The sequence below is a fragment of the Protomyctophum parallelum genome, assembly GCF_964188405.1.
Source record: "Protomyctophum parallelum genome assembly, chromosome: 1".
NCBI lineage: Eukaryota > Metazoa > Chordata > Actinopteri > Myctophiformes > Myctophidae > Protomyctophum > Protomyctophum parallelum.
In genome coordinates, this window is record NC_139697.1 from 68,555,278 (window position 1) to 68,667,777 (window position 112,500).

The 112,500-nt window shown below is 43.0% G+C and overlaps 4 protein-coding genes across 4 annotated transcripts in view; 2 read left to right on the forward strand and 2 right to left on the reverse strand.

Annotated features, from left to right (window-relative positions):
• Nucleotides 1–2,265: 2,265 nt before the first annotated feature.
• Nucleotides 2,266–84,149, forward strand: arhgap32b (Rho GTPase activating protein 32b). The gene is made up of 22 exons (XM_083778832.1): nucleotides 2,266–2,688; nucleotides 10,033–10,119; nucleotides 17,785–17,922; nucleotides 21,687–21,779; nucleotides 24,447–24,569; nucleotides 26,348–26,425; nucleotides 31,208–31,289; nucleotides 34,291–34,344; nucleotides 35,462–35,536; nucleotides 57,791–57,940; nucleotides 64,008–64,110; nucleotides 66,424–66,568; nucleotides 68,817–68,899; nucleotides 69,945–70,052; nucleotides 70,697–70,842; nucleotides 72,190–72,391; nucleotides 74,302–74,447; nucleotides 75,813–75,887; nucleotides 76,485–77,399; nucleotides 78,260–78,526; nucleotides 78,623–78,939; nucleotides 79,660–84,149. Exons 4-22 carry the CDS (start codon nucleotides 21,699–21,701, stop codon nucleotides 82,000–82,002), a joined length of 5,493 nt encoding a protein of 1,830 aa, XP_083634958.1. The 5' UTR covers nucleotides 2,266–2,688; nucleotides 10,033–10,119; nucleotides 17,785–17,922; nucleotides 21,687–21,698; the 3' UTR covers nucleotides 82,003–84,149.
• Nucleotides 84,150–88,722: 4,573 nt separating this feature from the next.
• Nucleotides 88,723–94,936, forward strand: h3f3c (H3 histone, family 3C). The gene is made up of 4 exons (XM_083770621.1): nucleotides 88,723–88,871; nucleotides 91,650–91,795; nucleotides 92,259–92,412; nucleotides 93,414–94,936. The coding sequence occupies exons 2-4, from the start codon at nucleotides 91,668–91,670 to the stop codon at nucleotides 93,540–93,542; spliced, it is 411 nt and encodes a 136-aa protein (XP_083626747.1). The 5' UTR covers nucleotides 88,723–88,871; nucleotides 91,650–91,667; the 3' UTR covers nucleotides 93,543–94,936.
• A 3,620-nt stretch (nucleotides 94,937–98,556) lies between these two features.
• Nucleotides 98,557–99,791, reverse strand: LOC310854665 (E3 ubiquitin-protein ligase TRIM17-like; the record flags this gene model as incomplete). The annotated part of the gene is made up of 4 exons (XM_083759340.1): nucleotides 99,352–99,791; nucleotides 99,167–99,262; nucleotides 98,716–98,960; nucleotides 98,557–98,569 (listed from the first exon to the last, which is right to left on the reverse strand). The coding sequence occupies exons 1-4, from the start codon at nucleotides 99,748–99,750 to the stop codon at nucleotides 98,557–98,559; spliced, it is 753 nt and encodes a 250-aa protein (XP_083615466.1). The 5' UTR covers nucleotides 99,751–99,791.
• A 10,950-nt stretch (nucleotides 99,792–110,741) lies between these two features.
• LOC310861298 (homeobox protein otx5-like) overlaps nucleotides 110,742–112,500 on the reverse strand; it is a gene marked incomplete at its 3' end in the record, with an annotated part of 4,598 nt that continues 2,839 nt past the window's right edge. The window contains exon 3 of the mRNA XM_083768699.1: nucleotides 110,742–111,371. Coding sequence (XP_083624825.1) covers nucleotides 110,742–111,371 — 630 coding nt within the window. The remainder of the gene's footprint in view (nucleotides 111,372–112,500) is intronic.

Here is a 112,500-nt window from a genome sequence, read left to right on the forward strand (position 1 = left end):
TGTCGTTGGTTTAATTTCTATGGTTTGCAAACCTGGGAGTGGGTTTTGCAGAATGGTGGGGTCATTTTTGTGATTTTCTACCAATGAAGAAGATGGATATCGCAAGAGAACGGAGAAATAAAGAGATCAGACTTCATGCACTGACGATAGTCCCTGTGACTTTAACCTCTACCTTTACTTGGATCTTCACTGAGGTGTGAAATCAAGGCTCATAGTTTCATCTCTTTATTTCCGTTTCCGAGTCCCTTCCCTGTTCTTTTTTTGCCCTTTTTTTTCTTTGACTGCCACTGAGAGAAAGACAAACTGAGGACATAGTTTCCAAGGCACAGCTCGCCCTTCGCTGACCACGAAGACGGATAGCAACCAGACTATACTGTATATATATACTGTGTATTATTGTAACTGTTGAAGAGGACGGTTTGGTAAGAGGGTTTCACCGGTGCCTGCATGGAGTTCTGGGCCTCTTCTCTTATACTGTCAGGTTGAAGTACAGTAACATGCACAACAAACAGCTCCGGGTGGTGTACACAATGGACTCAAACCCTCAAAACACTGTGGACAGCACTCTGCTTAAACCCTAGAGAGAAAGGTGGGTTGGTTGCGTCTGAGCACGAAAACAGCATGGTTGTTTTTCACGCAACCTAACACACACTCAAACACACGCACATATTAGCTGTATATATGGGGATTTCGGGTGTGCCAGTACAGTACAGTGACAGACAGTACAGTACAGTACTGTAAATTAGAGGGAGGACCCCCACATGTTAACTCTGTCATTTCTCTGGAAATTATACCCATTTGCAATGGCTGAATGCAGATGTAGATTTGTTCCCTGAATGCTTCTGAGAAGATTGTTCATTATTCCCCCCGAGATGATTTTGTCCTCTGGTTTGACGGTATAGTTCTCTAAATGAAGGAAGCTATATGGTGTATAGTCTACTCTAGAGTAGCCTGGAACTCGCCTATGCTTTCTATGGTATAGGCAGCTCCCGGCAGGATCCGCCGGGAGAAATTGTGCGCAGCTGCGCGACATGAGACTAATTAGAGCGACAGAGAGAGAGGAGTGTGTGTGTGTGTGTGTGTGTGCATGTGTGCGTCAATTTAACAAAGGTGCAGACGATCAGATATCAGCAGAGAGTGATCGACGTTTGCACTACTCTATGCCGAATTGAAGTGGACTCTGTCCCAGACTTTTTTTCTCTCCCTGGAAATAAAAACGTCTGGGTTTCCGAGGCTAAGTCTAGAGATGCTCTCCCTGCAGTGTCAATAAAATAAGAGGACAATGGAAGAGAGGGAAGACGCGTCTGTCCGGCACGTGCGTGGAAGAGGAGGAGGGGAGAAAAAAATATACTCTCCTGCAAAGTGCATCCTTCTTTCTCATTCACCTCCTGCCCTGCCCTCTCCACCCCTCCCCTCTGTTTCTTTTGGCTCCCTCTCCATCTCTGCTCTTTGTCCCGGGGAACGTACCAACCAGAGAGCGGTAGAGGAGAAGAGGAGAGAGAGAGAGAGAGAGGGGGGAGGGGTGAGCTAGTATGTCTGTGAGTGGAAAAGGGGAAGGGAAAAAAAAGAGAGAATAGCATGTGGCGAAGAGACTGAGAAAAGCATACGGTTGGGGAGGTTCAGGAAACAGAGGATCAGGAACATAGATCTTTTTTTCCCTCCCCCTCTCTCTATCTACCATTCCCCGCGTTGCTTTGATTCTGCAAACTATTGGGCATTAGGAAAGTTGTATTCAGGCACAGCCAGGCCACCCGGAAAAGGCAGACAGACATTTAAAAAAAGGGACAAATATGAGACCACACAACTGTGGCATAGGAGAGAGGACAAAATGGAGGGGGTGACCATCGCCGTCCCGTCTAGGAATCCTTCAAACCACCACCTTTTATCTTCCACTTCCACCAGCAGCTCAGAGGCTGACGTCGCCACAGCGTCCCTCCTCTCTCCGAGGAGTCCCACAGAGGGAGGACTTTGCGCTGTGCATGAGGAGGAGCAGAGAGCTGCCGTTGTCTGTGTTGTTCTCGTCCTGCCGAGTGGAATCGCACCGCCGCTGTGGACCAGCGGAGGAGCAGGAGGAGGAGTGTGCGGCGGCCGGTCGGGGCGTGCAGCGTGCCCACACACACTCTCCTCAAACACACCCACATGCTGAGAGAGAGACAGCGGCTCAGCCAGGGGGGGCAGGTGGCACAGGGTCGTGGCTCTTCGGCGTTCAGCTCCATGGCATGAAAGAAAGGGAGTCAGCTGTAGGAACTGTCCCGGGGGAGCAGTAGGAACTGTACCGGGAGCTATAGGAACTGTACCGGGAGCTATAGGAACTGTACTGGGAGCTGTAGGAACTGTACCGGGAGCTATAGGAACTGTACCGGGAGCTGTAGGAACTGTACCGGGAGCTATAGGAACTGTACCGGGAGCTATAGGAACTGTACTGGGAGCTGTAGGAACTGTACCGGGAGCTATAGGAACTGTACCGGGAGCTGTAGGAACTGTACCGGGAGCTATAGGAACTGTACCGGGAGCTGTAGGAACTGTACTGGGAGCTGTAGGAACTGTACCGGGAGCTGTAGGAACTGTACCGGGAGCTGTAGGAACTGTACCGGGAGCTGTAGGAACTGTACTGGGAGCTGTAGGAACTGTACCGGGAGCTGTAGGAACTGTACCGGGAGTAAGAAGCAGAGACAGGAATTGGCTACTGTGAGTACAACGTGTACACAACAAAAACAAAAGAAAAACAGAGTTAATTTAACACAGAGAGTGAACAAATGGATCCAAATGGACACTCTACAAGGGTAGACTTGGATACATTTGTACACCCTCAGAGTTACAAATTAACTGGATATTGACACTACTTTACTGTCTTTCTATCTCTCATCTTGTCATTCTGTCTCCTTTTGGTATCCCCATGTCTCCTAGTTGCCACGCTGCCCGTCTGCATAGGGGTCAGAGGATGCTTTCAGCCTTGTGCCCGTGCGTCTCTCCAGAGCCCGTTAAAATGCTTGCAGTGAAATATGGCTGTCACAGCTCATTTGCATATATAGAGGGATAGCACAAATTGGCTGCTGACTGTGTAGTTTGGGCATCCTATAGACTATAGACAAACGTCATAAACCAAATTGTAATAATTGTGCCAACATGTCATTAAATGTATGTTAATAAAGCCCAAGCTGAAGTATAATGAAATTCTGAACCTGATGGATGAACAAAAAACAAGACGTGTGAAAGTTATTGTCCATTGAAACCCGTTTTGAAGGGCTACCTTTGTTTACTTAACCAATTCTGGACGGGAACCCCTTTTGGTGTTTAAAGCATTGTGTTATGCTTTAGCTATTGAAAAATAGCAGATCTACAAGCTCATAGCATAGTTCAAAAATCTTGAACATGTGCCGCAAATCTTTGAATATATATTCTTTCAGGTTCACGTTTTTAACTCAAATCTTTGATTCTGGGGGGGGGGGGGGTTCCCTGGAACACCATGTTTTCAGATGGAGGGTCGGCGGCCAATTGTATCTATTTTTGGGGGTCCTTGACATGAAATAGTTTGAGAACGACTGACATAGAAACATAGGACTATAAGGCGCACCTGAATATAAGACGCATAAATCCCAAATATGTATACAAGCCGCACCGGACTATAAGCCGCAGGTGGCCCCCTAGTGGCCGTTTCGTTAGCTCAGAGCCTTAGATGGCTCTGCGTTAGCTGTAAAAATCCATAGATAAGCCGCACCGTTGTATAGGCCGCAGGGTTCAAATCATGGGTAAAAAGTCGCGGCTTATAGTCCGGAAATTACGGTATTTGCATTTGCACAGCTTTGTAAAAAAAATGGAAAGCACGTGTGTGTGTGTGTGTGTGTGTGTGTGTGTGTGTGTGTGTGTGTGTGGTGTGCCAACAGGTTCAGACTGATGACACACATTCAGCGAGCCTCATCCATCCAGGAATGCATGCAAAGGTCACCTCCATAGGCTGCGAACACCACGTAAAAGTGTCTTCAGAGACACATGCATCACTTCCTTAATGGTTCATGTGTTCCCACGTGTGATGCAGTATGGGACAAATTCACAGAAAGTGCTCTCTTTTTTTTTTTGCACAAACAAAATAAATTCACTCTTGGTGGTATAAATCACATCCCAGTTCACCTCTGGTGGCACTGGACGTCAGCTTGCCAGTGGGCAGTTGAATGCCCATATATGTATATATATATATATATATATATATATATATATATATATATATATATATATATATATATATATATATATATATGCCGAACTTGATGTAATGGCTAATAGCCCGGGTATGCTTTTATTTTATTTCAGTATAGTGGGAGAATCATACATTTCCAGAGATATACTGTTCTTGGGTTGACTGCATGTTCACTCAACAAACAAACTGCACTTTCTGACAGAGTGCCTCCAAAGTATAGCATCACTGATATTGTGACCTTATACGTATACATAAAAGTCTGGGATACTTTAACCCATTTTGGGGCGGGAACCCCTTTTGGTGTTTTAAACATTATGTTATACTTTATCTATTGAAAAATAGCAGATCTACAAGCTTATAGCGCGGCACCGAGTGCCGCGCTATGAACTTGTAGGTCTGCTATTTTTGAAAAATCGGGGAAAATGTGCCTCAGATCTTTGAATATGTATTCTTTCAGAGTTTCAGTTTTTTAACTCAAATCTTTGCTTCTGGAGGGTCCCTGGAACAACATATTTTCAGATGGGGGTCCGCGGCATATTACATATAATTTTTGGGGTCCTTGACATGAAATATTGAGAACCACTGAATAACATATTCATATAATAAACATTCATATAATAAACATTTTAAAAAGAATTTTTTTTAATTTCGACGTCGGGCCTAAACGGGTTAAGGATCAATTTCAACTGTTGGCTGAAAGTAATCAGATGGGCTTTTTGCTAACATCCATCGTAATCTCCTTATGTGTTTCTGAACCATTCCATCCTTTACAAAAAAAACCCCTTCATGGCTAGATCTGGTGTTGTGTATAGGCCTAAGTAATGTGTACTGTAGACATAATGCTGCAGCGTTGGAACACATACAGTGTGCATTACTGTATTGCTCCTAAATCACAGGTTGTCATTGATTGGCGCGGCTTTCCAATTCCATGCCTTCAGAAGAGAGCAGAACCCTCCGAAAACCCTTGCATTGAAATAGGAGAAAGCATTACTCTGCTTGACTATCTGCCTGTTTGGCATTGGATTTCAGGTGCTATGCTTTTTCATTGTCCTGGTTGGTTTTGCTGAGAGAGAATATTGTTCTTGGGGTTTTTTGGTGTGTGTGTGTGTGTGTTTGTTTCTCTAGCCTAGCGGAATGTTGGAAGTGCTGAACCTAGTTGCTTATACTGCAGATACAGTAATTACCAGATTGGAGGGAAGTATTGTTTTCTCTTCCATTTACAGTAGTTTGTGTCTTGGGGAGAGACACACAGTCACACACACACACACACACGGTACACACCACCACAGACAGCGATTTCCACAGTGGCCCCTCTTCACCCCCACCCCCACCCCTCTATTAACGGCTCTCTTTAAATCAAGGCAACTTTAATGGGAACAAAAACACTTCCATGTGTGCTTCTCCTCTCCTCTCCCTGCCTGGCCCCATGTCAATGTTTAGACAATGTCTGTTTGGTGGGCCCTCCTATAGCACTTTAATACCATCAGTCTCGCTTTTTATGGGGTTTTTTTGTCTCGGGAGAGCGGGAGAGTTTCTTTTCTCTGATTTGCATGTCACGATGACACAAGTGAAAACACACCGAAGGATTTAGAATATTACAACGTTACCCCTTGTTCTCTCTGGATCAAGAGCCTGTTATCCGTCCATTTGTATTTGTCTTTATATAGAGACTTGATCACTCCTTACAGGCTCGATAACTCTGGCCTGTCTTGAGGAATACATATTAACTATATATAATACATATATAGTCTCATGGGGCTGGTAAAGTGGCTCAATGAAATGGAACGTGATGGCACCAATCGCTCTCTTATACTCTCTTCCTTTCATTAATTGCATGATAATAACCTTTCAAATGAGAGAAGCATATATATATATATTCATGACATCTGAAAATAACGTCATGTCAAATGTAGGTCACAGAGAAGATTGTGTGCACATCTCTCTCAATGCCTATATATTCAGGGCCAGGTGCCAGGCAAACATCAAGGAAGACCAAGAACAGTTTGTAGAGAGCTCCGAGACTTACTTTATTTTAAGCTGTATGAAATACTTGCCATTCATTAATATAGTGGTTGCAACTGTATTAATTGATTGCCCGAGTCCCGTGGTGGGAGTTCTGCTCTGGTTTTGGTGAAATATTAAGTAGTTCCGGTCATTTTGTGGTGGGCACAGGGGGGCCACGAATTAAAAGTAAATTAATCCACAAAACTAACGTTATTTGTATTGTTGACCTATTTCAAAAATATTAGTGCAGCTTTCGTTCATTTTTTACCCCTCTATCACACGGAACTATGCTTTTTGTGTCCATATCACTACGCCAAAGAAATAGTTCCATGTGATAGAGGGGTCAAAGTTGAACAAAAGTTGCGCTAATATTTTAGAAATAGGTCAACAATTACTTTTACTGCGTGGCCCCAGTGCCCCCCACAAAATGACCGGAACTACTTAATATTGACCAAAACCAGAGCAGAACTCCCACCACGGGACTCGGACAATCAATTAATACAGTTGCAACCACCACTATATTAATGGCAAGTATTTCATACAGCTTAGTTTAAAAAATCTGAACTATCCCTTTAACCCATTTTGGGCGGGAACCCCTTTTGGTGTTAGCATTATGTAATGCTTTAGCTATTGAAAAATAGCAGATCTACAAGCTACGAGCTTAACACGCCGCCTAACACACACGCACATATTAACTGTATATATGATGATTTTGGGTGTGACGGTATACAGTACAGTGACAGTACAGTAGAGGGACCCCCTGTGGACCCCCACACGGTAAATCTTGGAACCGGCCCGGCCCCCATGGCATGTTCCTGGGGGGGGTCTGGTTGTTCCGGGGACCGCCACACAGAGTTGCACCACTCCGTTCACACGGGTGGGATTTCACTCATAGTTTGGGTTCTCTTGTGTTCCTACTAATGAAAGAATGTGGATTTGACGAGCCATTTTTTGTGGCCTGGCTATTTAGGAAATGATGTAATCCAACAAGCTGCTTTGATTAGCCTTCATATCATTCATACTGTAGTGGTACGTCAACTCATTTTAATCAGCCCCTTCTTAATGTCTCCGCACCGGTGTTGTTTTTGGCAGCACATTTTGATTTTAGTTTTAGTCATAGTCTCTTGAATAGTTTTCATTTAGTTTTAGTCACATTTTAGTCACCTGGAATGTCTTAGTGTTAGTCTAGTTTTAGTTGACTAAATATCACAGGATTTTAGTCGACTAAATCTGCAGTTGATTTAGTCGACTAAAATGTATTTTGGCGGGCCTTGATGCCGTCGTAATGACTGTTTTTACACTTGCTGAAAATAGCCGATCTACAAGCTCGCAGCGCGACGCGTTGTAGATCGGCTATTTTCACTTTCAGTAGCTGTTCTTGCCCAGTGTACAATCAACCCATTATTTTCCAAGTTATTTTGTACTAGTCCTTATCCATTCTGAATATATGCAAATGATGTCCGCCAGTGTAGGCTACAGACATTTTTCGGTGCTTTTAATAGATAGATTGAAGAGGAACTTTTAGCCTACGGGTGGCACTAGCGGAAAGTCATCACAACCAAAGTGTCAGACTGACAGAACATTTCCCTCCTGCCACTAGTCTCACGTAGCCAGATAACTTTTCCACAATCTCCGAAATGCTATATAACAGTAACTCCTTGAGGGAGTTCCAGGGGGTATCCAGCTAAATGATAGTTTGGAACCAAATCGACCCTTATGGGTCTGTAACTCTGAGAGTGTACAAATGGTTCCATTTGTACACTCTCAGAGTTAAATTAATAACATTGATTTTACAATATAAATTGGGGGTCCCAGAGATAGAAATGCCATTAAATGGGGGTCCGTAGCCTAAAGCATGTAAAACTGGGGGTCCTTGAAATTAAACTGGTTGAGAATCACCGCTAGAGCCGTAAAAACTTCTCTTATGGGGGTCCCTGGCATATCTTTTCAAATGGGGGTCCGCGGGCTGATTAGTGTCAATTTGGGGGTCGTTGACATGAAAAAGTTTGGGAACCACTGCTATATAGAGTCTGGAAGTACACCTCCCGAAATCTGAGTAAGGAAGCTGCCATTTCCGTTCCCAAAATATATATTTTGAAATATGTTTAGAGCTTCTTCTTTTTTTCCCTTTCCTGCTAAGCAGCAGGCTATATATGCTTAGAGGATTTATTGCGAATGCTGTGAGCACTAACTATGATACCCTGCAGATCATGTCTGTCTGTCTGTGTGTCCGTTTGTCTGTCCCGCTGTGACACCACCCGCCCGCCACCAGAGGGCGCAGCTGTAGCACACACACACACACACACACACACACACACACACACACACACACACACACACACACACACACAGTACTAAAAAGAAAAAAAAAGTACGTAATTTATTCTAATTGTTGTTATTGCAATTTACGAGCTGCGTTCGCTTCACGCGTTTGCGCATCTTACTTGTATTTATATTAGGAGAAATGTGCGCGACTGAAAAGATGAAACGGAGGTGGGGGAGGAGGCTCTACTTCCGCTTTATAGTTTACTCATGATAGAGTAACTTCCGTTGCTCCAGACTGTATGACGGAAGCATTTGGAAATTGCGAGAGGCAACACAGTGGCAACGCGAGACTATCCTGCCACTGGCAGGGCTATATATATATACAGTATATAAAACGGCTAGGAACATGCCTTTATAGAATGTATCCTAATAGCCTTCTCTTCGACCCCATTTCAGTGCTTATAGTCTACGTCTGAGTAGCCTCGGCCCCAGGCTCGCTTATCTGCGAAAAGAAAAGCCTGGTCACAACGTAAGGCAAGAGAAGCTATCGGCGGATGTATCCTCCGGAACATCCGTCAGATGTATTTCCCCCAGGATACGATATTTCCCCGACCAATCACAACACTTGTGTCATTCGCGGAGAATGTAAACTGATTTGTAAAAGCATCAGCGTCATTTCCTTGGGCGATACTTCCGCTAAAATCCCGCAACTTCCGCATAAACAAATGATAGTCTTTACAGCGTATAGGTCTTGCCCAGGGTGACGTCTGAGCATAGACATGGTAACGCCCCGCCTGCCTCTGATTGGCCTACCGACACTGCCCCGTCTTGCCCCCAGGGTCTCACCAGACTCCGTGGTGGGAAATAATACAAGTACAAGAGAATGGCAGCTTGGTGGTTAGTGTTGATTATCGTGTATTAATCTAATTATGGTAAACTAATACTATTATACTAAAAAAAGATAAAGATCAAGGGAAGAAAGACCTTTTTACAGTACAATAATGTTTCAAGTTTACACTGTATACAGTTAACAGTTAAACAAAAATATATTAGTTTTCCTCTTCTACAAAACATAAAAGTTACTGCCGCGCGTGCCAAGCTGTCATTCTCTTGTATTATATATCGTACTTGTATTATTTATTTATTTCCCACCACGGAGTATAACCTCGCGCGGCAGACTATCCAGCATGCATCTTCCACCTCGGGAGGAAAGGCTGGTAAGGGCCGGCAGTGTCGGTATAGGCCAATCAGAGGCAGGCGGCGGGGCGTTACCATGTCTATGCTCGGACGTAGAATAGATGTATACGCTTTCTTGGACATCCATGTCCAAGAACTCCTTGCTGGTCTACTGGGGACCAGGGAAAGATGGCCGCCTGCTGTGCCATATAGTTCCCGGCCTCCTTCACCCTCTTCTCATTCATTATTCCATTGAAATGTGGTCAGTTAGTAAGCTTCCACTGGGAACAGTACATCTGCCTCCTATTTGTTGTTATGTACCTACATGGTGATTATATATTCTCTCTCTCTCTCTCTCTCTCTCTCTCTCTCTCTCTCTCTCTCTCCTACAGTTGTCCCTCGGGGATGAGCAGAATGAAGTGACCCGAAATGGCTATGAGTCCAAGGAGCTGGTGTACTTGGTCCAGATCTACTGCCAGGTAAGACCCATGAATCACCTGTGTCCCAAAGTCATTCTTAAATCAGTCATGCAGAGATGCATGCCTACAAAAACACACACACACACGTGTGACCTCTTCCATTAATAGCACCTTATAGCCTTCCATTCACCTGGATGAACATGACCTTCCATCCACCTGGATGAACGTGGCCGGCCGGTCTACGGAAATCGGTGGATGTCCCTTTTCGGGGTGGACATGGGTTTTGAAACGTGTAATGTAGAGTGACTGGGTGATCGGTACATTGTCTGTCTGATGACGTTGCCCTGTAGGTATCGGTATTGTGTGTCATCATTGTTACCCTCAGTGTTGGTGTCGAAGTGTCCTTGAGCATGAAGACTCTGAACCCCTAATTGCTCCTGATGTGCAGGTTGGTGCCTTGCATGGTTTCCTCTGTAAAGTGCCTTGGATAAAGGCGCTATATAAATGCACCACCATTCCTTTGGCACGGTTACGACCCAGCAGTTTGAATTCCTTCATTTTTTTTACTTCTTTTTTTTAATTGTCAAAATGCATTTCCTTTTGTTGACAGGATTTCTTAGTGAACAGAAGGTATTTTTGCAACAAAAGAGTAGGAACATACTCATACTGTAGGCCTACCCATGCACTCACTCACACAAATATGTCAAGAATCAAGCTCCTCATGGTCTTCAAACTCATTCCAATCCGGTCTCACGCATTTTCCCCCTATGCTGTAGATCATATTCCATTTCCATGACCTTGTCCATGCCAGAAAGAAGCATGTGGCTCAACTCTTGGAAATTCCAACTCTGTGCAGCCATTGGAAAAGGAGGAGAGCTAAATCCGCAGCCATATTCCATAAAAAGCTGGCAAAGAGCTGGCCTTGATACTTAAACTTAAGCGTAAAACAGAAAGTATAACACAGCAACTGCAGCCACAGCTAGTGATTCACTTCTACAGACCCAGATTGATGAAAAAGGTACGGTGGAAGCACCATCTAAAAGTGGGACAGAATGCCCCCCCCCCCGCCCTCCACACACACACAAACACACACACACACACACACACACCCAGAGGTGGGTCTCCCAGTCAATGCTGCTTACAACTGCACTAGAGAATGGGTTGAGTGGTGCACTGCAGTCTCAGTCGCTCATGAACGGAGCACAAACGGATCTTTCTAGGCCAAATCAAAGCACGTTGGAGTGTCTTTTTTTTTATTATGCTGTGTGTTTTTATGTTGTTTTTTTTGCTTGTTTTCCTTTTTTTTTTTTTACTGCTGAATCTGGGCTTTTGAGGTTTTGGAAAGCCTGTGTTGCCTGTGATGAAAACTAAGAAAGCAAGGAAGGGGACGCATTTTCTGCAAAGCCGAGTTTGCGTTTAATGTGGCGGACATGGTTTGCAACTTTCTTCTACAATGATTGTACAAGCACATTGTAGTGCTTTGATATGAGGAAGAAATGTCTTCATGTTCACGTCCATGGGAGCCTTGAACATTTTGGTGGGTGAACAGCGGCATTTGAAGGATGACTGTTATTGTGCAGATTTATTGGGGCAAAAAAAACCCGAGGAGACGACTCTGACTCTGCAAGGTGAGACTTTTAAATAGAAAACACAAAACAGGAGACGGAGACAGGAGACAGGAGACCCACAACAGGGGAAGACACATGTAGGGTTCAGTGGAGCCATATTTATATATACAGACAGAGGCTTGGAGATGCTTTCCGTTGGTTATGTGCGAAGTTCACAAACAAACATCCTCTGGGACTCTGGTTCTTGACCCTTTGCCAGATTGTGCTACAACTCCAGCAAGAGCACCACACCGCGGTTTGGTTTTGCTCAAGAACTATATGTGCTATTATGGATACAATTTAACAAATTTTGACCCTGAGATCAGAATCTAAAAATGTCTTCTTACATCCTGACACTTTTCTGAAAAAGCTACGTTTCTATGTCGGTCGTTCTTCGGTTTTTCAAAAAATAGCAGACCTACAAGCTCGTCGCTATGAGCTTGTAGATCTGCTATTTTTCAATAGCTAAAGCATAAAACATAATGCTAACACCGAAAGGGGTTCCCGCCCCAAAATGGGTTAAAGAGATAATTTTAGATGCCAAAAATAGAAATATGGCGGAGGAGGAAGCATGCCTCTGGTATATTATAGTGTATCACCATTAACAAAACTGAAAGTGGGAAACAAAGTTATGTTTTATTAGGTTATGCAGTCAGTTTTAGAAACTTAAGATGTTTTTGATGCCTGCCCCCAAAAGCTTGATGAACAAAGGATAATAACTCTGTGGTTGAGGTGGAAACTTCACTAAGTACTGTATATGTTCTATTGTTACAAAACATGATTGGTGGTCTGTGGATGTACTGTACAGTACAGTACACAACGGACCATTTAGAGGCCTTAGAAGAGGGTCTGTGTCAAAATATGTTTGTTTGTTTGTTTGTACGGGGATGATCTCTGGAGTCTGGACCGCTTGACTGTTAAGCCATTCTGGAGGGGGAACCCCTTTTGGTGTTAGCATTATGTTATGCTTTAGCTATCGAAAAATAGCAGATCTACAAGCTTATAGCGCGCCACCGAGTGGCGCGCTACGAGCTTGTAGGTCTGCTATTTTTGAAAAATCGAAGAACGACCGACATAGAAACATAGCTTTTTCAGAAAACTGTCAGGATGTAGAAGACATTTTCTTAGAATCTGTACATTTCTGATACATTTCTTGTGCACGCGTCCAGTAGGTCAAGGAAGTGTAGATTTAGTTTTAGTTTACGGTAGCTTTAATTTTTTTAGAACGGCAGTCATTGGCATTCGGGATTGGGCTGAAACCTTCCCCAAAACATGGAGACATGTCATACGGTAGATATAGGTCATTGATGACTGACGTCATGGTCAAATGGCTTGTTGACCCTGGCTTATACTGTACACCCACAAGAGGGTGGAAGAAATGTCTCACTTTTGCGACTTTTCAAAAGAACCATCTTTCTTTGTTTTGACTTGTTGAAAAGCTGATGGTTACATAGCGTTTTCGTTGTGCCATGCCAACTTTCTTACTTTGAATAAATGTATTGGATTAGTTAGTTAGTTAGTTAGTTAGTTAGTAGATGAAGTTATTAAGTTAATTTAAAAGCTGCTCTGCTATGAACCATAGTAAGATGCTCTCTCTCTCTCTCTCTCTCTCTCTCTCTCTCTCTCTCTCTCTCTCTCTCTCTCTCTCTCTCTCTCTCTCTCTCTCTATATATATATATATATATATATATATATATATATATATATATATCTGTCTCTCTCTCTCTCTATATATATCGCTCTCTCTTCTCCTTTTGATGTTTTCCCCTCGCTGACTCAATCGCGCGCACACACACACACACACACACACACACACACACACACAGATAATTAGGTTTCCTGCTTCCAGTGTAGAGGCCTACAGACAGATACCACTGCATGAAATGTCATTATTAATAATAATTCCATTAATGCATTCCATTATCCTCCAAACACTAGACCACATTCAGAAAATTAATCATTCTAAACGTGGGCCGATCGTGAGCAAGTCCACCCGTGTGTCAGCTGTAGGTAATTGGATTAGATTGGTGGAGAATTATTCATCTTTCAGTTTCAGAGATTAATAAACCATGAAGAATGTCAATTTTAATTATGGGAGCACGACATCTGCCCTGGACATTTCTCTCCTTTTTTTGTCTCCTGGCTTTCCTTCTATTTTATATAATTGTCACCACTTGTAGCATACATGGCTTTCAACGAGTCACGGTGTCGCTCACTGAACATAATTGTTTAATAAAATAATAATAATTAATAATAATTAAACAAGTGACACCATCATGCAACAGAAAATAAATTGCGCTTAAGAAAACCTTACCACACTGATTTTGGCGTTCTTAGGTCAGCCAGTCATTAACAATCACGAATAGGCCAATATATCTCAGTGGCGGAAAGATAACTGGATATGGAAAATGGATTTTGAGGAATTACAGTAAGTCTAAAAGCAAGAGTGACAATTTGACTCACACGTAAAATTAAACATAACGTATGCTCCTTTAACCATTTCATCCCCAGCATCCTTATTGTAGGGAATACTAACCAAGTGTGAAGCGTTGTGAGCTTGTCGATCTGCTAAAATCAACCGATAATCACCTGCAATGGAGCCAGCAGGCTGGCCCGAGCATACTGGCGATGTTGGTCGCGTTGTCCGACTATTACTAACACTAACCTAGCATCGGTCCCAGCCTTAACTCACCTGCGAAGCGAAAAGCCTGGTCAGAGAGAAAAAGCCTAATGCAGAGAGAAAAGCCTGGTCACAACCTAAGGCAGAGAGAAAAGCCTGGTCACAACCTAAGACAGAGAGAAAAGCCTGGTCACAACCTAAGACAGAGAGAAAAGCCTGGTCACAACCTAAGGCAGAGAGAAAAGCCTGGTCACAACCTAAGACAGAGAGAAAAGCCTGGTCACAACCTAAGGCAGAGAGAAAAGCCTGGTCACAGCCTAAGACAGAGAGAAAAGCCTGGTCACAGCCTAAGGCAGAGAGAAAAGCCTGGTCACAGCCTAAGGCAGAGAGAAAAGCCTGGTCACAGCCTAAGGCAGAGAGAAAAGCCTGGTCACAGCCTAAGGCAGAGAGAAAAGCCTGGTCACAACCTAAGGCAGAGAGAAAAGCCTGGTCACAACCTAAGACAGAGAGAAAAGCCTGGTCACAACCTAAGGCAGAGAGAAAAGCCTGGTCACAGCCTAAGACAGAGAGAAAAGCCTGGTCACAGCCTAAGGCAGAGAGAAAAGCCTGGTCACAACCTAAGGCAGAGAGAGAAGCCTGGTCACTGAGACAGAGAGAAAAGCCTGGTCACAGCCTAGGGCAGAGAGAAAAGCCTGGTCACAACCTAAGACAGAGAGAAAAGCCTGGTACCTAAGAAAAGCCTGGTCACAACCTAAGGCAGAGAGAAAAGCCTGGTCACAGCCTAAGACAGAGAGAAAAGCCTGGTCACAGCCTAAGGCAGAGAGAAAAGCCTGGTCACAACCTAAGGCAGAGAGAGAAGCCTGGTCACTGAGACAGAGAGAAAAGCCTGGTACCTAAGGCAGAGAGAAAAGCCTGGTACCTAAGGCAGAGAGAAAAGCCTGGTCACAACCTAAGACAGAGAGAAAAGCCTGGTACCTAAGGCAGAGAGAAAAGCCTGGTACCTAAGGCAGAGAGAAAAGCCTGGTCACAACCTAAGACAGAGAGAAAAGCCTGGTCACAACCTAATGCAGAGAGTGCATAGGCAGAAATGTCGAGCCGGAACATCCGTCAGACGTATTTCCCCCGGATACGGTATTTTTCGACCAATCACAACACTTGTTTCATGAATACATGGAGAATGTAAACAGATTTGTAGGGGTCGATTTAGGACTTCTATTTTACTTACTTCTATATTACTAATCTAATTACAGTATTATGATCTGGGGGCGTGTAGTATGTCATATTGCAATTTTGGGCATGTTAAGAAGCGCTTTTGACACCCCGCGGAGTGCGCAAAACGGCCTTGAATTAGTCATGGGTGTGTTTAAGGCGTGTTTGAGACGTACCCAATCAACATGTCCGTACTATTCTCTTTACCAGTCAGCTGATGTCACATACGGAATGCGCACTTTGGGGATCGTGGTATGACATTTCTTCAGGCTGGCACCATAGAAGACATGACATGCCTTTGTCTCATTTGGGTTAATTATTCCTATTGCACTGCATGCTGTCACCTTTATGCCTCAAAAGAACAGACCCACCTTTCAGATCGGAATGGAATTGCGAGTAGATAGCAGCATATTGGCAAATTGGCAAATTGGAATTAATTAATTCGATAACGATAGAACCATGTACCATACAGCGAATGAAAGCAAGATTCCTAAGGAATATGGAGATTTTTACATTTAATAAAACGGTTGAGAAATGAGAGAACCATGAGTGTTTATAGGCTAATATCAACGTTTTTTTATGAAAGACCAAACGGGCTGTGAACTTGAAGAGCTCAATCACCATCCCGACACGGAAGAAATATAGCCTAGTGCATGCATGTATATGCACTGTTGCACTTGCACACAGTAGCCTACACACGCTCTTTATTTGTTTCTATTGAAAAACACCAGTAAAATAACGTTTATTATATTTTATTTCATTCAAGTCATGACGAAGGAATGAGTTGAATGCGTGCTGCGTAATGCTGTGGCCCCGATGGTATGGTCTTCGCTGAGTTCGCTCGTAGCATTTTATTGAAGAAGACTTGAATCGGGTGTGATACAGCATATGAAAGCACATTTCCCACGGATTATGGAGATGTTTTTATTTATTTTTAAGGTTGAGAAATGAAAGAATTATGGCCGTTTCTAATCTCAACATTTTTTTAAAAAAGACGCAAAACTGCCATGTCTCATAGAAACAAGTAAATAGGTCTATAAAAATAAGCGCATATAACAGGGGTCTGTAACCTATTTTAAATGAAGTGCCATGTTTTTATTTTCTAAATAGTGAGTCTGCCATATCCAGATTAATTTGAATGACACCACATTCAAATAAAAAAACATTTTGATTGTCCACAAATATAAAGTTCTTCCTTCTTTTTAAATATGTTCTTGCACATTGTTATAATGATCATTATATATCCCCCTGCAGTCAGAGTTCATAGTTTTAATGAATGAATGTGATGCATTGTGAGCTGGTATAGATCTGCTATTTTCAAAAGTAATCTTTTTATTTAATTTTTGGATTAGCTGTCCTTAGTTGGGCAAATGCATTCATCTGGGGATCCTTGACATGGGAATGTGCTGTGTGAGGATCACTGGTTTAAACAACATTAGGAGAAAAGCCCAAATAACCACTTTAGAAACAAGAAAAACAACCACACAGAAAGCAACTTTACAGAAAAATAAGCCGCTTATAATAAACAGACATGGCAACACTCTACCAGCTTCCCAGAGCCGCTCAAGTGTCAAATCAAACAGTGCTTTTTGCGTTTATGAGGTGGTCAGACCCACGTCTAATCGTTATGCGCTGAGTGTCTTTAGGTCAAGGGGCTTAATAGCAAATTGCGCAAAGCGAAAATAATTAACATATGGACACTCCCACAATGCTAAAATATTCAGGACCGCGGTAAGCCATAATGTGTGTGCGTTCAACACGGGTCAGTGCGTTCAACACGGGCCGATATGCCTTTCATAATACGAATGTGCGCAGAGCGAGGCCAATTTATGTATTTCCATTGGTAAAACGCACCTTCAAAATCTACCCAGTAGTGTCAAGTGTCAACGCTCCAGGGCGAGCCTGCTGGCTTGATTGCAATGGAGTGCTAACAATAAGTAACCTACTGGTGATTATTGCTTGATAGAATTCAAAGCATGTGCAAAAACACACTGAGGCACTCCCGTCAACCATATGGGGTGTTAGCTATTGAAAAATAGCAGATCTACAAGCCCTCGTGGCGCGCTACGAGCTTGTAGGTCTGCTATTTTTTGAAAAATCGAAGAACCACTGACATAGAAAAATAGCTTTTTCAGAAAACTGTCAGGATGTAGAAGACACTTTTAGAATCTGATCTCAGGTCAAAATGGGTTTAAGTGGGTAAGTGTTCTCCGTGGCTCTGCCTCTGCTTGCACTACTAGGGGGTGCATTAATTTACTACTTTCTTCTCGTCCTTCTTTTGTCGTTTAGGGTCGGAGCTGGATTGTGAAGCGCAGCTATGAGGATTTCCGTGTCCTGGACAAGCACCTGCACCTCTGCATCTACGACCGCCGCTTCTCCCAGCTGCCCGAGCTGCCTCGCTTCGACAGTCTGACGGACCAATCAGAGGTGAGAGACGTGCGCGACGCATGACGTGTTGTGCCGCATAAACTTTCCTTGAGGATTATATCTGGTTTCAGTATTCATTTATGATATTATTAACCCATTTCTGGACGGGAACCCAGCATTATGATATACTTTAGCTATTGAAAAATAGCAGATCTACAAGCTCATAGCGCGCCACCGAGTGGCGCGCTACGAGCTTGTAGGTCTGCTATTTTTGAAAAATCGTGAAAATGCGCCTCAAATCTTTGAATATATATTAATTCAGGGTGAACATTTTAACTCAAATCTTTGCTTCTGGGGAGGTCCCTGGAACAACATATTTTCAGATAGGGGTCGAATGCATATTACATCATTTTTGGGGTCCTCGACATGACATATTGAGCACCACTGATACAGAAACATGAGGTTTTTCAGAAAACTGTCAGGATTTTGAAGACATTTTTTAAATGTCGGCCTAACTTAAGGTTATTTTTGCAGTCAGTTTGTATTGGTGGTGGGGAGGGGGCGGCGGGGCAGGTCGGGGGTCGTGAGACATGGCCAAAGCATTTCCGGGGGTCCCCAGCCAAAAAACTTTTGTAAACCCCTGAAGTACGGCACACAATTACCGGAAAAGAAAAAGCTTTGGAGATATGAGGTTTCTGCCCCATAGCTGTTTTGACAGTGAAATGAACTCTTCCGAATTGCTGATGAAATCATTTTCAATATCCAAAATGATCCAAAGCAAATAGCTTCTGGATGTAAGAAATAGTTCTTACGTCCAGAAGCTATTTACTTTGTTTTTCAGCTTTGATAGTTTAGTTTTTGCAGTCATTAAAATCTTGTTATGCAAGTGTTTCAGTTTGCATCCTCGACATTGTCACATGCCGAAAATAGCAGACTTGCAAGCTCACAAGGCAACGGTGTCACATCACATCCGCAACATATTTTGAGCTTGTTGGTCTATTAACGGCACAAAACACCCGGCAAAGTGAGCATTATTTTAAAATCCAAGTATGTGATCTTGCTTTAGTGTCTGAATAATTACACGTAACTCGACGTGTCATTTTGCTGTCCCTTTTCTGACGTCTTGGTAGCAAATCTCTGTGCAAATGTTAAATGCGGATTTCAAAATGACAGAGAAAGCAGTTGCTCAATAAACCCTACAGTAAGTTGAGTGTGTAGAGCTTATACACCAGGGATGGGCAATTCTTCTTCTTAAGGGGCCAAATGTAAACAGAAAATATGCCGGGCCAAAAGGGCAGAATTCAATTCTGCATAATATCAATTTTATTTCTATATAAAAAGCAGTAAATGGCATTGTTTTGACAAGCTGGTAAGAGTACCGCTATGTTATTAGTATTACCACTGACTTCAGTAAATAAATACTTAGTAGTCCATATATTTTGTTGAAACCTCAACCTTTCTTTTTTTGGCTTGAGTGGATATTTTTGAGGGGTGACAAGAAAGGTAACAGGTTGTCAAATATTGCGTATACGTGAATAAACAGGCTTCAAAATAAAAGCAATGCAGTTTTAGTCCACGCATAAGGTAAAATTTGAAAGTATGTTTTATTTTCTTATTTCCAAGTAGCCTTTGACAGGCCGGTCAGAGTCAGCCAAATTAGGGGGCACGGTGGGCGGTGGCACAGTTGGTAGTACTGTCGCCTCACAGCTAGAAGGTCCTGGGTTCGATTCCCGCTCGGGACGCTGTGGGCACTGGCGGCGTGTTTCCTCCTCCGCGTCATCAGTGCCCATACCCGAAGGCGGGGTTGGCGAAAGGGCCTTTCTGTGTGGAGTTTGCATGTTCTCCCCGTGTCCCCTAGTGTAGGTACCCTCACAAAAAAACACGCAGTAATCCTGGTCACTAAACTGCCTTCCCCTGGCCAGCCGGGGCGCCTGATGGAGGGGAAAGGAACTGGTTGGAATAACGTGTTCCTTCCACGCGCTACGTCCAACCAGTCAGGTGTAAAGGAGCAACTTGGACACTCAGGCATGAAGGAAGCATGAGTTCAAGTCCGTTGCTCTCCCCAGGTTGGCGGAGGGTAGGAATGGGTTACAAAATCGTGGGATAAAAAATATATAAATAAAAAAAGATTCAGCCAAATTAAGGGCCATATTTGTCCCCCGGGCCATGTAATGCCCAGGTCTGGTCTACACATTCAATTTACTGTGATGAGGGTATTTGATGCCACTGTTTGACTTTGTGAATACTGTATATTTATCTCACTTGAGAGAAACTGGTACTTTGACACCTTTATTCTAGGTACTATAGCATTGACTGATTGATTGATTGAAATATTTATTAACAGTTTGCAGAATTACAGTACATTTCAATTACAAACTCAATACACAGACTGTTAACTGTGAGTGGACGACCCAATAAAGCATTACACTTGTTTACAAGAGGGTCCACCTTGTTCAATTAATCAAAATTAAATTCATCATGTAGATGATAAACTTGGTATGATTTCAGCTTCTATGCTATTTTTATTCTAGCAAAAAAAGGGGGGGAAAAGGCATTAAAAAAAAAAGGTTTTCTAAATCATTAAACATTTCTGAAAGATTTGAGGCACATTTTAACGATTAAAAAAAAATAGCAGACCTACAAGTTGCGCTATGAGCTTGTAGATCTGCTATTTTTCAATAGCTAAATTATAACATAATGTTTAAAACACCAAAAGGGGTTCCCGCCCAAAATGTCTTAAGATTTGACTAACAAGAGTAAAGTTTCATCTATTTCGCTTCATCTATTTCTCTCTGACGTTATATGGGAGGCACTGGAGGACACCGAATACTAAACTACGCGAACCTTCACTGAATAGATTATTACGCCGTATCTACTTGAAAGCACAGGAGACTCTTAATTGGACTCTCATGGCCCAAACCAAACTGGTCAAACCAGCTCACCCCATGTTCATCATAGACTTAGAGGTGCGTGCGTGCGTGCGTCGCTTGGGAATTGGGTGGTTTGAAGAATAATGGGTGTAATTACATGCTTTAGCTACACAAAAGACGGTCTCAACCAGAGAGCCGTGTATGTACAGTCACCAGGGTATAGTGCGCAGCTGTATTTGATGCCCTCGTGGTTTTAACCCTTAGCCTACAATTCACGGAAAAAACGGAATTAATCGAAAAATCTAAACCTCCCGTTAACGGAAAAAACGGAATGACAATCAATATCAGTTATCGCAGGGTCAAAAGAGCAAAAATTAAAAAAAAACGCTAATATCACTAATGTTGGATGTAATTTACCAAAAAACGGCCGAAATCCGCGTGATCGTGCGCTATCGTGCACGCGCGCCGTCTCTATGTGCGTCGCTGTAAAAAATGTGATATTTTGTCTTATACCACTGCAATCGCTTTTTCATTTGAGAAGGGCGGCGGTGGCTCAGGGGTAGAGTGGTTGGATGGTAACCACAAGGTTGCCAGTTCGAACCCTGTGGGCTCCCCCAGAGTTAGTGTCGAAGTGTCCTTGAGCAAATACTCTGAACACCTAATTGCTCCTGATGTGCTGGTTGGTGCCTTGCATGGTTTCCGCCGCCATCGGTGTATGAATGTGTGTGTGAATGGGTGAATTGATGCACAATCTATGTGAAGCGCCTTGGATAAAGGCGCTATATAAATGCACCATTTACCATTTAGAAGGTACAGTCAATTGTCAGCATCAGCTAAAATAACGTGTGTGCTTGTTAACTTGATGTTAGGACATTCTGTGGACTGAGAGTATCCAGTATAGCTCAGAGGAGTCTTCTTAACTGGCTTCTTCTTGCTTCTTTTTCCCCTCGCTAGTCAGTTTCCCAGATGCTACTGGCCTACCTCTCCCGACTGTCTGCCATCGCAGACAACCAGATCAACTGTGGGCCAGCCCTCACATGGATGGAGGTATGGAGATGTTATCCTCTTATTGGAAAGTATTACTCTTTAACTCTGTAGCAATTAACAGAATTCTGATCAACTTGGCAAGACGATCGATAGCCGCTGTAGATAGAACTGATGGAATTTCAAGTCTGCTGGCTTATGCTGTCTATGGGAACGGATTATTTTTTAAGAATCCTAATATCTCGGATTCTTCTTCCCGGCTGAGTTTTTCATCAAAACAAATGATTTCTATAAAATCAGTTAAAATCAGTTAAAAATTTTATGTTATTAAATAACATTTGTGCGACATGAATACATCACCAATTTCCAATATAATCTTATATTGTATAAAGTCCATAAAGGAAAAAAAAAACAGCTATAGTTGTCTGTATCACTCTGTGTTAATGCAGAAAGTTGACCTAGTTCCACACACTGCTGACGTATTTTATTATATTAGTGGTGCAACCATGCAAGTATGAGCCGTTTGTACACTCCTGGAGTAATATGACGAGAGACACAGGCAGCTGCACCCACTGCCCTGGCCAAGGAAGTGACTGAAGCTATAGAGCGAATACTTCTGGATATTGAAATACTAAGTGTTGGTGTTGGGCCCAGGGAAAGTTCTATAGAGCGAAGACTTCTGGGATATTGAAATACAAAGTGTTTGGGCCCAGGGGAAGTTCTATAGAGCGAAGACTTCTGGATATTGAAATACAAAGTGTTTGGGCCATGGAAAGTTCTATAGAGCGAAGACTTCTGGATATTGAAATACAAAGTGTTTGGGCCATGGAAAGTTCTATAGAGCGAAGACTTCTGGATATTGAAATACAAAGTGTTTGGGCCATGGAAAGTTCTATAGAGTGAATACTTCTGGATATTGAATTACTAAGTGTTTGGGCCATGGAAAGTTCTTCTGGATATTGAAATACAAAGTGTTTGGGCCCAGGGAAAGTTCTATAGAGTGAATACTTCTGGATATTGAAATACTAAGTGTTTGGGCCAGGGAAAGTTCTTCTGGATATTGAAATACTAAGTGTTTGGGCCAGGGAAAGTTCTTCTGGATATTGAAATACTAAGTGTTTGGGCCCAGGGAAAGTTCTTCTGGATATTGAAATACTAAGTGTTTGGGCCAGGGAAAGTTCTTCTGGATATTGAAATACTAAGTGTTTGGGCCCAGGGAAAGTTCTTCTGGATATTGAAATACTAAGTGTTTGGGCCAGGGAAAGTTCTTCTGGATATTGAAATACTAAGTGTTTGGGCCCAGGAATGTATTCATGAATTGAATCATGAATACATTTTGCCATTGACTTGGATTCCACAGGACGTCATGTGGGGGGGGGGGGGGGGGACGGACAAAGCCACACGTTGGAGCGGTTAGCACCGCTGAAACAAATCAACAACGTTGGCAGGAGATTAAACTGATACCAGTCCTTAAAAATGTACAGTAGGGCAGGTACATTCAGATCTACAAACTCACAGCCCAGCACATTGTGAGCGTGTAGATCTGCTATTTACACTATTTTTGAAGGGGGGGAGAAAAATAGCTTATTCTGTTTCAATTTCTTTTACATTTTAGTCCTACTTGACCTTCCACCTACAAGGCGGTTTTAACCCATTCTGGGCGGGAACCTCTTTTGGTGTTTTGACATTATGTTATTCTTTAGCTATTGAAAAATAGCAGATCTACAAGCTCGTAGCGCGGCACTCGAGCTTGTAGATCTGCTATTTTTGAAAAATAGTGAATATGTGGCGCAAATCTTTGAAAATATATTCTGTCAGAGCGAACATTTTTTATTCAAATATGTGCTTCTGCTTGGTCCCTGGAACAACATATTTTCAGATGGGGGGTCGGCGGCCAATTACATATCATTTTTGGGGGTCCTCGACATGAAAACGTCTGAGAACCACATAGACATAGAAACATGGGTTTTTCAGAAAACTGTCGGGATTTTGAAGGCATTTGTAGAATCTTTTCTCAGGTCTAAATTGGTTAATATAGGAGGATAATGGATAATGACATGCCCAAAATAGGGACGGCTTGGAAGTATTGGTCTTTTTGGATCTAGTCAGAGGGTAGTTCTATAACTACCACATATCCAGTGTTTTTTTTTTTTTTCTTTTGTCCCACGATTTTGTAACCCATTTTTCACCCCTGTGTCAATCATCCTGTGATGTGATCCTGGGCTCTACACACCCTCTGCCAACCTAGGGAGAGCAACGGACTTAACTCATGCTTCCTTCATGCTTGAGTGTCCAAGTTGCTCCTTTACACCTGACAGGGGGGAGTTTCCCTGGTTGGACGTAGCGCGTGGAAGGAACACGTTATTCCAACCAGTTCCTTTCCAAATATCCAGTGTGAGTTAGGGCATTAAGCAACAAGTCCACTACTACTAGTCGACTAGTAAATCCACTAGTCGATCTTGTTGGTTGACTAAAAAGTTGTTGTTTTTTCCCCGATTTCGTAGGCCTCAAGATCAGGTAGATTATAGTTATAGTCACCAATGTACACAGTTTTTAAATGTACAAATATTCATTTCCCAAAAAACGTTTTTCTTCTTTTTTTTTTTACCCTTTTTTTTTTTACATAATAGGTAGTCGACTAGTAAACTAGTCAACTAGTAAACATGACTAGAAGTGAATGCCCTAGTGTTGAGTGTGACCTGCAAGTTGCCTTTCTGTGTCCATGTCCAGGTTGACAACAAGGGGAACCACCTGCTGGTCCATGAGGAGTCCTCCATAAACGTGCCGGCCATCGCCGCCGCGCACGTCATCAAGCGCTACATTGCACAGGCCGCCGACGAGCTGTCCTTTGAGGTACCGAGGAACAGAGAATTAGAATTGACGTGTTGTTAATTAACGCTCGTACTGCTAACTGTACATGTGCAAACACGTACGCGAACACCTCAGGACATACATCTGCCCACTATTTGAGTTCTGTGTCCTCCGTTTATATTATACGTAGAATTTTCCACTAGAACATCTAAAAAATGCACGGCATAAAGTTCACACATTGTTAAACGGGGGTCCCATTGACTGTGCACAGACATATTAGTAGCATCTACACTCAACAGTATAGAAGGGGGGGGGATTTATATTTATTGTATATTTTTTGCATCTCATCATAGAAAATAAAAATATATTATATATCTGACATTCTTTAGAGTAGACTGCCAGCGACGTTATGAATTCCACGTGGGAAATAAAGGGACTTAAAGGACCACTTCGCCACTTTTCAACCTATCTTCATATAATAGGTACTCACTAATTGAAAAAATGGCGTAATTTTTCTACTCTGTCTGTGTCTCATAGGAGGACTGTGGGCAGTTCAGAAACCGTCCTCCAGTGACATCATCGATGGGGAATACAAGCTAATAAAAACTGCAGGCAATACGAAAATGGAAGCCATCGTTCTCAGGATAATGAAAATCTAAACATTTTTGTAAAAGAAATCTTGTTTAAAAAATGATCTGACTAATGATGATGCCACTGGAAGACGGTTTCTAAACTGCCCACAGCCCTCCTATGAGACACAGACTGAGTAGAAAGAAATCGTGCCATTTTATCTTGATTATTAGTGAGGACATATTATGAAGATAGGTTGAATAGTGGTGAAGTGATCCTTTAAGCGTATATGCGCAGTCAGTACGCACAACGGATGCATTTTGGATACCCCAATATCCTATGGTCAATTTAATAACCTGCTTTTGAACCTCCCTACCTCAATATGTAACTGTTTTTAATTTATGTTTTGTCTCATTGTCTATATAATATGTCTATGCCTTACATTTGTTTTGTGTTTTATACCTTAGTGCATGTCTTAATTTGTATTATATAATGTCTGTAATCTCGTCAGCATTGAAAATGAGGGAGAACCTCAATTGCTCTTTCGAGAATAAATAAAGGTTTCAATCAATCAATCAATACATTCTCACAGAATGTACAGATCAATGTTCGCTCTCAGCAGGAAACATTTCACTAATAGTATACACTTCACTAGTATGTATGCTTCAGGAAACACAGTTATTCACTGACAAGGCTCTGCCTTTATAACATTCTACCTTTACAGTCTATTTCAGTTATAACTCATTACTTATTTATTTTAGACGGAAGAGATGAAGTGACATTTGTGTGTTCCCTTTATCCCATTTTGGGGCTGGAACCACTTTTGGTTGTTCAAGCATTATGTCATGCTTTAGCTGTTGAAAAATAGCAGATCTACAAGCTCATGAACCTATGAACTTGTAGGTCTGCTATTTTTGAAAAATTGTGAAAATGTGGCGCAATTCTTTGAATATATATTCTTTCAGAGTGAACGTTTTTAATTAATATCTTTGCTTCTGGGGGGTCCCTGGAACAACATATTTTCAGATGGGGGTCGGCGGCCAATTACATAATAATCTTGGGGGTCCTTGACATGAAAATGTTTGAGAACCACTGACGTAGAAACATGGGTTTTTCAGAAAACTGTCAGCATTTAGAAGACATTAGTAGAATCGTCCTCAGGTCTAAATGGGTTAATTGAACATTAAGCCTACTGACTGACTGCACCTCCTTTACTTCTTCTTGTCTTTGTTCCAATCCTCGTATGGCAGGTTGGTGACATTGTGTCAGTGATCGACATGCCTCCGAAGGAGGACACCACATGGTGGAGGGGCAAACATGGATTCCAGGTTGGTTCAGTTGTTCAACACGCCAACACCGCAGCAATATGGTGGTTCCCAAACGTATTCATGGCAAAATGACATTTATTAGCCTGCGGACCCCCAATTATTTGGTTCCAAACTATCATTTTGCTGGGGACCACCTAGGACTCCCTCAAGGACCCCTGGGGGTCCCCGGACCCCACTTTGGGAACCACTGGTTTACCCCAGGGGGGCAGTCAGCCAGATATTTCGTGAAGCCTCATTTGAAATCGGTAGTTCATATAATGGCCTGTTGTGGCGCTGGACTGGACCCAAAAAGCCCCATAGCTCCATAGAGGCCCATGTATTTTGGCCCAACTTCACCTAGACTGTATTACCTTAATAAACATGGTCATGAATACTTTCTTCTTCCAGTCACTAGTTTAAAGTCTCATTTCTAATGTCATAATATTCTTTTTGGAAAATTATGGTCCCATTAATTAAAATAATGACCATAAAGTCGCGTATGTTCTGAGGGGCGTGGCTACCGTTACCGTCTATGATCGGGATTCCCCTCCCACTCAAGAGTCTACTCCTCCCACTCGAGTCAAAATAAAAACCAACGGAGAAGAAGGGGGGAAGTCCCGCCTCGTTGTCTGGGCAGCCAATGGCCAGCTGGACCCAAACGGAGCCAGCCAATGGCCAGCTGGTACCAAACGGATCTAGAAAGATGGCGACTTACATCAGGAATTAGCATATTATTACAGGCTTCATTTTACGTTCATGTTAGACCCGGCGAACGCTTTGTCCATATTTTTTACAGTCTATGGTTTACCCTCAATGAACCCTAGTGTCCCTTTTCTGGGCCAGATCTTCTATGAATTGTGAGCTTATAGATTTTCAGTGAAGAAGTGTGTTCTAGACTCTAAAGAGGGAAAAGGATAGACCCTTGTGACACGCCAGTCAAATACATATATAGGTTTTAGCAGTGAAATCGGGAATATGCGGCGCAAATCTTTGAATATAATATCCTTTCAGAGCGAACGTTTTTTAACTCAAATCTTTGCTTCTGTGAGCAATTTCAAACTCTAGACGGGCCCGCCCCAACGTTATTAGTGCAGCCGGTGAAAACTAGAGTTCTCAACAGGCCCGAAAATTAAGGCCCGGCCCTACCCTCGGCCCTCATCAAACCCTGTACACTCAAGACATGCTCCTACCTTATATGGCCAGTACAGAATTCATGCCATGTTGATCTGACCCCCCCCCCCCCCCCCCCCCCATGCCAAAGCACCAGCGCTCGCCCAGCAGTCCAATTCATTAATTAATTATATCGGATATCGATATCGATATCGGCCAAAATCTCTCATCGTTGCATCCCTATGCACTGAATTGCACTGAACGTCTCCGTGTGTGGGAGACATTCAGTGCATCCTCCACAGACCGACAGATGGATACTGACATTCATGTTTTTGAGGGGCGCTAGTCCCTCCAATACATTACGTCCTATGACAGCCAAGTCTATGGGATTTATAATGTTATGTTTGCTTGTTTAGAGCACTTATGCCAAGTCGATGGAGTTTAATGTCTGCTTAGGGCAGTAAATGACGACGTAAGGCTTCCCATGGCCAATATAAATACATCGTGCGGCGTGCGCCCCTCACTTCACACAAAGTGTGATTTTTGGTTTGTTCTGGGCAAGCACTGGTCTACCCGAATCCCCACTCCCATCCCCAGGTCATCAGTCACACGCCATCGCCAAGGTTGAAGTCCATCGGTCGGACGGTACCCGAGTTATGGCCAGTACAGTCAGACATACTGTCCTGGCCAGACGGGGACACACACACACACACACAGACGCAACGGACGCGCACACACACAGTTTTCCCCAGACGTATCGTTATCATTTGATCGTCTGGCTACGCAAGACAATATGACAATTTGTTTTAAAAATCACAGCCTCTCCTTTAAGTAGAAAAAATTACATTTACACTCCCGGTTTTTCTGTGCTCTGCATCTTACATCTTTCATTGTTTCTGCGTCTGATGAGGAAGTGACATGCATTCTTTCTCTAAACCCAGACAGTGCATTCTCAGTCATGAGACAAGCCCGTGTTTGGGAATTCCTGATTTTAGTCCAGAGTTTTCTAATACAGGAACAAAGGCTAGTTTTGTGCCTGCAGGACTGAGTGAACTTCCTCTGTCCTCTGCGGTGACCCCAGTGGGGCTCTCTAGAGGGTCACGGGGCCGACCTACTTGCGTCCTTCCATCTCTCCATCTTGTCTTGTGTGTTTTGGCTCTCTGCCCTCGAGGACAAGCTCTCCCATTCAGGCTATAGCTGGCAGGGCTAGCCGTCTGCAGTGATGCCCGGACCGAGGAGTGACGCGTCATTATGTAAATATGAACAGTTTCGTTTCAAGGTCTGCCGTATTTTCTCAACACTTGTGGAGCCTCAACTTAGCCCATGTTTGGGCGGGAAACCCCTTTTGGTGTTTTAAGCATTATGTTATACTTTAGCTATTGAAAAATAGCAGATCTACAAGCTCATAGCGCGGCACTCGGTGCCGCGCTATGAGCTACGAGCTTATAGGTCTGCTATTTTTGAAAAGTCGTGGAAATGTGGCGTACATCTTTGAATATATTCTTTCACAGCGAACATTTTTACCTCAAAGCTTTGCTTCAGGTGGGTCCCTGGAACAACATGTTCATATAGAAGGGGGTCAGCGGCCATATACATATATTTTTGGGGGTCCTTGACATGAAGATGTTTGAGAACGACTGACATAGAAACAGTTTTTCAGAAAACTGTGGATTTAGAAGACATTTGTAGAATCTTTGTGTCCTTAAAATTCCCTTCGGTTATCTTATTAAAAATATAAGATCTTAAGGTTAGAACACATTCCTTTTGAGAATCACACCCAGGGCAGTCTTTTGTGTGAGGAGAATAACTTGACCACCACTTTGCTGTCCCTTTCTGCCTTTATTTTTTTCAATTTTTTTTTTTTATCCCACGTTTTTGTAAGCCATTTTTTTCACCCAGTGTCAATTGTCTAGTGTAAACCTGGGTGCTACAGTCCCTCTGCCAATCTGGCAGAGGAAGGGAGTTTCCACGGTTGGACGTGGAAGGAACACGTTATTCCGACCAGTTCCTTTCCCTTCCATCATGGTGCCCCGGCTGGCCAGGGGGAGGTAGTTTAGAGACCAGTATTACTGCATATTGTTTTGTAAGGGTACCTACCCTAGGGGACACGGGGAGAACATGCAAACTCCACACAGAAAGGCCCTTTTGCCAACCCTGCCAAGGGTAAGTGGCACTGATGACTGAAGAGATTTATCCCCCCCCCCCCCCCAAAAAAAAACTAATAGAAGACAACATCTGTGAGTTCGTACATTGGTTATTTTGGATATTTGTATATCTTTCTAGGGTGATTAACACAACCTGTACTGTATATTGGATTGCTGCGCCAGACAAAGCAACCGCAGTGCTTTGCTCTGTCCATAGGGGGGGGGGGGGTCAGTTTGTCAGTGCTGCCAGGAGTGACCTGCCAGTGACCACGAGGAAAGCAGACAGCAGCATTAATATGTCTGTGTAATGTAGAATGCACCAGAATTTTTTTGTGATTAGTTAGCCGATTTGCTCGTCTACACCAGGGGGGCAGTCAGACAGATATTTTGTGAAGCCACTAAAGAAATCGGGACTGCCTGAAAGTTCATATAATGGCCTGTTGTGGCGCTGTCATTGGGCCCAAAAAAACCCATGTATAGAGGTCCATGTATTTGGGCCCAACTTCACCTAGACTATATTACCTTAATAAACATGGTCATGAATACTTTCTGCTTCCAGTCACTAGTTTAAAGTCTCATTTCTCATGTCATAATATTCTTTTTGGAAAAGTATGGTCCCATTTATAAAAGAATGACCATAAAGTCGCGTATGTTCTGAGGGGCGTGGCTACCGTTACAGTCTATGATCGGGAGCCACCCCCCGTTCGAGTCAAAATAAAAACGAACGAAGAAGAAGGGGGGAAGTCCCGCCTCGTTGTCTGGGCCAGCCAATGGCCAGCTGGGCCCAAACAGATCTAGAAAGTTGGCGATTTACAATTCAAGGACTGACTGGCTTCAACTTACGTCCATATCAGACCCGGAGAACGCTTTGTCCATATTCTTTTTACAGTCTATGGTCTACACATGACGTACGTTTTCCCTTCATTGTCAGCGGCATTTAATGTTTGTGTTGCCACACATTTACGTCATATTTGAGGGACATATGACCTAATTTCTCCTTCCATTGTCAATGGCAAATAGGAGACGTGTGGGGGACAAAAGCTGCCCTCAAAAATGAGAACGTAAAGAAGATGTTCAACACTTATGTCACCTTCCTAAAATCATATTCGAACAAGTTCAAACAAATAAATGAACAGAACCAAATGTAGAATATATTATATTTATGAAACAACGTGAGGTGGAAACAATGCTATTTTCAGAAGATGACGGCATGCTAGTCTTTTTAAAAGTGTTGTATTGTGCCTTTCTGTATATTGTTTTTGTTGAATTAAGCTCGATCAAAAATGTCAGATAGAATGCTCTAGTCAGGAAAGCAAATAGCGATTATAGACGTTTAATGCACTTTAAGTGATTACACATCACAGCATTATCTTTTTTTTCATTATCACAACCGTTAAGTTAGGTAATGGAATGTGGCAAAACACTGCTTAGTGATTCCGTCTGTTTTAGTATCTAACAGTGATTGTCTTTCATATCTCTCTCTCGGTCTCTCCCTCTCTCTCTCTCTCTGTCTCTCTCTGTCTCTCTCTGTCTCTGTCTCTCTCCCCAGGTTGGCTTCTTTCCCAGTGAGTGTGTGGAGCTGATAAACGATAAGGTGCCGCAGTCCGTTACCAACTCAGTGCCAAAACCAGGTACTGTACTATTCCTTCTTTGATACTAATTAATTATTATAGGATTTTGTTTGTTTCAGGGAAATGCTTGCTGAATTGGACTTTAATGACTGATGTGGGGGTATTCCCTGGTTTTAATGACTGATGTGGGGGTATTCCCCGGTTTTAAATAAGTAGTACGTGCGTGGGTGTGTATTCTGTGGCATGCGGTTGTGTGTCATCAAGGCTGATGTGTCCCAGCTGACACCATTGCTATAGTCCAGAATTCCTGTTACATCATTTGAAGAATTACCACAGTTATGTTTACCTAAACCTAAGACCATAATCAAGTGTAAATGTATGATGCGTAGTGCCATAAACGGGTGATTAGTGAGAATTCAGCTTGACATGCTCGTTAACGGCGAAAGGAAAGCCTTTGCTGTAATTCCAACACGTTGTCGTCTTAAATGGCTGGTTAATCACACTGTACTAACTCAGTACAGTGCTAATCCACAGCAAATACGTACTGTATGCCATGCCCGTTGCCAATGTAAGCAAACAACAACCCCCAAGAACACTTCTTGGCAATAAAAGATGAGCAAATAATCATCACAATAAGCGTACAGTGCCAGCATTATATTATGCCTTGTTGTGGCAGCGATACAGAATGAACATTGACCCTCGCCACCTTATATGGATGATGCAGCCAGTGGGGCAGCCAATGAAAATAACAGCTTTATGTCATGCCTGCGATGACGGGCTCTTTTGAGCGCAGGCCATGATATCATGTATCATTATCAGTAGATTGATTTCAGCCATACGTACATGTGACTCACTTTCACTGTCAGAGCCGTTCATGTGGCTTTGGGTTTGGGCGGGGGCGAGTAGTGGTGGTGGGGTAGTATGATCCCAAACCATGGAAAAGCCCGTGGGAGGGAAGGAGCTGGAGAAGTGATGACACAGCAGCAACAGCTCAGCCCCACAGGAGTCACAATTATGGGGATGGCTATCATTAAAGGCGGCGGGGGTTTCATATCATTGCTGTCGGGAGGGAACCTCATAACTACAAAATCCGTTGCTCTCCCCATGTCCCCCATATACGGGGACTAGGTTGGTGGAGGGTGTGTAGAGCCCAGGATCACATTAGATAATTGACACACGGGTGAAAAATGGGTTACAAAATCGTGGGATATAAATTTATAGAAAATTAAAATATACATTTTTCAGGAAATAAAGAAATCTTGTATTTTTTTAAACAAAGCAATACAGCCTCATCAAAGTTGGTGCTGTGACTTTATATATTGTCAATTGCTTCCATGAGAGGGAGAGAGGTGGTGGAGTTAGTTGCTTTAGCAGACATTTTGAGGGTCCAATGGAGTTAAGAGGTTTTTGTCCAAAGCACTTTTCACTACTTTCCATTGGTTCAATATTTTCGAAACGACACACAGACGTAAAGGGTGTTCAATAGCACTGATTTATGCCAACAAAAAAAAAAACTAAAAAAGAGTTATGAGGTTTCCTTCCGACAGCATAATGCTGTTTGGACGTTTGTGTTATTTGAAACATTTGAGGCCTTTCACAGTGTATGTGTCGTGAACAGATCTACGTAGCATGTTGTGCCATTGAGTACTGTCTGCGACACTTCCATCGGTCTCTTAGACTTCATTTAATACGCTTTTTGGGGGCTATGTATGGCTTGCATTATTCATTTAGTTCATTTTTGTTTCCTTATTTTGTTAAATGTGCATTTATATGTTTGTTTTGGATGGTTATACTTACATTAGCATGGCTGAGGACAACACACGCAGAATGACTAATACTATACCCCGACCCTAAAGTCCAAACCCCATACACCGCTATAGGGATTCCTTGGGACAAAACCGTTTTTAATTTTAAACATTATATGATATACTTTAGCTATGAGCTTGAGCACCGAAGTCCTGACGTAACTCGCTCATCCCAACGATTCCCCTGGTTCGCGGAAGTAATGTCTCTATGGAGAATAACATGGGGTGATCTTAATATCGTCTACTATAAGCGTTGTGGTCCAAAAATAAACAAGCTGTCTCAGCGTTATTGTCGGGAAGGTGTCTCTGTATCGTTTGCAACAGTCAGTCACTCATATATGATACAGTCTGCTTCTAGCGAAAATCTAACTAATTCAGCAGCAGTAACATTAGCGTTTTCTCTCAGTCAGTTGAGTTGAGCGGCCGGGGTGACATGTTTATTTTTCAAACACAGTTGTTATATGAGGCGATCTCAAATCGCCTCAATGGGGATTTCAATGCAACTAAACAAATACATGAACCTGGGGACTGACGCCCTCTACTGAAAGTGACGTCAGACTTCGGTGCTCTATTGGAAAATAGCTAAATCTACAAGCTCATAGAGGCGCAAATCTTTGAATATATGATCGATGGATTGATTGATTCTTTAATTAAGTGTCATGCTTCCAAAGAAGCCGATATGTACACTTTTTACAGTTTACATAAACAATGACAATAAACCGACATGACAGTTTGGCAAACAATGAATACCAAGTGAATACCAAACTGACTAATGCATATCCTTACAATAATATAAATTATTTCAGAGCGAATGATTTTAACTCGGCGGTCAATTACACAATAGTTTTGGGGGTCCTTGACATGAAAATGTTTGAGAACCACTGACACAGAAACATAGGGTTTTTCAGAAAACTTGTCAGGATTTAGAAGACATTTTTTAGAATCGTCCCTCAGGTCTAAAAAATGGGTTTTAAAAACCTGTCTCGTGCCGGACCTGACCCATTTGGTACGGTTTGGGCTTAAGGCAGAACTGACCCCTGGATCTGTGGTTGTGTGGTTACAATATGAGAACGTGTTTTCCATTGCGTTACTCTATAGTGGCACTATACTATGCACCGTTGACGCTGTCCTCGTCCCTTTCACCTGAATCGTATTAAGATGGGATGGTTTTTGTTTCGTTTAGTTTTAGTTTCTTTTTGCTTGTTCTGCTTGTGATGACTACTCACCCCCCCCCTGATGCTGTCTGTGTGCCTCAGCAGCATCGCCCTGCTCGGGTCTGCAGCCTGCTTCCTGGAGCCTCTTCCCACCCTGTGCGTGCTGGTATATACAACATTGCATCCCCCCCCCCCTCACTCACTGACCCCCCCCTGTAGCAACAGTGTTGTTTTTGTTTTTGTTTTAGTCGTAGTCTCCTTGAATAGTTTTCAGTGAGTTTTACGGTAGTCACATTTTAGTCACCCGGAATGTTTTAGTGTTAGTCTAGTCTAATCTACAGGTGATTCAGTCGACTAAAATGTATTTTGGCGGGTCTTGATGCCATCGTAATGGCTGATTTACACTTGCAACCAAGTGTAAAATGACTTGTGTCTTTTACTAGATCCCTTGTCCACTAGTCCCTTCCTAACATTTTAGTCTAGTTTTTATTTGTTGACAAAATCGACAGTATATTTGGTCATCATAGCTTACTTTTCATTTAGTTTCCATTTAGTTTTCGTCAACGAAAAAAGGTAGTCGGCGAACATTCTTCGTCATAGTTTTAGTCGACAAAAACAACACTGTTTTAGCATACACTCAGCCATAAACACGCTAATACATCTTTGCATGTGTATGTTTTAGCATACACTCAGCCATAAACACGCTAATACATCTTTGCATGTGTATGGAATTGAGTTCTTCAGCTTTTTGGCACTTGATTTTTATCCTACTTTTGCTACTTTTACAATGATTATTTGCGGAGCATTGATGCTACCATGTCAAATATTGATAGCCCTTATAGGAGAATTCCATGCTAGAAGGCTTTCTTACCTTTATTTGTAGTCGTTACGTCCCCACCAAAGAGGTCCAGGTGTTATTTTGTGCAAAAGTGCATTATTGGCTATTTCCCCTAATATAAGTCCTCAATGGGTATTGGGTTTTTGTGCCAATTCGCTTATTTTCATCGAAATAAGTAGTAAAGTGTGCCGCTTGTGATACTATTTACATAGATTTTTGAGCGATTGAAATAAGCGAATTAGCACCCCAATGCCCCATACAATTCAATTCAAAATGCCTTGCGAGGCGCAGTACAAAAATGCACAGCTGATTATGTTGTCTAACTTGAAGGACTTCTCTCCCTCTGCCAATCCTCCGTGCATGCGTGCCATGGGTCCGTCCGCATCCATCCATCCATCCATCCATCCATCCATTGGTTCACCTGGCTGCATGCAGACTTGGAGATGGAGAGCATAAAGCCAGACAATGCATGGGTGCCAGGCCCACTAAACCACTACGGCGTAAACTCAGGTAGATCATGTTTTTTTTTAAAGACTTCCTAAGTGTTGCAGCACTGCTGCCACCGACACCAAAACTAACTCTACGACATCTTAAAGCACTCTTAATGCTGTGTGACTGACTGACAACACTTTAGATAATAAAAAAACAATTGCACACGTTAGGGCATTAAGCAACTAGTTATTATTATTCAACTAGTCGACCTTGTTGGTACTGGTTGACTAGTTTTTGCCCAGTTTTGTAGGCCTCAAGATGCAGGTATAGTCGCCAATGTACAGAGTTTTTAAATGTACTTTATTTCCAAAAGATAAGGTGGTTAATAACTAGTCGACTTGTAAACTAGGCAACTAGTCAACTAGAAGTGAATGCCCTAGCACCCGTACTAGACATATCCTCAGAACTGTTCTATGCTGTAGCTTGATATTGGAGATGTTCTATACGGGGGGGTTTCACCAATAACCTGTGTCATGCATCACTACAGTACCACTTTACAGAAGGTGTTGCTTAGCTAGACGTTAACCTTTATTTTTCTTCATTAATTCAGAATATGTTTAACTGTGTGTGCCTTTAATACCCTGGTTAATGTAATTCAATATATTAGCGTATATATTCTTCAAATGCAGGTGAAGCTGTGGAGTTTTACTTCTACTAAATTGGTCATAATAAACTCTCCTTTCTGAGTGTGCGCGTGCTGCAAAATAGTTTACAACTTTACCCTTTTGTTTCGTTTCACTACACTTCATAACAACCGTCCCTCTTGTTATCAATTTGCTGCTGTGTTTTGCATGTTCTGAATTATAGGCATGACAGCCATCCTGTTCATTCTCTCTTCTTTACCGTATATAGTCTATAATGGGCTCCATCGTGTGCCATTCTTCATCCGCAATGGAGCAGCACGACTCGGCTGTGTTGGCCACGGAGTGGATGGCAGATAGTCAGATACTGGACACAACCCTCTGTATCTAATATAAATGCATTCCAAGGCAGCATGCGTTGCTCTTCCATAAGGCAAGATCCAGGGCATAATGGATTATGGATAATAGATCTCTTAAGGGGAATGGCACCTGGCACACGGATTTGGTTTAAGTTGCGTATAACGCTCAAACCACACAGGTTGTAATGGGTAGGTGTTTTAAGGATTTAGGTGGTGGCACAAGATAGCATTTTTTCACGGGGGAACGCCTCTTACACAATACTTCAATCCCAAAATGAAGGAGATGGGGCTCCTGGCGTGAGACGGAGCCCTCTTATCTCAAAATGCATGTAAATTACTTTCGGGGAGATGGGGAGGCGACAAAGGTTACTACAGCATTTCTCAAGGCTGCGGAGTGTTGCCCATAGCACGCAGCTGTATGTGTGTGTTTCTGTTTGGTTTGAAGTTGAAAGGCCATGGCAGGCGGGGCACCGTGGTGCTGGGTCTAGACTGGCCTTGATTTATTTAACCCATTTAGGCCTGACGTTGAAATTTAAGTTTTGAAGCACATTTTAACGATCATAGCGCGCCACTCGGTGGCGCGCTATGAGCTTGTAGGTCTGCTATTTTTCAATAGCTAAATGATAACATAATGTATGTAACACCAAAAAGGGTTCCCGGCTTCCCGCCCAAAATGGGTTCCATTTAGACCTGAGGACGATTCTACAAATGTCTTCTAAATCCTGACAGTTGTCTGAAAAAACCCATGTTTCTATGTCAGTGGTGCTCAAACTATTTCACGTCAAGGACCACCACGAATATATGAAATTGCCCGCCGACGAGCTATGAGATAAAAAACGTTCACTCTGAAAGAATACATATAAAGATTTGCGCCACTGTTTCACGATGTTTAACAAAAAAACAGCAGACCTATGCGAGCTTGTAGATCTGCAATTTTTTTCAACAGCTTAAAGCACAAACATAATGCTTTAAAACACCAAAAAGGGGTTCTCGTTCAGAATGGGTTAATCCTTTTACAATGAGAGGGGCTGTAAACCCCTGCATTGAGAGTTAAGCTTTGTGCTGCAACAGTAAGAATGAGTGTCTGCCCTCTCCATGGTGACTGAAAGCATACATTCCTGCAGGGGAAGGGAACCCCCAGCAGGTTTTTAAAAAGAGAATGCTCGCACTGGCTAAATCACTATAGGGGTGTCGAACCACAGGCCCATGAACCAGACCCGGCCTGTGGGAACACTTATGGGAAAAGAATAATAATAAGGTTTAAAAACAAAAGAGAGAGAATTTGCAAAGAATATAATAATAATAACTGTTCAAATATTCACATCCGGTTATCATCTATCTGGGTGTGTGTGTGGCAGTCACTCTCTTTCCCCTTGTTAACCCATTTTGGGACGGGAACCCCTTTTGGTGTTTTAAGCATTATGTTATGCTTGTTTAGCAGATCTACAAGCTCATAGTGCTATGCCGCGCTACGAGCTTGTAGGTCTGCTATTTTTGAAAAAGCGTGAAAATGTTGTGCAAATCTTTGGATATATATTCTTTCAGAGTGAACGATTTTAACTCAAATATTTGTTTCTGGGGGGGGGGGGGGGTCCCTGGAACTACATATTTTCAGATGGGGGGTCCGCGGCCAATTACATTCTAAATGGGTTAAACTCTTGAAGCAGAGAGAATCAGACATCTTGCTGGAGGTTTTTACAGTCAATTTATAAATTTTCTTTGCAATTGATGAGAGCACAGACCTTATTATGAAGATCAATTGGGAATATTTATTAGTGCTGCTGATGCGGATACATGTTAACCTGACGCTGCCAGATCCAAGAAGCTTGCTACACAAATTTGTTTCACAGCTTATTGGGATCTGGGATCACGGAAGCAAATTTGATGACGGGGCTGTTCCTTTTTTTCAAGATACTTGGTAGATGATTGGATGGGACCGTCTGTCTATCACCGTGTGGGCGTGCAAACACAACCAATCATATTGACGTGTCTATATAGCTTCACGTCCGGTTTCGCACATATCCCGCCATTAGCTCACGCTGATTGGTCCGGTACGGAACGGATTTTTGTCAGCTCAACTGCCTGAGAGATCCCAGATGAGTGCTGTGTTGGGGAACATGGTTACCCAATACCGCCCTCATCTGGCAGCGTCAGGTTAGATACATGTCACAATCAATACAAAACACATTACATGCCTGTGTTGTTTTCATTCGTCGACTACCTTTTTTCACTGACGAAAACTAAATGACTAAAATGTGACTAAACTAAGTGAAAACTATTCAAGAGACTAGTAGGACTAAAACTAAAATCAAAATCTGCTGCCAAAAACAACACTGTTACATATACCAACACACATGGACAAAACGAAACATGCTAAACATTGCAAACCTTGAAAACATCACAGCCTTATTTACAGCATAGAATCCAATAATATAACAAAAAAAAATTAATACTATGTTCGATAGTAAAAGCCTGAAATGGACATTGTCAGTAATAAAAACTATTAAACTTGTTGGAGCTAACGAAATCTCAGCTACTGGCAATTTGACTATTTTGTATGCACCTGACGACATGTGAAATGCAAATAAAATGTATAGTATACACATTCCATTTTAGTTCAAAACCTGACATCAGTAGGCTATCGTGTTTTGTGTAATGTGACATACCGGTAACGGTAATATTCATGCTTTTCAGTATTGGGAGCATGCACCACACACACACACACACAGTCACACACAGTCACACACAACCACACGCACACGCGCGCGCACACACACACACACACACACACACACACACACACACACACACACACACACACACTTTGACCATGCAGTCTGTCCCGCGAACTAAAATGAGTTGCTGGACTGGATCCGGTCCAATGAATAGTCACAACTTGCTGTTATGGGAATTGTTCATAATTTTGCTGCAATTCAATTTAAAAAAAGACTGCAGATGCAGAACCCATGTGTGTTTTTAAATGCTTTGGTCTGTCTGTCCATTCATTCCATATGGCAAGTCCATCTGCGATATAAATGTACTAGTTGCAGGACGAGGTGCATATGAGATTACGGTTCTGCAGTGTTGTTTTTGGCAGCAAATGTTGTCTCTTGAATCGTTTTCATTTAGTTTTAGTCACATTTTAGTCACCCGGAATGTTTTTGTGTTAGTCTAGTTTTAGTCGACTAAATGTCATAACATTTTACGGCATCAAGGCCCGCCAAAATACATTTTAGTCGACTAAATCAACTGTAGATTTAGCCGTCGTAATGACTGATTTTACACTTAGCCGATCTACAAGCTCTGCGACGCGTTGTGAGCTTAATTGTAGATCTGCTATTTTCAGCATGCAACCATGTGTAAAATGACTTATACTGGTCCACTATTCCCTTCCTAACATTTTAGTCTAGTTTTTAGCTGTTGACGAAATTGTCAGTACATTTAGTCTTAGTTTTAGTCATCATAGCTTTTGCTTTCATTTATAGTACTGCGACAATGGCCCCCAGAAGTCGGCATACCCCTACCGGAGTTAGGACCAAACACAACATAGTTTTTCCTCATCTCTAAGGCCTCCCATACATGAAATGGATTCTTGTATAAAAATATTTTACTGCAAAAGTGGTGAAATTGTTATTTAAAGTTATACACCTCAAACTAAAAATAAAGCCTTTCCGTCTGGTGGTTGAGGCACTTAAAGGCATGTAGATTCACAATGGAAGCTCTGAGAGGTTCAAAACTTGGCATACTTGAAGCCAGAACATACCTCTACATTCTAGAAAAGACTGAATGTCAATATCTGAATGTCAATATGAGATATAGTCATTTGAACACATACTTACAGTAGGCGGAATTGTACATCTATGTAGATGTCTTCTCTACTTTGTAGTGACTCTGGAATGGATTGTCATAGCAACACATATGATGGCTTGTAGGAAAGGTGAGGTTCTACTGAATCCAGCAATACCAATTGTGTAAATGTAGCTTGCATAATCGTGGAGTTATGGCACAAAACATATATGGTGTCCCAAACGGGGGGAAATAAAACTAATGAAATCTACAGTATCACTAATAGTTTTATTTTTACTTCACTTATCAAGGGTGGGAAAACATAAACAAATCACTTGAGTAGAAGTCCCTAAAATGTATGAAATGTCTCAAACTTGAGAAATGAGAAATTGTGAACAAATAGATGAAGCTTCAATAGAGAAATATGCAAGCCTAGATTGGAACTACTAACTATTATTATGTTGCAGCACATGACCTGGATGTTCCCTCATCAAGCTCAAATCTCAATATTATCCTCATAAATATAAATAATCAAGTTATTCATTTCTGTTATTTGAGTTATTTGGTTACAGTCAAGTTATACTACACTACAGTATTTGGCTCCACCTGCATCTTATTGCCTACAGTATGTGGCTTTCTTCATAAAATGACAGGTAAAATCATTTCACATATTTTGGAATGTGAAAAGATGAGATGAACCTTGTCAAATCAAGTAGCTATTTAGCTGACTGGAGTGGAGAGTGACCTAGCATTTAGTTATCTTTAGTGTAACAGAGCCTACTGCCTGTCCAGTCTACACTGACAATAGCAGAACCCTGCCCTGACACTGTTTCACCAGAATGGAAAATAGACTTAATTAGTATCACTTGTAATATGGTTACTGCACATACTATAGCCTAAAAATAGTGCGCGCAATGCACAACATAGATACTGTACAAATTCTGAAGTGTATCTTTAAACTTTTACCAAAATGGAATATTGGATCCAAATCTTTGTATCATCTTTGCTAAACAGTTGGAAAAAGGCACGAAACAAGACCCATAATGTATAAAGCCCACGGCAGAAGACCTTCAACACTAACTGTTGTTCAACAGAGAGATGATGTTCATAAAACCCTGGCAAACCCAAATTCAATATACTCTCCTCTCCTCATCATATACTGTATCATGTTGAGAAAACTACTCCAGTAAGACCAGAGTGAGAGCATGCCGTCTCGTCAAGAAGACTGAACAGGGTACAACATTGTTGAATAGGATACAACACTGTTTAACATACATATATATTGTTTCATTTGTGGGAAGGCCAGCACAATTGATTGATTGATTGATGGATTTAATAGGTTATTAGACATAAATGTAAAAACAGCAACAGAGTACAGTCATACAATTAGTCCAAAAGGGATAGCACAAAAAAGTCCTCGCGGTCTTGTTGCAATCAGTTCATAGACAAAACCAGGACTACTGGTCAGAGTACCAGAGACAGGGCCTTCACATGGTCACTGGTCAGAGTACCAGAGACAGGGCCTTCACATGGTCACTGGTCAGAGTACCAGAGACAGGGCCTTCACATGGTCACTGGTCAGAGTACCAGAGACAGGGCCTTCACATGGTCACTGGTCAGAGTACCAGATACAGGGCCGTCACATGGTCACTGGTCAGAGTACCAGAGACAGGGCCTTCACATGGTCACTGGTCAGAGTACCAGAGACAGGGCCTTCACATGGTCACTGGTCAGAGTACCAGAGACAGGGCCTTCACATGGTCACTGGTCAGAGTACCAGAGACAGGGCCTTCACATGGTCACTGGTCAGAGTACCAGAGACAGGGCCTTCACATGGTCACTGGTCAGAGTACCAGAGACAGGGCCTTCACATGGTCACTGGTCAGAGTACCAGAGACAGGGCCTTCACATGGTCACTGGTCAGAGTACCAGAGACAGGGCCTTCACATGGTCACTGGTCAGAGTACCAGAGACAGGGCCTTCACATGGTCACTGGTCAGAGTACCAGAGACAGGGCCTTCACATGGTCACTGGTCAGAGTACCAGAGACAGGGCCTTCACATGGTCACTGGTCAGAGTACCAGAGACAGGGCCTTCACATGGTCACTGGTCAGAGTACCAGAGACAGGGCCTTCACATGCAGCATCAGAAAGATTGATGAAGTTGTACATCGGCTGCTCTCGTACCCAGATCTCTTTGCATATGATGACAAATATCATAAATGCTACCTAAAACACTAAATATCTAAACGAAATATAGCAGCTATAAAACAAAGAATTAGAACAGCAGACCAGTATCTATGTCAAAGCTTTTATTAATCTCACTGAAATAGTTAACATCTTTCTTTAAATAAATGAAAGTGATGACAAGTCATCACTTTCAATAAATAAGAGTTATGACATACTGAAGACACTGGTCCATGGTTTTCTTCATCGATATATCTGCAGGTCTATGTAGTAGTTCTGTATTTTCTTGGATATTTGCATCTTCTCTCATTGTGCCCATTTCCCATGGGCACACTTTTAGAGCATGCAACATCAGACTTTCCATGTTCTACAAATTATAATGCTGTATGTTTCCAGGGTTTGTATTTAGACAATATCATCTTCTTCCTCAGAGTCAGTGTCTTCAGTATGTCATCATAACAGTCAAGGAGTTTATATACCGTAAATGACAATTGGTGCATTTACAGTATATAGAGCTTTTATCCAAAGCACTTTACATAGATTGTGCATTACATTCACACATTCAGTCACACACCGATGGCAGAGGAAACCATACAAGGCACCGACCTGCACATCGGGATCAATTAGGGGTTCAGAGTCTAACTCTGGGGGAGCCCTGGATCGAACTGAGAATATGGTATGATATAGTACTAACGGTATATTGTTAGTTCACACTGAAATTTGTTTTGCGAACCTCACGGTTCTCCATCCAGCCGCTCTATTGGCCACTCTATCCCTGAGGCACTGCCGCCCCAGCATATTACCAGTATTATTGTATATTTGTCATCATACACAAAGAGATCTGGGTACGAGAGGAGCAGATGATGTACAACTTCATCAACCTTTCTGATGCTGCATGAAGGACCATAAGTCTCTGGTACACATACCAGTACCAGCCATAATGGCTGTCGGATGTTCTGGTCTTGTACTGGCCTTCACACAAATGAAAAATATCTTTGTATGTTAAACAATGTTGTATCAACCCTATTCAGTCTTCTTGATGAGACTGGTGCAGGCATGCTCTCACTCAACATTTGCAACTTGCTCATTACTGCAGCATATTGTCTGTATATAGAGCCACGGTTTTATGAACATCATCATCTCTCTGTTGAGCAACATTTAGTAAGATCATTTTAATTTTGAGTATCTACCGATACCGATTTTTCCCCATCTGAAAATTATATTTTTATGCAACTCCTCCAATATCACAATAGTACAATATCCCAAATCACGGACAATATACAGTCTAATATCATGATATGGCTATCATATTGATACTAGGGATGTCCCAATCACATTTTTGTGCTCCTGATCTGATCATTTAAAAATGTCATGATCGGCCCCGATTTCCGATACACTTCACATTATAAGATCACATAAGATGCACATAGGTGGAGCCAAATACTGTAGTATAAATTGACTGTAACCAAATAACTCAAATAACAGAAATGAATAACTTGATTATTTATATTTATGAGGATAATATTGAGATTTTAGCTTGATGAGGGAACATCCAGGTCATGTGCTGCAACATAATAATAGTTAGTAGTTCCAATCTAGGCTTGCATATTTCTCTATTGAAGCGGCATCTATTTGTTCACAATTTCTCATTTCTCAAGTTTGAGACAATTCATACATTTTAGGGACTTCTACTCAAGTGATTTGTTTATGTTTTCCCACCCTTGATAAGTGAAGTAAAAATAAAACTAATGTGATAGTGTAGATTTCATTAGTTTTATTTCCCCCCGTTTGGGACACCATATATGTTTTGTGCCATAACTCCACGATTATGCAAGCTACATTTACACAATTGGTATTGCTGGATTCAGTAGAACCTCACCTTTCCTACAAGCCATCATATGTGTTGCTATGACAATCCATTCCAGAGTCACTACAAAGTAGAGAAGACATCTACATAGATGTACAATTCCGCCTACTGTAAGTATGTGTTCAAATGACTATATCTCATATTGACATTCAGATATTGACATTCAGTCTTTTCTAGAATGTAGAGGTATGTTCTGGCTTCAAGTATGCCAAGTTTTGAACCTCTCAGAGCTTCCATTGTGAATCTACATGCCTTTAAGTGCCTCAACCACCAGACGGACAGGCTTTATTTTTAGTTTGAGGTGTATAACTTTAAATAACAATTTCACCACTTTTGCAGTAAAATATTTTTATACAAGAATCCATTTCATGTATGGGAGGCCTTAGAGATGAGGAAAAACTATGTTGTGTTTGGTCCTAACTCCGGTAGGGGTATCTCGAAAACTAAAGCACTTTTTGACTGTTTGTTGCAGGACTATTAGTTTCCATTTAGTTTTTTGTCATTTTAGGCGGGAACCCCTTCTGGTGTTAGCATTATGTTACGCTTTAGCTATTGAAAAACAGCAGATCTACAAGCTCATAGCGCGCCACCGAGTGGCGCGCTACGAGCTTGTAGGTCTGCTATTTTTTTTAAATCGAAAGAACGACTGACATGGAAACATAGCTTTTAACAGAAAACTCTCAGGATGTAGAAGACATTTTTAGAATCTGATCTCAGGTCAGAATGGGATGAGATCGAGTGCTGGTCATTGCTTCTCCAGCTGGCCCCTGTGAGACGGACCTGCCAGGTGTTTTTCACCCACATGTTGTGTGTGACTGTGTGTGTGTGACTGTGTGTCCACCTCTTTCCATCCCTTCCCTCCAAACCTTCGGTCAATGTCTGGGGGGGGGGGGGGGGGATAAGTGATTTGGACAGCTGTGAGCGTATATGAGCCAAGACAGCTGGTTATGTGTGCAGGAGAGAAGAGAGATTTGTCCCTTCTGTCCCTCGGGTGCTTAAGACAATTTCCTGGTGCATATGGTCTGGGCTGTGAAACTATGTGCTATAGGCACTGGGAGGAACTCGTGTGAAGTTGGTACTCCACAGAGTGCAATAGATGGGATTGTGGTTGTGGAAATGACAATTTCTCTTCCCTCCTCTTTTGAAGCAGACAGGGCTATACTTTTGTTTATGTGCATTCACCATAGTTGACTCCCCCCCCGTTGTGAACACTTGCAGTATGTACTGTTGTAGGACTTGTTACAACATAATGCCAATTAGTATGTACACTTTGCCTTTGGTGTAATGATGATACATTATGCAGAGTGAATTGAGATGCGATATACTTTATTGTCCCACGGGGGGGAATTTGTCTTGGGCAAAGTGCAGTAGTACATCAACGTTTTAAAATAACACGATACACAGATAGCAGCATTGTACAGACATTGCAGAGAGACAGACAACCCAGGCATAAGCCGTCTCCATAATAGGCATACTGTAATACATATAGTAGAATGCAATTTAGCAATCAAGAGAAGTGTATGAATATAAAAATACCAAAGAGTATTCACAAGGTATAAATATTCACAAGGTATATAGTCTCGGCCCAGGCCGTAGCGTAACGGTCTGGGCACCGGACTGGTAATCCAGTCGCAGTGTGCCGCGGGTTCGACTCCCGGACCCGACACGGCCTTTACTGCATGTCATCCCCCATCTCTCTCCCGTTTCCTGTCAGCCTACTGTCTGTCCCTTCAAAAATCAATAAAAGGCGTAAGCCGCAAAAAAAAAAAAATATCAAAGGTATATAGTCTCACAAGTGTGTCACATGATAAAAAAAACTGTGCAAATTAGCAATCAAAAGTATACAAGAATAAGAACGATTAGTAAGTAATAGACAAAGTCAGGAGTCCCTATCCACTACGAGCTATGAACTGTGTGTTGAAGTTGTAAGATGCCACTCACTATCGTCACTGGTATGGCAGTATTGCAATGGTGTCCAATTACTATTAATAACGCACACTTGACACAAACACCCCAAAAGGGTTTAGTGGGACTTAAATCCATTTAATTTTCAATCTGCTTTGTATTATAACATACCACCAGTGATGCAAATGTCCTGCGTTCTTCGACTTTTTTAAGGAATTCTGTGCGGGAACCCATTTTGGTGTTAGCATCATGTCGTGCTTTAGCTATTTAAAAATAGCAGATCTACGAGCTTGTAGGTCTGCTATTTTTGAAAAGAATTGAAGAACGACTGACATTTTTAGAATCTGATCTCAGGTCAGAATGGGTTAATCAGACCAGTGTGTGTCCAGTGGAAACCTCGTATGAATCTGATCTCAGGTCAGAATGGGTTAAGGAATCGCGGTAAAACATATTTACCATTTCACAAACGTAGGGTTTTGAGCCCACACCACAGTACACTACAGTACATTTAGATTCAGACCTAATTTAGACCTAATTTGATGGCTGTATACAGTTTTAACTTCATGCGTAACTGAAGAAGCGTGAAACTTAGATTAGAGAACCATGCGTCATTGTGTCTAAAATGACAGGTATTGAAATAGAAGACATGCAGCAGCAGACAACAAAAAAAATAAGCATTCCACTCTTTCATAATAGTGCCATTAAATTTGAGTTGCAGTTGAGCCATTTCCAGACATATCCACATCCTTCCCATTTCTAAATGAATCATTCCAGATCACAGTTAAAGTTCTATGTAGATGCAAAAAAAAAGGGAACAGACCATGCCTAGAGCAGAGCCTGTGGGGGACCCTGGCTCACTAAGTAGACTATATTAGAGTTTAACCCATTTAGACCTGACGTGACGTCGAAATAAAAAAAAGCCTTCTAAATCCTGACAGTTTTCTGAAAAACCCATGTTTCTATATGTCAGTGGCTCGCAAACATATTCATGTCAAGGACCCCCAAATATATATGACATTGGCCGCCGACCCCCATCTGAAAATATGTTGTTCCAGGGACCCTCCCAGTATAGCAAAGATTTGAAATAAAAACTCTCTCTGTAACAATATATATTGAAAGATGTCAGGCGCTATGAGCTTGTGTAGATCTGCTATTTTTCAACAGCTAAAAGCATAAAATAATGCTTAAAACACCAAAAGGGGTTCCCGGTTGGTCGGCCCGCTCCCCCCATTACTCTCCCCATTTCCTGTCAGACTACTTTCAACCAGAAAAAGGCAAAATAATATCTTAAAATAATAATTATTATTATGGTTGGTAAAGTCTCTCATGACCACTCCCTAACTTACCATACTTCTTAAAGAATTATGCTGCACTTTTTTTTATACCATCCTTTTTTGTCTCCACCAGCCGAAGGCATGGGGAGAGTATGTTTTGCACTCCGTCCGTCCGTCCGTGTGTCCGTGTGTCCGTGTGTCCGTCCGTCCGTCCGTGACCAGCTAATCTCAGCCACCGTTAACCCGGTCGATGCCAAATTTTGCACACACACTCCCTGGATGCCAACCATGAACCTCTGCCCCAAACTTTCCAGAACGGCCTGTTATAGCGCCACCAGGAGGCCGCTTTGTGCAAAACAAGTTTTTTCACAGTACACCTACAGATTTTGTCCAAACAACACGCAAATTAGTACACAGTCTCTCTACAGCCATTCAACGAAACGGGTCTTTCAGATTTCTCAGACTCCATCCTGATTGGTTAAGATTGGCTTCCAAAGTTCACAGGAGTGCTCAGTTTCAAACAAAATGCTGCAAATCATGAACACATCGCGTGATTTCCCTGAAATTGTGCACGCACATTCCCACTAGGCCGAGGACGAAATTCCACATGAACAATTTCAACTCAGCCTCAAGGTGGCGCTATAACTGCCCCAAAAGTGTTTTTACCTCTAACTGCACGGATCTGTGGATAACCTGGTGGAGACCTGTGCCCAGAAGGGCACTTTTTCTAGTTCTTTTTCTTTTCTTATAAGCTTAAAATGAATTAGGGCTACATCTTAAAATGAAAGCTCAATGGCATTACTCTGTTCAAAGCAAGCCAAATATGTATCATAAATCATAATATACATTCAAGTTAAAAGTTATCATTGTACTGTATAAATGATGGTATATTAATATTCACCTTTTATCATCACACAATCACTCAAGCTCAATCACACAATTGAGCTTGTCCTGTGAAAGGTTCCACAACAGAAATGCCAAATGTAGGCCTAGTACTTTCAGTGAAACCAGATGGGGTCTGACTAATACTATGGTGTGCCCATTTATATCTACATGCACGCACCTGCTGTGCGTGCATGTAGATTTGGCCTGGTCTGTGCAAAAGAAATGTGTCGCTGATATGCCCGGCAACCTCGTATCACCAGGCCTTCCACCCATGCCCGCCAGACAGACTGGGTAGTGGGGTACACTAGGAGATTAGCTGCCCAGAGTCCAGACAAGACAGTCCCCAGTCCACACTTTACTATAGCATGAGAGACTTCCTTCTAGCTTCTTTTCAGAAGCCATGCCATGCACACCGTGAGGTTCCAAACGGTCCCGGGGCCGGAGCTAGCCGCTACTTGGGTTTAAGAGGCTAGCCGTGATTTGAATTATTTCCATAGAATCAAACCATTGCTTTTCACTGCGTGTTAAGAAACGATCTTGATGAAAATCAAGAGGGTGAAACAATGGAATAGAGATGTCGTGTTTTGATCTACTGTCACACGCATGACCGTAGATAGGCCGCCTATTAGGCTACGCTTGATTTATTGTAGTTGCGCGCCGTACGTCTCACGTCGAAAATAGACGATCTGCAAAGCTCACAACGTGTTGCGATACGACGCTTTATGAGCTTGTAGATCTGCAGATTTTCAGTAGTGCGAGAGAGACACGAATCGATGCGCAAAGGCTTTTAGTTAATAGAGGCAGAGCCAGTGTGGTCAGAGAGACAGACAGCCAGTCAGAGCACAGCGAGGCGCGGCGGGGCTGCGTTCATTTTCCACTGTGTGTGATAGAGATACATGCTGGTCTGGACTCTAGTCGGGTTGTTGTAAAACGATCCCGGGAAGAAGAGGGAGTTGTTTAATAGCTGACAGACAAGGCAAAGAGGAAAGATCTTTCAATCTCTCTCTCTCTCTCTCTCTCTCTCTCTCTCTCTCTCTCTCTCTCTCTCTCTCTGAACGAACGTTCACTTTCATCCAATAATTATCATCGGCGATTCTCGACTCTGAAGTTTCGGCGCTCTATTCTCATGGTTAGAGACAGACCGGACCTGATTGACACGGTAATTAGTTCACTTTGGATGGATTAAATTCGAATCATTTTAGCTGCAACGTTATCATGGGCCGAAGGTAAGGAAATGCGTTTGGAAAAAAAGTTTAAGCCCAGGCTATGTTTTCTTTGCGACATCTCGATCTTGTCTTTGCCCGCCTGCATCTTTCTACAAAAAATGTTGAAATGTTGACCACATATTTCAAAGATCTCGAGGAATATGAAAATACTATTTAGATTAACATCTGCGCACAGTATACTTAGTATGGAAAAAGTAAGAAACTGTTTTGGCCAAATATAACTGTAGGCTATCATTTCTATCATTTTACTATCAAAAGAGAATCATGTTATATTGAATTGAGTTAAGTTTAATCTATGTATTAGGCTATTGATTTATGATTTATTATGACGCAGAGGATCGATTGCATTGTTAGTTTAAACCACCGCTTTGTTTTGATTGATTAAAGTATTTATCAACAGATTGGAGAATTACAGTAGCCTACATTTCAAGCGCAACTCAATACAAAAACTGTTAACTGTCTTGTGGACGACACCATAAAGCATTTACACTTGTTTACAAATAGGGTGCAATAGGGTGTTATGGCAACCCTGAATGGTGTGAGTGATAGCCTTCCTTGAGTTAACTGTAACTGTACTGTAGTGTGTTCGTTGTTAAACACAACAACAATAGTTCGGGTGCAATTCAAGCTTTTGTATTTTCTGTCCTCATTCATTTGTTGTTGCTTTCACCAAGCCACGCCCCCTGCTCTCTGCTTTCCTCACAGACAGTACAGAGCATAGAGGGGGGGGTGGCGGGGGGGTACGGAGGGGTAATGGTAGACTAGGCTAGAGGCTGATTACACATTACTGCTATATATGAAAGTTACTCATTACAGAGTTGAAAATAAACAGTTACTGATTACTTTTTAAGATTACCCCACTTCTAGTCAGCTTGAAAAGTATTTGATTAGTGAGTGGCTCTTATGTCTCATGTTGTCATGAATGAAAACATTATGCTCCTCATACAGTATGATCACACATCATAAAAAACCTTTTTTGAATATATAGGGCTATGATGACAGACGGATTTGGCAAGACCGAGACAGTTGTTGTACCATTCTATTTACACCCTTTTCTTTCATGATGTTTGATTTTATCAGTTTGACCACAAGGTTTGTCCTATCTTGATTAATTTTATCAGGACTAACATTAGTACGAATGTGTGAATTGGACAAAGACATTGTGACGTGTCTTCTTGCCATAGTCATTATTAGGTGCGGCCCAGTGTTGATTTTGGCAGCACATTTTTATTTTAGTCATAGTCTCTTGAATAGCTTTCATTCGTCTAGTTTTAGTCGACTTAAATACCACAAGATTTTAGTCGACTAAAATGTATTTTGGCGGGCCTTGATGCCGTCGTAATGACTGATTTTACACTTGCTGAAAATAGCCGATCTACAAGCTCACAACACGTCGCAGCGCGATGCGTAGTGAGCTTGTAGATCGGCTATTTTCAGCATGCAACCAAGTGTATTTCGTTTTTCTCAGTAAAAAAAATGTAGTCAACGAACAATTTTCGCCTTAGTTTTAGTCGACGAAATCAACACTGGTGCGGCCACACACACACACACAGCAAACTGACGTAGCCTAGTTGCTTTTAGAGAAGGGCAATCAAAGATGGAACAATAAGCCATTTTTCTCCTGGTACTACAACCACACCACTTGTGCTCTGTTGACTTAACAAGGACCACTGTCACCCATGATGATCACATTTAGCAGGGAGACACTGTTCTGTTGTCTACTATACGCTAAGTATACACTAATTGGCACCTCTACAAATGCCAACGAGAGGTAGTTATGACAGCTAAACCTAACACATGTATTATGTTGAACAGTGTTTACCCAATTCCACTGGCAGAGGAGCTTTCGTAAACATAGTAGTAGTGTACTGGTGTAGTGCTGTAGCCTGGCTAATAAGCCCTAGTAGTGGTGACCTCCCATTAACCCGTTTAGACCGGGTGCATACTTAGTTTAGACGAGTCATTTGGTTAGACATGGGTTAAGGTTAGGTTTAGGTGTGCTGCCCCGTGGGAGGTTAGGGTTAGGTTGAGGGTTTGAGATAGGTTGTAGTTGTAGGACTAATGACTGCATGGTCTAACCAATGACTAGTCTAAACCAAGTACTGTCTAAAATAAAGTCTTCTAAATCCTAAAAGTTTTCTGAAAAAACCTATGTTTCTATGTCAGTGGTTCTCAAACTATTTCATGTGAAGGACCCCCAGAATTATCTGTATTTGGCCACCGACCCCCATCTGAAAATATGTTGTTCCAGGGGCCTCCCCATACGCAAAGATTTGAGTTAAAAACGTTCGCTCTGAAAGAATATATATTCAATGATTTGTGCCGCATTTTCACAATAAAAAAAAATAAATAGCAGATCTACAAGCTTGTAGCGCGGCACTCTGTTTTATGGCTAATGTAGTTTTTGCCCCACAACACAGAGGTACTTACCGCTGTTCACCACTACTGAAGGCCTTTTGCTGAGATGAGCTCCTTCTTTTGTTTTCCTTTTTTTTTTTAATAGTTTTTATCCCACGATTTTGTAACCCATTTTTCACCCCTGTGTCAATTATCTAATGTGATCCTGGGCTCTACACACCCTCCACCAACATGGGGAGAGCAACGGGCTTGAACTCATGCTTCGAGATGAGCTCCTTCTGTGAGGCTTATAGCTCACGCCTACTTTATTTGGCTGAAATATGTACAGTATATACAATTGTGTTTGCTGAAATTAGCAGATCTACAAGCTTGTAGATCTTGCTGTAGAGTAGACTGCTATTTTCGATTGATCGATTTCGACGCCATCGTATGACAGAGTATAATCAAGCTTAAATTGGTCAGTTATCACTCAGTCACTTGGTAGGACTTTATTCCATCTGCTTTTCTTTATTTCTTAAATGAAGCCCGGTGGTGCACTCTTTGAACGTTGAGGGCAATTCAAAATATTAACACACATCTTTAAAATGAGCCATTTGCATTGAATTTGTGCGTAGTGGTTATCACTTTAAACCCGCTGTCCCTATTTTGGGCATGTCATAATTAAGCACGAATTTACAAAAATGTCAGAATTTAGTGGATCGGGCCTGTCTCTCATCCTCCTCTTCTCACTCTGGCTCATATAACTCGACCTCCACACAGCCATGTTTGTTTTCCCAGGCTGACACTGTCTGTTAAAGAGGGAGGAATATGATAGGGACTGGACTGGAAGCAAGGAACAATTAAGATTTTCATAATAAGAATATTCAAATGTGTATAATCTTTGCCTACAGCAAAGACGAACAAACCCATTTGAGGTCATTTGCAATGCCGGCGTCAACACCGTGGAAAGCTGTCAGAATTCCCATAAACAGGACCTATAGTTGATTTATAGTTTTATGACTTCTGATAAGCATACAAATTCCAGGCTGAGACAATAGGCCCTTCTTTCGCTAATCTGTGAACATTATGGCTGTCATTTCACCGACAGAAGAGCCTTGAACAAGACGATCCGTTCTCACAATACCGTGCAAAGCTACTGTACATGTGTATGAAATAACGTTATACCCGTTCGATTTAGGGATGCACAGATCATTATCAGCCAGATGATTATCGGCCCGATATCAGACATTATGACATCGTCCCGATAAATTCAATAACATTATTAACCCATTTTGAGCGGGAACCCCTTTTGGTGTTACATACACATTATTATTATAATTTATAATTTAGCTATTGAAAAATAGCAGATCTACAAGCTCATAGCGCGCCACCGAGTGGCGCGCTACGACCTTGTAGGTCTGCTATTTTTGAAAAATCGTAAGAATGTGGCACAAATCTTTGAATATATATTCTTTCAAAGTGAATGTTTTTAACTCTAAATGGGTTAATAGCCCGATAATATATGGTAAATATATTTTTTATTTTATATATTTTCATATGCTTACAGACAGTTCTTTGTTTTTATCTGCTGATTGTTTGTATCTGCTGACAAAGCACACAGAGGCTTTTGGATCTCTTTAAAGAGCGTGTATATATATATTTATTATCGGTTATTTGTATCGGTATCGGTCTTGAGAAGCAGAAAGTTATCTATCGTATCGGTGAAAAAAAAAAAAATCTAAATCGTGATCACATCCCTGGTCCGATTAGTACTCTTTTATTACCACACCCTTCCTGATGTATAGATGATACCGTCTCACCCTGGTGAATGGTTGAAGAACACATTCTTCAATGCCATTCCACAAGTCATTTGGATTTCTGAAGCAGAGCAATAAGAGTCTGCCTCCCGGCTGTAGTCCACGTTGACGCTGAGCAGATCGACAGCCTGAGTCAGCTCTTCACAAACTGGTATTCGCTGTCAGCAGCCCCATTACATCCACTGTGAGCTGATTTGTGTTCCTGAATAAAAGTGACAAGTCAGTGTAATCCAATATAGTTTGCGCAGTCAGACCCCTACATGATATGGAAGGGCCTTTAGATACCTGCACATTTGGTAAACAAAACCTCAGCCTTCTTTCTTTCTGTCCGACGGAATGGAAGCACAAAGGAATTCACTCCAGAGGGGAAAACAAAGTGAAGCTCCAGTTCTCTTGGAACACGGAACAATGAATCTTATTGGTGAATGCTGCTGTCCTGGGGGCAGCTTCTGGATTCAAAATGGATTTAGCTGCAGTCCATCCATTCTCTCATAACAAACTGGAACTGACGCAACAGAAACTCCCAAATGAAAGTTGTTTTGTGGACACATTGTTTACTTGGAAGTTGGAATACTAAGAGCTATAGGTTTCCTGCCGTGTGTGTGTGTGTGTGTGTGTGTGTGTGTGTGTGTGTGTGTGTGTGTGTGTGTGTGTGCGCCATTGAGACAATAAAATGTCTTTATTTGTCCCGCACCGTCAGAAATTCAGTCCATACTAGTGACAACTGACAACAAGTGATCAACTTGACCACTTTCAGTTGGATATGTCAGTGGTTCATTTGTAGATAAATAAGGTGTTCCTAAACCAATCCAAACGAATTACTACAACAAAGAAATTGTTTGGACGCTGTTGCCAAAAGCTGTTGATAATTGGATTTGGTTTGGATTGACAAAGGGCTAATAGATCATAAAGATAATCAAGGGGCTTCTCATAGGGGAAAACAGAAACCAATTTGAGGGGCCCTGCTTACAATGAGTAATACTTAATTCATTGTACAACTCATGAGGCTGTTTTTTGTCTTGTTGATTGACAGCATGTAATGTGATGTGACATGCATTGCTTAGTATTTTGTGTAAAGACATATTCACAAGAGGCATATTAAATACTAAATGTTTTTTTTGTCTTACGCAATGAAATCCAATCCATATTACTCTGTCTGATGCGATGCAGATGCACATTACAGTACACTTGGTGACATAAAGATGTTGGCTATTCCCCACCACTTTCACGTTGGTGAACGGAGCCTGCTACTTTTTTTTAAATATTTTTATCCCACGATTTTGTAACCCATTTTTCACCCCTGTGTCATCTAATGTGATCCTGGGCTCTACACACCCTCCACCAACCTAGTCCCCATATATGGGGGACAAGGGGAGAGCAACGGACTTGAACTCATGCTTCCTTCATGCCTGAGTGTCCAAGTTGCTCCCTTACGCCTGACAGGGGGGAGTTTCCCTGGTTGGACGTAGCGTGTGGAAGGAACACGTTATTCCAACCAGTTCCTTTCCCCTCCATCAGGCACCCCGGCTGGCCAGGGGGAGGCAGTTTAGTGACCAGGATTACTGCATGTTTTTTGTGAGGGTACCTACCCCCGGAGCCTGCTACTTAAATCTTATTATATTTTAATCCTACTGTCATTAGTGTTAATTTAACTCGTGAACAAATGTAACAAAATTAACCTGTTAAAATACTGTTAAGAATATGAATTTTTGTTTTGACTTCTCCATGCATGCCCCCCAACTATCTACAAAGAGTCATTTCCCATAAGGAATAGAGAACATTTGTGGAGAAAGATGAGATTCTTTGGCCAGAGGAGGGATGGAAACTGTCGATTCAGAAAATATCTGGATAAATGAGTGCAACAGATGGTCTGAAAGTACAAAGAAAATGAAGATTCATAATGAGGCATCACATGGAATAGCGTACTCAGTTGGATTGACTGTTGTGGAGAAGAATACGTGGGCAATAGTCTTTCATTTTTTCCAATAATCGAATGAATTTTAGGGTAATACAAACGTGCATGTTGCAGTGCATTTTGATTTAGCCAAAATCTCTAAATTCCCATCGCAATGAATCAGGAAATGAATGAAATATGTTGGTCTGCAACATGATCATTGAAGTGAATTGAAGATGTACAATTTCAGAGATGAAGAATTTTCAGTTTGTAATTTTAATAGATTCCTTACAGAGCAAGGTAGCTATAGGCCATATCACGTGACATCAAGCTGTTTTGGAAAACATCTCCTGCCTCTCTCCAGTTGTTTAAAAATCATACATTTTCAGTAGATTTTTGAATGAATCTTTCTGAAAGTTTTGCTTTTCCACATCATTCCAAAATGGAGAAAACAACTTGCCTAGGAGGCTTATATGACCTTTTCTCAGCCAGACACATTATCTGATTTATGCGGTTCTGGTTTTCAAATGGGTCTGGTTGGTATTGAATGAGGAAGATGCCTTTGCAGTTGCCAGGGAGGTCGTATTTAGGAGGGAAGGGTATTTAACCCATTCTGACCTGAGATCAGATTCATACGAGGTTTCCACTGGACACACACTGTTCTGATTAACCCATTCTGACCTGAGATCAGATTCTAAAGATGTCAGTCGTTTTTCAAAAATAGCAGACCTACAAGCTCGTAGCGCGCCACACAAAATGGGATAATGGAAGGGTTTGCATTAGAATCACTGTTGTTTTTGGCAGCAAAGTTTGATTTTAGTTTTAGTCATAATCTTTTTGAAAAGTTTGCATTTAGTTTTAGTCACATTTTAGTCACCTGGAATGTGTTAAAGTGTTAGTCTAGGTTTAGTCGACTAAATTTCATGAGATTTCAGTCGACTAAAACTACAGTTGATTTTAGTCAAACAAAATGTCGTCGTAATGACCGATCTGTAAGCTCACGAGTCACAACGCGTCGCAGCCGACACGTTGTGAGCTTGTAGATCTGCTATTTTCAGCATGTAACCAAGTATTAAGTGACTTATAGTGGATCTCTTGTCCACTAGTCCCTTCCTAACATTTTAGTCTAGTTTTTATTTGTTGACGAAATCGTCAGTATATTTAGTCTTAGTTTTAGTCATCATAGTTTAGTTTTCATGTAGTTTCCATTTAGTTTTCGTCAGTGGAAAAAGGTAGTCGACGAACATTCTTAGTTTTAGTCGGCGAAAACAACACTGATTAGAATGAGGTTGAAATCCACTTTGGCACCAACTTGAGTAGCTTTTCGGAGGTTTCATACGTTACAAGCTCATGGATAGAGGTATTCTCTGAGGTTTCATACATACTAAGCTCATGGATAGAGGTATTCTCTGAGGTTTCATACTAAGCTCATGGATAGAGGTATTCTCTGAGGTTTCATACTAAGCTCATGGATAGAGGTATTCTCTGAGGTTTCATACTAAGCTCATGGATAGAGGTATTCTCTGAGGTTTCATACATACTAAGCTCATGGATAGAGGTATTCTCTGAGGTTTCATACATACTAAGCTCATGGATAGAGGTATTCTCTGAGGTTTCATACATACTAAGCTCATGGATAGAGGTATTCTCTGAGGTTTCATACTAAGCTCATGGATAGAGGTATTCTCTGAGGTTTCATACTAAGCTCATGGATAGAGGTATTCTGAGGTTTCATACATACTAAGCTCAAGGATAGAGGTATTCTCTGAGGTTTCATACATTACAAGCTCATGGATAGAGGTATTCTCTGAGGTTTCATACTAAGCTCAAGGATAGAGGTATTCTCTGAGGTTTCATACATACTAAGCTCATGGATAGAGGTATTCTCTGAGGTTTCATACTAAGCTCATGGATAGAGGTATTCTCTGAGGTTTCATACATACTAAGCTCATGGATAGAGGTATTCTCTGAGGTTTCATACTAAGCTCATGGATAGAGGTATTCTCTGAGGTTTCGTACATTACAAGCTCAAGGATAGAGGTTCTCTCTGTTACGGAACATTGGGCCACACTCTCTTATTGGAAATGAACAAATATGCAGGACATCTGAGACGATCGCTATAACATTTCTATTATGCGTGTGTTTCCATCCACAGTGTCTAAAAAGCACGGGAAGCTGATCACATTCCTGCGCACCTTCATGAAGTCGAGGCCCACCAAACAGAAGCTGAAGCAGAGGGGCATCCTCCGTGAGAGGGTGTTTGGCTGTGACCTCGGAGAACACCTCCTCAACTCAGGCCATGACGGTGAGACATACTGCATGTGTTACTGTACACAAACTGTCCCAATTCTTCTCACGCTGAGGGCCTTTCAAACGGGAAGCGAGGAACGGGAGGATTTTTACGGCTCTAGCAGTGATTCCGAAACATGTTCATTTCATGGACCCCCAGTTTCACACGCATTATGCTGCGGACCCCCGATTTAATTTCTATCTCTGGTACCCCAATTTATATTGTAAAATCACTGTTAATTTAACTCAGAGAGTGTACAAATGGAAATGTACATTCTCTGAGTTATAGACCCATAACGGTCCATTTGGTTCCTTATATCTCTAATTGAGCTATGTACCCCCTGGAACTCCCTCAAGTATACCCCTAGACCCCACTTTGGGAACCCATGTGCTACAGGTCTGCTCAAGAGGGGCGCGACAGCGCAAGCGTAAAAGAAAAGTGAAACAGAATCCCGGTCTGGTGTGTCGCGGAACGAGCAACAAATTCACGGGACCGCGCTCGCGTAAATACGCTTGCGTTGTTCTCCGCGCCAAAACGCAGGTCTCGTTGAAAATGAACTATTATATCGCTTCATGTTTGAAAGGCCCTTTAGTCTGACAAGACTGACATCAGAGGCAGCCTAAAAAAAAACACCAAAACTTGAACCAAACTTGAACAACAACATGCACATTTTTAAAGGGGCTAAAGTTTATTTCCTGTTGCAATGGCTGACAGGAAATAAACGCGGGGGAGAGCTGCCCCGTAGCAACGCCATTCCACGCTGAAAGGGTCTCTATAAATCAAAAGATATAATATGTAAGAAATAATACTCTGAAGTGTATGTTATATAATGGAACATCTATTTGTACTGAGCCTCTGTGTCAACCGTTCTGCACTTCTGAAATGTATCATACCATATTATTCTGGAAACCCATTCAGGAAATATATTTTCCGCCTTTGTTTTTGCCTCTGAGGTTGTGGCAACACTTCTTTTGTTTAGAAACAGGAACTCTGTTTTGCTCCTCCACTTTCTTAGTCCACTTCCTCCCAGGTGCTTTTGTGTTTATTCCTACTAACAACAACATTAACCCATTCTGACCTGAGATCAGATTCATACAAGGTTTCCGCCGGACACACACTGGTCTGATGAACCCATTCTGACCTGAGATCAGATTCTAAAAATGTCAGTCGCTCTTCGATTTTTCAAAAATAGCAGACCTACAAGCTCGTATCGCGCCACTCGGTGGCGCGATATGAGCTTGTAGATCTGCTATTTTTAAATAGCTAAAGCATAACATGATGCTGACACCAAAATGGGTGCCCGGTCAGAATGGGTTAACAATAATGTTTCAGTGGCGATGACTGGCGATGATAATTATTTCATCATATTTGCTTGCTATTTATGCTCATAGCCTTGTAGGAAGAGTCCTCCAGGAGTTAAAATGTATCAAATGAATGCACAGAAACAAGAAATATATTTGTGAGCCAAAGTACAGTACAATCTTTGAATGTTTTTTAACCCTTGAGATATTCACGGTGTTGATGGAAGGTCATGTGATGCAAAAGTGGATTAATCACCTCATCTTGAGGACAAAGCTCATTGACATGTATTTGAACTATTGATTATAAGTCAAAATGGTTTAGATTTAGAAAACCTTGCCAATAATTTTAAAATCTGCTCCAACATTGTCACTAGGACTGGTTTATGAAGTAGACTCCCACATGCACACTGTTAAAAGGTTCATGAAGTAGACCCACATGCACACTGTTAAAAGGGCCAGAGCTGGGGGCCCCTTTAACAGCCCTATTGCAACAGGTCTTACACAGGTCAAGGTCTTGGTGCTGGCCTTTTTTCATTGGGCAGCTCACACGTTCATGTTGAAAGAAGGCAGCCCTTCTCTGTAAAAGTTGGCTTACAGTACCCTGACAGTTGGTCGACACAGAGATAAAGCATTCTGTCACACTTTCCCTCGGGTCAAAGGGTCAGTTCTCTAGCCGTGTGCTCTTTTAAACTATAACACATCGCCGAGAGGAGCGGTTTCAAACGAAACGTATGAATAATTCATAACTATGATTTTAACTTAGATTTTTAGAATATTGGAATTTGAATAAAGCATGGGGGCACACCCGGTGTGACGCGGGGGGTATAAAGTCCCCTGTCCACCACCACAGAGACGTAGGGCTTTAATGAATCATCCGTGGTGGTGCCTCTGGCTCGGCAGAGTGTACAGTATATATACGAGCACTGTTGAGTTTGTGGGAGGGAAGCCCGGGGCGAGGAGAGGGCATTCTTTGTTGATATTATATACCAGCGATTGGGCGGTGCCTGGCTGGCAGTGGGCGATGTTGAACAGCGAGGAGTTAGGGTGGAGTTATACCACACACTCCAGCAGTAGGGTGGAGACACCACCAGGAGGGTAACAAGACAACTCACCCCGTTTCTGTTTTCCTCCCAGAATTTTCCCCAGTGAGGGGTGGGAGAGGCTGGACAGCAGACGGCTGGACTTTGAATTTCTCTAACTCTAAACTTTCATGACAGCAGTCAGCCTAAGTACAAATATAATTTATGAAAAGCTACTACAGTGAAGTCTGTTCACAGAAGTTGTTGTAGGATATGTGGGCATTATCTGACGAGTTACCATTTGAGTGGGCAAACCTTACATATACTAAATAATACTAAATTGTTTATAGGGTCAATGTGAGTAAAATAATATAGCTTTTCCACAGGAGTATCTTTTTATATTTTTCCAAAAAGAATACAAACAGCCAATAGCATATTACAAAGTTATCCCCCTCACTGGTGAAAAACGGGCAAGCACCGGGGTGAGTTTTCCAGTATTCACCAGGAGTATGTGGTGCCGGCACCCAGCAGTGATACAAGACTATACAGAACAAAATGTGTGGGGAATTCATGTATGGTAATGCAGGAAAGATATGTTTCATCAAACACGTCATTATTATTTTATGTTATTCAAACAATGACCCTATTTCAGAGTAATGCAGAGTAAAGAGATTTTCAAATGGTTTCAAAATAAGTAAAGGGCATCTTACAAATGAAAACCTTCGTGTTTACTTTCTGATGGATTTGGTTAACATTTGTACACTATCAGAGTTAAATGAACTGGGCATGGTGCAGGTCTGCTCTGTCAATGGATGCCAACAGATTAGCCTGTATGTGCTTCTCTCTCTCTCCCCTCCTGTGTGCTTCTGCTATGCATGGAATTTGTCTGAACAGCTGCTTCGGCATGGGTCCCACTCTCTGTCATTTATGTGAATGATGTATGCAGAGGGGGGGTTATGAGAAACTCCTGGTACACATAGACATTCATTGTCTCTAATATACACACGCGCACACTTTGTCAAGCACACCCACACCCACACTACAAAATATGTTTCTTTAAATCAGTTTCTGAAGTCTAACGAGGAGGCGTTTTTTTTTCTAGGGGGCATTCTCTAGACCACAGAATGTGCGGTATAGATGGCTCCGTGGCAGTGTTTATTTATGCCATGGCCACAGAGTATAACTGCTCTACACGAATGTACATAGTAAGAAATGTACTGTATTAACTTTTATTTTAGGGTTATAGCGGTCTCATGTTGCCAGATGATCAGGGATATCCACATACTGATACATCTTCTGAGGACATCTAATTTAAATGTAGTCGCTAGAGCAGATGTACGCACTTTGGAAACCGGTCCAGTCACACCACCCCAATCATATTTACTGGAACTTTTGTGACCATATTATGGGACTAATATTAGGCAAAGAATAGCAGATTCACAAGTGAGTTTGGGAGTAAGTTTTGCTTATATCTCTGAATTGTTTCCACATACTTCTAGGCAAACCGTTGAATTTAGATGGAAGTTCCATAGCTCCAATCGCCCCGCTACGCAAGACAAAAGTTAGCTATCCTTAAAATCAACATGGATTTCAATATAACTTGAAGTCTTTTGGGGAGTCAAATGTGTGAGCTGATAAAGGCTGGTACTTTCTAGGTTATTACTGTGGCTTCTCCAACATTCTAGGGTAGCTAGAAAACATTTATTCTGAGGGCAATGAAGACGGTGCAGACACAACATTTCTATTCAAAGAGCATATTGCCCCAAAATATGAATAAACATTGTTTATATTTGAATTGTGGGTAATTTACAATTTAGGCATTTAGCAGACGCTCTTAATCCAGAGCGACTTACATTTAGGCAAGAACAAAAGCATGGGAATACATCACATAAAAGCATTTATCATGAAACATGCGTAAGCTAAGAAGGTAACAGTGGAATATCTATATGATGAAACTATACATACACTATACATAATAAACTATACATATTCACTACTATGCTATACATATGTACTATGGCGTGCTATGACTATATACAATACAATTATAGTGCTGTCTACATAACATGCTATAAGTCTAAGTCAAATGCTATCTAAGCCAACAGAAATTCTATCTAAGGGGTTAGGGTAAGTGCTATGGGCCATGATGGAGTCTGAAAAGGTGGGTTTTCAGGCTACGGCGGAAGATTGGGAGTGATGCTGCAGTTCTGACTGCAATGGGAAGTGCATTCCACAGTTTTGGAGCCAGAAGGGAGAAGAGTTTGGGACGTGTGGAGCGTTGTCCCGGCGTTTTTAGTGAGGGTACTTCCAGTTTCCCTGCGTTGGCTGATCTGAGTGCGCGGGAGGGTTTGTAGGGTTCAATCATACTTGTAAGATATGGGGGAGCCATACCTTTGGTTGCTTTGAATGCCAGCATCAGAGTTTTGTATTCTGTGCGGGCAGCGACCGGGAGCCAGTGGAGGGAGCGGAGCAGGGGGGAGACATGTGAGAATTTTGGCTGGTTGAAGACCAAGCGAGCTGCTGCATTTTGGATCAGCTGGAGAGGCTTAAGTGCACATGCTGGTAGGCCAGTAAGGAGGGAGTTACAATAGTCGAGTTTTGACAAGACTGTTGTCTGGATTAGGAGCTGGGCTGATTCCTGGGTGAGGAACGGTCTAATTCGTCGTATGTTATAGAGTGTGAACCTACATGATCGAGTGACAGCTGTGATGTGAGCTGTGATGTGAGGGTAAGTTACTATACTAGGGTCGGCGACCGTTTTGACGTGAAGTGCCATGTTTTAATTTTCTTGATACCCAGTGTGCCACATTATCAATTAAGTTGAGTTATTACACCGCTTCACATCAAGATGTACTGATCGTTGGACTTGAGAGAAGAGTTTGAATGAATGTTGAATTATGTGCAGTCATTTGTATATAGATGTAAGGGGACTTAATTTAACGGACTAAACCTTGGAATATTAAAAGTTTAAAGATTGAAAACCTCTCCCACACTAGGACGATCCTACAAATGCCTTCTTAATCCAGTTTTCTGAAAAACCCTATGTTTCTATGTCAGTCGAACGACTGACATAGAAACAAACATTTTCATGTCAAGGACCACCCAAAAATATATGTAATCGGCCGCCGACCCCCATCTGAAAATATGTTGTTCCAGGGACCCCCGCAGAAGCAAAGATTTGAGTTAAAAAACGTTCGCTCTGAAAGAATATATATATTCAAAGATTTGCGCCACATTTTCAATATTTTTCAAAAATAGCAGATCTACAAGCTCGTAGCACGGCACTTGGTGTCGCCTACCCTGCATAAGGAGCATAATCAACTGTGAGCTGTGCAGTTATTGTATAAAAAATGATGCACTTTGCGGAGGCGACGTTAATTAGCCTCCAGTGCATTAGGTTTTATATTAACCGCACAGCTCCGAGTTGATTATCCCTTACGGATCTGAGGCAGAGTGCGTTTTACATCCTGCATCCATAGTGTGTCTGCTCTACTTTTAAACTGGGTGTCTTTAATAAAACTGTTTGTCCATAAACCAGCTTGCTGTTAAAGAAATACAATGGTTTGTGGGACTCGGCACCTATACAGACACCTTTCTGACCTCGTGCAATCAATGATATTTGAACTCTTTGAGAGTGTGACAGGGTTAAGTTAACTCTCCAGATTCTACTGTTGTAGCATTTCGTTTTGTGCAAACATTGACTGAAGGAGAAAGATGTGATTGCGATGTGATGACACGTTGTGTTTCTCTTTGGCCCTATAGTTCCCCAGGTCCTCAAGAGCTGCACGGAGTTCCTTGAGAAGCACGGAGTGGTGGACGGAATCTACCGCCTCTCTGGAATAGCCTCGAACATTCAGAAGTTACGGTGAGGCCCCGCAGAAGCTCGCAGACTCGTGCACGCACGCGCACATACACGAAGGGCAGGCACTGTACTATAGGTGGGCTCCTCTCGCAAACCTAATCTACCCTATCATTCACGGACTGATAGCATATAGTCTACAGTCTACGCTGTATCACTGCCCTTATAAAAACAAGACAATAGTTCCTGTTATCTTTGGCGAGGAAACATGACAAGGGTTGTCCACCTGTGTCCAAGGACAACATGGCATTCCTTGTGAAGATTGTTTTTCACCTTTTTTATGTTTTTATCCTACCTGAACAAGAACCTTCAACCCTGATAATCTGAATATTTAGCTGAAGGAAGGGGACAGACTGCCTTTTCTTTGTTCTGTTTGTATAAAACATTAACATTAAGCTTCATTCATCTGTAAATCTAACTATAAATGTAGTCCACCAAGTGTGTGTGTGTGTGTGTGTGTGTGTGTGTGTGTGTGTGTGTGTGTGTGTGTGTGTGTGTATTGTTGTAATCCGTGTAACTCGAGAACCGTTCGCTCCACCGACTTCAAATTCGACACACGCGTTCCACACCAACACATGGAGTGCAGTGGCCGGTGTCGAGTCGGTCGGTCCCACGGTTGTCCAGAACCGCCCCAAAAATGCCTCTGCCCGGGCTCTGGACCGAGGCCCCTGCCCAGTGTCCATACTGTATAATGGAGCTGGCCTGTTCTGACATCATTCTGACGTCTGCATAGACTCCATATTTGGGCATGCCTGACAAAGCACTCCATATATGGGCATAAAAGGGACACAGACATAATAGAGGGTGTGCACATGCTTAAAGTGAATGGCACATCGAGTGGCAAAGCAACATGCAAAGTGAGTTTAACATTGTTTAAAGTTGTTCAATGCAATCAAATAGGACTTTTCTGTTTGGATGCATGAGCCGTCAAGGCCAGAAAGTAGTTTTTTGCCACTCAGTAGGCATTTCCTGCACAGCTTCCGGGTTTGATGATGATGTCGCGCGCATACCCTCTGTATCTGCGTGGGGCATGCATTTACAACTTGCGTCGTTCCAAGTAGGCCAGCGCCTACTAATATAAATAAAGTTTATTATTATTATTATTGATGTTGCACAGCCTTGTGGACAATGTCACACCAACATGACACTGTCATGTACCTTTATGAGTGAGTGATAAACCACTCCTTATTCTTAATTCTCTAGTGTCAAACACAAGGGATTGTTTATATGCCGGTATGTAAAAGACTGCGACAATCCCCAGGGCCCAAAACTTTAATTTTAATCCCTTGATGGAAGTGGATCCCACCCCCATTATGTCAATAAGAAATATATCAAGTAACACACCAAATTCAAATGTGATCTACTCGGATAGGGATTAAAAGTTTTGGGCCTCGAGGATTGTAAGGATTTGAGAGGCTTAAAACTTAATTTATATTGGCGTTTAGAAATGCATGTTCCGACCGCATCTGCATAATTCCTTTTAGAGAGGGGGTATCACGACCCGGTCTAGGGCATAACGGGGGGGCTACACAGTCTCTCAAATTGACTGAAAATAGGCTGCAGTTTATTCAAAGGGTTGTGTAGGGGGACCTTTGTGTAACAGTGGTTCTCAAAAAAAAGTCTTCTGAAAGAATATATATTCAAAGATGTGTGCCTCATTTTCACGATATTTCAGAAATAGCAGACCTACAAGCTCGTAGCGCTCGTAGCTCAAAAACCTCTGTTCAGCTCCCACTGAACAGGCACCTGGTCCAACCTGTAGGTGGTGCTAATACCTACCGTGACAGCCAGAGATCACCCTCCCCACCTTCGAACATGACCAGTAGACTATAGTTCCGAATAAGTCTTGACTTTACAGTTCATCCCGTGGGTCGCAGAGGGTTTTCCTCTATGGAGAATAACATCCGCTTATCAATATAAGCATTGTGGTCCAAAAATAAACAAACGTAACCGTCTCTGACCGCAATGTTGTCAGGGAGGTGGCTCTGCATTGTTTACTAGTCACTCCATAGTCACTCATATTTGATACAGTCTGTTTCTGGAAAACCTTTAACTTCTGCTTTCCTCCTACCGATTCTCTGACTGACCATGTATCATTTAAGCATTGCAACACACAAATTCTATTGCCACTTAGCGTTCAAGCAGCGCAACTTGTATAAATAAACACAGTTCCTGAGCAATCAGGTATGTTGTATTTGTATTTGAGTGTATTGCACCACATTTCTGCGTCCCAACACCTGCACTAGTTCATAATCTTCAGTCTTTTTAATGTCCCTTTTAATCTTTGCTGCCATTCCTTCTCTCTCTCTCTCTGTACAGGCACGAGTTTGACTCGGAGCAGATTCCTGACCTGACCAAAGATGTGTACATCCAGGACATCCACTGTGTGGGCTCACTGTGCAAGCTCTACTTCAGGGAGCTGCCCAACCCGCTGCTCACCTACCAGCTCTACGAGAAGTTCTCTGTAAGTATAGAGCCCAGTGACGTAGACTCCGTGGGGCTCGAGCCCCCATGAGGAATTAGCGGGGGGGAGGGGGCGGGCCCCCATGTCGAGTATAAAAACATTTCGTCTCTGTATAGAGCGCCCAAGTCCTGACGTAACTCTCTCGTCCCCTCGATTCCCCTGGTTCACGGAAGTCATTTCTCTATGGAGAACAACATGGGCTCATCTTGAAATCGTCTCATATATAAGCGCTGTGGTCCAAAAATAAACGAGCTGTCTCTGCGTTATCGTCAGGGAGGTGTCTCTGCTATGGTTTACGACCGTCAGTGGCTCATATGATACAGTCTGCTTCTAGCGATAATGTAACTAATCCAGTAGCAGTAACAATAGTGTTTTCTCTCAGTCAGTTGATTCTTCATATCCATATATCCTTCTACACCAAATGTCTTCGCCAAAAGTAGCCGATCTACGAGATCACAACGTGTCCCAACACGATGCATTGTGAGCTTGTACATCTGCTATTTTGGTGAATGTCCCCCCCCCCCTCAGCCCAGAGTAGGGATGCTGGGGTTATACTTAGTTGCACGCCGGTGTTACGTACCCCCCACCATAGCCGATCTACAAGCTCACAATGTGTCACACAGCACTTCTCATCACGTGACCGCGCCCCAACCAAGTATAAACTCATACTTTTTGATAAGGTCAAACGTACTTTGACAGAAGAGATCTGGAGCAAAACCAAAATGACGTATGTACATATAGGGAAATCAAACATGACTGTTATACTGAAAACTATGTTTTATTTAATCTGCCAAAGAAAAAAATATCACTTTGTGCCCATATTAGAGGAGGTATAATATTGCCACTTTATATTGAAACGGGTCGTGCTAGAATGATGAAGTAGATCGAATCTGCCAAATGTGTGATCTCAATGACATGAGTATCATTTTGTGTTGTATTGTCATTTTCAATACTTCATAACTCCAAAAGGCCCTGGTTGTGTCTGCTGTTGTCGCTCTCACTCACACTGTTCCCACAAACGTTTCCATTGCTGGCTTCTTCCATTCTCTGTCGGGGGCAAACCAAAAAAGATCATTTCATCAAACACTTTAACCCATTTAGACCTAAGGATGATTCTACAAATGCCTTCTGACAGTTTTCTGAAAAATGCATGTTTCTATGTCGGTTGTTCTCAAACATTCTCATGCCAAGGACCCCCAAACATATATGTAATTGGCCGCCAAACCCCCATCTGAAAATATGTTTTTCCAGGGACCTTCCCCCAGAAGCAAAGATTTGAGTTAAAAACGTTCGCTCTGAAAGAATATATATTCAAAGATTTGCGCCACATTTTCACGATTTTTCAAGCTATTATATTATGTTTCGTTGGTCGACACCCCTAAAATCATACCATTGTGCTGAGCGCACCCTGTCATTAGAAATACAGCAGACCAACGACTCTTAGCACGCCATACACAGTGACATGGAATAGAAATCTCCTCCAAGCATAACAGAGTGGCCCCTGAGGATCAAGTACATGTTTGCCGGTCGTTATGGCAACATAGCTGGACAAGAGAGAGAGAGAGAGAGAAGAAATGGAGGAAAGGAGAGAAGCAGGCGTGTGGCTGCACAGTTAAAAACCTCTCTCGCTCGTCAAAAATCGCTGTCGCTCGTCAAAGATAGCTATAACAAACAAACTCGCAATGCTTGCACCCTTTTTGGTGTTTTAAGCATCGTGTTATACTTTAGCTATTGGAAAATAGCAGATCTCATAGCAGATCTCAGAGCTCTACAAGCTTTGTAGATCTGCAGTTTTTTTTTAACTCCTGAAAATGTGGGCGCAAATCTTTCAATATATATTCTTTCAACGTTTTTTTTAAACTCAAATCTTTGCTTCTGGGCGGGTCCCCTGGAACAACATATTTTCAGGTGGGGGCGGGGGGGGGGGGTCCGGTCCGGTCCGCAGCCAAATTCACATAATTCTGGGTGTCCTTGGCGTGAAAAAGGTTGAGCAGCACTGACATGGGTTTTTCAGAAAAAACTGAAACGCCTGTTTCAGCTTTTTACAACACATCTGTACGGAGAGGAACAGCAGCAGCTGAGTGTAGTAGAGTAGACACACACTGATGTATACCGATCTCTCTCTCTCTCTCTCTCTCTCTCTCTCTGTCTCTCTTTCTGTGCCTCTCTCTCTCTCTCTCTCTCTCTCTCTCTCTGTGCCTCTCTCTCTCCGTCTCTCTCCATTCTTCCCTTCTTTCTGCTCCTGAAGGACGCCGTGTCGGCAGCGACGGACGAAGAGCGACTCATCAAGATCCATGATGTCATCCAACAGCTGCCTCCTCCGCATTACAGGTCAGTGTGGAACGCCACTGCCCCCCGGTGGCAGTCCCACGCTATGCCTGCCCTACGTAGAGCCACACGGTGCTATTATCTCTTCTATATTAATGTGTGTTCAGCGTTCCTGGTTTATTGTCAGTTCCATAGGATAGGACAACACAACAGTGATGTTATCCCCCGTGCAACATGCATGTAAACAACATCATTAAAATGCCACTGACATTAGTGTGGGGACAGAGAACCAACGATTCAGCCAGAAAAGACATTCTTTTCCTTTTGAGAACCTAGAGCAAGGCACAGATGTGAGAACTCTTAAATATTGATAACAATTCACAGGATGCAACACGACTCCTAAGGTTAGCATTACCAACCGAATAGAGCTATTGGATTATCTAATGTTGCCTTTAAAAAATAAGCAATTTCAGCTGTGGTTCATTTAATTTCCTGTATTTTGTCGTGTGATTTCTACTGTCATGTTTGCTCATATAGTAACACAACACTCCGATTGCCCGGGGTTATTTAATCCATTAAATCATTGCGCCCAATCGATTTATAGCAACGGAGCCCTTTTACCGACGTACCGGAAGTTATACCGGATGTGATTGGAGCAGCGAAATGTAGCCAAAACACTCTAGAGCCGACCGACAACAACTGGAGGCATGATTAAATCTAACGCGACTAGCGACTGGACCGCGGTGGGCCGTCTAACACATGATCTTTTCTTAGAATTGGACGGGATGGTTTAGATCGAGAGTTAACGTTTTAAGATTTTCGTTGTCGTCGGCTAAAAAGGGGGGGAACATCGAGGATTGCACAACTGGCGCTCCTAGGCTGTGGAGCGATGCGATCGGTTTTACTTTTCATATCAATAATCTTCGTCTTTTGGATAAAACTTCGTCCTGGGCGCTGGGTGTTACTAATAGAAAGGACGGTGAACTTCGTCCTGGGCGATTGGGGTGTTAACGGTCTGAAGAGTCAGCCTCAGACATAGCAAAATACCAAAGCCAAAGAAAGCTGAATAAATGAATGTTTGATGAAGCGCCTTCCTTTCCATTCCCAGGACACTGGAGTTCCTCATGAGGCATCTGTCCCATCTGGCCACGTTCAGCTACGTCACCAACATGCACAGCAAGAACATTGCTATCGTTTGGGCTCCTAATTTACTACGGTGAGTTTGGGAATTCTAACCGGTGTTGTTTTTGGCAGCAAATTTAGATTTTTTGTTGTAGTCATAGTCTTCTGAATAGTTTTCATTTAGTTTTAGTCTCATTTTGCTAGTCACCTGGAATGTGTTAGTCTAGTTTTAGCGGACTAAATGTCATGAGATTTTCGTCGACTAAATCTACAGTTGATTTAGTCGACTAAATGGGGGCCTTGATGCAGTCGCAATGACTGATTTTACACTTGCTGTGACACGTTGCGAGCTTGTAGATCGGCTATTTTCAGCATGCAACAAAGTGTAAAATGACTTATACACGATCTCTTGTCCACTAGTCCCTTCCTAACATGTTAGTCTAGTTTTTATTTGTCGACAAAATTGTCAATATATTTAGTCTTAGTTTCAGTCATTGTAGCTTAGTTTTCATTAAGTTTCCATTTAGTTTTCGTCAGTGAAAAAAGGTTGTCGACGAACATTTTTCGTCATAGTTTTAGTCGACGAAAACAACACTGATTCTAACCACTTGAAAGTATAGATGGTTTACGTGGTTCATGTTTGACTCAACTGTCTCAATAGGTAATTTCTCATAGTTAAATTAGATTTTCAAAGAAGCCATATTTATTTTTCCCTCTTGTCTCTCTCACTCTCACCAGGTCTAAACAAATCGAGTCGGCGTGCTTCAGTGGCACGGCAGCCTTCATGGAAGTGCGTATCCAGTCTGTGGTGGTGGAGTTCATTCTCAATCACGTGGATGTTCTCTTCAGTACCAAGCTCAGCACACTCATCAGAGAGGGAGGAGGTATGTCTCTGTGCACCGGAGCGGCTGAAATATCTTTTGTTGTATATGTTTGTTCACCGTGATACTGTTGCTGTGTAGCTGGGAAACTTGCTCCTCGTGTGAATCAAGGTTTGTATAGAATTCACAAAATAAGATTTTAACTCCCCCACAAATCCACAAATTTCAAATTTCAGATTTTTATTGAAGGGACCCTTGAGATGCCGCATTGCGGCATGAACAAACAAAATACAGAAAAACATACTGTACACAAATACGCAAAACATACAGTGCACGGATACAAACGGATATACAAATACATACATATATACACAAATAGCTTGCTCGCTAGGGCTGTGAATCTTTGGGTGTCCCACGATTCGATTCCGATTCTTGGCGTCACGATTCGATAAAAAAAAATATATATATCAAAAAAAAAAATCGAAAGCATTTTTTTTCCAGATTCAAAACGATTCTCTATTCAAAATGATTCTCGATTCAATACATAGGATTTCATCACAATCTACTCCAGCCAACTGAAGTACTATACTACAGTAACTTGAAAATGACTGTGATTAGGGTAAGCTTACATTTCATATCACCATGTAGTGAGAACTCCTGTAACTGTAACCAAGATTTTTGGAAATTATGAATCGATTTTGAATCGTTCATAACGTGAATCGCGATTCGGATCGATTTTTTTGGACACCCCTATTGCTCGCCCTCTTCCACCTAACCCACCAACCACCACATCAGCAGCTGTTACACAATGGACATAAGGTCACAGTGCAAATACTTCAGTGTCATTACTGGCTACCGTCGCGGTTAGAAGCACAGACAAGTTGAGTCTAGATGTGGATATAAGGAAGTCCTGAAGCTACTGAATGATGAGATGGATCTATAAGGGATCGAGGGAGATTGTTCCAATCACATGGGGCGTCACATGGCCTCCTGTGGGGGCCCCATCACTCATAATCACAAGTAAGACACGTGAACGCGGGAAGCGAACGCAGCTCGTAAATTGAAATAACAACAATTAGAATAAATTACGTACTTTAAGGTTTTATTTGAAAGATTTTTTTAGTGTGTGTATGTGTGTGTGCGACGTGCGTGTGTTTTTTTGTTTATTTCTTTTGTTTTCTTTAAGTTTTCTTTTTAAGTTTTTTCTTTTTAAGTTTTTTTTTAAGTTAAGTTTTTGTGTGTGTGTGTGTTTTGTTTTTTTTGTGTGTGTGATACAGCTGCACCCTCTGGTGGCGGGCGGGTGGTGTTACAGCGTGACACACACACAGACAGACATGTTCTGCTAGGTCTCATAGTTAGTGCTCATTGCATTCGCAAATTAATTCCATACCCCCCTCCCCCAATCCCCAGGTCACAACTCATTGTCGAGGCCCAAGTCGCTGCTGGTGTCGTCTCCCTCTACCAAGCTGCTGAGCTTAGAGGAGGCCCAGGCCAGAACCCAGGCTCAGATCAACTCTCCGGTTACCGAGGACAGCAAGTACATTGAAGTGGGCGAAGGTCCGGCGGCCCTCCAGGGAAAGTTCCACACGGTCATCGAGTTTCCCACTGAGAGGTGTGTTGCACTCCTAATCCTGTCCTTGCTTGTAACAAAAAGGAGATTGAATGTCAGCCATTTAAGCCTGCAAAGAGGAGGGAGGAAGTTATAAACCTACTTCTCTCACAAGGCCAAACGTGAAGAGATCATTTGTACCGACATGAGGCAAAGCGTGGGACTATTCAGTATTTTAGCCGTGACGTGAGCGCCCCATCCAGAGATACTTCCGGGTCCTACTTCGTCGCTTTTGTGTCCCCATAGAGTTATACTGTGACGCTCCGTACATCGGACTAAATCTGAGACGAAAACAACCACGAAAGTCAAATTTTACCGCTTTCCTCGCAACAACAAAGCTGCTGCTCTCCCAAATCTGGCTGTGACAGGCCGTCTGCCCCACACTGGATGCTGTCGCCATTTTATTTCATTGTGTCAACTAAATCCTCATTAATTGCAAACTAGATTCAACCATCCTGCACACATTCTAAATATGCCCCCGAAATATTGTACTGGGCAAATGGACTGTTACCACCTTCAATAATAATGATAATAATAGTCTTTATTGTCTCCACATCATATATTTTCTTTGTCATGGACACTTGTACAAAACGAGTTGGAAGCACCCATTTTAACCCTCAATGGCTTCCTTTCTGAAAAATTACGTCATTGTAAAAAGATTCACGCGTTTAGATATTCTATTTACAATGAGATGCGGACGGGAGCTGGTGCCACTTGGACCCGGACATAACGTAGCACTACAAAATGACGTCGGACTTAAATACTGAATAACGCACAAGTGCATACAAATCCTCGTTATGAATTTAACTTAAATCGAACAAAATCAAGCCATTCGTGGTCGGTTTGGTTCCATTTGTACACTAAGGTACCGGTTGGTTCCCAGTGGGAACCGGTTCAGTTCTTTTTGGTTCCTAGTCCATGAGCCATGAGCTCCAAAATTGGAACGTTAATTATAAATTGAGTGGGCAAAACCATACCTATATTAGATTGTTATCACCATGAAACTTCCCCAATTGAGTACTTACACGAAGACAATGATTTATTGTATTACAAATTACAAGTATGAAAAAGCTACTACTGTGGAAGGGTTATCATGTATTAATTGTATTACTTGTATTGATCCTATAAACAATTTAATATAGGTCTAGTTTTTCCCACCAGCTCTGGCTCATGGACTAAGAACCAAAAAGAACTGAACCGGTTCCCATTGGGAACCAACCGGTGGAAATGGGGTCTCAGTGTACATATGTAGTAAAGTAATTCAGTGTACTGATTTTAATACAAAGTACTTGTCTCACAAGCCACATTAGTTACAAGAGTGTCATTTACTACTTGCTCAGGCCAGTAATGAGACAACTATGAGCTACAGTAGCATTTTTGTGCCATAGCTTTTCTTGCACCAAAGCCTGCATATCGTTTTAAGTAACCATAACTCTTTTCTTCCTCTTGTTTCAAACACAATGAGCAGACAGAAATATGGGATAAGTATCTTGGATTCAGTCAGCCTGACGTCGAAATTTAAAAAAGATCTTCTAATCTAAATCCTCCAGTTTTCTGAAATACCTATGTTTCTATATCAGTGGTGTTGTCAAGGACCCCAAAAAATATATGTAATTGGCCTCCGACCCCCATTTGAAAATAATGTTGTTCCAGGGACCCCCCAGAAGCAAAGATTTGAGTTAAAAACGTTCGTTCTGAAAAAATATATATTCCAAATTTGCTGCACATTTTCACAATTTTTCAAAAATAGCAGACCTACAAGCTCGTAGCACGCCACTCGGTGCTTGTAGATCTGCTATTTTTTGACTAATAGCTCAATTCTAACATAACGTTTAAAACACCAAAAGGGGTTTCCGGCCCAAAATGGGTTAAATTAAATATCTTACTAAGCCTCTGTGTTGTGTTGGTCACAGGAAGAGGCCTCCTATTAAATCCAAGAAGTCTCCCGTGGGAAGCTGGCGTTCCTTCTTCAACTTGGGGAAGTCGTCGTCCATGTCCAAGCGCAAGTTGCATCGCAACCCCAGTGAGCCCAACGAGCTCAAGACTATGGCTCTAGCTGGTAAGACTTGTATTATTCAGTCAGACATTTTGACAATAAGCTCCTGGGTCTAAGTCAATGGTTCATCAACGGTGGACTGTAGTTTTTTTGGGCACGCTACTTTGCCATTAGGCAAATTCTATACTGGTCTTCTGTAGCCATGCAATCGGAGATATCTGCATACGTCAGATGACATCTAAATTCAATACATTCAAACATTGGGGCAAACAACTGACCTTTTTTCTTCGGTATGCATGACGTATAAGTTCTCCTCCAAATGACCATGACAACCCTCCTGGCTCTGGAGTGGTCCAGGACCATACCATGACAACCCTCCTGGCTCTGGAGTGGTCCAGGACCATACCATGACAACCCTCCTGGCTCTGGAGTGGTCCAGGACCATACCATGACAACCCTCCTGGCTCTGGAGTGGTCCAGGACCATACCATGACAACCCTCCTGGTTCTGGAGTGGTCCAGGACCATACCATGACAACCCTCCTGGTTCTGGAGTGGTCCAGGACCATACCATGACAACCCTCCTGGCTCTGGAGTGGTCCAGGACCATACCATGACAACCCTCCTGGCTCTGGAGTGGTCCAGGACCATACCATGACAACCCTCCTGGCTCTGGAGTGGTCCAGGACCATACCATGGCAACCCTCCTGGCTCTGGAGTGGTCCAGGACCATACCATGACAACCCTCCTGGCTCTGGAGTGGTCCAGGACCATACCATGACAACCCTCCTGGCTCTGGAGTGGTCCAGGACCATACCATGGCAACCCTCCTGGCTCTGGAGTGGTCCAGCAATATTGCTGTCGCGATTGCAATCGCTTCAAAATATCGCTGACTGTGCGAGGAGCGCTCCCATTCCTTAAAGTGAACCTCGTTCATTCGTGAATTGTGGTGTCCTTAGCGTGCAGTATAAGACCTGCTCTGCTCTGCACTGCTCATCTTGGGACGAGTAAACAAACATAGTTGCCCCAAACTCTTCTCCCTTCTGGCTCCAAAACTATGGAATGCACGTCCCATTAGAATCAGAACTGCAGCCTCACTCCCAATCTTCCTCCGTTTTCAGACTCCATCATGGCCCGTAGCACTTGCCCTAGCTAGCCCCTTAGATAAGCACGTAGACATGTTATGTAGACAGCACTAGAATTGCATTGTATGTAGTCATAGCACTTTATAGTATATATGCATAGTGTAGTATAGTACAGTATGTATAGTTTATATGTATAGTTTCATTATATAGATATTCCACGGTTCCACTACATTGTATGTACTGTACAGTATGTGATGTATTGCCATGCTTTTTGTTCTTGCTTAATGTAAATCGCTCTGGATTAAGTCTGCTAAATGCCTAAATTGTGATTGTGGTCGTTCCAGGCGGGAGAGGAGACACGGCAACACTAAGATCAGCCAAGAGTGAAGAATCGCTGACCTCCCTGCATAATGTTGAAGGTAATGTTTAAGTGCTTCTCTCAACTGTGTTGTGTACATAATAAGCAGCACAAAGGACTTATTTGGAACATAAGAGATTACTCTTAAACAGCTTATATAGACTTATAGAAAAATACATGATCCACGACCAGTGTTGATTTCGTCGACTAAAACCAATACTTTTTTCACTGACGAAAACTAAATGGAAGACTAAATATCCTGACCATTTCGTCAACAAATAAAAACTAGACTAAAATGTTAGGGTGGGACTAATGGACAAGAGATCCAGTATAAGTCATTTTACACTTATTTTCAGCAGTCATTACGACGGCATCAAGGCCCGCCAAAATACATTTTAGATTTTTTTTTAAATACGACTAAAACTAGACTAACACTAAAACAGGTGACTGAAACGTGACTTAAACTAAATGAAAGCTATTGAAGAGACTATGGACTAAAACTGAAATAAAAATGTGCTTCCAAAAAACAACACCGTCCACAACCCTGGTTGTCGTACACTTGAGTTTAATCAGACCAGTGTGTGTCCAGTGGAAACCTCGTATGAATCTGATCTCAGGTCAGAATGGGTTAAGCTGACGCGTGTCTCCGTGTGTCTAGGAGAGTCCAAGGTGTACCGCCCGCGGCGGCCACGCTCCAGCAGCGACGCGCTGTCGGCCTCCTTCAACGGCGAGCCGCTGGACGGCGGCCGGCATCACCACCACCAGCACTGCAACCCCTACGACCGCCACGAGCAGGACGCCGCCGCGGAGGAGGAGGACAGCGACGGAGACAACGGACCCATCCGCGTGCCCGCCCTCATCTCCCCCACGCCCCGCTCGGCCCCCGGCGAGGACGTGGACCTCAGCCCGCCGGACATCGGCATGGCCTCGCTCGACTTCGACCCCATGTCGTTCCAGTGCGGCCTCCTCCTCCCCGACAACCCCTACAGCGCCTTTCCCGTGGACGACTCCTCCACGGGGGCCGAGGGGCTCGGCCTGAAGAGGAGCTCCGGCAGCGCTGCCGGCAAAACGAGTCGCTCCGGCGAGCACGTCTCGCCGTGCTTCCTGCAGGGCGACGTCGTCACCGCCCCGTCGCTGCCTCCGGACCTCGGCTGCGTGACCACGGGGGGGGGGGAGAAGGTCGGCAGCAAGAGGCTGACCACCTCCTACTCCTACACGGATAAGCCCACGCAGGCCGTGTCGCCTATCAAATGCTTAAAGTCGGCCAGTTTAGCGCCGCTGAACATCTCGGAGATGTTCCCCGCAGACGTACTACAAGACGAGAGCACCGCCGCTGTGAAAGGTGTCCCTCCTCCCAAGCCTTCTTCGTCCCCTCCTCCTCCTCCCTCGGGACACTGCAGGGGGGACCCTCTCCCCTCGAGGGTCGGCGGAGAGCCCTCTCTGTGCGAAGCGTTCCAGATGGAACTGCACAGCAAGCTGGCCGCCCTGGACGGCGCAGAGAGCCCAGAGCCGGCGGGAGAGCAGGAGGGTGCACGGCCGAGAGCGCCCCCTACTGGAAGTGAAGAACACAGAGGTAAGGCGGCGCCGTGTATAGTTGCCATTGCAGACGTATTCAAACGTTTCACACACGTGTTGTTTTTCGTCGACTAAAACTATGATGAAAAATGTTCGTCGACTACCTTTTTTCACTGACGAAAACTAAATACAAACTAAATGAAAACTATGCTATGATGACAAAAACCAAGACTAAATATATTGACAATTTCGTCAACAGCTAAAAACTAGACTAAAATGTTAGGAAGGGACTAGTGGACATTGTGGACAAGAGGTCCACTGTAAGTCATTTTACACTTGGTTACACTCGCGCTGCGCCGCGTTGTGAGCTTTTAGAACGGCGTAAGTGTAAAATCAGCCATTACGACGGCATCAAGGCCCGCCAAAATACATTTTAGTCGACTAAAATCTTATGACTTATAGTCGACTAAAACTAGACTAAACACCGAAACATTCCAAGTGACTAAAATGCGACCATTTTAAATTTGCCGCCAAAAACAACACCGTTTTCACGTTTCTCTTTCATTTCATTTCATTTGGTTTCTCGATTATCATACTCTGTCATGCTACCTATAACATCTATATATTTTTTTCCCCACTTGAATTAATGCCATTAAAATGGATGCCTGCTTTTTTCCCCCCCTAGGTTTAGTGTCCCAGCAGGTTCATGCCTTTAACAACTCGCATGGAGCTCAAAGAAATCTTATCACGTGATGCCCGGCCTCCATGCTTAACTTTTCCCTCTCTTTCCTACTCCTAAAGAGCCTTGAAACCTGCCTGCCTGCTCCTGTCCTGTCTTGTTATGCAACCACGTGACCCTTTTCTCACTCCAATCATTCGTCAAATGCAGTTCCCATGTCTTTGTCGCCCCTTCCCCAGGAGCCGTAGCTCTGGACTCGTCAAAGGACCTCACCCCCGGTCACCCCCTCCTCGTATCTGCCCCGCCACCCCCTCCCCCTCCCAAGAATGCTGCCCGCATGCTGGCCTTGGCCTTAGCGGAGTCTGCCCAGCAGCAGCAGCAGGCGTCAGGCGCTCAGACCCAGAGGAGATCCTCCGGGCCCCCCGCCGCCACCACCCCGGTGTCCCCCGTTCGGCCGCAGGAGGAGGAAGAGGAGGAGCCCTGGGACGCCGTGGACTCGCCCCCCTGTCCTCCTCCGGCGCTGCTCCAGCTCCGCGTACGCATCCAGGAGGAAAACTCCCCCATGGAAAACGCCGCCGCGACCCCGACCGCCGCCGTCGCAGCCTCTTACCCGCCGCTGTCCCTCATCGTCCCCCCGTCGAAGCAACCGCAGCCGGACTCCACCGGCCTCAGCAGCAAATGTTCCCCATCCACCCCTCCTGGAAGTAGGCCGGACCACGTCACCCCCCCACCCGCCACTCCTCTTTACCAGGGTGCTGCCTCCCGCAGCCTGGTGGCTCTGACCCAGAGGAGAGCAGAGAGCCAGCAGCCTGCCGTGGGTCAGGTAGCTCTCTCCACCAGCAGGTCCAGTCCCGCCCTGGTCAACATGTGCAGTAACGGCTGCAAGGGGGCAGGAGGCTCGGCGCAACCCGTTGCTGAGGTAAGCGGCGCGCACGTTTTTATTGAGGAAATGACCGTGAATAAATGATTAGGTGTGATTATGTTGAACTGAAGTGAGTTCTATTTAATGAATACATTTCTTATACAACTATTTACGTGTCCATATAATGTTACAGCCGATAGAGTCAAGAATGATTTGTGAAAAGTGCAACAATAGAATACTATATGTTCAGACTCAGAGGCATAGGGCATCCTAAAAGCGAGGATAATGGAGAAGTGCCGATATAAGAAAAGACAAAGAGACAATTCATGTTTTCTTGAGATCTGGATAAATAAACCTTCCCTCAGGCAGAGAGTGGGATGTGAGCCAAAATGTGCCCGGTAGGCTTTTGTTTTTATTTGATCGGCTCAACGATTAGTCCTTTAGTGTAAATATCCACGCCTAACGTGTGTACATACACGTCCTCGCAATCCATGGGTTGGATTAGCTAGGACGGCTCCACACGTCCTGCGCTCTAAATGGGTTAACAATCCCCTCCCTGTCAGTAATGTGATCTATATTACATTGCATTTCCCACACTCTGCATCATTCTGTGTTCATATCGGGTAAGGACTACCGGTAGTCATTACAAATACAGAAAGGATGTTAGGACAGCATGCAAAATAAATATACCTGCTCTTTAAAGTTGTCTCAGGTCAAAAATATGGTCAAGTTAATCTGAAATAATGGTCCAATAACAATATGCTGTTTAATTCCCAGGTCAAGGCCGAGGAGACCGTATCACCCCCAACCTTTCCCAAACCGTCGCCCCAGCAGCCGCAGGCAGCTCAGCAAGCTAGAAAGCAGGCACTGCCACAAACACAACCTCAGCTACAGCCTCAACCTCACATTCTGGCCGACCCTCGGACACAGACTAACCCTCAAACAGAGTCCCGTTCACAGTCGCAGCCCCAGACACAGCTCCACCCTCAGCCGCCGCAAGACCAGCCCTCGGTGCAACCTCAAACACACGCAAAGGCCAGCGCCAGAGTAGCCCCTACTTCGGCAGAGCCCGTGGAGAAGCCCTGGGAGGCCATTAAGCCGGTACAGCCCTGCGTCGAGCCACTCAAACACAGGGACTCGTATGGAGCCACGCCCCCGACCCCTCCCATCCGCTCCATCGAGAGCAAACTGGCCACGGCGGCGCTCAGCCAGGCAGAGGCCTCCTTCCACGTCCTGTCCGATGCCTCCACGCCCGCGGACGCTCTGCCTCACCCTCACCCTCCTTCTCCTCGCAAGACCTCTGCCCAGCAGCCTGCAGCCTATCTGTACCACTCTAAAGGAGAGGCGCTTTCACTGGAGCCCCCGGGGGGCGTCGCCTACTACCACCACCAGCACCGGCCCCTTCCCGTGGGTCCACAGTCTGTGCCACAACAACACCACTACCGGCCGGACAGCGTGCCCCCGCACCTCTCCTACGCGTCAAAGTCCGAGCCTCAGATACCCTACACCAGCGCCCCCCGCGCCGACAACCGCTACTGCACGCTGGGCCCCAGGTCCTACCACCACTCCATGAAGTCCCGGAGCAGGGGGGGAGGAGGGTACGTTTCTCCCGGGCTAGGGCACCAGGGTCAGGGTTACGCCACCATGGACAGAGTCCAGGGATATCCCACCATCCGCAGAGTGCACTCGTTCCACGTTCCTCCCACCGTACGCCCAGTGCCCCTCCAGCGGACGGAGGTCCCGCCCCCCGACGACGACATGTTCTTCTACCACAGGCCCATGTATCAGTGCAAAGCCTACCAGCAGGTGGCGCCGCCCCAATCGCAGCAACAGCAGTCCTCGCAGAACGACTATCACGTCACCCAGCTGCAGCCTTTCTTTGAAAACGGACGGGTCCAGTACCGCTACAGTCCCTACTCGGGTGGCAGCCCTCTGGAAGCGCCCTACTACGACGTGGACCCTTATGGGACCATACGCGTCCGGCACTTTCATTCCTACGGCAGAGATTCAGGGTCCAATGGAGGCCGGCCGGCAGCGGGCAAGGCAAGCGGGTACCACTACCTCTCCCGCCACGTCCTCCTGCCCGGGAAGGAGCACAGTTTTGTCAGCAGGGACATCATGCCCCCCGGTCACGGCTCCAAGGGAGCTCCCGTCTACCTTTCTTGGGACCCCGAGGAATCGGAGAGACTTCGCATGCACTCCATCCGCAGGGAGAGCAGGGCCAGGCAGAAGATCAAGGGTCCGGTCCTGTCTCAGTACGACAACGTGGGCCTGTTCGCGCCCGCAGATATATCGGGTTACGAGACCCTGCACCTGCGCAGCAAATCCGACCCTGGCAAAGCTCTACTGATGGCAGCCGTGGAGAGCAAAGACGGGAGGTACCACGCCAGGCACTTGGATCCCGACGTCCTCCTGTACATGGACACTGACAAGCACAGTCAGCTCAACACGGTGAGTGACAAGTTGGACGGACCGGCCAAGCAGAGCTCCAAGAAATGCCAATCCTCACACTCCCTTCCGGCTGTCGTCGTGAGCCACAACCTCTCCTACCAGCAGGAGAGCGGCCGGCACGAGACCAAATACGAGCCTGGAGACGACAAGCTCAGTGGTGGAGGAGGTGGCGGCGGCTCCAAGCACTGGCAGCAGCAAGGGTACCCCAATAAAAGGAACTTCCAAACGCGGTACGGATGCCCCGATCACGACCACCACCAGAGCATGGTCAAAGCATCCAGTGGCTACCACAGCACAGACGAACAGGCGCCGGCTCCCAGGGAGCCGGCCGCCCATTCGAAGCCCGAGAGGTCACACAGTGTCCGACTGCAGCAGCACTACAACCAGGCCAACCCCGAGCTGGAGAGAGACTACTCCTACCAGACGCACGGCAACGCCAACGTGGTGCCGTCCCACTACGACAACCTGGACGACTTCCACCCAGTACCTCAGCCACAGGTGGCCCCTCCCCCGGTTCAGAAACGTGGAGGCTCCGGTTCCTTCCCCAACCCTGGTTTTACAGTGGCCCACAACAACAACAGAGCCTACTCCACGGCCTTGGGACAGGGCGCCTTTATTCAGACTGAACTGGCCCTGCAGAGGCCAGAGACACAGATACGTACAGAATGAAGAGGAGTGGTCAGTTAGTTTAGTCGTTTTAGCTACGTTAAAGAAAGCAAATAATAAAGACTCCACTGAGCTAACTATACGCAGCCTCTGCTGGACAGTGGGACTGTCGTTAAGACCATTATTTTTGTTCCTATGTATTTTTAATGAATTGTAAAGAAAATCTTAAGAGACTTTATACGGAAAGTACTGAATGTACCAGAGATTACGGTCTGGGGGGATAGATGTTGTTCTGAATGATTGAGACGGTACCGAGTCATAAAGGTATATGATATTAAAGACATGAGGTACGTTAAAACCAGGGCCGCAAAAATGTAAAATATATGTACATGAATAGAATCACTAGTAAGAATGGATTTTCTTTTGTTTTTGTTTTTTGGGGGGGGGTTTTAGGAGCGGCGCAGGGTATGAGCATTAATGGGGATTAAGGTTTTGCATTTTAGAAATGCATGTTCTCTTTCTCACTTACAGAACAGTTCTGTGTACTTTGATATCCATTGTGTACTATTGTGGATGTTGCAGCACAAGTCGTTTGAAGGAGGTAACGTATGTAAGTCATCACGGCCACCCTCTCTATTCTTATGCCCTGTTATACTTGGTTTGCGCGCCCAATATCGCGCACCAGAAATAGCCTGTCTACAAGCTCACAATACATCATGGCGCTTGTAGATTGGCCATTTTCAGCATAAGTCAGGTTTTACATACATAGCCATACCGTACAGTGTGACCACCTGTATGCTGGGGTTGAGGGACTCGAGATCTGGATGTTTGTCAAATAACTGCAATGGGTTACTTTAAATTAATATAGTGGGGTTATTAATATCTCATTTACTCTGTGACTGTGCCATTTTTATGTAACTTTGCTATAAACAAATTTAATTGAAATCTAATGGGATGTTTTGGTACTCGTTTGTTCTTCATTGTAAGAGGGACCAAACAATATGGCAGTCACTCTGGACTCGTGGAAATATTCAGTACAGTATATGAGTTGGAGAGGGGACGGACGAATGCCTGTTATACTTCTTTTGTGTAAGAGGGGTTTCCAGCTATTTCAAAGAACCAATGTGAACTGGAATAAATGAATAAAGTTAGCTGAAAATGTCATTGGCGTTAAGCACACCGTTGTTGACTTTTTGGGTTGGAAAATGAAAAGAAAGCCTTTGTTTTTGTTCCTAGAAGTGGTACTTTTTCTACTTTTAAGTAAATGAGAAAGATACTGCCTTCTCATTGCATAAACACTATGAACTTTTGATGAGACTCTTACTCTTAAGATGATTATTCTTGATAGTTAAGTTAAAACACTTTATTATAAGCTTATAGTATGCATATTATAACATTACAAGTCTTGTATGAGCTGTTATACCGATACACATGACATTTATCACAATATATGTATTTTCTTCATAAGCCATCTGAATGAAACCAAAAAGCACAATTATATGTTTAATCAGGCATGACAACAAGTACAGTAGTGTATTGGCTCTCGGACAATGTTTCTTTCCCTTGTTTCCAATATTTTTGCTTTTGCTAACTGCTCAAGAACTATGAAATTCTCATACTTAATTCATAAACTTTATTATTTAAAGTAATAACAGGAAGTTAATATTAACCCATTTTGGGCGGGAACCCCTTTTGGTGTTAGCATTATGTTATGCTTTAGCTATTGAAAAATAGCAGATCTACAAGCTCATCTATGAGCTTGTAGGTCTGCTATTTTTGAAAAATCGAAGAACGACTGACAGGAACATAGCTTTTTCAGAAAACTGTCAGGATTTAGTAGACATTTTTAGAATCTGATCTCAGGTCAAAATGGCTTTTAAGGGATTCACGATACCTCACAAAAATACATAATCACTCAATATAATACCCCTGCTAGTGTGGCAAAAATACTTAAACATTTCAGGTCATATATGAGTCATGATACCTCATAAATATGTCATGCACTTTTTGCAAGTATAACAGCAATAGAAGACAATGACATAAATGTATTTATTATTTGTGTGATCAAACCTGTGTGGCAGATCAAAGAGTAGTTGCCTATAGCCCCAAAAGGAGGAATGGTTTAGTAACGATAGGATAGGAATCGAGACAAGCTTTCAAGTCCTGTGTATTGAATTGGAATATTGCGAATGCATATCTTCTCTATACTGACACACACACACTACACACATCTACACTCCACATTAAAGACAGAACCAAACAAACCTGTCGACTCAACATTTCTAATATTTCCAACATGCGCTGCAATTTATTGCATACAGCAATATTTTCTGCACTATATATATATCGTCTCTGTCGGGTGCAGGAAACCACATACTTTATGTGACCACATTTGACTGAGGGACTGCCATTGATTTCTTTTTTTTTTTTAAAGCAGGGAATCATAGCTTCAACTTGACATTGGTTGGTCAGTTTGTCCCACCAGTTTTGGAGATATGGCTTATAGAGTAAATGTCTTGCAGAAAACAGTGAGTTGAGAAAGCAGGCTTGAAAGGTTCACTCCTGTGGTTTCTAACATTACACCTAGCTACATGTTTAAGTAATTATTTCATATTTACATGTCGATTTCAGACATGCTCTAGTATGTGAAGAGTCTGCCTGTGCTATTAAAGTTCTCATTTTAAAAAATAATTATCCTGGTGAAAAGCTGGAATTTGCGCGATGGCAGGCTCTCAGTCAAATCTGGTCACATATGTCCAAAACGTACTTTTAAAGATTAAAATTCTAAAATGGCAATAGCCGCAGATCTACACCCTCAAAATGTGCTGCTAAGCCCCTGCGTTTGAAGCTTGTATATCTGATACGTTTGTGTGCAGCTGTAGTATGATCAAATACAGGAGCATAATTCACGAAAAAAACGAAAGGTTAGAATATGGAGATATTATCTCCATATTCTAACCTTTAAATTGGTTCCTGCAACGATATGCTTTCCAAGTATAACACCTTTCCATTTGTCACATGATTCTCAAAATGTTCTAAATCAGCATCAGCTGTGTAAGTGCATTTTGTTCGTTATTGATTGCTTGTATTGTCTTAAAATCTTGAGCGATGTTGTAAATATATCTCCTGTATTCGTGGTGGGGTCTTACTGGGCTCATGATATGGTTTTATTTAGTCTTAAGACTGATGCAGGTACTACGCTGATAATACACTTACAAATTATGCTTATAATAGGCTGCAAGTGTGATGCATTACAATTCCTCACAGCTATTCATGTAGTGTTACCAAGCCTTAAATGTGTTTCAGATGGGGGGGGGGGGGGGTTCAGTTCTGAGAAGGATAACTCCTTGAACATTATTTTGGCTGAAAGTATTTTCAGACAAGTTATTGAATCATTCGTTCTTCCACTATTGCACATGCCAGGAAGGTTGTGCATCCTCCTGACAATACCTTTCATTGTCTAAAAATAAAATGTATTCTGCTTCAGTTATATCTTCTATAGGCCTATAGCTGCTGGCAGGTTTTCATATTGCATCATCTATAGGCCTGGCATTTTCATGGATGTTGCAATAAGGATTCGCGCTTGAATGTGAAAACAAGACTAGACTGCAAACTGGAGGTTTCTCAGAATAGATTAAATAAAATTGTTAAGTAATAGCTATACTGTACAATCCTTGTCTATTAATATCTAATTGACTACTGCAACACCCATATATATCACAGACTCACAGCAGAAGAACTTTGACGTTATCTGAATGCCTTGTTTGGGGGGGAGGTAATTGTTTTTAACAATAGATAGACATTCCTCAAGCTGTAATTTTAAAGGCTTTGTAGTTCAGAGCAAAAGGACGTTTTTGTCCAGTTAGATGATGTTTACAATGGATCATTTCTGGTGGTTGGTTGGTCTGGCTTTTAGTTTCTCTATGAAAATATGGTCAACCCTACAGTAGGCCTACTTAGCAATGGATGAACACGTCGTAACTAACTAAACTTTACCTGGTGAACATGAAGAGTCTACTATATAGTGCCATTAACCATTATTAAAGGTGATGCAAGTGATTTATCTATAAAATCTATGATATAGAAATATATATATATATTACCGGTATATATCGTTGCTGTCGGGAGGAAACCTCATAACTCCATTTTTGAGGTTTTTGATATTTTGGCATAAATCAGTGCTATTGAACACCCTTTACGTCTGTGTGTTGTTTCGAAAATATTGAACCAATAGAAAGTAAGTAAAAAGTGATTTGGACGGCCCAGGCCGTAGCGTAACGGTCTGGGCACCGGACTGGTAATCCAGTCGCAGTGTGCCGCGGGTTCGACTCCCGGACCCGACACGGCCTTTACTGCATGTCATCCCCCCATCTCTCTCCCGTTTCCTGTCAGCCTACTGTCTGTCCCTTCAAAAATCAATAAAAGGCGTAAGCCGCAAAAAAAAAAAAAAAAAAGAAAAAAAATGATTTGGACAAAACCTCTTAACTCCATTGGACCCTCAAAATGTCTGGTAAAGCAACTAACTCCACCACCTCTCTCCCTCTCATGGAAGTAATTGACAACATATAAAGTCACAACACCAACTTTGATGAGGCTGTATTGATTTGTTTTAAAAATATTATGTTTTTCTTAATTTCCTGAAAATTTTATATTTATCATTTCCTGGAAAATGAACATTTTGGAGTTATTCATGAGGATTCCTCCCGACAGCAGAGATATATATTTTTATTTACACTTAAAAAGGTCTTGCTTGTCATTTTTGTTGAACTGTTATGTTGAACTCTCAGCAACCTTAACCTTTTGTTCATCACACTTGCGGTGAAAGAAGACACACAGATGAGGCATCTTGTATAAGAACAGGTGCTGGGCCGAGGTTAATATGATAGACAAAAGGTAAGGTCTGTACACTGGAATAAGAATAAAAAATATGTATTAAGGTTCCTACCCCATAGTCCCCATTAGTATATGCTGTACACCATTGGTGTAAAGAACCTTAATAAATATTGTTTAGAGGATGCCTTCTACCACAGGTAGAAAATAAATCCATGTCTTGTGACTCTTGTCTAAAGTAAATTAAAAATGTGCAAATAGGTGGACTCAAACACCTGTTTACAATGCAAAATAAGATAGCTATCGGCTATTAAAAAAATAATGTCATTAATATGGCTGTCTCAGCATAACAATGCAAAGAAACATCTACATTTTGTTGGGGACCCCGGACCCCATTTTGAGAACAACCACATGCTCTAGGTTTAAAGTTAATATAATTTGTAATAATCCATGTCATACATGGAACACAGAATGAGTTTCGACATGTTGCGTTGTGTTGTCTGTATTGTCAACTATTTTTCACTATTTGTTTACGAAGTTATGCCTCTGGAAAAGGTAGTTTACAGCCAGCTAGTCTACTTTTGGAATAGTTGTGATTTAAACCGCACGTAGGCTAGAACCCTAAACAATAGAGAATGAAACTGCATATAATGACATATTCAAGCATATTAGCTAGCAACAATATACGTTGTTTATTAAAGGACCACTTCACCCCTTTTCAACCTATATCTTCTATAGGCTATTAGGTCCTCACTAATAATCATGATAAAATGGCACAATTTTTTTCTTACTCATAGGGCTGTGGGCAGTTCAGAAACCCGTCCAGTGACATCATGGAATCAAAACCAATAGAAACTGCAGGCTTTATAGTCCTGAAAAGTTGCAATGCGAAAATGGAAGCCATCGTTCTCACGATAATAATTATATATATATATATATATAAAATAATCTGCCTAACGATGATGTCACTGGTCTGGTGGAGGGGTTTCTGAACTGCCCACGGCGCAGCCCTCCTATGAGACACATGCTGCTGACTTGCTGAGTAGAAAAGATTGTGCCATTTTATCATGATTATTAGCGAGGACCTAATATATGAAGATAGGTTGAAAAATGGTGAAGTGGTCCTTTAAAGCACATGCTTTAATACAACCATGTGCTTTTATTGTGTGCTTTTAACCATTAAAACCCTATTCGGCTATTCTCTGGAAATTGTGAAAATATTTGACATGCCCCAAACCAACACAAACAGTGACGCCGGCCGGGGTTAATGTAGTTGATAAATAAGACATTGTGTTATTTACGTTCGCAAAGTGGGGTCCGGGGACCCCTAGGGGTCCTTGAGAGAGTTCCAAGGGGTCCCCAGCTTTAGGAACTAATTAACATTGATTTTACAATATAAATGTGGGTCCCAGACCAGAGATAGAAACGCCATTAGGGGTCCGTAGACTAATGCATGTCAAACTGGGGGGTCCTTGAAAAGAAAATGGTTGAAAATCACTGTTTAGACCTGTAACAAAAATCTTCTCTTTGGGTCCTTCTTGGCATATATTTTCTAATGGGGGTCCTTGTCATATATTTTCTAATGGGGGGGGGGTCCGCGCCTCCGCGGGCTATTAAATTAGTGTCAATTTGGGGGTCCTTGACATGAAATAGTTTGGGAACCACCACTGATTTACGTGATGGTGCTGACACTGTGCTGAAAATTGATTGTTTGAAATATGTATTAACAGTTTGCAGAATTACAGTACATTTCAAGCACAACTCAATACACAGACTGTTAACTGTGAGTGGACGACACCAATAAAGCATTACACTTGTTTACAAGAGGGTCCACCTTGTTCAATTCATCAAAACATTTAGACAAATACACTTCAAAATAAATGGTGTGTGTATTTAAAGATTAAAGAAACGTCTTCTCTTCTTTCTTGTTGACAAAACGTTTCACACACAGTTGCATTGTGGGAGACAGAAATGATTGACACCGGCAGCCATTTTCCTGCTGAACGCCCATTGTGTGATCATAGTAAACACTGAAACTAGCCACACGAAACCATAACACTTCATTTCCCCCAGCGAACCAAAATCATTTAAGTTCACCCCTGGTAAGTTGCAATTTTCTAACGGATTTGTCTGCGTGAAGCGACTAACGACCGTTTTAGCCAAAGAATTGACTGTCTAAAGTTCATTTTTGTGGTCTTTTTTTTAATAGCCGTTTTATTTCGACGGTTGTAGAAATGGAGAATCCCACACAGCCGCGTGAAAACTGCCTTTCTCTATCTGTAGCAGCCGCTGCAGGCAGACAGACACACTCTCCACTTCCATGTTGTTCATTTTCACCTCGGTTCTTTGCCCACATCTAACGCCTCTTGGCATAATGTGTGCAGCTCTCCCGGTAGACACACTTGTCCTCTACCGTCTTTTGATAGCAGTGTGTGTACAGTACAACATTAGCCCGTTTTTTGTTGAAATGTTTGAAAGTTTAATGTCCCGCCTTTGCCTTGCATATTGGTAGGTTCATTTGAGTGCGTCTCGGTCTCGTCTGCGGCCATAATCCTGCGCTATGAGGCGGGGCGGGGCCTGTGATGTGACGGAGGAGTCATCGTCCCGCCCCCTCTCTCTCTAGCTCAGTGGTTCCCAAAGTGGGGTTCGGGACCCCCTAGGGGGCCCTGAGGGAGTTCCAGGGGGTTCCCCCTCCAGCTAAATGATAGTCTGGAACCAAATGGACCCTTATATGGGTCTGTAACTCTGAGAGTGTACAGGTTCCATTTGTACACTCAGAGTTAAATTAACATTTATTTTACAATATAAATTGGGGCTCCCAGAGATAGAAATGCCATTAAATGGGGGTCCGTAGACTAATGCAATTTACAATTTACTAAATTGTAATTTACAATTACAACTTACTAATGCATGTCAAATTGGGGGGGAATGGTTGAAAGCTGTAAAAAGATTCTCTTATGGGGGGTCCTTGGTATATATTTTCAAATAGGGGGTCCGAGGGCTAATGAGTATCATTTTGGGGATCCTTGCTTGACATGGAAAAAGTTTGGGAACCACTGATGTGTGCGATTGTGATTGGTCTGGTTGGTAATTAGTCCAGCATTGGCATGGCTCTGTTTGTTTGTGCTGCTGCTGCCAGACCCTTCACTGGAGAAAAAGTTTCACCAGGTAGCCAGGGATTTTTTTGGCATCTAGCTAATTTTCATTTTAGTTTTAGTCATAGTCTCTTGAATAGTTTTCATTTAGTCACAGTCACATTTTAGTCACCTGGAATGTTTTAGTGTTGTTCTAGTTTTAGTCGACTAAATATAAGATTTTAGTCGACTAAAAAATGTATTTTGTCAGGCCTTGATGGTGTCGTAATGACTGTTTTTACACTGCCGATCTACAAGCTCCCAACGCGTCGCGCGCTTGTAGATCGGCCATTTTCAGCATGCAACCAAGTGTAAAATTACTTATACTGGATCTCTTGTCCACTAGTCCCTTCCTAACATTTTAGTCTAGTTTTTATTTGACGAAATTGTCAATATATTCGTCAGTGGAAAAAGGTAGTCGACGAACATTTTTCGTCTTAGTTTTAGTCGACGAAATCAACACTGCAGGTGGCCAACCATAACTTTAATGTCTATCTTTAGAGTTTCACTGTGTGATAATAATTCAACATTGGCAATTGGTTTTGTTTAATAAAATAAAACAATCCTACAATTCCTTAAATACATTAATTATTGCTTTTGCCCTGATCATCATCAGCACACACATATACTCAGTGATATAGGTTTTCAATGTAATGAGTCCCGGGATGCAGGGATGGTCTATTAGATTAGTCCCAGGGACATTTTATGAGTCCCACTTCAACAACGTTAGGACTTAGGAGTCATATTTTGCCATTTTTACAAATTGCAGCATTGAACTCCCATTTAATTTGATATGGTTATAATGTGGTTATATTCATGTAGAAAACAGAAGAAGAAATGATTCTTATAACTAAAGCTAGCAAAACTAGAATAAACTAAACTAAAACTAGAATAAACTAGAAAAAGTGCCCTTCCGGGCACAGGTCTCCACCAGGTTATCCACAGATCCATGCAGTTAGAGGTAAAAACACTTTTTGGCCAGTTATAGCGCCACCTTGAGGCTGAGTTGAAATTGTTCATGTGGCATTTCGTCCTCGGCCTAGTGGGAATGTGGGTGCACAATTTCACGGAAATCACGCGATGTGTTCATGATTTGCAGCATTTTGTTTGAAACTGAGCACTCCTGTGAACTTTGGAAGCCAATCTTAACCAATCAGGATGGAGTCTGATAAATCTGAAAGACCCGTTTCGTTGAATGGCTCTAGAGAGACTGTGTAGCAATTTGCGTGATGTTTGGACAAAATCTGTAGGTGTACTGTGCAAAAACGTGTTTTGCACAAAGCGGCCTCCTGGTGGCGCTATAACAGGCCGTTCTGGAAAGTTTGGGGCAGAGGTTCATGGTTGGCATCCAGGGAGTGTGTGTGCAAAATATGGCATTAAAAAACTTGTTTTGCACAAAGCGGCCTCCTGGTGGCGCTATAACAGGCCGTTCTGGAAAGTTTGGGGCAGAGGTTCATGGTTGGCATCCAGGGAGTGTGTGTGCAAAATATGGCATCGACCGGGTTAACGGTGGCCGAGATTAGCTGTTCACGGACACACGGACACACGGACACACGGACGGACGGAGTGCAAAACATACTCTCTCCCCATGCCTTCGGCCTGGTGGAGACAAAAACAGTACAGTAGTACAGTAGACTGCATCCCGTGGATGCAGAGGTCGTTGTTTTATTGCGTCCCTCAACTATAAACAGCGTTTTTGCAAAATGTACCCTATTTTAATCTGAATACTGCTACTCCTGTCTCTAGGTGTGATACCCTGTCGTCATGGCTCGTACAAAGCAAACGGCCCGTAAATCCACTGGAGGTAAAGCTCCACGTAAGCAGCTGGCTACTAAGGCTGCCCGTAAGAGTGCGCCCTCTACTGGTGGCGTGAAGAAGCCCCATCGTTACAGGTGAAGTGTTGATTGATCCACAAAACACCAATTTAATCCTTCCTGTTCACTGTGACCCTCAGCTATCGCATTTTGGGCGGGAACCCCTTTTTGGTGTTTTAAACATTATGTTATAAATTAGCTATTGAAAAATGGCGCGCTACGAGCTTGTGGGTCTGCTATTTTTTTTTAATCGTGAAAATGCGGCACAAATCTTTGAATATACAGTATATCCTTTCAGAAGACTTTTGTTTTTTTCTTTTTTTACGTCAGGTCAAAATGGGTTATCCTTTAAAGCTATGAGCTTGTAGATCTGCTATTTTTCAAATGGTTAGAGCATAACATAATGCTAACACCAAATCTTGATAAATGAGCGATGGTTAGTCTACTCTAATGTATTTATTATTGAGATTCCATGAAAGCACCGTGCAGTAATATAGCTAGGTATTGCTGGTAATGTGTGTGGTTGCTGTTGTTGTTTCAGGCCCGGCACCGTGGCTCTGAGGGAGATCCGTCGGTACCAGAAGTCCACCGAGCTGCTGATCCGTAAACTGCCCTTCCAGCGCTTGGTGAGGGAGATCGCTCAAGACTTCAAGACCGACCTCCGTTTCCAGAGTGCTGCCATTGGAGCCCTGCAGGTGGGTTTGTGTACTATGTGTGTCTATGTACATTTACCACTTAGCGGGAACCCCCTTTTGGGCGTTTTAACATTATGTCACACTTTAGCTATTGAAAAATAGCAGATCTACAAGCTCATAGCGCGGCACCGAGTGCCGCACTACGAGCTTGTAGGCCTGCTATTTTAGAAAATTCGTGAAAATGCGGCACAAATTCTTTGAATGTATATTTGTTCAGAGTGAACATTTTTGTGCTTCTGGGGGGGGGGGGGGGTCCCTGGAACAACAATATTTTCAGATTGGGGTCCGGGGTCCTTGACATGAAAACAGTTGAGCAGCACTGACAGAATCATAGGTTTTTCAGAAAACCTGAAAAAAGGATTTAGAAGGCATTTGTAGAATCTTCCTCAGGTCTAAATGGGTTAAACCAGGGGTGCATATCAATATCTTTGGCCTCTGCGACTTCAATTAAGGTGACTTGATTGATTGACATCAAAAAGCGCCTGTCCGTCCGCTCAAACCCACAATGCAATACTTTGTTTTCAAGAGTGTCAGTAGCATTACAAAGTTACTGTATATAAAAAATAATCTACCAATTCCTTTTTCCCAATCCATTTCCCATTGTGTTGGTCTAATATGTCAGCGACAGCCCTGTTAAAACTATTTTCAGCAATTGGATAAGTTCTTTAGTGGGTAGATCTTGTTGAGCTGGTCATTTTGAAAGTAGCTCTAATTTAGAAGTCAAAAAGGTGTGTGGGCACCCCTGACTTGAACCCTCTATACTTGGTCAAATAATACAGAGTTGACTAGGGCCCTCCCTGGCCAGTTTCTTCCCCCTACAAGCCCAGAAGAGCTTGTAGCTCTGCTATTTCTGGTGAATGTTACCCCCAGAATAGGAATGCTAGGGTTCAAGTGGTTTAAGATACCAATCTCCAATGTTGCGTCCTAGAACACACACACACACACACACACACACACACAAACGATTCTATCGTTCACGGATATTTGCTTTCCCTCAACAGGAGGCTAGCGAGGCATACTTGGTGGGTCTCTTTGAGGACACCAACCTGTGTGCCATCCATGCCAAACGTGTCACCATCATGCCCAAAGACATCCAGCTGGCCCGTCGCATCCGCGGCGAACGTGCTTAGGCGGCCTGGACTCCTCTGCGTTTTACTTTTTCCATGTTTCAACCTCTGTACACTTTTTTTCTTTACTTGTCCAGTCTCCTTTTTTTCCTTCATTGTATCCCCCACCTTCCCCCAGCCAACTCCCTGCTTACTTGGTAGAATTTAGAGTAATCCTAATTATAAAGAGATTAGAAATATAGTTTTGTCTTCACAAGATGTTTTTAGGGTACCTTTATACCATGCATGTAATGGGGTTTCTGCTGATCAGACTTGTGCAAACACACACACGCACACACACACACACACACACACACACACACACACACACAAACAACGTTTGCTGTGTTTGGATTGCACAACACATTAAGCTCTGATGACAAACATTGGCGATGGTTCTCTCTTTGGAACTCGCTATGTTCTTCATGTCACAAGAAGAGTGTGGTACCAAACATGGCGACCTGTTAGACAGACAAAATGGAGGGGTGTGGCCCAGAGGCTAGTCTGCTTAAGGGGAGCAGCAACTTCCACAGCAGGGTGCTATTAAAACTAGCCTCGAGGCCTCCTGTTGCCCTGTCTGAACACACTCCAAGCCTCTCGCCCACTCCGTCCCTCTACCCTTCAATACTAATGCTACTTTTAATAGTTTATAGAGTGTCTCTCTCCCCGTGTCCATTTATTCTCTCATCTATGATCGCTCTTTCGGCTACATCGATGGTGGAGCAAGTGTGTTTGGAACTCCATTAGTCTTGTTGGCCTGTTTGTGTTGTGTATCTGATCCGCTGAACCGTTTGTATCTTATGGCTGCTTATGGATATTCTTATTGTGGATATGGTGTTTTTTTTTCTTCATTTTGTTTCAATTCCCCCCCCCCCCCTCCAGTATATAATTCACATGAGATTTAAAAAAAAATAAGTTGTCAAAAAATAAGTAAAATTAACACAAACATGATGATCAATGTTTTATTATTTACAGTCATCTATTTTAAAAAATCGGAAAGGGCTTCTGAATATTTCCTAGAAGACAGCTCACAGTTCCAATGGCAGCCACATGGGGGCAGCGATTTACCAGCGCCGCCTCCTATTCAGTCTCTTTGGATCATGTCATATATTATTATTATAAAACTCTGGCTATCTATATCTCTTTAGTTTAGATAGGCATTAGACACATAACGGTAGGAAGTGACACAACGAGAGTTACTACTCTGCATGCCTAGGTTCTGTCTCCTACTTCATGTATAGATTTGATCATAGAATGAGTCAAAAAGTTGCGATATACACGAATATGACTTCATTTACTTTCTTTTATATCTTTTCTTATGTTCCTCAATTTTTTTCAGACGCATTATAAATAAGCTGATCTTTGTATTTTCCAAATTTCTTATTTTATGGTGGTAATAAATAGGTGTTAAAAACGCATGTCTGGTTCATTTTGTTGAAACAGCTGGGGTTTTTTAAACCGGCGCATCATTGTCACAAACAAGGTCATAGACGAGAATATGTGTGTCATAGCCGGGGAGCCACAGGCCCAGAATTGGACAGGACATGTGATTTTTATTTGTGTAATTTCTTTTTGTGTTTTCTCTATTCACTTGGTCATTAAGGTCCACAGAATGAGAGGCCTGCCCTGCTCTTCCAGGAACATCGCGAAAAAGAGTTATGGCCGTTTTTGTATACCACACCACCGTAGACAACCAATATAAGGCAACATTTCCCAAATGTCGTCATGCTTTAACTAAGTAGCATGTGACAATTGTGACGTGTTAAACTAGGGGGTTTTCGTGATTCGGAATCCATTCCAAGCATTAGTTTTGCACGAAAAACACTCCTTGGCCTAAAAACAGCCATAGCCACTTGCCAAAATGTGCCCAAATGTGCTGACCTCATCACATTTGTGATGACGGCTATGGCCGTTTCTAGGCCAAGGAGTGTTTTTTGTGCAAAACGAATGCTTGGAATGGATTCAGAATCATGAAAACCCCCTAATTTGACATGTCACAATTGTTACATGATACTTAAAGCATGATGACATTTGGGAATTTTGCCTTAAATTGGTTGTCTATGGTGTGGTATACACAAGACCGTTGAGCTTTTGGGCCTGTGGCTCCCTGGCTATTGTGAAACGGTCAATGTGGTTTTGGGAGAATCAAGAATATTATTTTTGCGACCCCAGGTCGCCGTTAACTGTGTGTGTGAGTGTGTTTTGGTTGGTTGGTCACCCTAGGCAAGCCCCCAGGTGACCAGGTCTTCGTGACATAAGGCCCCATATATGGTGCCCAGGTCATCGTGACATCACGTGACATCATCAGGGATGGATATATAATAGTAAACGCGAACTGCTGTCGCAGTTTAAGCCCATTTATGGAGCTCCCTGATGTCATCAATATTGGCCAGCAACTCTACATCTGACCTCAAACCCTTAGATCTCCATATATGGATATATGTCAGGACCTGTTCTGACATTCCATATAGAGCACCGAAGTCTGACGTCACTTTCAGTAGAGGGCGTCAGTCCCCAGGTTCATGAATTTGTTTAGTTGCATTGAAATCGCCATAGGAGGATTTTTAGATTGCTTCATATAAGAACTGTGTTTGAAAAATAAACATGTCATCCCGGCCGCTTCACTCATATGGATATGAAGAATCAACTGACTGAGAGAAAACGCTATTGTTACTGCTGCTGAATTAGTTAGATTTTCGCTAGAAGCAGACTGTATCATATATGAGTGACTGACTGTTGCAAACGATACAGAGACACCTCCCTGACAATAACGCAGAGACAGCTTGTTTATTTTTGGACCACAACGCTTATAGTAGACGATATTAAGATCACCCCATGTTATTCTCCATAGAGAAACTACTTCCGCGAACCAGGGGAATCGTCGGGATGAGCGAGTTACGTCAGGACTTCAGTGCTCTATTATGTTGATCCTTCCCCATCCATCATCATTCCTCTTCGATGTCTCCCTTTTGACTTATACCGGTCCATTCAAAATTCAAATTAGACTGGCCTGCCCAAAAGTTATTAGTGCAGCCGGCGAAAACTAGAGTTCTCAACTTGTAACAAAAATACTTTGTTACAAGTAAAAGGCGTTAAAAAATGTCACTAGTAAAAGTACAAAAGTATTGGCATCAAAATATATTTCAAGTGCCAAAAGTTAAAGTATGATAAGTAAGATAAATGAGTGTGTGGCGATTGCAATCCTTTGTACACCAACTAAAATGATGCACAACAGGTGTGTAGTCACATCCAGCTCTATAAGTCTAAATAAATACCGTACTATCGGATTGGAAGTAAACCAGTGGTGGCCGTAATAGACCAGAAAACAATCAGAAAGTCAGAACATTTGCCATGAGCTTGAAAAGTGGCTATCTGGGTCTCATTGTGTTTGGGGCCACGCTGTGAAAAAGAAAAGCCAATCTTAATGCCTTAAAAGAAAACAAGAGTTAACTAGATAAAGTGCCCATCGGCACAGGTCTCCACCAGGGCAGGGCAGGTTGTAGCCTCCTGGTGGCGCTAGAATAGTCCTTATGGCCTCTAGGGAGTGCGCATACATAAGTTGTATACAGATCGATGCAGTTATAGCTCAAAACAGGAATTGGCCTGTTATGGGGGAACATTTTGTGGCATGTCGTCCTCGGCCTAGTGGAAATGTGCGTGTATAATTTCACGGAAATTGCACACTGTGTTTGATTTGTGGCATTTTTTCGAAACGGACCAATCGTGTGAGATTTGGAAGCCAATCTTAGCCAATCAGGATGGAAGATGGGAAATGGTGCCACTCCGTGTTGATCACATGACTATGGAGATAGTGTATACCGAATTGTGTGATGTATGGATAAAATGTGTACGAGTAATCTACATAAATGTGTTTTGCCTAAATCGGCCTCATGGTGGCGCTATAACAGGCCGTTGAGGAATATTTGGGGCAGAGGTTTGTCGTTGGCATCCAGGGAGTGTGTGTGCAAAGTTTGGCATGGATCGGGCCAACAGTGCCGCCCATGCCTTCGGCCTGGTGGAGACAAAAACACCTGGCATGGATGTTTCTGTTAAACCCCTTTAATACATTTTGAAGGACCATGACAAAGACTTCAAATGTTGTTAAAAATATTGTCATTATATAGGCTACCTTTAAAACTCAACCGGAAGGATTTTCACATCTTCCCCAAAACATGGGAAGACAGGTTCAGTGAAAGAGTGTGTGATGGTGTGTAAGTGTGTTTTCCCTTTAAGGGCATTAAGGGCATAAAAGGATAGCTTCCCTTGGTCATAATCTAGCAGCACCTTGAGCTTTTTTCTCACAACTTCATAATCATATACCAGTTTGGTGCAGACCGTAGGAGTTTTTTCATTGAGCCAGCAGTTACCACATAGGTAAATACCCCACACATCACCAGTTATGGTAGCCACACCGGCAGCCCAGTAGCCGTCCACATCTACCTCCCAGCTGTGTGTCCCTGAGGAAAACCCTTCTGATCCACGGACAGACCAGCGGTAACCCCCCCTCTCTGGGATGTCTGGGACCTGCTCACCAATGTTATTCCGTCTCACACTTGATAAATCCTCTGATATAGTCACATATTTGTAGGCAGTGTTAGGGTCCAAAATGACGGGACCTGCATGGAGATATTAATTGCTAAATAAAAACAATAGTGCCAATTCAATTCATAGCCTACAGTACCTGAGACCTGATCTGAATCATGGAATGTGTTGTCTAAAATACATCACTGCTTACGGTATTGGATGATTCCCTTCATCTTGGTCCACACCTTGTATTGAACATTTCCCTGGTGTTTGGCCTCGTCGAGCAAGGATCCTGTTGGAATGTGTGGATCAGCAAACTTGACCTGCGCTCTGGAATGAATATTCACAAATACTGTACTATTTAACCCATTTAGACCCAGAAAGCCTACAGTACATGTTGTTTTACCTTTCAATCCGGTTAAGCATCTTGTCATTGTGGTTGTTGCTATGTATATGGCAACATGAATATTTTATATTTTTGAATAAAACATTTTCGTTTTTCAGAAAACTTACGTTATGAGATGAGGCTAGTGCAGAAAGGGGAAAAGAGACATGCTGACTTACGTCTTAAGGGTTGTCTTGAAATTCTGTGAAGGAGAAAATAGGCCTAAGGTTAAAATTGAAAATTCTTATCATGGTCATTTTGGATTCCAATTTCCAACGTTCATAAAACATAAAAGTGTTTACAAGCAAGAAATGAGCATCTTCAGCTTTTAGTTGCTCTTCTATGACTTTGAGGGTGTTTGAGATGGAAGAGATCTCCGCATTCAGATTGTCCATCTGGAGCTTTATCTTCTGACTCTTCTGCCTCTCCTCCGTCCTCAGTGCACCGATCTTAGAGGCTTCCTCTGTTCGCAGGAACCGGTACATTTTCTGAAAGTCCTCTCTGATTCTCTTCTCTGTCTGCTGGGCCTGGAGCTGAAACCATAATTGAGACGAGGACACTTAAATATCAATTTACTATTAAAGACCATGCCTTCGAACAATATAATTGGATGTATGTAATGTTTGCTGAATGTGAAGATTATATGAATAGAGTGAAAGGAAAGAGTGTTGGGGAAGCACAAATGGTAGAGTGCAGGCAGGGTTACTGAGCTAGGCTTCACTTTATTACTCTGACTTACCTTGATGTGACTTGCGATTTTATCACATTCACCTTTTACCCGTTTAAAGGTCGCCTCTTTGGTTCTTAAGTGCATCTGTGCCTTTTTTTGTTTGACCTGCAACGACAGATAAACTTGCATTAATTGGGTTGAAATTAAATACAGACATGAAAAGGTCTATTTCTTTCCAAATGAATACCGCTCACCTTATGATCCTGTGCAGCTTCACTGAGAGGCTCACAGTCGTGTGTCTTATGTTGTTTTGAATCTCTACAAACCACACAGATAGGCTGCTGATCATCCACACAGAAGAGCTTGAATCTCTCACCGTGAAGGCTGCAGAGATCCTCCTCACCTCCTCTCTGACACATCTCCTGCCGCAGGTTGTCAGAGAGGTTTCTCAGTGCCAGATTGCGGGGTGGTTGACGCATTTTAAACAGTTCCTTACAGACGGGGCATGTCTGGGTCGAGCTCTGTCTCCACCAGTGCTGAAGACAGTCCTTACAGAAGCTGTGGCCGCACAGCAGGAGAACCGGATCCGTGAAGATGTCACAGCACACGGGGCAGGTACATTCTACCTCTGAGGGAGACAGACTGGTTGCCATTTTAGTCTCGTTCTGTTGTTTCTTCTCCTCTTCTTCCTTGTACAGTACAGTCAGTACAGTACAGTACAGTACAGTACAGTACAGTACTATGACTCTGAACTCTCACAGCACCAACTTACTTTCACTTTCAAAGACGGTCTTGCTTGCTTATCTGGATCTTCTATTAAACTTCAGATCGTCAATAACATGAAGAACCTACAGTATGTAACCTAGCTGTCCTTATTTTCCTAGCCTCGAATGAAACTTACTTCTACATAGGAAAACGAAACTATGACACTCCAGTGTGATGCAATATAATGGACTAATGGTACACAGTCAGTAACACAGCCAAGGGGCGGCAGTGACAACTGTGCACACTAAACTATGTCCCTCCCACACGCACGCACGCGCACCAGAGCCTTAGATATAGACAGAGTTACGCAAACTGCGTTCACTTCATGGGGCCAGTCCAATGGCAGCTCTAGATTGTTTTGTAGTAATAGTACAACATAAACATTACAGAGACTAGTTGTTTACTGTACAATACTTTAAAACAGTTATCATGTTGGCACACATGCTTAAAATAGCTCTTATTTGCGCCGCCCTCATTGAAAACAATGTATTTCCAACTCCAGCTTGTCTCAGTTCAGGCTGCATGAACAGCGCTCGGTTTCTGCCCCCTCAATGTCCTAACTCTTCTATTAGATGGCTCCAAACGTTTCGGTCCTCAGACCTTCGTCAGTGCTATGAAGGTCTGAGGAGTGAGGACCGAAACGTTTGCTTTTTAATTGCACCATGAGCACAGAGCACCATAAGAGCATGATAAAATAAAATAAATTTTATTTTTGTCTCCACCAGGCCGAAGGCATGGGGGGAGAGTATGTTTTGCACTCCGTCCGTCCGTGTGTCCGTCCGTCCGTGTGTCCGTCCGTCCGTCCGTCCGTGAGCAGCTAATCTCGGCCACCGTTAACCCGGTCGATGCCAAATTTTGCACACACACTCCCTGGATGCCAACGATGAACCTCTGCCCCAAACTTTCCACAACGGCCTGTTATAGCGCCACCAGGAGGCCGCTTTGTGCAAAACAAGTTTTTGCACAGTACACCTACAGATTTTGTCCAAACATCACGCAAATTGGTACACAGTCTCTCTAGAGCCATTCAACCAAACCGGTCTTTCACATTTCTCAGACTCCATCCTGATTGCTTAACATTGGCTTCCAAAGTTCACAGGAGTGCTCAGTTTCAAACAAAATGCTGCAAATCATGAACACATCGCGTGATTTCCGTGAAATTGTGCACCCTCATTCCCACTAGGCGAGGACGAAATGCCACATGAACAATTTCAACTCAGCCTCAAGGTGGCACTATAACTGGCCGAAAAGTGTTTTTACCTCTAACTGCACGGATCTGTGGATAACTTCCTATGCCAACTCCCTAGAGGCCAAGGAAAAACCTTTGCCTGGAATTTTTCACATCTGCTCTTTATAGCGCCACCAGGAGGCCGACATATGTAAAACACATTTTCTATTATTACTCCTTCAGATTTTATCTACATTTCACACAAATCGGTACACATGATCTCCATAGTCATGTGATCAAGACAGGTTTGTTTGATTTCTCATATTCCATCCTGATTGGCCACAATTGGCTCCTACAGTTTTCAGGAGTAGCCCGCTTTGTACAAATCGCCACAACTCCTCAACGCAGCGTCCGATTGCGATGAAACTCTGCACGCATATTCCCACTAGGCTGAGGAAGAATCCTGGTGGAGACCTGTGCCCAGAAGGGCACTTTTTCTAGTTTAAGTCTCAGTCTAAGAAGTTTTACTTCTTTTTCTATACGGTGAGCGAGTCTTCCTGTCAAAGTTTCACACACTTCATTGCCATCAAGTCCAGCACTTGGAACAGTTTCACTTTGCATCTAAATCCTATATTATTAAGGGGCACGGTGGCACAGTTGGTAGTGCTGTCGCCTCACAGCTAGAAGGTCCTGGGTTCGATTCCCGCTCGGGGCGATGTGGGTGCTGGTGGCGTGTTTCCTCCTCCGCGTCATCAGTGCCCATACCCGAAGGCGGGGTTGGCGAAAGGGCCTTTCTGTGTGGAGTTTGCATGTTCTCCCCGTGTCCCCTAGGGTAGGTACCCTCACAAAAACATGCAGTAATCCTGGTCTCTAAACTGCCTCCCCCTGGCCAGCCGGGACGCCTGATGGAGGGGAAAGGAACTGGTTGGAATAACGTGTTCCTTCCACGCGCTACGTCCAACCAGGGAAACTCCCCCCTGTCAGGTGTAAAGGAGCAACTTGGACACTCAGGCATGAAGGAAGCATGAGTTCAAGTCCGTTGCTCTCCCTAGGTTGGCGGAGGGTGTGTAGAGCCCAGGATCACATCACAGGATGATTGACACAGGGGTGAAAAATGGGTTACAAAATCATGGGACAAAAAAAAAAAAAAAATCCTATATTAGACCTCACATAATTATTACATTATTGCTAGGGATGTGCCGAGGAGACATTTTGGCCGATATCGATATAATTAATTGCTGTTATGGCCGATAACCGATATTACCGATGTCGATATGATCTCATTCTGTTTTGAAAGATAATAATTTTGTCCATTCTGAAAAATACATGTAACAGGGTGTCATTGGCTTAGGCAAGTCAGATTTAACTTAAATACCTTTATATTTAATATTGTGACACTCACAACAAGTACTTCTTATGCCTATATATGAAATAGGGGTTGAAGCAGTGTCCTATAAGCACAAGGACCCGGGTTCAAATCTACACATTTTTGCAAGAGATTTGTTGTAGACAGAAGAAGAAACAGCCCAAACTGTACAGTCCGTTTGACTAAGAATATAGGGTTTAAGTGGTTACATATTTATCATAACTGACCACATGCCACAACAGGAGAAACAAACCAACCAACTAGAAAAAGTGCCCTTCTGGGCACAGGTCTCCACCATGATTCTTCCTCAGCCTAGTGTGAATATGCGTGCACAGTTTCATCGCAATCGGACGCTGCGTTGAGGAGTTGTGGCGATTTGTACAAAGCGGGCTACTCCTGAAAACTGTAGGAGCCAATTGTGGCCAATCAGGATGGAATATGAGAAATCAAACAAACCTGTCTTGATCACATGACTATGGAGATCATGTGTACCGATTTGCGTGAAATTTGGATAAAATCTGAAGGAGTAATAATAGAAAATGTGTTTTACATATGTCGGCCTCCTGGTGGCGCTATAAAGAGCAGATGTGAAGAATTCCAGGCAAAGGTTTTTCCTTGGCCTCTAGGGAGTTGGCATAGGAAGTTATCCACAGATCCGTGCAGTTAGAGGTAAAAACACTTTTCGGCCAGTTATAGCGCCACCTTGAGGCTGAGTTGAAATTGTTCATGTGGCATTTCGTCCTCGGCCTAGTGGGAATGTGGGTGCACAATTTCACGGAAATCACGCGATGTGTTCATGATTTGCAGCATTTTGTTTGAAACTGAGCACTCCTGTGAACTTTGGAAGCCAATGTTAACCAATCAGGATGGAGTCTGAGAAATGTGAAAGACCGGTTTGGTTGAATGGCTCTAGAGAGACTGTGTACCAATTTGCGTGATGTTTGGACAAAATCTGTAGGTGTACTGTGCAAAAACTTGTTTTGCACAAAGCGGCCTCCTGGTGGCGCTATAACAGGCCGTTGTGGAAAGTTTGGGGCAGAGGTTCATCGTTGGCATCCAGGGAGTGTGTGTGCAAAATTTGGCATCGACCGGGTTAACGGTGGCCGAGATTAGCTGCTCACGGACGGACGGACGGACGGACACACGGACGGACGGAGTGCAAAACATACTCTCCCCCAATGCCTTCGGCCTGGTGGAGACAAAAACATAAACATTCAATACTATATACACAGTAGGCCTATGTCCTCGAAAGAAGAAGTTGCACTAATCTGGCAATGCAATTAAACCCTTTTAGGCCTGACGTCGAAATGAAAAAAATAATCAAAGATTTGTGCCGCATTTTCACGATTAAAAAAAAAATAGCAGACCTACAAGCTTGTAGCGCGACACTCGGTGGCGCGCTATGAGCTTGTAGATCTGCTATTTTTCAATAGCTATAAAGTAGAACATAATGCTTATAGTTAAAACACCAAAAGGGGTTCCTGCCCAGAATGGCTTAAAAGTCATTGTGTGTACCGTGTACGAGAAAAGCGGCCCTTATCAGTCTAGTGTGGTCTGTGAGATTAGCCCAGCTAGGACCCACTCACAGTCACTGCACTACCTAAGAAGTGCAGTTTTAAGTTGTCTCTCTTGCCCATGCACACCCCTGGTCATATCGGGCTCAACACTGTTATCGCTGTGTTATGCTAATGCGGGGGCGTTTTAGTTAATATCCTATTTACCTGATATTGATAACGGTAGCAATGGAAAAACGACGGTTACATCACTGTCGATCCACGGAGCCTAATTATTCAGACCACAGAAAACCCATCTGCGTGTTCCAAGTTCAGGTTCTTTGGGTGCAATTGAGGTCAGAAAACCTTTTAAAAAACTCATTATTATTGTCAAAGATTGTCATATAAGTTGTCATATACAAAAAATGCCTAATAAAAACAGTATTAAAAAAAAAAAAAAAAACTTTTAAAAAGTAATAATTAAAAGAAAAGCTGTCGCCAAACCACTTTGATATATTAAACTGAAATTGGTATATGTATTGTATTTTAAATGTCTCTCCACATGACAGTAACAAATGTATTAATGCAGTCATAAATTGATTTTCACCAGAAAAACAACAATAAACAAGGCATACCTACGAGTTTGGTAAGTAAGAAAAACACAAACATTTATTTCTTACTTCGAGTAAAATCGAATATATATTTGTTTTAAACATATTGACATATATAAGAGTCACAGTAAACAAGAGCCGTGTTAGATATGGACTTCAGCATTGTTTAAACTTTGCTGAAATAGCCATTGGTATATAATTTGGATCAGGAGTATTCATAATATTACTTGGCCACATTACCTGGCCACAAGAAAAGAAGATTTACCATTTTACCAGAAACAAAAGTTTCAAGGAGCCATCTTAGGTGGTTCGGGCATCTGGTGAGGATGCCTCTCGGGCGTCTCCCTATAGGGAGGTCCTCGAGGCACGTCCCACTGGGAGGAGACCCCGGGGCAGACCAAGGCGCAGATTTGGAACGTCTCGGGATCACCCAGGAGGAAGTCTCTAATGTTGCTCTAGAGAGGGACGTCTGGAGCTCTCTGGTGGAGCTGTTGCCTCCGCGACCCGACTATGTATAAGCGGTTGAAGATGGATGGATGGAGAAGTTTCATTGTACACATGTTCAATGGCACATCAACATAAAAGAGCACACCAGTTGTTTTGAGTACAGTTCGTACATGGCATTAGCTCTATTTGTAGCTACCTATATTTCTTAGTCACACCAAATAATTCTCCATCACATCCATTAGCTTTTACACACATTGTGTGTTTCACCCAATCACTAAATAGTTTCCAGGGCTGAATGTGATGATGCCCTAATTAACTCATAACTAATGGTTCATGAAATACGTCAAGAGGCTGTGGCTGTGGCCAAATTGTTTTGTTTTTTTCTTTTTACAAAAAAGACATTCATTGAAACACCTACTTCCTATTTTCTCAAAATCAAAGCCTGGGCAGTATAAAGGTCTGGCACAGAGTCCTTTCAAACATCAAAATGTTTAGTGTTTGTGTTCCAGGGCCCGCAAGAAACGCCCCAAGGGGCTGAATTTGGCCCGCAGATAGTAGTCCATTGAAAAGTCCTCAAAAAATTGAAAACGTTGTGATCCATTTGAGCGATGTGATTTGACATGCAGGGATCATAATAGTCTTTATTTGGCCAGATGTATCAGTTGTGGGTGCGTTTTGATTCTCTAAAATAATGTAATGTGCTCACTTTTGAGCATTGTTTCTAATTGTTTAAAGGTTTCCTTCCTCGAAGAACTGGAGGCCTGGATGTTTTCGTGTTCAGTTCACCTTCCTCAAGGTCTGGCGGCCACCGGCCCTCCCCCACCACACCGGCCCTCCCCCACCACACCGGCCCTCCCCCACCACACCGGCCCTCCCCCACCACCACAGCTGCTCCTCCCAGGGATTACGTCTGACACTCTGTGCCCAAGAGGAGGATTACAAAAACACTGCCCCCCCCTCCCCCCACCAGGAGAGATTAACCAATCGGGGTACAGCGAAGCAGGGATTAACCAATCACACAACAGAAAGGGAGGGCAAAGGGATTAAAACTGGTGCACAGTGGGATTAGGTCAATGTGGAAATGGAATGCACAAAAATGTGCTTTGAAATGGCGTGACGCGGGTTCAGGACAGCCATCAAATGGTTTATAAAAGCCAAGCAAGAAGCATGTTTATTTTTTACTCATATATGTTGGTAATAAACGGGTGTATTATCTATTTTATTCCATAAAGCTGTATAGCTGACTGCCGACACAACAATACCATAACCTTTCTCCATTTCACCTTTTCGCCACACCTAAATACCAGTCACTACTGTATGCACGTACATGGAGATTTGTAAAGACTTTCTTGCAAAATACAATTCTAACCGCAGTAACGTGTGTCTATACAACCAGGTCATGTAGGGATTATCAAGCCATGAGAAGAGTTGTGGAGAGATGCAATAATGTTGTGGCTGTGTGTGTGTGTGTGTGTGTGTGTGTGTGTGTGTGTGTGTGTGTGTGTGTGTGTGTGTGTGTGTGTGTGTGTGTGTGTGTGTGTGTGTGTGTGTGTGTGCGTGTGCGTGTGCGTGTGCGTGTGCGCGAGGGGGGAGGTTAAAGGGTGAACTAGAAAAATGTTTAGGAGTAATATAAACATGTTTTTTTGTTTTTTGCAACAAGTTTCTTCATTTTGTTGAGGAAATGCAGAGCCAGATCACCCAGATCATCTCTGAGACTAGAATTCTGGATGAGCAGGACATGTGCAGCATTTTGAACGAAACGGGCCACTCCTGAAAACTTTGGAAGGCAATGTTAGCCAATCAGTGTAGAATCTGAGAAATCCAACAGACTCGTCTTGATCACATGACTACAGAGATCATGTTTACCGATTTGCGTGAGATTTGGATGAAATCTGTGCGGCTAACATAAGCAATGTGTTTTGCAGAAACATGGTGGCGCTATAACCAGCAGATGTGGAGGGATGCAGGGTTAATGTTTTTCCATGGCCTCTAGGGAGTGCACATACATAAGTTGTATACAGATTGATGCAGTTATAGCTAAAAACAGGAATTGGCCTGTTATAGCGCCACCATGAGGCTGATTTGGAAATAAATGAGTGGCATGTCGTCCTCGGCCTAGTGGAAATGTGCGTGTATAATTTCACACAAATTGATCACAGTGTTTGTGATTTGTGGTGGTGGTGATTTTGTTCGAAACGGACCAATCATGTGAGCTTTGGAAGCCAATCTTAGATGGGAAGATGGGAAATGGTGCAGATCCGTGTTGATCACATGACTATGAAGATAGTGTATACCGAATTGTGTGATGTATGGATAAAATGTGTACGAGTAATCTACAGAAATGTGTTTTGCCTAAATCAGCTCATGGTGGCGCTATAACAGGCCGTTGAAGAATATTTGGGGCAGAGGTTCGTCGTTGGCATCCAGGGAGTGTGTGTGCACAGTTTGGCATCGACCGGGCCAACGGTGGCGGAGATTAGCTGGTAACAGACGGACGGAAGGAAGGAAGGAAGGAAGGACGGACAGACGGAGTGCAAAACATACTCTCTCCCCATGCCGTGGGCCTGGTGGAGATAATAAAGGGAAACTGAGCTAGTCTATAACTGATACTTTGAAAAACAATTGGGAGAAAATGTGGGCTAATTTGAGAGGACTGCATGAGTTCCTGTTTATAGACACATCATGAAAGAAACGAACATTTGTAACTATTATTTTAAAACTCCTAACCGAATGGACCCATAATGGTCCATTTAGGGTTAACACAGGATTTGACTGTGCCGACACAGCAAGATGATTGAGAGACGGTTTGGACGTGTGAAAAGGAGGGCAGAGGGAAGACATTAGCCAATACCCAAAATATCGGCCACTCACACTCGCTCACTCCAGCGTGTTATGGTGATATCGAAATTGGTGACCTGCTGAAATATGTGTAGACGTCACATAACAGTGACAGTGTCCGAATGCAAATCGTTGCAGTTTGTTCATTAGCAGAGTTCAACCAATAGCGGTATTCAGGCCACATATTTAAAGACCTACATGTAAGTTGTGTGAAGTCCACAAGATTGGTAACATGTTTCAGCAGGTCACCAATTTCACCGTAACACCACCATGCTGGAGTGCCCGAGTGTGAGTGAGCGAGTGGCCGAGATTTGGGGTATTGGAATTTGGCTAAATGTGAGAAGGATGCCGGATATGGAACTGCCGGGTCAGCGGAGAAGAAGGAAGGCCAAAGAGGACAGACAGTGAAGAGTAGACGGGTATACCGTATACCGCATGTGTTCCCAAAGTGTGGTCCGGGACCCCTGGGGGTACTTGAGGGAGTTCCAGGGGGGGACCTAGCTCAATTAGAGATAGTTAGGAACCAAATGGACCCGTCCATTTGGTTCCATTTGTACACTCAGAGTTAAATTAATAGTGGTTTTACAATATTAATTGGGGTCCCAGAGATAGAAATGCCATTACATAATCGGGGGTCCATAGCATAATGCGTGTGAAACTGGGGGGGGGTCCATGAAATTAATGTTTCGGAATCACTGCTAGAGCCGTAAAAATCCTCCCTTATCAGGTCACTGGCCGATAAGGGATATGTTTTCAAATGGGGGTGAGTCTGTGGCCTAATAAATGTTGATTTGGGGGTCCTTGACACGAAACAGTTATGCAACCACTGCCGTACCGGGACAGAGAATTCCATGCTAGAAGACTTTCTTACCTTTCTTTGTAGTTGTTATGTCCCCGCCAAAGAGGTCCAGGTGTTATTTTGTGCAAAAGCGCATTATTGGCTATTTCCCCTACCATAAGCCCTCAATGAATTGAATTTAATGGGGCATTGGGGTGCTGTTGTGCTAATTTCCATCGCTCAACAATCTTTTTGTATATCCTCTCTTCATAATGTAAATAGTATCCCAAGCGGCACACTTTACTACTTATTTTGATGGAAATAAGCCAATAATGCACTTTTGCACAAAATAACACCTGGACCTCTTTGGTGGGGACGTAACGACTACAAATAAAGGTAAGAAAGCCTTCTAGCATGGAATTCTGCTTTAAAATGGAAGAGATCAAAATGGGAGGCAAAGAAAGAGACAGACAGGTATGGAAACCTAAAGAAGGAACTGCGAAAAGAACATGTGTGCTGTGAAAAGGACACACACACACACACACACACACACACACACACACACACACACGGGGACACAGGAGTGTAATCCTAACTAATTCACTTAGGACATTGCTGAAGGAGGACTAAGAGGATTGAGACACTCCCAGAATCAGATCAGTTAAAATAGCCAACAGCATCAGGGACCAATGGGAGCCATGCATGCATTGCTCGGCATATGACAAACATAAAAACTTCCAACGTGGTATTGATTACATTATGATTACAGCAGTGTGTTTGTGTTGCTGTTTGTTTGAGATCACTTGCTAACCGAGTAAAACTGAGATTAACATCTAAAATTTATGTATGTTTTAGTCGATTATTAATAACTGCACAAAGTTCAATTCTCAACTTTGAAAAGACTGAACGCTATAACAAAAAACCTGTTGCTAGTGCAGTGAGTGCACACACTGGGAAGTGGGAACAATTACAATTACTACTACTACTATTTCTTTTTTAGGGAGGCCCCTGGAGGCTCGAGGCCCGTTTCAATTGAAACGATTAAAACATATATAAGGCCGCCACTGCCTGGTTGTCACATAGTCTATTCCTATGAGTCACTATGAATAGAATGACTGTCAATGGACAACATGTTATGTTCAAGACGGCTTTAATATGTCATACATCTAAGCAAAAGATCTAGTCGTTTCCATCAAAGTGATTGGGATAACACAAGGCTAACACTGTTGATAACACGTACAATCCGAAAAATCTAACAGCAACCAATAATAATAAATCAATTCAAATAACTTCATCCATGGCTCTCTCAGAAGGAGGGAGTGACTATAGGAGCGCTAGAGCTCATTGCTGTGATGTGTTTCATGTCCACTCTCCTAAATTATATGCCACAATATATATGCTTGTGTTCATACTTCGTTGCACAGCCTTTTTGTCAAGTGACGTTCGACATATACAATGAGATTTCAACTGAAGAAGGGGTTGATATATAGATACAAGGATACAACTGTGTTGAACTTAAGGGTCATGCAAGGAAAGTTTACATTTGCGCGGAGTTCAGCAGGGCTCTATGCTAGTGTGTTTTGTGTTTTCGCTCTACATCATTAAATATCCTCTCTTGAAAATAGGCCGATCGACAAGCTCACAACGCTTTGCGGTTGCGACACGTCGTGAGCTTGTCCATCAGCTATTTTCTGCTGAGGTTTTCACAGAATACGGATGCTGGGGTTTAAGTGGATATAAGTAACTGTCCATTGGTGGGACTCCAGTGGAGGAGCCACCCGGATCCACTCACACATATCGTACTTTTAAAAAGGCTTTGTTCTCTTACATGCATGAAGAAGAAACCACAAAAGCTCTGCAGTCAGGAAGCATCAATGATAAATTACCCCCCTCCTTATCTAAACTTAATAAATAAAATGCACATTCTACAGAGACTGCCTTTAGAAAAAGATCATTTAAAAAAAATAACAAATAACAAACCAAAAAAAGAAATTCTCCTTGCAAAATTGTTTCATCCTATCTTACACAATACACATTCAGATAAAATAACTCATGTTGTGGGTTTTTTTTGACACAACACTTTTTTGTTCATGTCAAAAAAACAGCAGCCATCTCTCTCTCTCTCTCTCTCTCTCTCTCTCTCTCTCTCTCTCTCTCTCTCTCTCTCTATCTCTCTCTCTAGAGGACCTGAAATTTCCAGGAGTTCTGGTCTTTGTGGTCCAGACAGTCCATAGTGGTGAAGCCCAGCTTCCAGGCCTGCTGGTCCTTGTAGTCCAGACAGTCGACCGAGGTGAAGCCCAGGGACGCCGCGGTGCCGTAGCCCTGGGAGGACAGCGAGGCCGGGGACTGGCTCAGGGAGCCTCCCATGGAGGGCACGGTGATGGGGCTGAGGGCTCCGGTGCCTGACAGCTGGTGCATGGGGGACAGGTAGGCACTGCAGTCCAGGCCGGTGAAGTATGAGGTGGTGCCGGCGTAGCCCTGGCTGTAGGCCGACGGCTGACCGTAGCTCATGGGGTACGGCGAGGGCCTCTGCATGCAGGGCGCCGAGGACGCCAGGGGGTCCGGGAGGGGCGAGATGGCCGGGCTCCAGATGGACACGGCCGCGTTGCCATTGCCGGAGTTGGGAGCGAGGATGGGGCCGGATGGCACAGGGGAGGGGCTGTAAGCGCCAGACGGGTGGTTAACGGGGTCAGGGGCACTTTGTTCCTGAGCTGGCGATGCCTTCTTTTTGGGAGGGCGGGGCTTAGCCTGGCCGGTGCTTTGTTGCTGCTGCTGGCGGCACTTGGCACGGCGGTTTTTAAACCATACCTGAAGACAGTAGTATTATTATTATTGAAGACAGTAAGTACAAACAGATGCAGTCATTTAGCAGCACGCCGTTTCCCCAAACAGTGGGTATTAGAGACCAATTGTTATGCATGTGTCACGATTCGAGTAAAAAAAAATCCCATTTTCTTTTCCTACATTTAAAGATACATCCATCCATCTTCAACCGCGTATCCTTATTATAAACAAACAAACAAACAACTCTAAGAAACACCATGACGCAATGAAGCGACGCGTTGTGTGCACTGCTTGGAGATCCGATATTTTCACTGGTTTGGGTCCCCTGGTCACAAACGTTTATTAATCTCTCTCTTTTGGGTCTCGATGTGTATATCTGATCGTATATATGGGTGATTTAAAGGACCTGGCAATGTTAGTATGTCCTCACATTGATTTGATATGGTATTTTGAAGCAACATTCTGAAGCATCATCTACATCTCCACGCAGAATGGGGTAGTGCTGTGACTGGTATGGATACATTGCAAGAAGCACCGAGCGGAACAGATTGCATCCATATTGCATCATAATGTAAAACCTTTTAAGGGAATCGATGTATGCCCTTGATGACATTTACAGTAGACAAGAGGCCAGACTTTTGAGCCATCATATTGAATCATCTCATCTCATTCTAGACGGGAAACCCTTATAGTGTTTTAAGCATTATGTTATACTTCAGCTATTGAAAAATAGCAGATCTACAAGCTCGTAGTGCGGCACCGAGTGCCGCACTACGAGCTTGTAGGTCTGCTATTTTTGAAAAACCTTGAAAATGTGGCCAGCGAATCTTTGAATATATATTCTTTCAGAGCGTACTTTTTTTTTTGTAGAATCGTCCTCAGGTCTAAATGGGCCATCTCATTTAACAGTACTGGAGCTATAGTTTCATACACGCAACCATGAAGAAAATAATTCACAAATACATTCATTCTCTGCTATGAGTGTCAGACATGTCAGTCAGTATACCTGGACACCTGGTGACTATGAGTGTGTCAGTCAGACATGTCAGTCAGTGTACCTGGTGACTGAGTGTGTCAGTCAGACATGTCAGTCAGTGTACCTGGTGACTATGAGTGTCAGTCAGACATGTCAGTCAGTGTACCTGGTGACTAT

Coding starts and splice junctions, on each gene's coding strand:
- arhgap32b (XM_083778832.1), top strand. CDS start 21,699: ATGCTACTGGCCTACCTCTCCCGACTGTCTGCCATCGCAGACAACCAG. Junction 21,780..24,446: donor CAGCCCTCACATGGATGGAG/GTATGGAGATGT, acceptor GTCCATGTCCAG/GTTGACAACAAGGGGAACCA. Junction 31,290..34,290: donor CAACTCAGTGCCAAAACCAG/GTACTGTACTAT, acceptor TGTGTGCCTCAG/CAGCATCGCCCTGCTCGGGT.
- h3f3c (XM_083770621.1), top strand. CDS start 91,668: ATGGCTCGTACAAAGCAAACGGCCCGTAAATCCACTGGAGGTAAAGCT. Junction 91,796..92,258: donor AAGAAGCCCCATCGTTACAG/GTGAAGTGTTGA, acceptor TTGTTGTTTCAG/GCCCGGCACCGTGGCTCTGA. Junction 92,413..93,413: donor CTGCCATTGGAGCCCTGCAG/GTGGGTTTGTGT, acceptor TTCCCTCAACAG/GAGGCTAGCGAGGCATACTT.